This window comes from Hydractinia symbiolongicarpus, chromosome 14, assembly GCF_029227915.1.
Source record: "Hydractinia symbiolongicarpus strain clone_291-10 chromosome 14, HSymV2.1, whole genome shotgun sequence".
Taxonomy (NCBI): Eukaryota; Metazoa; Cnidaria; class Hydrozoa; order Anthoathecata; family Hydractiniidae; genus Hydractinia; species Hydractinia symbiolongicarpus.
Genome location: NC_079888.1, coordinates 8,108,872 through 8,237,302, shown reverse-complemented (window position 1 = coordinate 8,237,302; position 128,431 = coordinate 8,108,872). Strand labels below are relative to the sequence as shown.

Genomic DNA, 128,431 nt, shown 5'->3' with positions numbered 1-128,431 from the left:
TGTCGCCAATGGACATCCATTTTTAAGTTTCTTTTGTCCAGGATATGCGCTGGTTAACTACAAACAAAGAAATATGCGCGTGTAATTTTAAAGTGATGAATTTTCGCGGGAATAAGTTTTCCAAATTTTGCAAGTTTTTAACCACTTTGCGCAAATTATTTCCTGAATTATTTATTGAGTGTTTCGAACTTCGTTCGCGGAACGCTTTCGGCAACCGGCAGTGCACAAGATAAACAAACGATATCGTAGAGTACAGACGCTAAGAAGGCAGCTGAGAAAGCAGAATGCAATACGACAAATACGTGGTCAAAAAGTGAGAAAATGACAGTCTCTTTTTTAACGATTTTTCTTGTATTTTTGATTATGTTCAGAACTAAAGTTTTATTTTGTTCATTGTATAGGTAATCGAACTTGCCAAGCCAAGAGAATCTCATGTTTGATTATACATTTCCACAAATTTGTTTTCTATCTGTATGATCCACAAAACATTCGATTACTGACTACACTTGATGTATCGCAAAGGCGAATATAAGATCAACTGAATATCCGAATTTATTGAATTTATATATGTACTTAATTCACTGTTAATGTTACGCAAGGACACTGTCCAAATCGCCATCTTAAAAAAAATCACGAGGAAGCCATAATTTTGAAGCGACTTCGTAGCTTCAATTAGCACTGTAGACCAATAAACGTTACTTTGGGGCTATTTCGGACCGGCCAGCTATAAACTGCGGACCCGCCCCAAAAATGAGCACCACAGAAAACGATGTACCCGATCAGTCGAATGCGAAAAGGGAACGCATACAAGCTAAAAGAACTTACACAAGACAAGCTAACAACTTACGAAAATCTCTTGAAAATAACGCTTTTCTCGCCACTATTAAAAATAGATTTTCAGATCTCAGACAAGCTTGGATAGTGGTGCAGGAGAAGCACGATCAATTTGTTTCGATCTTGGCATCGGAACAGCAAGAAACGGAAGATAATTGGATAGAGGAACTAAATAACGTCTATTGTGAATTGGAAGAAAAAACTAATTGGTTTATTCAGAAATCAGAGGCTGAGGAACACGCAAAAAAGGAATTAGAACTCAAGAAGCAGCGACCACACTGAGGATGAATTTGTGATAATGAAGGAGGTAGAGAATACGGTAAATCAAAGGATGAAAGTTTGTGAAGAAGTGCAACAAGAATACATGTCGACATTAAAAGATGAGGAAGCAACCCGAGAAGAGAGTGAGCGCTTCCTTGATGCATGGAGACGCTGTAATGAACTTCGATCAGAGGCCCGTGTTTTCCTTGGGAGGCATAGGCAACAAACACATGCTTCTTCGTCAGGATTGCGTTTGGAGAGACTAAAATTTCAATCATTCAGCGGGAACTTAAGAAAGTATCCTAAATTCAAAAGCGGTTTTGTCAAATATATACTCCCCGCATACAAGACCGATCAAGCCGCGTTTGTTCTAAAATCTTACTTAAATGATAACGTTAAAGAACAGGTCGAGTCTTTAGATGACATCAATGAAATTTGGGCGCGATTAGACAAGAAATATGGCGATGAAGGTAAGCATGTCGACGCAATAATGGCAGACATTAAAGAAATGTCGGATTCCGATGTGTGAGGATTCCGATGTGGAGAGCACTTTAAACCTGATTAACACCGTTGAGAGAGCACACAGAGAACTTGCACGACTGGGAAGGGAACAAGAGATAAACCACGCTACTATTGTTTCGGTTATTGAGGAAAGACTATCGGATGAAGTCCAGAAGGAGTGGATAAAGACAGCGACTGGAGAACAGAGGGTAGAGATATCGCGAAACAAATTCCCAGCACTATTGAAATTACTCTTAACGTATCGCGAGAGAATTGAATACAAGTGCTCCAATATCAGATCATGTGATGAATTTCGGGGAAATGTTAATCTAAGCGACTCTCGAGATCCCCGAAATAGACTTGGGAATACATCGAAGCAGCGCTGCTGGTTGCACCATCCTATCTGGCGATGCAGACTCTTTCAAAGCAAATCTCCGGAAGAAAGAGTTGATCTAACCAAAAAGTATAACGCTTGTTTTGCATGTCTTGAAGTAGGACATGTTGCTAACAATTGCAAGAGAGGATTCAAATGTCGCGAAGAGGAGTGTGGATTGCCCCATCACCAACTTCTACATGAAGCGCACGCTTCTGGAGCTGTATTTCATGGTCGCTCATTCGCTCAAAAAAGAGAGGTCATTCTTCAAGTCCAGGAAGTAAGATGTTACAGTAGAGGCAGTAGTAACAAAAATAAAATAAATGTCCTGTGGGATGGAAGAAGCACTATTTCACTAATTACTTTCGACGCAGCCAGAAGACTAAATTTGAGCGGAAGGAGTACAAGACTGGAGATAACAAAAGTCGGTGGAGAAGTTTCTCTTATCGAATCTATGAAATACAATGTTACGCTCATTGATGAGAACAATCGGCATGTTCGAATTAATGTCTTAGGGATTGACGTTATTTCTAATGACATTGCTGGAGTGCACACGAATGACAATCCTGAACTGACAGCAGACATTCCACATACCAGTATTAACAGACCGCAAGTTTGAGGTCGTATAGATTGTCTCATTGGATACGACTACGCAGCTTTCCATCCAGTGCCGATAAAAGTTGCAGGACATTTACTTGTACTTCAGAATAGATTTGGTCGCCTAGTAGGTGGTTGCCAGCCAGTGAGAAAAGGTGTATTTACTAAAAGAGTGGAAAATGCACAGGTCTGCCACGTTCAAGGGCATCTAAACGAATTCTTTTCTATTGAAAGCTTAGGAATTCAGTGTACACCTAGATGTGGTTCTTGCAAATGTGGAAACTGTCATCCAGGGGGAAAGGATATGACACTGAAGGAAGAGAGAGAATACAGGCTAATTGAAGATAACTTAAAATATGATGAAACCGAGAAAAGGTGGGAGGCGGCTTATCCATGGATAAAGGACCCCCATGAACTTCCAAACAATAGATCGGTTGTGCTAGCAAGATTACAGTCAACCGAAAAACGCTTACTAAAGAACTTAGAACATGCTGATACTTACAATCGACAAATTCAAGACATGATTAAAAGGGGAGCTTCCAGAATAGTCAGTACGGAAGAATTGAATCAGTATGGCGGACCAATTCATTACATTTCCCACCATGCCGTCCTTAAGCCGGATTCTAAAAATACACCGTGTAGAATTGTATTTAACAGCAGTGCCAACTTCCACGGCCATGTCCTCAACGAATATTATGCTAAAGGCCCAGATATGTTGAACACGTTGCTGGGGGTCTTGCTGAGATTCAGAGAAAATCGTGTAGCCCTTCTTGGCGATATATCAAAAATGTTTCACGCTATAAAAATACCAATTCGTGATCAGATGACACACTTGTTCTTATGGCGAGATCTTCAGACAGATAAAGAACCAAACACATATGCGATGACAGCTGTAAATTTTGGAGACAAACCTTCCGCGACTATGGCTATAGTCGCCCTACAAAAGACGGCAGAAAAGCAAAGGCAGAACTACCCCATAGCGTGTAAAGCAATTATAGACAACAGTTACATGGACGACATCACAGACAACGCTGATAACGCAGAGGAAGCAATTCAGCGAACTCGGGAGATCGATATCATTCTTGCTACGGGTGGTTTTAAGATTAAGGAATGGACGATATCTGGGTTAGAGAAACCAGGTAGTGATGGAACTCATCCAATTGGTGAACTAGATAATGAGAATACGGAGAAAGTGCTTGGAATGAAATGGCAATTTAAAGTTGACCACTTACTTTTTGATATCAACAAGCAAAGTCAACGCCTCTACCGATTCCAACAGACTTCAGAGCCATCAAGATTCACAAGAAGAGAGATATTATCAGTTGTCAACGGTATATACGATCCCTTAGGACTTCTTTCACCCTACACCGTACAAGCCAAAATCATGATGAGAAAACTATGGACAAATGATCGACAAATATCGTGGGATGACCCACTGCCGGAAAATCTAGCGGATGAATGGCGTGAATTCTTTCAAGTGCTACCTGAATTACAAAGGATTTCTTACCCGCGAGCCATCAAACCGGAGAAAGCTGTTGGAGAACCTACATTGGTCATATTTTCTGATGCATCTGGAACAGCATACGGTGCCGTGGCTTACGCCAGATGGGAACTGATTGACGGGTCATTTGGAAGTAGAATCATTGTGGCTAAGAATCGAGTCGCACCCATAAGGATAATTGACATTGTGCGCTTGGAGTTAATTGCTGCTGTTTTAAGTAAGCGCATCAGATGCTTTATCGAAAAGGAGACTAAATTGAAGTTCTCAAAAGTGTATCACATAGTTGATAGTGAAATAGTCAAAGCGATGATCTCGAAGGAAAGTTATGGTTTCAACACATTTGCTGCAAACAGAATTGGCGAAATACAACACTCTACCAGTCCATCAGAATGGTTTTGGGTGAAGGGCTCTCTAAACATAGCTGATTGGATCACCAGGGGAAAACATCCAAAAGATCTCGACAGGGAAAGCATTTGGCAGACCGGACCACGATTTTTGTCTCGATGCGTTGATAACTGGCCCGTTCAAAGTACAACCACCATAAAAGAATTACCAGAATGTCCAAAGATTTCCTTTGTCGCTGTGTCCGATGGTCAGTTTGTGGAAACATTAGCTGAGAGGATCGATATTGAGCGCTTCAGCAAACTCGAGCTACTTAGAAATACGACAGCAAGAATCCTAAGATTATACAAAAGATTCCTGTCGACCAACCAAGGTAGAGAAATAGGCAAAGGCGAGCTGACAATAGAGGACCGGCAATATGCAGACAATTTTTGCATCAAGGAAGCTCAGAGAACTATCGAGGACGAAGTTAAGAAGGGAAAGTATATTAAGCTGTGTCCGAAGTATGAAGATGAAATTCTGGTGGTGGGTGGTCGGACAGAGCGATGGATGGAGGCGACGTGGAACAAGCAAAAGTTCATCCTTTTACCAGGATATCACAGGCTATCCTATCTTATTGCCTCAACAGAGCATAAGTTGAGTGGACACTTGGGGATATCAGCGACGATATCAAGAATTAGGTCGCACTACTGGATCATTGGAGTGAGAGCCTTAGTGAAAGGAATGCTGTCGCGATGTGTTATCTGTATAAGGAAACGCAAGGAAAAGAGTCTTCAAGTCATGAGTAGCCTCCCTGTTGAGAGACTTCGCCCGTCGCCACTGTTTAGTTCAACCAGTTTGGATTTCTTTGGACCATACCTCATTCGTGGCGAAGTTCAAAAACGAGTCAGAGGAAAGTGTTATGGTGTAATAATGACATGTATGGTGTCAAGAGCAGTTTACATCGATTTAAGCCACGACTACTCGACAGATGCTTTTCTTCAAGTGCTACGACGATTTTCTAGTTTACGGGGTTGGCCGCACAGGATCTACAGCGATCCAGGTTCACAGCTTGTGGGGACATCTAACGAACTAAAGACTGCAATTCAAGGTATGAGCCAGTCGTCGATTCAGCGATATGGTCTAAAATACAACACGACGTGGAGGTTTTCTCCAGCCGATGGCCCATGGTTTAATGGTGTGACAGAAGCTTTAGTGAAATCAGTGAAACGAGTACTAAATGCAACAATCGGAGAGCAAATTATGACGTTTAGCGAGCTACAAACCGTCATGTTTGAAGTGGCCCAAATTCTTAATCAACGGCCAATCGGTTCGCACCCAACGACACCGGACGATGGCTCTTATATATGCCCCAACGATCTTATTTTAGGGCGGGCTTCTAACAAATCGCCGCAAGGGCCATTTAAAGAAAGAATTAGCAACAAACATAGGCTCGACTTTATTGAAGCTGTAGTTAACTCATTTTGGAAGAAGTGGTCCCGTGATGTCTTCCCCAACATGGTCATGCAACCCAAATGGCATGTTGCGAGGCATAACGTGCAAAAAGATGACGTTGTACTTATCCAGGACAGTAACGCTATCCGAGGAGAATGGAAAATGGGAGTGGTCACAGAGACACATCCTGGAGACGACGGAAAGGTGAGACGTGTAACTGTATCTTACAAAAACATTCGCGACGAGAACGACGCTAACAGCTACGGAGGTATTCGATATACGAGAATAGAACGACCAGTTCAAAGACTAATAGTGCTTATTCCGGCCGAAGAGAGACAAACTATAGGCTGAGTATTTTGCGGTGGGGAGTGTTTCGAACTTCGTTCGCGGAACGCTTTCGGCAACCGGCAGTGCACAAGATAAACAAACGATATCGTAGAGTACAGACGCTAAGAAGGCAGCTGAGAAAGCAGAATGCAATACGACAAATACGTGGTCGAAAAGTGAGAAAATGACAGTCTATTTTTTAACGATTTTTCTTGAATTTTTGATTATGTTCAGAACTAAAGTTTTATTTTGTTCATTGTATAGGTAATCGAACTTGCCAAGCCAAGAGAATCTCATGTTTGATTTTACATTTCCACAAATTTGTTTTCTATCTGTATGATCCACAAAACATTGAGAAAATAGTCATTTGAAATTTGAACTGGACTTTCTTTGCAAAACGATTTACATTAATTTTATCCTTTTGTTTTTACCTCTCTATAATAATAGCGATATATTTTTATCCACTTTGTTGCTACGGGTAAATATAAAGGGTGAACCCGTGGATTTTTCCACGGGCAACGACTATCTCTATAATAATAGCTGTCGTCTGTCTGTCTCTGCGCGGACCCCCCGCTGAGTTAGATTTTCCACAGGCTAACAATTAGTAACAGAATAATAGGTGTGAAAATATCAACTGAAGCACTCTTTTTTACGACTTACAATGATTGTATTTTATAATTTTTAATTCCAAACGTTACTTTCGCTATTCTCATTAATTAACTACCATTAAAAGGTCAATCCCTACTCATTAATTTCGAATGCTTAACAGCGCCCGTGTAAAAAAAGGGAAAAAAAGATTCAACCAGCCATGCCGTCCATATTTACACCATTACTTTTACTACCCTAACTGTAGAAGCAGGGGCTTATTAAGAAGGGTCGATTGGCAATTCTCTACGAATAGCTGAGGAGGTTGTTAATCAATTAAAACGTGTTGGTTTTCATGCTGAGGTCTGAAATAAAGGGGCCAGCAAAAGCTGCGAGCGGAAAGTAATTTTAATTTATCTGTTCAAGCAAGAAGGTTTGTTCCAGTATGTATTCAGACCTCCTTTGGACACACGGTATTGTAAACAAGGGGTTTTTGTAAATTAAGATGTATAGTAAAGTTACCAAAATCTGGTGCTGCCCGTCAAGAGTATGTTTAACGCTATGTGCAAAAAAATATATTCCACGTACCAGCTTGACTTGCAGATCACGTAAGACCAATGATGTTCTCATAACGTCTAAGAACAACATGTTCATGAGTTGTTTAACATCGCATGTATCACTGTGACTTTGGTTCGTTTTCCTTGCTTCGCCAGATCGATTTAGGGAGACAATTACTAGAGCCACTAAAAATTCAAAATTACAAAAATAAAAGGGATTACAATGTTATGTTAACTTCTAAAACTTAAGCAATTTAACGTATAAGAGGTATGCACATGAGAAGTAATGTTAATTATATTGAAGAAGAACTATTTTCTTTATCACTAACATGCTGTCTGACAGTTAGCAGGATTTAACCCACTACACTACGTGCGGCAATATGTTAGTGTTAACCTCAGATAGTTCACCAATGTAAAGTAAATTAGATCAGAAATTATACCATGGAAAACACACAGCTGTACTTAAAACCAGTGTCAGTGGAAAAAAATAATGGTGTATACTTACCAGCGGTTGCAAACATTTTTAGATATGTTTCTCGTAACCAAGGCATTGCCTGTGTATTTATACAATTTTTACGTGAAAATGATTGACACTTAATATCAAAACTGACACATAATATCAAAAAAATGTTGGAAAAAATTGCGTTCTAATTTTCCCTCTCTTTCTCTCTCTCTTTTTCTTACTCAAAATATGAGACTTTGACATAAATATCCAGATTTGTAGTATAACTTTATCACCTAAAATACTTAAGAAAATGTGGAGAATTTTATATCTTTGAAAAACAATTAAAAACAAATAAGTAATATAAGGGAAGAAAAAGGTAAAAAAACTTCAACATCGTGAGAACGAGACAACACAGACGTCACAAGCTCTCTTAAAGTCATCTAAATACTTACATGATACGATATTGTGGTGCTAGAATAAAAACAAAACTTTGTAAATTTTTGTCTGAAACGATCTTGGAAAAGCTAACACTGCTTGGAAAACACTCCCACAGAGAATAGAGTTAAGATCACAATATTTTCAGACAGTCGATTGTGTTCCATAACAACGAAAGTTGTCATAACAAATAGTATCGTAAATAGTAATGACAGATTGTACGTATCATTGATAATGATGAAACAATTTAATTGGCTGACCGTGTACCTATCTGAAGCTGGTAACAAACAATGGTTGACCCTCCTGAAAACACTAATTTTAAACACCCACAAAGCAACCAAATTTGCTTTCTACGGCACAGCTATAAAAGAATATAACCTGATTGTTTATTTTTGTTTGTTGTTTAATAATTCAAGCATACAATAAGGTGTCACTCTTTTGCGTTTTAACACCATCTGACACCGAAGTTTCTAAAATTATCAATATCAAGAGGAAATTACTTTTATGGTTAATATATTTTTAGAACACGGACTTTCGCCAGAAAAAAATAATGCAACATCTCTTCTGGGGATAAACATTCGCAGTGAGGACTAGGTGTATCAAAAACAACACTATGTTTTTTATATAGCTGCAGGTACCTTGATTAGACTTGTGCGGCATTCCAGGTTGAGCGAAACCGGACAAAACAGACAGACAAACAGACCGACAGAAAGACAGATATAGAGATAGATAGACAGACAGGTTGAGCGTTTAATTGCAGGTAAACAGTGCCGTACGTGTAGGTCAAGTGCTTTTGTATATATAGGTATATGGTATTTCGCAAATCGGGTTTCCTGCAACTGTTAATATACAAGAAACTGTCCTGTGAGTGGATTTTTCAGAATAAGTTGTTGAGAAATTTCAAAAATCTCTTGTGAGTAACACTGAGATGAGGGATTAATACAGGCAAACCATAACGCACATCAGAGTAAAGTGCAAGCGTACATAACCTCACAGCTTTGATTAAGTAAAAAAAAAGCACAGACAGTAAACCTTCGCTAACGCGTTAAGCTAAAACTGTCACCCAGTAATTTTATTTTGTAAAATAAGTCTTCCTCAAAGTTCTAAAATTAATTAGCAGCTTAAACACTTTCGAAATAATTGTTGAATTGTGTGCAGAATACCTCTTATTAAATCATAAAGTACAGACACGCCTTGGGTTTTAATACTGCTAAAATTGTAGCATTTAGTGGTGAGGTGACTGTTTTTAACAAGAATAATGAAAAATAGTTGAAATTGTTGTTGCTGATAACTAATATTCGACTACTTTCACTTTTTAGCTAGAAGTAGCTATAACTAGCCACAACCCAATCTAAGGCTTAGTAAAAAACACAAAAAGAAACTGCACTATTGACCAGAATACCTGCCAAACAAAATAAGCCACATGATACAAAAACAACAACATAAATACAGCTATAGCTGTACATCTACTTTTCAGTTTAATTTAGGAATATACCATCACAGGTAGCTCCTGGTAACTTAAACACCGGATATTTAGAACTTTCGTTATCTCAAACCTTTTTCTTGTTTCCCTTGAACTTTCGTCAATACTTCCTTATAAAATCTCCGGTTAACTCGAACCTCACATAACTCGAACAGTCGTTGTTTGTCCCTGAGGTTTTCTTTAAATAACTCAAACTTTTAAATCGAGAAGTTTTTATTGACTCCTGATGTAATATAAATAGACTAGCTGTTAACCCGTGGAAACATATATATCGCATTTCGTGTTTCCGCCACGGTACTCGCCTACCGCGGACAGACAGACAAAATACGGCTATTAATAAAGAGACTAGTGGTAAGCCCGTGGAAAAATCCACGGGTTCGCCCGTCCTTTAAATTTACCTGTCGCAACAAAGTGGACAAAAATATATCGCATTTGGTATTGGTGCGCATTATAAAAATTTCGTGATTCCGTTACGGGACGCGGCTCTCGCGGACACACAGACAAAATACGGCTATAATTAAAGAGATAATATTGTCTGTCAAGGAAAATTCAATTTGCAAGGGACTTGTATGCTTTTTTCATTGCTAAGATTGCTTTTCACGGTAGCTGTTGCTCCACTTCCTGAAAAAATTAAACAGAAGCTTCGTTTAACTCGAACATTCGTTAAGTCAAACTTATTTTTCTCGATCCCTTGGAGGTTCAAGTTACGGGGAGTTAACTAACTGGCTTAAATAAATATTTCGACACATTTTTTAGCCATGTACAAATCTTAAACAAACCATTTTAGGATTTTGGCTACAAATGTTCAACATCATGATCTACCGGCTTTAAGCTAGATAGCTAGACTTTTTTGTTTAATTTGCTATAAATGAACTTTATCCTAGACAACTTGATTTTTTCTTTACGTGTTATTTTCTCCTTGTTTTGCTAAACAGTGAAAGCACTAAACAGACTTGGGATTGTGTTTATAAGCAAACTGCCACAATATTTCTAATGTTTTTTTACGCTTAGCTAGATGTAGCTGGGTTAACTGCAGCCTTGAGTGTTTTGAGTATTTAATAATGTTAAGTTTTGCTAGGCAATACAACATTACTTTTCTAACAATAAATATTTGGACATCTAGGTAGGGAACTTTATTTTGCGAGAACATTTCACTTTACCAGTACTGTGTAGTCGGTAGGCTTCAAAAGTTTTACTTTGACAGTCCAGACTAGTAAACAACGTTAAAAATACACCAGTTGTACTTTCTGCAATGTTCCGTTATCTTCATCGTTTAGATCTTGATCAAGAAAATGTGTACTATTAGTTACAAGTACTTTTGCCAAACGGTTACAGAAATATTGTGGTTTAAAGGATTTTTTAATGACGTCATCAATTCGTCCATTCCGGTTTGGGAAACGTACCTAAATTTGTCTCAGGTTGTCCCTAGTTACCCACGCGGTAAAAAATGACTGTCATCACCAACTCGTCTCCAAGTTAATTGCCCTCAAAGTTATAACACTGCATTGTAATGGCTTCATTAATTAAAATTAAGATACCAAATTAGTGTTATTGATGTCGCGACAGACACCCTCTCCACATTATTATAGAGACTAGTCGATAAGGCCCGTGAAAAGATCTAGCAAAAAAATACTTAGGGGCATTTTGTGTGATTTTTTAGAACGTTTTGGTTATATATCGTTGTAAAACGTCTTTACTAAGCGTTCTGTACGGAAAGAGTGATATGGCTTAAGTTCTTAGTGCAGATTTAATCTGGTGTGCCAACAAAGTTCTACAAACCAATCTGGAAAGTCGATAGTTTCCATGGATCCATTTTCCTTTTCCTCCGTCATTGCCTTGCACTGTTTGCAAGCCTGTGACTTGAGTGTCACATCCAAAACTTGTGCCGATGTGTCTGCGATTGCAGAAACCACACCATTGCTTGCACTCTAACCACGACTGCACCATGTTCCATGAAAGCTGGTTGGGATATCCATTACAGTTTCTGTGCAATCATATTTTTCTCTTGCTAAATCCCTAGCTAGTTCAGCAGCCATTTTTAAATTTTCGTCGCGCAGTTCTAATGCCTTTTCTCCCAAAAATTTTACATGTTCTACATAGCGATTTTTTCCCATCGGAGATGAAAGTCATAGAACACTTCATATCTTGGAGAGCCCTCTTCGTCCTTCACCAGATAGGCGACAAGCAAGAACACTTTTTCGATGAATATTTTTCCCGTTTTTTCATTGTTAAATTGCAAAATAAACTTCGTTCCCAGTCCAACTCGAAAGTTTTTGTGCTCTGTTAAGGTTACTTGGCCGTGACAGATTTTGAAAACGGAGGATCTTTTTAAACAACGATCCAGTTGCATGGCGGAAAGTTTGATAATAATCTATCTTTAATATATTTTTTAAAAATGTTTTTGCACCATTTAAAAGCCCAAATCTTTTTCTATCTAATTATCAAAAAAAAAATTTTTTAAAAAAGAACTAATTTTTTTCGTATACTCACGCAATAATTACGTTTGTTCAGGTAAGTAAATCCATTTTTGCTTAAAACGAAAGATTTCCCGATATTGACCACGTGAGCAAAGAACAACAGAATTAAGCAATCAAAAGCGCAGTCGGAATTTTGACTGCAGAAAACCCGTTTGAGACCCAGCGTAATTGAATTTCCGTGCCCGAAGGCGTAGGAAGTTCTTTAAAACCGTCGTTTTTTCCTTTTGGACCATTTTTTGAGAAAAAATCGACCCTGGGATTTCACGTTCCTCTGGGAGGAGGATAGTATTGGTTTCCAACTGCTAACTGACTAACTAACTAACCCCGTCCCAAATTGTCAATTGCAACATCACAGATTCAAACTTCGTACCGGGAGTACCGGGAATTTATTTAATTAATGGATTATTATAATTATATAATTTATCTTTGTTCTCGACAAAATTTGGCACAGTTAACAAAAAAAGTATGCTGAACATAATGGTGACATCATAATTTTGATTTTGTCACCTAAATGTCATTTTAGGCTAAAATTGGTCTAAAAATTAAAGCTACTTTATTTTCGACAAAATTTGGCACAGTTAACAACAAAAGTATGCTGAACATAATGGTGACATCAAAATTTTGATTTTTTGGCAACTAAATGCCGTTTAAGACCATAAACTTTTCAATCGCAAGACTTTCAACCATGAATGATAGCAGGGGCGGATCTAGGAATTTTTTTTGGTTAGGCAAAATTTCATAGATTTTTTGGCAAAGTAATGTCAAGGGTTGTGGTGTTGTACGAGGTAAATCGGCCGTTTTGTGTTTTTGCTGTAAAAGGAACTAAAATTTTCCCAAAAGTAAGGTTTTTAGTTATTAAGAATCCTTCTAGATTAGAAACGAAAGTTTCTTTATAGCCAAACAAATAACAGTAACCCCCGTAGTTTTACCACTTTATCCTTGTTAAAACATGCGGATGGAAAATGCGTCCGGTTAGCAAATTCGATTTGAAACAGGGTTAGCGTTTCCATAATTTCTTTGAATCACATACTGGTATTAAGTATCTTAGCATCTTTTTTCGTTTTACGCACATAATACGAGAACAAGTAATAAGTTGGGGATTTGCTTCATTTCAAAACATGCAATAAGTCTAATAACTAACAATACAACAAAAAATTACATTACAAGACAATTTTAGGAATAGATAGTCAACAGTAGTGCAACATAGAAATATTGTTTGGAAAATTATAGTCTGTGTTAAGAACCTGCAAATGCACAAAGAAAACCAGCATATAAAAGAATGAAAGATTTCCAGTTAGACTTACAGTGTAAGATCGCAACATATAATAAACGTGTACAAAAAGTATATAGTAATCACCTCTTCATGAAGTTAATACAGTTTAGCATTAGGGTTACTGGTGTAGTTTTGCACCAATTTCTATTAAGCATTAATTTTAATGCTATGAAATTCCCACAAGAGAAAGGCAGTTTATTAAGCCAGAAAAGAGTTAGAAATTAGAAAAATAACATCAAAACATTTAACATGTCTCATATTATTTACCCTTACATGTCCCTGTCAACTATGTTTAAAAAATATTTTAATACTGTAAAATCTTTAAGAAAGTTTTAGTAACTATAAGCCAATTATGAAGATTCTCATATAAAAAGCAACATATATACAAATCCTACTCATACCCATAAGTTGACATGACATTTTGTTAGTTTACAGTCTGTAACAGAACGTTTTTTAACATGCAATTCTTGTTTCGATCTGTATATGTTTTACGTGAAAATCATTTCTATGATTTACTTGAATATTCACAAGTTATTTTGATTGATTTTTTTCACCAACTTTGTGGATTATACCAGATATATATCCATTGTTTACAGTTTTCCAATATTATAAGGATTCAGAACAAATCTTCTGTGTTATTTACTTGAATATTCATCATAGGTACCAGGGTGACATCAAAATACAAGTTATTTTGATTGATTTTTTTCACCTTCTTAGTTCCTCTTATGAAACACAACTTTGTGGATTATACCAGATATATATCTATTGTTTACAGTTTTCCAATATTATAAGGATTAACAAATCTGTGTTCTTTTAATTGATGGTGATTTTCGTTGTTAGAAGAATATTCATCTTAGGTACCAGGGTGACATCAAAATATCTTATCCTAAAACAAAATTATATACGTTGTATTGCTCAGCAAGATGAGAATAAGAAATATTATAAAACAAACTTGGACTATTCTTAGATTAGGTATTGCTTCATTTTTTGTTTTTAGCAATTTTATTACAATTAAAAGTAACATGGGAAAGTCAAAGAGATCTTCTCGTGTTCTTAAAAGTTTTAAAATGAGCAGTGGGATGTTGCATATAAAATGCACTGTTTAAAAGTTCCCACAAAGTCAAAGTTCTTAGGGACAATCACAATAAAAAAGTATATGCTAAGCGTATAAATTTGGCGGTGGGACGAGGTAGAATCCTTTGCCGTTTAATTATATCTCATACTGTATACATCGATTTCTTAGAGAACAGAAAGTATTAATAACTTTTAGTGTCTACCTGCTTAGCAGGGACACATGGCCGAGTGCTTATGGTTTCAAGGACTGACAACATTCAAAGATTACCTTTTCTGATTTGATGTTTAGGGGAGGGAAAGGGGATCTGCAGATCTATTAACATTTAGCTTGGACTTTTGCGTTCATGAAAGAGCTGTCCCTTAGTTATCTTACAAGAATGTATTCTCTCCCTAACAGAAACAAAGATACACAGTTGCATAAACGGCTACACAAAGCCTACACGAAGCCAGTGACCCTTAAGACGTTAAAGAAAAAAAACTAACAAAATTCCAACTAATACACATACAGGTAGCTAGTAATACTCTATACCGAATTTAACATACACATCAAAACATCTCTCGACCGCCAAGACAGTGTTGACATAAACTGCCTCAGTTAGCTATCTCGTTTAGCATTGGGCTTTTATGTTTATAAACAATGCATTTGATCAAGGCCAAGTTAAAACCTTTTGTTTTGATAAGAAAAAGATTTAAATTACACGTTTTGTAAGAACATCTGGTGGTTTACCACTTTTAAGAATAGTTCTTGACACAAAAGTGCCTAAATTTCAGGAGCAGCTAAAACTAAAATATTTCAAGTATTACTGAATTTATTGTCTCTTGCAGAGGAAGATAAAGGTTTGGTTTGAGACAACAACACGGCACACGTGGCCAAAATACTTCTCTCCAGCATTTCCAATCCTTTCAATATCTGAAAAGGTTTCCAAATTCAAAACTTCTTTATTTAACTTAGGTGGCATACAATTGCTTTAATATTCTAGACATTTGAAGTGCTCCCTGCAATTGGACCTGATCCAGGTAAACCATGTTGAAAAAGAAACATCCACTCCATGTAACCGTACCCGTGGTCGTTTTAGGCGTTTAAACTTTAAAACCCACGGACGTTTTAGGCGTTTTTTCTTCACATTCCAGAATTTCATTCATTGGAACTTGAAAACCCGCGGACGTTTTAGGCGTTTTTTCTTCCATCTGTGATTTTCATTCATTCGGAACTTTAAAACCCGCGGACGTTTTAGGCGAATAGACATTTTGCCTAAGATCGCCCCGGGTTTGCTTATTTGAGTAAAATAAAACACGCACGCCGCGCATCGTCATAGTCGAAATCGGCGGATGCCAAAAATAAATTGATAAAAATAATTTAGTTTTTTTTATAGATTATTTTTTTTCTAGTTCACAAAACTAGGCTTAGGCAATTGCCTAGGCTGCCTAACCCTAGATCCGCCCCTGGATAGGCTGTATTTTTTGTTAGCAATTTCTTTTAAAATGTGAGTTTATTATGACACGTTTCGTTTTGTTTGCGTTTGTTGCAAGATATAATGTGACTTGCGTGCTTTATCTTCAGAGCTTCATGCACCAAACCTCTTCGAATGTTTGGCACGATAACACAACGAATTAACAGGTTGTCATTAAATATTTTGGTAGCGAGCGGAAATTCTTAGTGCCTCCAGGGCTTCTTGTTTTTTTTTAACCTAACTATTCCGGTTCCTTGTGGTAAGAAAAATTATACTAAGAACCTATGTATGTTTCAAGAAAATTTTAATGTTTTCTTATTAACAAAGTAGATACAGATCTCTACATATGGACAAGGAATTTTGATTATTCAGTTTTTAACAATCAGCAATGAAAACCTTTTTATCGGATAAATCTTATTTTGTCCCTCTTTGGATTTTATATTCTCTATCTCAATGGTATCGCAGAAGAGGCCGTTTTAACATTCGCGATAAAGAAAAACTTAGTTGTGGAATTCGGTTCTTTCATGTTTGGTTCTTCTTCTGAAGTCAGGTTTAAATATGTCCCAAAGTGTATACATTAAAAAAACCTCGAAGATTTTCAGTCTCAAATGTTTTGGACTTAACACGTAGGAAATAAACAGCTTAATGTCTTTAAAGTCGTGCAGAAATTTTTCACAACCTCGGGCAAAGGGTCTTGAAATTCACGAAAACCTTCAAAACCGACCCTATTTTGTATCGGAGTTTAGTTTTCCACTGAATAACAATTTAACCTCTTGCATACTCCGTTATGTTCGTCCCAGTGTCTCGTCTTCAATCGTTCAGTAACTCGTCTACACTCGTCCAGTGACTGGTCTACACTCATCTAAACTAGTCCAGTGACTCAATTGAACTCGTCTAGTTACTCATCTACACCCGTCCAGTTACTTGTCTGTGTGTTCATAACAGATCAATGTCGTGTCATATTGTATTTGATAAAACTAGTCGTTAGCCCGTGGAAAAATCCACAGGTTTGCCCGGCCTTTTTATACCGCATTGCGTAGCCAAGCTACCATTTTGCGTGACAGACGGACAGACGTATACGGATATTATAATATAGATAGAGAAAGTGAAATTAAAAATAGAAATAAAAGTATATAACAGAAAAAACGCCGTTAAATAGTGCGATTTTCTTTACTTCCTCCTCTTCTGTATAATATAACTGAGGCATGCTGCCAGTAAGAGGCATATTTGTTAATAGATTCTCAAAAAAAAAATAAACAAAGCAAAACAAATAAAAGGCAGCTTAAACGACCTGACATAATAGTAATAAGAATAATAAGATGTAAAGTAAAAATAAATCAACTGTAAAATGAAATGCTGATGTGAGAAGTGAAAATTAAAAGACTAGTTTAGGTTCGATAATAATTTTACTTCTGCATAACATAACTGAAGCGTGTACCTCTATCAAAAACAAAAAAATCTCTCACGCATTATCTTTTTCAGGTGTCAAATGTACTCATTTCAGACTAAAAGAAGTATTCATCTAGATAGAATTTAGTTAAAAATTATGTACTCACTGTGTTTATTCATAAGCTTATCCGCATTATTAACTTGTACTTCACAAAAAAATGAAAAAGTTAATGAACGACCCATTGTTGGCGTTGCCGTGATGGAAGTTACAGATGAAGATTTAGTAAAAACCTATCCAGCGCTAGTGGGAAAGCATTATGTTCCAGCTAGCTATGTAAAGTTGATCGAAATGACGGTCGCTAGACTTGTTCCGATATCACCTAATATGACGGATGAAACGGTGAACTATATTTTTAATTCTGTAAATGGCTTACTATTTCCAGGAGCAGCGAATAGTTTGAATGATTCTGGATATTACGAGATCACAAAGAAACTTTTCCGACTTTCTATTAAAGCTAATAAAGCTGGTGTTGTGTTTCCTGTTTTGGGTATTTGTCGTGGCTTCCAAGCACTAGTTGTACATGTTGAAGGGAATCAAAAGCCTCTTATCGTAACAGATTCTTTCGAGTATTCCACCACGGTTAAATGGAACGTAAAAGAGCTAAGGAATCATTCCTTTCTCTCATCAATGCCGAAGAAAATGATACGAAATAGTGAAAAGCAGCCCATCACCGCACATTTCCACAAATACAGTGTCACCCCAAAATCTCTTAAACGTTCTCCTAAACTCAACAGTTTTTTTAGAAATCTGGGTACAAGTGTCGACCGCGACGGAGTGAAATTTATTTCTGCCATGGAAGGTAAGAATTTTTTTCTAGTGTTTTTATCAATTTTTTAACGGCTCTTATGCGACAATAGTTTAAATAAAGCAACAGAAAAAAGTGGTATATATTAAGGTTTAACGATTTTTGCCAAGAGCAATATAAATTAGGTAGTTAACCCAGGGTTTAAATAACCTGGAAATGCTGGCATTCCAAATAAATCTGGACCACCAACAAATATGGAGGAAAACACTGAGAAAATATTCAATCATTTTTTTCTCAAACTCAATCTTTTAAACTATTCAATCTTCCTTGAGCGAGCACCGACTTACTCTCCTTTCTTACGCGCTTTTAAAGAGTAATAATGGTATTCAAGCTCTGTTGCGTACATCATTAAAAAAAAACAAATGGAAGATGGGTGACGATTTTACAAAATACCTTGTATGATGTGTTAGACTTGGCTCAGATTGCAGGCATTTTGTAAAGTATTGGAAAAAAAATTTCTAAATTTACAGAGATCTTGCTGAAAAGCATTAAAAATTTTAAAAAATCGTGAAGTCATAAGAAACATGCTGAAAGTTAAGGAACTTTCGGCACGTTTCTAATGACCTGGAAAATTAAAAAGTTCTAATCAGAATTATTTTATGGTAACAAAGAGGTAGTGGGATTACACTTATTCGTTGTAGTCGTTCGAATAAGGGAAATACAAAAAAAACTATACGTCGCGAATTAAAAAAAATGCAGGTTACACTAGCGCGAAGAATACGACTGCACATAAGAAATGCAACATTTATTTTTTAGTTTTGACCACCGGTTGGTTACTTTACTTTTATTCAGCACCTTTTTTTAATTATTATACTCAATGCTTTACTTAATAATGTAATTTATTTTCGTAGTAATCGAGGCAAGGTACACATGCGCCTGATATCGTATGCTTGAATAGATCTTTCCCAACAATCTCTATAATAATAGCCGTCGTCTGTCTGTCTCTGTGCGGACGCCCCGCTGAGTTAGTAAATCATGCTACGGAAACACGAATATCAAATACGATATATTTTTATTCACTTTGTTGCGACGGGCAAATGTAAAGGACGGGCGAACCCGGGGATTTTTCCACGGGCAACGACTAGTTCTTACAGAATACAGAAGATGACTCCACTCACTAAATTTTATTTTTCGAATAGCGTCCTGAGTCTTGAAGTGATTACGTAGACAATAAAACTCTTATTTTCGGTTGAACAAAGTGATTAAGAAAATGATATTTAATGTTTGCATAAGGCTTGGTTTGACTTTAGCTCAGAAAGGAAGCGAAAACCTTTATCCTAACGCCAACTCTTCTTTTTCTTCTTTAAACGACATTTTTTTAATTTTGTCAGCCATTTTAGTTTTAAAATAACCTTTCACAATGAAAATATACTGCTATTTTATATCGGCTTCCTTTGAATATTGCTGAAAGTGAGCTTAAAAAAAGTATTAAAAAATCAACTAACGATGAGCTAACGGCGAATTCAGCTGTGAGATAAGCAGGTATTTTTACGTTTACACTATGGGCTAAGGTCTTAGCGCGTCATGCGAACTATTGTTAGCTCATCGTCAGCACATAGTGAGAAGCAGGCTTAAATATTGCACACAAAAAGGTAAACTTTTCTTTCTCATCAACTTTGTTTTTAAGGTGGCAATAAGCCTTTTTTTAGCTGTCCAAATAGCTGAATTATTTACTCAGTGTTTTATTTATACCATTTTTTTACTATTTCCTAAAAATATAGGCCTTAATACATAAAATGATTTTAACGTAACACTAAAATTGCTGAGTCAGCAGTAATTTCTATTTCAAATGTATCATAAACAAGAAAAAAATCGGCTTCTACAAGCTCCAACTTTTTACAATCTCGTTATTTTTCATTAGCTTTTGATCTTAAATGAACCTTGGCTTAACCCTGTTAAAACAGTGTGCGGACTTTTTTAATTCATTCTTATTTTTTTAACAATAGCTTTTTGTTTTCTTCAAAAGATTCTTTGTTAGCATCCCTTGCTGCATCGAACACTGTTAAAAGAAAAATATTACGAATAAAAAGATTTCCACACACCGTATCATGGCTGCATGGTTCGCCAAGCATGTCTGAACATTTTAAAGTAAAACGAAAATGCTATCGAAAGTTAAAGCTCGTGCAGTGTAGCATAATGAAGATCGTCTTAAATTTCTACATAATGCGCCATCTTTGTTGTTATTAACGTTTCTCTTTACGTCATTTCTTTCTGCACAATTTCCCAAGCGCGTACTTAAACCATATTCGGCAGAACTAATTAATTATTCATGAATTATATTTTAAAAAGGAATTGTTGAGGCTAAATATTTTTGATGAAAGTTAATAGTATTTTAGCCATAAAATTGTGCCAAGTGTGTTGTTATGTTGCGTGGGTTGGCAGAGAGAAGGAAAGAGACGTGCTTGCTTAACATAACGTAAATCTTAACTAAATGAAACATGTCAGAGTCAATACAATAAAGTTCAATAAAGTATTATGCCGAATAGAGCATGTGCGACATAACATCTCCCTATCGTTTTAGATTAATGTTTACTGTTTCTTAGATCGCAGTGGATATTGTTTTCGTGTTAAATTATCGTCGTTGACTGTGTCGGATTTCTGATCTGTTGCATTTTTTTTGTTATAAACAAGTTTTGCAAATGAAATATGGCGTTTGATAATGATATTTGTTCTGTTTTTTTAAATGTTATTTGGGTACCATTGACTGTAACTACTGTGTATATATCTGGTAAATATGTTGTTTGGAATTTGTTATTTCTTACACCCCCCCTTCTTATGAAGACTTGGCTGTTAACTTTGTTTGGGATTGCAGGACGACAATGTTTGTCAGCGGTTTGTTTTGCTTTGTGAGTGTAAGTATCGTGGTGACGTTTGACGATGTCGTACTGTGGTGACGTTTTGTTGTTCATTGTCGGTATTCCTGTGTTGATTTCACGACTAAAAAATAATATTGAAGGTTTTTCGTTTGTTGTTGGATGAACGCAGTTTCGGTAATTCAGGAGCATTGCTCGTAAGGTATCTTTCCAGTCGGTACCAGCGTCGAATGAGTGACGGATTAATTTACTCAAGTTTGGCATAAAACGCTCAGCTTGCCCGTTGCTTCTGGGCCAATAAGTAATTGAACTGTCATGTACAATACCACGTGATTTAAAAAATAGATCAATTTCATGACTGTCCCAAGGAGGTCCATTATCCGTTTTTATCATTTCGGGATAACCAAAAATTGAAAAGAGATTATCAAGGCGAGTAGATACAATATTGAACGTCGTAGATTTCATAACTTCAACAATCGGGAACTTCGAAAATAAATCTGTAATGAATAGAATTTTCTCACCTGTCGGTAAATTGCCATAAAAATCGGCTGCAGTGTGTGACCATGGTGATGTCGGTAATTCAGTCATTTTTACAGGTGTTGGTTTGTTGTGTCTCCCTATCTTTTGACATGATGGACATGATTGAATGAGATTTTCGATGTCTCTGTCATGTTGTACCAATAAACTTAGCAACGTAGCAAACTTTTTAATTTTACTATACCAAGACATGAACGACGTGCTATTTCCATGATTTCCTGCACTAATGATTTCGGAATAAACAAACGATTTCTACGTAATATAATACCATTAACTTCATAATATTCTTCTTTATAAACTTCATATTTTTGTAACGAGGACCAATTGTCCGATGTAAGTGCTTTACGTTTTTCTTGAATTTCGTCATCATGTTCCGAGGCTGTGCGTATTTCATTTAACGACATAGAGTGTGGTATGGAATTTTTTGAATTTCCGCGCCCGAAGGCGTAGGAAATTCTTTAAAACCGTCGTTTTTTTCTTTCGGAGCATTTTTTGAGAAAAAATCGACCCTGGGATTACACGTTCATCCGTCACAGATTCCTCCGTCAACTTCATACCCAAGCTCCCTAACTACTGGGAAGTCATCTAAATCATTTTTCAGGACAAAATTGGTATTTGTTTTCGACAAAACTTGGCACAGTTAACAAAAAAAGTATGCTGAACATAATGGTGACATAATAATTTTGATTTTTGTCACCTAAATGTCATTTTAGGTCAAAATTGGTCCAAAAATTAAAACTACTTCATTTTCAACAAAAAATAGCAAAGTTAACAAAAAAAGTATGCTAAACATAATGGTGACATCAAAATTCTGATTTTTGTCACCTAAATGCCATTTTAGGCCAAAATTGATCCAAAAATTAAAACCACTTCATTTTCGGCTAAATCTGGCACAGTTAACAAATAAAGTATGCTAAAAATGATGATGGTACAAAAGTTTGATTTTTTGTCACCTAAATGTCATTTTAGGCCAAAATTTATCCAAAAATTAAAACTGCTTTATTTTCGACAAAAATTGGCACAGTTAATAAAAAAAGTATGCTGAAAATGATGGTCACATCAAAATTTTGATTTTTTGTAAACTAAATGCCGTTTAAGACCATAAACGTTTCAATCGCAAGACTTTCAACCATGAATGATAGGCTGTATTCTTTGTTAGCAATTTCTTTTAAAGTGTGAGTTTATTATGACACGTTTCGTTTTGTTTGCGTTTGTTGTAAGATATAATGTCACTTGTGTGCTTTATCTTCGAGTTTCATGCACCAAAACTCTTCGAATGTTTGGTACGATAACACAACGAATTAGCAGGTTGTCATCAAATATTTTGGTAGCAAGCGGAAATTCTTAGAGCCCCCAGGGCTTCTTGTTGTAATTAAATTTGCATATTCATTTGTAATGTTTTCACCAGTTGGAGCATTTTTACGTATTCTACTAATGTAATCAGCAATATTTTTCGCACCTTGTTTATAAATAATATCAAATCGGTAACTTTGAAGTTTTATCTGCCATCTTTCGATTCGCGGCGTAGCTCTAGTACGTGATGTTAAAATAAACTTTAACGGATTATAATCAACTATAACTGTAAATTCTGCATGATATAAATAAACATGCCATTTTGAAACAGCGTGGACTACGGCTAAACTTTCTTTTTCAGTACCTGAATATTTTTGTTCAGTTTGAGATAATGCACGAGAGGTGTTAGAGACAGGTTTTGGATGTCCTTCGTCATCCGGATGTAAAAGAATACCACCAATAGCATAATTGCTAGCATCGACCCACAATGTTATCGATTTACGGGGATCGAAAAAGGATACAACGGTATTAGAAGTTAGCTCAGATTTTAACATTTGAAATGCCTGTTCATGGCGATCTGTCCATGTAAATGTTACATCTTTCTTTACCAATTCGCGAAGAGGGGTAGTTTTCTCGGAAAAGTTCTGAATAAAGCGGCTCATGTAAGTACAGAGTCCTAAAAATGATTTTAACTCACTTACGTTTGTTGGTGCATTTGCATTTGATAAGCACTGGACTTTCTCTGGGTCTGGACGGATACCACTTGACGATAAAATAATACCAAAAAATGATATAGTACTTTTACCAATTAAGCATTTACTACCATTTACTTTAAACCCATGAGTTTTCAAACGTTTAAACAATTTACTTAATAGTTCTTTGTGTTCATGGATGTTTTTCGAGTAGACTATGATGTCGTCGCTGATGCACTCGACTCCATGTAAATCACTGATTTTCGATTGCAAGCATTGTTGAAATATATCGCCGGCATCACTAATTCCATATATTAAACGATTGAACTTGTAAACACCTTCGTTGGTAATAAAACTTGTTATTTTACTTGATTCTTCATCTAGCTTGATTTGAGTATACGCTTCACGTAAGTCTATTTTACTAAACACGTTTTAATCTCCGATTTCGTCGATAAGCGAATCAACTGTAGGAATTGGATATTTTTTGTCGTACGATAGCTTTGTTGATCTCACGAGCGTCGAGATATATTCGGATCGATTTTTAGTTTACATTTATAACTTAAAAATTTTCCTTTTCCATGACATAAATATTGGAATTTTTCGCAGATTTTTCAATAATCGTTCGGTACATTTTGAAAGGCGTTGTCTTTAATTTTCTGATTGGCTGATACGTTGTTGGCATTTTTAATTTAAAGCGACTTTAAATCATTGGCTGTTGAGTAGCCAATCAGATAACCTGCTGATTCATTATCGATTACGTAAACAGGGGCGGTAACAATAGTGAATTCACTTTCTAATGTTGGATGAAAGAAACCAAGCATTTTCAGTGGTTTTCGTACGGAAATATATTCTTTGTCGCACGTTTTAATTGAATAGGTTTACAGGTATTTTGAATTCTATTGTAAGTATTTCTATCGATTATATTTATATCAGCGCCACTGTCGATAATAACATTTGTATTTACGTCATTAAATTTCAGCACAATCTTTGTTTTCTTACGCTTCGATACTTCTTCATAATTATGATTGACAGAAAATAAAACAGCAAATGCTTGACCTAGGTCATCTTCAGAATTATCACTGTCGGTTTCTTCTTCGACTTTTCGAATACGTCGATTTTTACCATCATATTTGGTTGGTTTATTTCTGCAAACTTTTGATAAATGATTCGATTTACCACAATTATAACATTTCTTACCAATAGCATAACACATCTTTTGATGATTCGGTGTAAAGTGTTCTCCACATTTAAAACAATACTTGTTGCTATGGTTACTACGATTTCGATCGTCGTGTCGTTTTTGATGGGGTTTATAATGTCCGTTACTACGATGAATTTTGTTCACTTGTTCGTCTTCAGTTGAACTTGACGACGACTTTGTTGTAGCAATTTCGGCTGCTTGTTTCTGCGATATTTCTAGATTCCGACTAATTTCTAACAGTTTTTCTAACGTAAGATTTTCTTCTTGGAGTAATTTCTTCTTTAAACTTTTTAATCGACATGTAAAAATAAAATGGTCGCGTATTTCGTTTTCGGATTGATCATTGAATGAGCATGTGTCTGCGAGAGTCTTAAGCCTTGTTATGTACGACGAGCAAGACTCACTTACCTCTTGTCTTGCACTTTTAAATACGAATCGTTCGTATGTTATATTTTTCTTCGGAATAAAATACGTCGTTAATTTTTCTTTGACTTCATTGTACGAGTCGTTTTCTTGTTTTACTGTTTTGTAGACTTCTCGTAAGTCTCTACCACCAAGGTGAAGCAGAAGTCCGATTTTTTGTTTTTGTTCACTCACGCCAGATGCTGTTATGAATAATTCAAATTCTTCTAAGTATGATTGCCATTTCTTGTCTAAATTTGTTGTGGCTTGTTTAATCGATTGTAAACGGTTCCACGAAGGGTATATTTTGCATAAGCTTTGCCATCTTCATCCCTCACAAAATTCTCGTCGCCAATTGTTATGTTGCGTGGGTTGGCAGAGAGAAGGAAAGAGACGTGCTTGCTTAACATAACGTAAATCTTAACTAAATAAGATATGTCAGAGTCAATACAATGAAGTTCTTGGTGTATTATGCCGAATAGAGCATGTGCGACATAACATGTGTTATATCAGAAAAAAAATGAATATATAGTCTGTAAGCAATCTTTCGTAACTGTTTATGTAAAGAAAAAATTTCCGATTTTTAAAACCGTAATATGAAATTTCAAACCTCTTTTTTAAAATTGTATTTTGAAATCTGATTGGTTAGTTGTCTTATCAAGGTTGTGAGTGGTTATCATTACTGTACAGTCTGTTACAACTAAACTGGCCGAACCAGATGTGTTCAGGTGGTAAAATCAACCACATTTGTGTCTCTTGTCAATTTTTGTCGCAACTACAGAAGTGCGGTGCTTACATATGGCATTGAAAATAAAAATTTGTGTATATAATCAGTTTATGTTTTAAGTAGTAATATGTTTAGGTATAATTAATGTTACAACATCCGACCGAAGATTGTGATATTCGGCTGGACTTTCAAGACGTTCGGCTGCATATTACCGTAAGGTCCCTATTAAGCAATAGGGAACTTACAGAAATTGCGACGCTTAAAAGACGACGACGCTTCCGCATAATTTTCAACGCGCGTCATGTTTAACATTTGCCGGAGTTACGAAAACCCGCCACAACGACCTAAGAAATATGGCGCAAATTAGGTAAACAATCATTTCAGAAAGTGAAAGTATGCCGAACTTTAGGGAAGCTAGAGAAACTTTGCACTATTGTTATTCAGGAAATTTATTTACTGATGAAGAGTTTTCTTTACTCTATGACTTGAATACATCTAAGAACCCTGATTTCGACTACACATGTTATAAAAAGTTTGACTTAAACGAAATGAGGGACGATGATGTGGTTGCTGAGTTTAGACTTATGAAGAATGACATTTTACGACTTGTCCGTGCTCTTAATATGCCAAGTGAAATAACATGCTACTTTTATGACCTAAAAGTTGATTCGTTGGAAGCACTGTGTGTGGTTTTAAGTAGACTAACCTACCCCTGTAGATACTTCGATATGATTGCGCGATTTGATATGGCTGAACCGCAGCTAAGCATGATTTTTAACCAAACAATCGATTTCATAGATAGCAGCTGGGGAAATTTACTGCATACCATGAACCAATCCTGGTTAACACAAGGAAATTTGATGTTATTTGCAAATGTAATACATATGAGGGGTGCTCCACTTGACAACGTTTGGGGGGGGGGGGGGTTTATAGATGGAACTGTAAGAGCCTGTTGTCGACCACAAGTTGCACAAAGAATGTTATACAAGGACACAAAAGGCATCATGCTTTGAAATATCAGGCTGTCAGTGCTTCTAACGGATTGGTTGCTAATTTATACGGCCCATTGGAGGGCAAGAGACATGATTGTGCCCTTCTTGCCATGTGAGGTTTGTTACAGACACTTCAGCAGTTCTCACATGGTCCTAATGGAGAAATACTCTGCATATGTGGCGATCCTGCCTATCCTCTCAGAAGACACCTGCTCAGTCCCTATGCTGGAGCAAATTTGAATCAACAACAAAAAGACTTCAACAAAAACATGAGTGCTGCTAGGGTGTCTGTTGAGTGGGTGTTTGGTGGAATTATAAATACTTTCAAACATACAGACTTTAAGAAGAATATGAAAGTTGGCCTGAGTAGTGTAGGAAAAATGTACAAAGTCAGTGCTCTACTAACAAATGCACATGGGTGTTTGTATAAAAATCAAATCTCACAGTTTTATAACCTTGATCCACCTTTGTTGGAACAATATTATATATAATAACAAAATACAGATATAAAAGACATGTAACAAGATATACAACATAATGTATTAACATAATATAACATTTCTTTCACTTTTCGTCTATGTATATACATAATTTGAAGGTTAAGGACGTTTATCTGCCAACTTTGTGTTGAAAATAGGCACTCTTGCCGCAAGAACATTCTAGAACCTTGTGTACTATCTAGAAATATAAGGGACATTGGAGAATATTCCAGAAATAAGATAACTATACTAGAAACTACTAATAGTAAATATAGAACATCTGGAATATACTAGAACATTCTAAAGTATTTTATCTTTAATATATAAATAGGAGAACGTCTTGTAAATTTTAGAGTCATAGAGTCATAAAGTTATTGGAGCAGTCGAAGCAACTCTGCAAATATATAAAGTTTACATTTCAACAGGTTATGGGCCCAGTCTATGCCCAAGAAGATTGAATATATACAGAAATAATATTCAAGAAGAAGAAGCCATCTTGTGTGTCCGACGAGTTTGTTTTGATTTTGGTTTGGATTGGTGTAAAGTTCGCACGAAAAATCGTATTGTGGAAACCTGAAACGGATTATCCGGATTAGTTGAATACGGAACAAATGGCGATGGAAAGCACCAAAGTATTGATAAAACCATTGAATGGAACAAACTATGCTACCTGGAAGGTACAGTGTAGAATGGCGTTAATCAAAGATGGACTTTGGGGAATTGTTGATGGAAGAGAAAATGCTCCAACTGAAGAGAGAGAAATTCCGAAATTTAATTTGCGTAGAGATCGTGCGTTAGCAACGATTGTTTTGTCGGTGGAACCAACGCTGTTATACCTGCTTGGACCAGATCCAGAAGATCCTACTGAGGTTTGGAAGAAGTTGGCAGACCAGTTCCAAAAGAAGACATGGAGTAATAAATTGACACTACGCAGGAAGTTGTATGACTTGAAGTTGAAAGATGAGCAATCTGTTCAAAAGCACGTTAAAGCTTTGACAGAAATTTTCGATGAACTTGCAATTATTGGAGACCCGTTGGATGATGAAAGTAAAGTTGTTCATTTGTTAGCAAGCTTACCGGACTCGTATGATATGCTAGTTACAGCTCTGGAGGCTAGTGCTGAAGTACCGAAGCTTGAAGTCGTAACTGAACGATTGTTACACGAGGAAAGCAAGCGGAAAGATAAGGACACTTTGGAAACGAATGTCAAAGCAATGACATCGAATCATGGAAAGCCAAGAAAGGGACCCAGATGTTATCACTGTGGAAAGATTGGTCATGTGAAACGATATTGCAAAGAATTAACGAAGAAGTTCGAGAGACAGACTCCTTCGACGTACGGTAAAAATCGAATGAAGCCGCAAAATGTGTGTACGGCTGAAGAAGAAGAAGATGATGACGAAGAAATCATCAGTTTAGTTGCTGAAAATACTTTGGCAGTCAAAGGAAAAAGTAACTGGATAGTTGATTCAGGCGCAACATGTCACATGTGTAACGAAGAGGAATTGTTCGAAGAAATTTCGTCACTTGAAATACCACAAGATATCACTGTCGGTGATGGATATTCAGTACAAGCAATTGGAAAAGGAACAGTAACCTTGGAAATGAACATTTCAGAAAACAGAAACGTTGTATGCAAGTTATCTGATGTCTTATTTGTACCACAACTTTCGTACAATTTACTTAGTGTATCAAAAGCTGCAACAAATGGAAAGAAGTTTCAGTTTGAAGATTTCAAATGTGACATCGTGGATGCGAAACACGGAATCATTGGTACAGCAACAAAGCATGGGAACCTTTACCATCTCAACTGTAATGGATTGAGAAATAAGAAGAATCACACAGTTATGAAATGTGATAATAACGCTACAACAAAGGAAGAAATTTGGCATAGAAGATACGGTCATCTCGGTGTGCAGAATCTTAAACGATTGGCAAGGGACAAACTTGTTAAAGGGTTTGATTATGATGCAACAAAGAAACCGACATTTTGTGAACCGTGCATTGATGGGAAACAAAGCAAAATACCGTTTCCGAAGACAGGAGGAGATCGATCGAAAAATCTCCTTGGTATAATCCATAGCGACGTTTGTGGAAAGATAGAAACAAAATCACTTAGTGGTGCAGAATATTTTGTTACATTCATTGACGATAAATCAAGATACGTATGGGTATATGTCATGAAACACAAAAGTGAAGTGTTTGAGAATTTTAAAGAATGGAAAGCAACTGTGGAAAAATCGACTGGAATTCAGATAAAAACGTTTAGAACTGACAATGGTGGAGAATATACATCCAAAGAGTTCGAAGACTATTTGAAGAAAGAAGGTATTCATCATGAGTTGACAATTCCGAAAACACCGCAACAAAATGGAGTTGCAGAGAGGATGAACAGAACACTCATGGAATCTGTAAGATCAATGTTAGCAGATTCAAAGTTACCAAAACGATTTTGGGCCGAAGCCTTGGCTACAGCAACGTACCTTCGTAACCGATGTCCAACGACAGCAGTTAAAGGGAAGACACCCTTTGAAGTATTAACTGGAAAGAAACCAAATGTCGAAAATCTACGAATTTTCGGATGTGATGCGTATGCTCACGTACCAAAAGATGAAAGAAAGAAACTTGATTCAAAAACCAAGAAGAGTGTATTTCTTGGATACGGTGATGGAATCAAGGGATATCGTCTATATGACAACGACAAGAAGAGAGTCTTTTACAGCCGAAATGTGACATTCAATGAAATCTGTGGTGAATTGAAAGACGACCGTGACATAGACGAACCAAAAGTAGAGATCGAATTACAACCTCGTGAAGAAAACACATATAATCAAATACAGGAGGAGCAAGAGCGACAAGTAAGAGAACGACGGCCTCCTGATCGTTACGGAGAATGTGTATACATCACTCAAGAAGAAGATCCAAATACATTTTCTAAAGCAATCAAAGTGGAGATATGATCGCAGATATAATGACGAAAGGAATCGGACGAGTACAGTTTGATAAGTTGCGAACGATGATCGGATTGAAGAACCTTACGGACTGCGAGTGAGGAGGAGTGTTGAAAATAGGCACTCTTGCCGCAAGAACATTCTAGAACCTTGTGTACTATCTAGAAATATAAGGGACATTGGAGAATATTCCAGAAATAAGATAACTATACTAGAAACTACTAATAGTAAATATAGAACATCTGGAATATACTAGAACATTCTAAAGTATTTTATCTTTAATATATAAATAGGAGAACGTCTTGTAAATTTTAGAGTCATAGAGTCATAAAGTTATTGGAGCAGTCGAAGCAACTCTGCAAATATATAAAGTTTACATTTCAACACTTTGTAAGTAAATTGATCATTGCACTAGATTGGGAAATTAAAGTTTCCTCCCTAGCCTTGGTTTCTTTCAACTTCTCTTTTCGTAATTCTAATTCGTCTTGTCTTAATTGGAAGTCTTTTTCAGACTTCTCACGTAAATATGCAATAGTATCACCACCAGAAGAGCGTTTCTTAGGGGTTTCATCTTGAGAATCTCCCTCTTGTTTTCGTTTTCTTGTTTCAGATAATCTTTCAGTAGACATTTTCAGCATATCTTCAGCCTGTTTTTTTTCTTCATCAATTTTCTTAGTTTTTGCTGCACTCTCTGATGTGTTTAAACGTTCAGCCTCATTTTACGTTCGTATATTTCCTGCAAAAGTTCATTGGTCTCTGACAGTGGTTCAATTTCAAGTCATACAAAAGATTGTAATAATTTTTTCAAGTTGTTTCTTAGGGCTCTCTGATCTACTCTAAACCATAACATTTCACCTTTGTTTAAATTAGCCGCAATTTCTTCAAGACAAATTCTCCTTCTCTTGATCCATCTTTTTTCGAAAACAAATCAGCAACCAAAACTTCTCTAAAAAACATTACCTCATGCTCAGAAGTCCAACACATTTTTCTAAGAAAACAACAGGCACAGGTATTATGCTCATGGTTAAACTCCAAAAATACATATTCTGTATATTTTAAAAATATATATACTGAATTTTCATGTATCAAGTGATTGCTTATGCAAGAAAAAAAGTTGAAAAACTTTTTTATATACCTATTTTTACTCTGTTGCTGGACACTGTTTTCCCCCATAATCTAAACAGAAAGTACAAAAAAGTTTTAGCTGGAGGTAGCTTAGGTCAGCTACAAAAATGCTGCTAGCAATTTTTGCAATCAAATAATGCTAAATAAATGATATATTCAATGTATGAGTAAGTTCGATACAATTGAAGATCTTAATAATCGAAACAGTGTAAAAATGAACTAAAAAGTGTAAAATAAGTACAAAATTTTACTTACGTTCTATCTGCGCACGATTGCAACGGAACGGTAGCATGTGGGAATCCTCATTTCGCGCATGCTCAGTTGAAGTAAATTTGTAAGATCCGTCGTCGTCCTCACCTTCGTCGCGCTTTTCGTAAGGTCCCTAATACAAACACCAGGCCGGACGTCTAAAACTCAATAAATATATCGACCATGTTCTCTGAAAAGTTCGGCCGAACATAATTTGAAACGTACGGACTTGCGGACATGGAGATGTGCGGTTGAACATCAAAACGTTTGGTCGAGTCTTATGACGCACATCTCAAATGTTTGACCGCACGTCGACTATCCTGTTACGGGACAGAATGTTCTAATCAGCCACGGTAAGAATGAGTCCCATTGACTTGACATTAGGATAGTTATCCAACATGATAATTTATTCACGCGTCATAATAAATGCAATGATTTACCATGGCGAATTTTGTTACGATATCATTGAAACATGAGAGGTTGCCTGACTATGATAAATGTTCCAAAAAATCGACCCAAAAGCAGTGAGCCAAACAATAAATATTTTTAAGAGAGATGTTATAGTTCTTTTTAAATCTTTGTAAAAAATATGACTTTTGGAAATTTAAATGGGTGAGAAAAGACTACCTAGCTACCTTGCTAACATGTATGTACATAAAAATATTATCTTATTTTTTACTTTATATTATTTTTTCTACTTATAAAACCAAATGTTTTTCCAAAAGTGTAGTTTAAGTCAGACCAGCTAAATATATCTTTCAATTTTAAACAACTGATGTGACTACATAGCAACAAGTATAAAAAAAGTTTGTTGGTCTGTTATATATCAGTAGGAAGCAGACACATTACACTTAAGCAAAATTTAGTCGCAAAAGTCACATGTACACTACCTAGAAAAATGTCACGTTTTGAAACAAAATTTGGGTATAACAACACCACAAAAAGAATTTACAGTTGAAATGAAATTAAACACAAGACATATTTGTTGAAGATCATAAAAACGTACAATCCGAAGCAAAAATTTATGTTACTAGCTATATAATGCATTTACGCGATAAACAAGTAGATTAATCTCTAAGCTCTTGGATCAGACATTAGATTGCTCTTCTTGATCATAGTTCAACTGGGAAAGTTGCTAGCCAAGAGAAGGGAAGGAATGATAGCGTAGATATAAGGACTAAAGGTTGCTGAGCAAGATGCTTCATTTTTTAACCAATTTTAAACTTTGACTTATCAACTGGATTGCTTATAAAAATTCGATTTTGCCAACATTTATAGGACGTTGAAAATATATTATATATTTAGCTAGCTAGCTATGTAAGCTAGCTTCGGTTTTGTTTTCTTATTGAATATATAGCTAGCCACAATCTGAAGACCTATACTTTTTCCCAAAGAGGTATTAGTAAATTATAACAGTTAGCCGGGTAAATTGAGCTATGCTATGTTATATATCAGTATATCCCAAAAAAATTAGTTTTTTCAAATCACACGTTACCGCATTTTGGTGATAAATAATGCTTCTTAAAAGATTTCATCACTATAAATATAGTTTTAGGGTGAACAAATAATAGCCTCGTTTACAATAAAACTTTCTGAAGTCAATTCAAGGGTTGAGAAATATAAACAATCAAAGAATGTCGTCTCCGCCATGTGAAAAAACAGGGACTCGATAAAGTTGCTTTTAAAGGCTGCAATTATTGATTTTTTTTAGAAACCAATATACTGGTTATAAAAAGCAGCTTGTACCAGGGTAGAAAGGTCAAGTAATCTTGTAGCTAACCCTATATGACAAAATTTTATAAATCCACAATTCTTTTTTTTTCTAGGTAAAAAGTTTCCATTCTATGGTATTCAATTTCATCCAGAAAAGACTATGTTCGAATGGGCCACAACAATATCTATTCCGCATTCCCCACAGGCTATTCGACTTGGTCAGTTCATAGCCAACTCGTTTATGGACAATGTTCGGCGCAACAAAAAAAGTTTCTACAACAGCTCTATTGAAAGAAAATATCTTATGGAACAGTACGAGTTAATGAGAACAGACAACCTTGACAGTCATGCACCATTTAGAGAAATATATATCATTTAAAAACTATTGTTGGTCTGTGCCTGACCTTTGATTTTCCCTTCCCCTTTCCCTTTGTAATGTAGCTGCGAAAGTTTCAGGGTACAGCTGTAAACTATCTCTCAGTGAAGCCTAGCAAGTAGGACATAAGTGGTGTTAAATGTGATTTGTAATTCAAAGTTAAGTTCTGATGAATTTTATGTTCAGGATTCTAATACTTTAGCAAATGTATTGTACAGAGTATATTTTTTACATTATATAGATACTGATTCATGTTATATTTCCTAGCAAGAAAAGGCGCCAAAGCAGTTGAAGATAACTTTTACCAGAATGCGTGCCATATTGACTTTGAAAAATGACCAATTGAGGAAAATTATTTTCCTTTCCTGGATATGTATCTGGATATGCGTGTATCTACATATGTAACAAAGCTGGGGTTGTAGAGGCAAAGCATAAGCTTAGTATATTGCTCAGTTTTGGTGAATCCTTCTGTATATTTTGTTGTGGATATTAAAAATAGACAATCTCTTCAAAGTGCTAGTTCGAATCACCGATGAGCTGTTTTTTCTGAAAAAAAAATTTGCGTATAAAAGCTCGTTGATGATGATAAAAATCTGTTCTATAGGGTGCCTTTTTCGATAAGAATTGTTCCAACTTGGTAATATTATTGAGTTACTATATGTAATATGTAATATTGTTACTGAAGCTCTCGCGTTCCAAAAAGCAGTATTAGCGGGTAAATACACGTGTTTCTGGATTTAATTAAATCCCTTAATTAAATAAATAGTAGCTAAATCGCCCTCGCTAAAGAAATCGAACGACAGTTAAATTCGAAGACTGAAAGGTTGCTACTCATTTCACGCCGCATGAGCAAACAATAATCAATCAAATAAAACACAATTAAACAGACTATGTTATCGTTTCCATACACCACTTCTGTAAATTCAAGGTATACATAAAATAACTGATGCGTGACAAAATCATGAATTACCTGCATATTCTATCGTCTAGAAACAAATTAGTATTAACTAAGCTCTAGACTAAAAGAAAGTATTTACCTCGCCGAGTTCAAAAAAAGGATGTACTTACTTCGTATACTCATAAGCTGCTTCGCATTCACCTTAACTTCACAAAAAAATGAAAAAGTTAATGAACGCCCTATTGTGGGCGTTGCTGTTATGGAAATTACAGATGAAGATTTAGTCCAAATCTATCCAGCGCTAGTTGGAAAGCATTATGTTCCAGCTAGCTATGTAAAGTTGATCGAAATGACGGGCGCTAGAGTGGTTCCGATATCCCCTTTAATGTCCAATGAAACAGTGGAATATATTTTCAACTCTGTTAACGGCTTGCTATTTCCAGGTGCCGGGAATAATTTGAGTGATACCGGGTATTTCTATTTAACAAAAAAGCTTTTCCAGCTTTCTATGAAAGCTAATAAAGCTGGTGTTGTTTTTCCTCTTATGGGTATTTGTCGTGGTTTTCAAGCACTTGTTGTGCATGTCGAAGGGAATCAAAAGCCTCTTATCGTAACAGATTCTTTCGACCTAGCTACCACTGTAAGATGGGACGTAGAAGAGCTAAGGAAGCATTCGTTTCTCTCAGCAATGCCAAAGAAAATGATACGAGATAGTGAAAAGGATCCCATAACAGCGCACTTTCACCAATTTAGCGTCACGCCAAAATCATTCAAACATTCTTCCAAACTGAACAGCTTCTTCAGAGTTTTGGCTACAAGTTCGGATCGCAAGGGGACGGAATTCGTCTCAGCCGTGCAAGGTAAAAAATTTTTTTTTTACATATTTATCATATTTTCCATTTCGTTCTTGTCGGCACCAATTTAGATACAAGAATAAAAAATACAATAATAACGTAACCTTCCTTTATAACAATTATAATGTTTTTTCAAAATATATTGTGAAAGTTAAAATTAGCATAAATAAGATAGCATAATTCTTTTTAAACCTATTTCTTTCTCTCTTTTTTTCAGCTAAAAAGTTTCCATTTTATGGTATCCAATTTCACCCAGAAAAGACTATGTTCGAATGGGCCACAACAATAAATATTCCGCATTCTCCACAGGCTATTCGACTTGGTCAGTTTGTGGCCAACTCCTTTATGGACAATGTTCGGCGAAACAAAAGGAGTTTTGGCAACAGCTCTATTGAACGAAAATACCTTATGGAACAATACGAGTTAATGAGAACAGACGATCTTGACAGTCATGCGCCATTTCGAGAGATATTCATCATTTAAAATCATGTTTTACCTTCCCATTTTCGCGTAATTTGCATTTTTATGAAAAACGATTTTCTTTCGCATTTACCCAGAGTATGTAATAGATACATAAATTTAAATTTCTTGGTATTCTCTATTTTATATCTATTTCCCACATATATATCCCGTTAAAACATTAAAATTTGCAAAAAAACAATGTATTCAAATTATTTCTTAGCAATGTTCGCGAATTTAATTCTCGCTAAATATTAGATCTTGCTAAAAAAAACATTTTTGTTCAGTAGGCTCCAACCATGATGGGGCCAATTTAGTCTTTTACTACAACGAAAGGTTCAAATTTACAATCAGTGACAACGCAAATAACCGGTATGGATATCAATTTATGCATCGTTGGCTCCACTAGGCGTTTAAGATTATAACTACCACCTGTAATTGTGTACTTTTTACTATATCTAAAAAATTGTTCAAAACAGTTGAATTAATTTTTAACTGTAGTGAAAAAGCTTCAAGTGGACATTGCCTACAAAGTTCCTTTTTCTCCAAATGCGTTTAAAAACATTATTTATATTTTTTAGTTTTAATAAAATGAATTCCAGAAATAGTGGTATCCATGCATAACTATGCATGGATACCATTAAAGGTGTATTAAAGTGCAATTTGTCTCAGATGATGATAGGAAAGACTTTTCCTGAAGTTATGAATATGTTTTTTCAGTTGGATTCCACATTTCTAAAATGGAACGGAATAGAACTAAAATAATAGTGTTTTTTGGTCTCACTAAAGCTGTTTTCTCAAAAAACAAAAATGTGTTGAAAACCATAGTGCCATAAAAATGTTTATTGTTAAAGAATTTCTTTAAGTTTTTTTCGCAACTATACATTTACTTCTTATTTAAGTGTGCAGAAATATTTTCAGATACTTGATTATGTTTAGTGTAAAGTGCGAAAGCCCATTGGTATTATTGATTATACTTTACATGTGTTCTAGGCAGGAGACCCAGCATAATTTTTTTATCACCACCAGGAAATCGGAATAGTTAAGGTAGGAAAAACTGGGTGGGTCTCAAACGATTTTACTGCGCTTGTTGATTGGTTAATTCTATTGTTCTACGTGGTAAATATCGGAAATAACCTTACTCACCCAAACAAATATTATGAATTCTGGCACTATTTCAGAGGGCAAAATGTGACCACGCTGGCGTTGTGCTTATTGGTTGATTGTTATTTGGGGTTTGCTGTGAGTTGGATTTGAATTTTAGGGATTTGCTCTGACATTTATTTGCGTTTAAGCTTTCGTTTGACAGAAGCTGAATTTGATATCCTGGAAGAAAGCTTAATTAACTTGGCTCAACCTCGTCCCCAGGGCATCTCGTATCTTTCTCCGTGGCGGCGATACGAACATGGCTCTGGAGGAGGCTGGTCCGATATGAAACCTGATTGGCGCGCATATATCACATAATTATTGCGTCAAACAGAACATTTTGACGAGGCAGCGAGTGTGTGACGAACAGTAGGAAGCTGTTCGTATTAAAATGGTGGAGGAGCTGTATCAGTATCTTTTTTTTTTCAAAGTGACTAAGCAATCAGAGTATAAAATAAGACATCAAAAAGTAATACTGCTTATATGGAAATGTTTCGATAGCTGGGAAAGTCTTATCATTTTTACTAGAAAAGTAGTTAGCTAAGCACATTATACCCAGCAAACTATCAAGATAAGAACAAATGAAAGAAATTCAACTCGTTTCCAAGTGGCCAGGTTTAATTTGCAGCTTTTTGCAAAGAATGACGTTACATAAAATTACTAGCTGAGAGACCTAGTGCCGCCGCCCATGTCCTTTATAGACAAAATAATTTTGCACAAAATATCGAAAATTTTTGCTTTAAAAATATATGTATTGTTATGGATCGCTCAAGACACTATAGAGATCTTGCTAAAAACATTTTTGTTCAGTAGGCTCCAACCATGATGGGGCCAATTTCGTCTTTTACTACAACGAAAGGTTCAAATTATCAGTGACAACGCAAATAACCGGTATGGAAATCAATTTATGCATCACTAGGCGTTTATTTTTTACACAATAGTATATGGTCAGCTACTAACATGACGACGGGCCTTAGTGTACATAAACACCCCGGTATATAGAGAGACTTCGTCTTATGAAAAATCACATTTATCTAGCTAATATTTGTTGTTATCTGTGTCTTTTATTTCTTTTAATATCTAGCAACTTAAATCCCATCGCTCGACCACAACTGGATATAACATGTATCATCACGTTTTAAATTATATCAGTTTGTTATTAGTGGTCATGTTTTATTACTTTATAAATGCTAATAAATAATATAATAATATAATAATATAATAATATAATAATATAATAATATAATAATATAATAATATAATAATATAATAATATAATAATATAATAATATAATAATATAATAATATAATAATATAATAATATAATAATATAATAATATAATAATATAATAATATAATAATATAATAATATAATAATATAATAATATAATAATATAATAATATAATAATATAATAATATAATAATATAATAATATAATAATATAATAATATAATAATATAATAATATAATAATATAATAATATAATAATATAATAATATAATAATATAATAATATAATAATATAAATAATAACAAATAATAACAAATAATAACAAATAATAACAAATAATAACAAATAATAACAAATAATAAATAATATATGCTTTGGTTACCATAAAAAATTTAAAAAGCCATTAAGTTAACCGTCGGAGTCATTTTATCATTGACTTCATTACCCGGCCTAATTCTAGAAAATTCAAAGTGCAATAACTTCGGTAAAAAAATAAAGTTATTAACTTGAAACTTGTTATGGAGCACTTTTAGACCAATCTGATAAAAGATAATCTTACACAAGGCATAAAAAAATTACACAGCCATTTTGAGGAAGAGAAAAAGGTAGGAAGGTTTCCTTAAACTGATTATTGCTAGGCCTTTTTTAACACGCTATGAAGAAATTTCAGAAAATCGAACTCAATCAAATTTTAAGTGACACTTTGATTGAGCGCTCAATCTGGCATATGGTTAAATCCAGGATGTACTGAAGATAGTGGTAGATATCGAACAGCTCACCACCGTGACATATTATCTCAAGATTTTTAATACTAATTACAAAGCAGTGAACATAAAAAAATAACAAAATAAGTCTAAAAGGGAGTATATAGTATATAATAGTGTCCTTTTCAGTTCAAAGTCTCACAACTTCAGTAAAAATTAAACTATTGACTTGAGATTTGGTATGATATGGTTTTAGACTGGTTTGATGAAATTCTATTATCATCATACTTTCAGAGTTCCAGAATTTAGCCCTTTTCAAAGACGCTGATAATCTATTTTTGACAGCATATCAATTTTAACTGAGATACAGTTTCAAAAAATTTTAAAAGCCATTCTAACCTCAGAAATAGGTCAGATAAGATTCAACCTAAAATTATGCCAGTAAACGAAAAATTTAGTTGCAAAGAATTTCTTTTTGCTGATATATGTTTGTGATTGGATTCTCTTATGAGAATACTGAATTAATTTTCACGGTTAGCTAGTTTGGCATTATAAATATTCTCCAAGCAGAATGATAACAATAAATAGATGTATATATCAATAAAAAATCGATTTTTGAACAGCAGCAGAGTTTTGATGAGCTTTAAAAAGTTAGACTTTGTGGAACTAATTTTAGTCCAAAATCCCCGAAATACTTTCCTCAAAAAATTATTCCCGAAACATTTTTTTCATATAGGTCGCAATACTTTGCTGTTGGTAAAGTCGTATACCAATTCTTTCTAAACTATTAAGGCAGTGATACATTGAATCGAAAAAAAAGATCACATATGGACTTGTGGATTTCAATTTTCAAACCAGCAAAATGCTTTTGATAAAATTTTTGGATTTTTTATGTTTTAAACAAAACAAAACCTTGTTTTTGTACATCTGTGTGTGCAATAAAATGTGAGCTTGTTGAGTAAAAAATAAAAAAGCTGTAAGGCGTTTTAAAAACATGTCATTAGGAAAAGAAAAAGTAGAATTTATCAGTAATGGTTGGCTTTTTGGAAATGTTAAGGCCACAAAATGTAAAAGCAAAAAAGACTTCTAAAGAAAATACTTTTTTGAAGCTTTTTTTCACCCCATATAACTGCAAGCAGTGAGTTCACCATATACGAATTCAGTTTCATTTAACTATTGTTTAAATAAATTTTGTGCAAAACAATAATAAAAAAGCAACTTTGGGATTCGTACAGCAAAATCTTGGTATCATATAAAAGCAGTAACAAAGACACATATTTGAACTCACGGTTAATGAGAATTCTAAAGTTCAGCCAAAATGAATAAAAAATGTAAATGTTAATATGTAGTTAAATTTTTGCCTAGTTACTTTAAGTCAGGCACCTAGAATGACACGACCATTTGAAAATTATGGTCAGGTTGGCAAATCATTTACCAATTTCCAAGTTACTCCTAACTACAAGTTTTGCAACCCAGTGCTTGTTAGTCAACCAATTCAGTAAAATACACATAACTTAATTGTTTGAATTTCCTCAAGTAAACAGCAGCCTAAATAACATAATTGTATTTTTATAAGGAAGCAATCAAGGGCAATATGCGAGCAGTTGGTGTGTTGCGTATGACAGGAGTCATAACAAACTCGCTGCACGTATCTGTGACGTAAAACACCAGCTTGCTTAGCTCTGCAAGGTTATATATAAAACTGGTTAATTGAGACAAATTTCATTAAATATTACACACAGAAAAACTGTGTATTGGAGGGTCACGTGACGAGGCCTCCTCCAGGGCCATGTTCTTATCGCCGTCCCAGGGCCAGAAAAGACACAAGATGCCCTGGGGACGAGGTTGAACTAGGCTACATGTGTCCTCATAAGTAAGGAAAATAATTTTAACAAATAAGTTTAACGATAACGATTCAGTAAATGCACGGTGTGGTAGTTAAGTGTGCAAATAACCAGAAAACGCTAAGTGCTATAGATTCATCTCCGATTTATGAGTGTCTAGCAGAACACCTTAAAATAGATATACTTAGAATTTTTTTTATGTGGTCTTTATTATAATAGATAAAAAAGGTCCCACCGACGTTTAGATTTACATAAGAATAAAAAGAATAGAAAAAATGAACGAGAAAGGAATGTAAAATAGACAAAGGGATATAGTCACTAGCACACTTAGATAAAAACGCCCTGGGGACAAAGCTGCGATTTTGAAATTACAATTTCTTGTTGATCTGCAAGTGAGTTTATGCAGACCAATGCACTCTGTTTTTATCTTAGTGGGTATTTAAAACGAAAAACATCTGCGGTACATTCATTTCTTTGTTTCGAATATTGTGTAATGGTATTCTTGTTTTTCTTTAATTTCTCTTCCTTCACCAGTACATTTTTGAATTTCCATGATTTCGGTCATTTTCCGAATTTTTTTTCATGTAAACACATTTGAGCGAATTCGACATTGTTTAATTTTTTTTATTGTTTAGAGCCAGTTTTTTTGACATATAGGCGCAAGCTAAAATCTGCCTGACAAGCTCGGTTTGTCAGGCCGGTCTGCCCTATACAAACAGCTCTTGAATCTAAGTGAAGTTTGTATGAAGCTCACCTGACCAATCTGGCTCACTTGCCGGACTTGTTCTTAGGTTGTGTTCATGTGCAAAAAACTCGGCGATCTCATACTCTGAACAGTTTTTTCAGTGAACAAATCAAAAGAAATGCAAAATGCAGTAAAATTCTTAAAATTGGAAGATTTTGTTTTAGATCGTGTCTTGTTCTTGTCTGATGCATCTTAGCAGTTCTTTAAGCTTGGTCCCCACTGGGCGTATAAGTGCGTATAATTGCGTTTGCATTTTAAACGCCCTTAAACGCATCAATGTCCCCACTGGACGTATAAGTGCGTATAACTGCGTTTATGCAATACTGTTCTCACTTGAAGTACAATCTAGGAAACTTTATATGTTCATGAAAAGTTGTTCGTGAAAATGGAGAGTGAAAGTGATTCAGGCGATGAAGAATTATTGCTGAATCACCATTCTCCACGAAATTCAACGCCTCGGCAACTTTCTTCCACGCGTTCTCCACCGCTACTTTCTCCTTATATCCTTTTTGCGTTTTGTCATAAAGAATCTTGTATTCCCTTACTTTCTCACAAAGTTATTCTTCTTGATTCAAGTTTAAATGCATTTTTTCACGGAGAGTTTCTCACAAATAATATATTTCTCTATGTAGTTGTGTGCTAGCATGTTGAAAATTTTTCTACCTTGAGAACATATATATCCTTCTGAATAGCGGTGTCTTTGATCGTTAAACAAGAAGAACAAAATTTTTTGATATTCGCGTTTAGTAAATTTTGGCATTTGAGTGCGTATAAGTGTGTTTAAGAGTGATAAACGCACTTATACGCACTTAAAAGCGCAATGGGGACCAAGCTTTATTGAGTTTGTTTTTAAAATGTTGACATTTTTGATAGATTTTTGTTTCTAAACGAGCAACTTGTCGATATTTTTCAGTTTTTGCTTCAATTACTGGTTTTCAATTTCATCAGGATTAAAATGTTCCACTATAGGGCGTGTGGAATTTGAATTTCATCATTATTTTCAACAGGGGCAGTTTGACAACACCATGACGCAAACTATCATCTCTCCCTTGTTTTTCTTTCTTCTTTTCTTCTGTAATTTTTTTGCAAATTCAGTTGAAGATGAATGACCTAAAGTACCAAACCCACCCAAGGACCCTCTGTACCTAAGATTGTCAAAAAAGTGAATGGTTACACATAGGGTTATGGAAAAACGGAATGTGACCCTACAAGATGCAAAGATGGCATATTTTAGCATTCCCAATTTGTACTTAAGACCAATCCACTCTTCCAATGCGCGGCAACCATCTTTATGTTAAGAGTACTCTTGACCTGGAATTCTGCAACAGCTACCACCATCTTCTTTTCGTCTGTTCTTGCAATTTGGTGCAAAATATTAACAGGCGTTCCTACACTTTTCCCAATGTGAAAGCAACATTTAAATCATTATCCCTTACTTGTTCAGTCATAGTCATTAAATAATATAGATGGTATCGTGTCATGAACAAGTGAGTTTGTCATTGACGGCGTAGTTTATTATTTTGGGAGATAATTAGAAGATCGAAATTAACCAATCAGATCATAGCATCTAAAGTAATTAATGTTATATGGACCTAGATTGAACCAAGAGATTGATTAAAATCTTTTATTTTTCTAAAAGTTTGCTTTCTGTTACGTTCGAAACAAAAACATTGGAAAACACTGCTTTTCAGGCAGGGACATTTGCACAATTAATTGGTTCTATGTTTTGAGTCAAAAAACATTCTTAAGTAAAAGAACAAAATAAGGACAATTTCAGGATGAATGTGTGAAGAACATAACCAGGCCCGAGATTATTCATTTGTAATGGGTCGACTAGTTTCTTTCGCAGAAAAAACTAATCAGTTTTGTACGGATAATAATTAGAGTATCCGTTAATCGGAGAATTAACTGTAGTATGATTTTCTTCTGGAACGATGTAGATACATTTTTTTACCTACTGATTGTATAAAATATGTATAAAATATGTATATGATATGTATAAAATCATGCTACAGTCAATTCTACCTAATTCACTGTAGTATAATTCTCTTCTGAAACGATGTAGATACATTTTTTTACCTTCGCTGTGAAAAGTGGAAAACAAATAAAAGATTTTTTCTACTGTGTGTATTCTTTCGCAATGCGTGCAGCTGCGTTTGCTGCTTTCAAAGAATTATTATTAAGTATTCAAGACTTAATATAAAACGAAGCGATAACTTCAACCTCGTCCCCAGGGCTTCTTATGTTTTATATATTTAGTCGGCCTGAACAAGACCCAGGTCTTGGCTTTTCGGTTTTCTGTGATGAAACTATAGGGAATGAAAATATTGACTATTAAGGAGATTTGGCTTACTTTTGTTAAAAAAATTATAAATTATGTCACTTATATTCGTGTTAGTAGTGTTATCAATCGACTAAACTTCTATTCTCTCGGTATCGTTTTCTTTAGCTTTAAAAGTTGTAAGAAAAGTACATTTTTTAATAAAAGTGTCCGTAATGTGACAGAACCTTTGCGGCTTTTACACATATCGCATTGCGTCTCTTTTTCTTTTATTATTAATATTTTAATATATATATTAATAATATATATAATAATAATATATTAATACTTTTATTTATTATTTATTAATGTAAATTGAATAAATGTTCTAAGAAAAGATCAAATTTTAGCGTCTGCGCGTATAAAATTTCGCGAATGAACCATTACCATGTTCGCGAGAGATGATTCGTGGCAAAAAATTATTTTTTAGTTCTCTAATCCCTTTCAAATTAAGTATCGTCAGCATGGAACTTTCTGACTTGATATCTTAACCAGTGTTACCCCAAAGTAGCTTCAACTTATTGAGTTAATATTCTAACAATACATTTTTACACGTCCTTTTCCTTAGTTTTCATAACTTTAAAAGTTCCAAATCCAAGCTTCCGATCGCAAATATAAGTTTTGCCGTTTGCTTAAAAATGTTCACTTCAGATACAAAAACTAGACCACCCTAAAAATTATATCGTACTGTTCAAAGGTGTGTTAAACAAAATTTTTAGGCAATGCAAAAATTGTTCCGGGTACTGGGTGAATTCAACTCTAATCTTTCTTGTTCAACTTTTTACTTCTCCCAATGTTTACTAAAATTTAATTTTTCGAAAATTTCTTGTTGTGTGAAATTTTGCTGACATCAACAATATTTTTGATCGCGTTATAACTTAAATCCTGGATATCGGATGTGGTAAGTTTCACGTCTAAGATACAACAACTTGAGCTATTACAGGTTAGAGGAGGGGAGTCATCCCCACACTCTCTCAACCGTCCGGAAAATTGAAGATCTACCTGAATAGATAACCCTTAGTTGTGCTTGAATTCCATTTTTTAGGTGAAAGCACTACAATCAATGAACGACAGACGACAAAACTGTTCTATCAGCCATTGAGGAAGCAGTGTGCCTGACACGTTTTTTTTTATATTTTAATACATTCTTTATTTTTTATTGCATTATTTTTTGTTTAATTATTGTTATGACCTAGATAAAATATTGAATTTTATACTAGGTTATATTTTTTTAATAAGTTTTAACTTTAATTAAATTTAATTTAGAATAAAAATGTGACTTTTTTGTAAGCTCAGTTGCACAATAATTGTTCTGTTTTTTTTTCGATTCTATTCTTTTCTAGTCAAACAAATAGAACTTTTATTCGTTTTTTTTTTGGTTTCGCTGTTTTATTTTATAAAAAGTGTAAAAGAAACATTTTCCTTAGCTGGAAACACATTTTGTATACTATATTGCTTTTTTGCATTAAATAGTCATGGTTTCCCCCGCTTTTAAGTTTAAATAAATCTATAGTGTAACCAGGACCCTATGCAAAATAAAATAAATAAAATAGCCAGAAAAGAAAGATTTTTAAAAAATTTACACTTTGTTAGACCCCAAATTCTTTCTTAATGAAGACTGGGTGTTGTTAACCGCACGTATTTTTGTTGTCGTTTTAAGAGAATTTTTATTAGTTTTTTTATAAGAATCAATTTAGGATGTTGTGGCATGTTTCTTCCCTTTAAATAATTTTAAAATATTTTTTGAAACACCCCTGTGCTAAACCTTTAAAATGTTTTTTCAGCAGGTTGTATGTCAACTTCTGGATTTCTGAATTTTGTACTTTCTCAACAATTCGCGAGTTGAGAGTTGCAAGCACCTATAATCGCTCGGACTTGGTGCGATATGAAAAGTGGACAACCTAACCGTAAACAAAAACGAAAAAATAACTAAAATAAAAACCAAACAATGTTTCAAAACCATTACGCGGAAAAAAAATAAAAAAGAGACACATTATTTCTTCTCCTGCTAAATACGAGAAAGAAGAATGGAAGTAAATAAATAGCATAGAACGATATTATTGTAACATATTTTTATAAAAACCCATTTTATAAAAATTTGACTCCGAGATTTGAAATGTATTTAGCCTAAATTTCATCGCAGATTATATTATTTAATTTTTTCTAACTCGTTATTGTATTTTTGTCTTAATATATTTTTGATAGCTACTGTTTAAATATTAGAATTCAGCTCTTTAAATAAAAATATCGAAAAACATAATAATTCAGCAAAGTTTCAGGAGAAAAGTGGAATTCAAACTCTTTTTTTCAGTGTTTTTCCACAAACGAAATGCTACAAATAGCATATAACAAATAGAGCGGCGTTTGTTTCGACATCATCTGTTTCTATGAACTATGGTTTGAAGAAAAAAATTCATCATTATACCTGCTAATATATATAAAGAACATAACACCTTCTTGCATCACACTGTACCTCCTTACATCTTAATTCTGTTTTTAATTTCACTTCTTTGTTATGCACACCTTTTTATAAACAAAACATAGAGAAACATCTCAAAAGTAAGAAAACCACTATCAATTGTAAGTAGCCCAATTCACGTGTGGGTCAACAATAAGATCCACTTTGCTTTTACTTCATTTTCACACGAAGACATAGCGTCATAATATGAACGACGTTTCAGTCTGAGATTTGTATTGTCCTCTAGTTTAACTCAAATCCTATTTAGACCTAGTTTAGAGTTCTTCATAAAATGAATTAAGGTATTTATTCTGACTCGTATCCCTTGTAGTCTCTCCTAATCACTTGTCATAAGTCGTAGCCTTACCGCAGTCTGACTTGCAGTCTGACTTGTAGTCTGACTTGTAGTCTCTTGAAGGAACTTGTAGTCACTGGTAGTCTGATTTGTAGACTCATGCAGTCACTCATACTCACTCGTAGTCTGACTCTTATTTACTTTGTAGTCGATTGTAGTCAAGGTAGTCACTGGTATCGTAGTATTATTAGACATGACCAGCTAAACTGTTGTTAACACCGAATCACATCGGTAGCTTATCAGAAAACAAAACAAATTACGAGATAATCCGCAGGAAGAGATACGAAATGTTTTGAAATTAGAATTTTCTTTAATTTTTTTGATTTTGTATTGTGTATTGTGTATGTATTGTGTTGGAGTAAAATTTTTATTAAATCGGAAAATTATTATAGTTACCTTATCGGTAAAACATAGTCGGCCAAAAGTGACTAAATTTTGCCTCAGTGACTAATATTTTTTGCCGACTAAAATTTTTGCCTACTTTATTTACTACCGACATTTTCTTTCCAACCCAATTTTTTCGCCGAATTTTTTCCGACCACCTTTTTGCCGTTTTTTTCTTCCTTGTTGCTAATTTTTATCAGTTTTTTTGCAATTATTATTTATTAGTGACTAAATTCAAAAATTTAGACGGCAAAAGTGACTACATCTTGTTCAAGTGACTAATATTTTTGCCGACTTTTCATTTTTGCCGACTAACTGTTTTGCCGACTTTTTTTACCGATAAGGTATGCTAACATATCTTTAAAAAAATGTAAATATTAAATTTTGTAAAATTATGTTTTTTATGAACACACATTAAAAAATATTTTATAATGAAAAACACACACGCAAAACAAGACTTTTTGTGTTTTACCTGAAATTTCACAATTTTTCTTTTTTAATCTTCCTTTTTATCAAAATAATACCTAAATTCAGTTTATTATATTTGTTTTTGTCAACATACAGATAACTTTTTAATAAAAAGATAAAAAGAAACCCCCGCCGTTTTAATATTGTGTCGAGATAATTTTTGTCTTCTGGTTAACACAGTTCCGCACCTGTATAAACATGCTTAATGCATAAATTCGTGACTAGCAAATCATTTTCTTCATTCTGGATATCGACTTAAACAGAACGCAATCATGAAGCTTTTATTTGCTGTAGCTTTTTTAACTGTTCTTGCAGTGACTCTCGCCGAGGATGGAGACAAAGGCAAGGTAAAATAAAATATTTTTTCATGTTTTCGTATAACATATTACGCTAGTGGTAAGCTTATGGTAAAATCCACGGGAATTTGCCCATTCCTGCTCGTAGCTAACATCTTTGACTCACAGAAAGTTTGGAAAAGAAACATTTCGCGCCAGTCAGCTTAATAATAGTCGTATTCTGTCAATGATTGTGTGAGAGAAAGAAGTTGTTATACGGAAACACGAAACGCGATATAAAAAGGACGGTGAATCCGTGAATTTTTCCACGGGTTGACGACTGGTTTAGACTATAATGGGTTATACTCATTCATGTACCACATCACGAGCGAATTCTGTTTAAAAGTTTTCCTTTTCTGCCTTTCTAAACTATTTACTCCTTATGAGTGTAATATAATAGATTTGCATCTCTTAGAAGTGTACCTGGTCAAAAAAATATGTAAAAAACGTTAAAATTCTTTTTTGACGAAATATCCAATCAAAAGAAAGCATGCCAATGACTTGTCCATTTTTCTGGATTCGTCGTTTTTTTACAAGTAAAATTAACGTGCTGCCTGTCAATAAGGATAGTAGAATTAGAAAGATTCCCTCCACAACCCAACAAGCCTTGGAGAATAGGCAAGTACATATCCTTTAAAACATATTACAAGAACATGCAATTTAGCATTCCTAATTTTGATTTGTGGTTTTACAATCGATTTTAGAAACTCAAGAAAATGATGGCAAATGCATATTTAACTAACTAATATTTCTTTTTGTCGTAAATGGTCTTCTTCTAAAGAGGAAGTACAAAACACGTGCTGTTACGTTTGAAAGAAAAAAATAATTTACCATGATTTTGCCTTTAGTGTGGAAAGGAACTCCGAGAGTGCTTAAGAGCACTTAGACCTTCTGGAGCACCAACTCGACCAACTAGACGTCCAAGACCATCCGGACGACCATCTGGAAGACCATCTGGAAGACCATCTGGAAGACCATCTGGAAGACCATCTGGAAGACCATCTGGAAGACCATCTAGACGTCCTAGACCATCTGGACGACCATCCGGACGACCATCCGGACGACCATCCGGACGACCAACTCGTCGACCAGCTGTTGTTGCTTGCTTTAAGAAATTTAAAGCTTGCAGAAAAGCCTAAATTGTTCGAAATATAAGATTATTTTCGTTAAACGTCTTTTTCTATATAAAAAAGATTGTTTCCACATGTTATATCAGCATATTGTATAAAAATTATAAAAACCTCTTTGAATTGATAAAAAAGCGTGCTAAGAATTTTTACTTCAATGAACAAATTTATAAATACAAACATAATGCAAGAAAAACATGGAATATCATCAAGGAAGTGATTGGTAAAATAAAAATTAGAAGTAATAATTTTCCTTCAAAACTTGTAAACGACAAAAATGAAATTGAAGAACCATCTTTGATAGCTGAAGAATTTAACAATTTTTTCACTAAAGCCGACCCTGGCGTCGAAAATAGGTCAAAGTGCAAAATCCTTTAGATCGTATTTGTCATATTATGATAATGAAATAGAGAAAAAAGAGCTAAGTGAGGAGGAACTAGAAGCAGCATTTCATTCTTTGCAAATCAACAAAAGTCCTGGCTTTGATCAAATTAGCAGCAATGTCTTAAAGAACTGTTTCAATGAACTAAAATCTCCACTACTGCATGTATTTAATTCATCTCTAATTACAGGCATTGTTCCTAAAAAGTTAAAAATAGCTAGAGTTGTCCCAGTCTTTAAAGCAGGAGAAGTGTGTAAAGTATCTAACTACAGACCAATTTCAATACTCCCTTGCTTCTCGAAGATTTTAGAGAGAATCATGTACAACAGAGTTTATTCTTTCTTGAACAATAACGATATTTTGTATAATAAGCAATTTGGATTTCAAGCAGGTCATTCAACTGATCACGCAATCATTCAGTTGAGTCAGGAAATATTTCAAGCCTTTGATGAGAATAAATTTACAATTGGGGTCTTTATTGATCTCAGTAAGGCATTCGATACAGTCAACCATGAGATTCTATTAGAAAAACTAAAATATTATGGCATAAGAAATACATATCTCGCATGGTTCAATAACTACCTCTTCGAAAGAAAACAATATATTTCTTATGACGAAGGAAATACTAACTACAGGATTATAACATGTGGAGTACCTCAAGGGTCAATTTTAGGGCCACTGTTGTTTCTTATTTATATCAATGATATATTTATAGCATCTAGTGTCTTAAATTCAATTTTATTTGCTGATGATACAAATTTATTACGTACTTTTTGAAACCACTAACCTAGAATTGGCTAAATTGGCTGATTGGTTTAAAGCGAATAAATTATCCCTTAACACTTCAAAAACTAGATATACCTTTTTCACAAACTTAGTAAAAAAGATAAAAAACCTCTTAGGTTACCTGGATTAGTTATTGATCATGTAAACATAAGAAGAGAATATTCAATGAAATTTCTTGGAGTTCTCCTAGACGAAAATTTAACTTGGAGAGAACATATTAAATTAGTGGAAAACAAAGTATCCCAAAGCTTAGGAATCTTATATAAAGCCAGTTTCGCTTTGAATAAGAACTGCTTAAGAAGCATATATTTTTCCTTTATACACTGCTATTTAAACTATGCAAACATTGCATGGGGTAGCACTAATATAACAAAATTAAAAAAACTGCACATTCAGCAAAAACATGCCAGTAGGATTATATTACGACAGAACAAATGTTCCCATTCTAGACCATTGCTAAAAGAACTGGGCATTCTTAATGTATGTCAGCTAAACACTTTTTAAGTCCTTATTTTCATGTATAAGATTAAAAATTTAATAGCACCAAATATATTCATTACATTATTTAAGAAAGTTCAACATAAATATCCAACTAGATTTCCAGGTAATAATTTCCTTCGGCCAAAAATCATATCTAATGTAACAAAATTTTCAATATCAAACCGAGGCCCAAAACTCTGGAGCATGCTTTTAAACGATGAGATAAAAAGCATTCCATCTACAAAACAATTTAAAATTGCACTAAGAAATCAGCTGTTACGAAGTAATAACGAACAAGTCTTCTTCTGAAACAACACTACGTGTGATAATTAAACGCTTTCTTTTATTTAACATAACATTTAATATTTTATTAAGTTTTTAATTATCAATTTTTATTTGACGCTCTTTTTAATGACGGCTATGTAAGGTGTGAGATGATAAGACTGCATAGTCTTGTACTTACTTCTGCCATTTTATTCTACGTACGTGATACAGTTATGTATATATATATATATATATATATATATATATATATATATATATATATATATATATATATATATATATATATATATATATATATATATATATATATATATATATATATATATATATATATATATATATATATATATATATATATATATATATATATATATATATATATATATATATATATATATATATATATATATATATATATATATATATATATATATATATATATAATATATATATATATATATATATATATATATATATATATATATATATATATATATATATATATATATATATATATCCCAATGTAGAAATTTATGCCTGTACTTATGTGTATGCAGAACTTGTATCTGTAATTTTGAAATAGTTGTATGTAAATTTCTTTTGGCGAAAAAAAAAAAAAAAAAAAAAAAAATATTGCCAGCACTTAAGTCAACTCTACCCAAGAGATCTATTATAGTCTGCCGAGCACGAAAACGCTGCACTATTTTAATAATAAAAAATAGGTTATTTAGCCAAAAAAATTTTTGTATCTTCGTCAATTCAAAGTATGAGCATTGTTCGAAAATCCCATTTCAAGCCACAGTGAAAATGTTTAAAGGGAAATATTGCACTGTTTTTACTTCGCTCAAATTTGGAGTTTCACTTTGCCCAATGTTATGGAAGCTTATGTAAACAGTCCTAAAGAATGCACAGTGAAACGTTTCTTGCAAACAGCTTCTGTGGTGCGCAAATAAATACATTTTTGGATAAATATCCTCCAAACAATACACACAGTATCTAATGGATGTTTCAATCTAAAATAAACATAAAAGCTATCAATATCAATTCATCAATGTTCATGAAGGTGTTACCCTCCATCCCCCACTAGTTCAATAGAATCAAATTCATTGCCATTGTCCAGTCCCTGGTATATATTGGCAAGGAGCAAGTTTCGATCGAAGGGGTTTCGGACTGACGACAGAGACGTTGGCAGGCAGTATATTTCTCCCATTGCTGGCCACCTGTGGCTCGCTAGCAGTTATTACATCTGACAAAGTGATGGTTGGTAACTTCGGTAACGACTGATTAGCGACAAGTGATTGGATAGTTAGGGATAATGGGACAACGTTTGACGATGTAGATGTTGTGGGTCCCAGTCTCAGTAGGGTGACTGGTTGTTCTAACGGTGGGCATACCAGGAATGAATGCGGGCTAGCATCCTATTCACCCATCAGCTAGGTCATATATATCGATATATGATGAGCAGGTGAGCCCTTATTGGCGATATTTAAAGAGGCGGGATTGAATTTGCTTCGTTAAACAGCCAGTCCCATCTACTTTCAGTGTGTAGTTGTCGTGCCCATGTATTGCAGTCACAACTCCAGACCGATCCCAGTGTCTGGGATGAATGCCAGTTTAATTCTGGATGCCACATTTATCAGCGACGAGTAGACCAGAGAGAAGCTCAGAATGTGATCAAACCGCGGATCGCCTCTTCCTTTTGTTCCCATGCATTACGTCATAGCGGGAGCACGTTACGATTGCTGAAATTCTCCAACCGATTCACAAAGGCAAATGCATCCCTGATCAAGTGACTGAAAACAATTTCCTCTGGTGACAAGTGGCAGCTATGATCAGGTGTTTCCGGAGCTGTATCATGACGTGTAAAAAGCGATCGGTATCACGACAAACTGGTATTCGATGGAAGAAGCCTTTTCGCAGACTTTACAGCAACTTCAACCCGGCCATTCAATCTAACCTTATAGGTGTCACCACGAATGGCAGCTGCAATAGAGACTTCAGAGACAACATCCGTCAGTTTCTTGCTAGTGTTGATGGCGGGAAATAGTATTAGCGGCAAAATTTGTCTCTCCTGAAAGATATAAAATGCTGAAATACTATGGCATGATTCTCTGCTTAAGGCGAAAAAATTTAGTATATCTCATCAAGTTTTGAGTCACCACAAATTATGATTAATAATTTGTTTTCAGTTGCAATGAACAGCTGGTCACAGCCAAGGGTGCAGAGGTGGAAGTCCATCGTAGCAATATCATTCAGAAGAACATCACGAATGACCTCGTCGGTTTAATAAACGTCACCGTGCATGGCAGTAGTACAGTTGATGAAAGTTACGTTGTATGTTGTTTTAAACTCCCACATCTCTGCCTTTCCTTATACACAAGCTCGTCTGGATCCTACCACATAACAGCCAAGTCAGACCGAACAACTCCCAGGGTAACAAGAATAACGGATGTCGACAATGAATCGTTTAGCGACATTGATGTAAAATTTGGATGCGCGTGAAGAATGACATTCCCAAGTGTTTTTTCGGTGTACATGAAAAACTAACTCGAAGTGGCAGCGGCATTGATCCCAGAGCCTATTCAGAACGTTTCCCAGCGTCTGAGAAAGACGTCCCAGTCTTCACTTGTAGAATAGTGTTTGATCTTTGGGCGAACCAACTTCAGGATACCCAGGTATCAGATCAGGAGTAGAGTTTGTGTGGGCATGCGAATGTACGTTCAGAGAAGCTTCCGCACCAAGAACGTCAACATCATCTGTCTGGAACCCACAGCCCAAGATGGAGCAAGAAGGTCTGTCATTCTAATACTCAGACCATTGAGATTTCAATTGAAACATGGATAAATATCCTTCAAACAGTAAACACGTGTGTTAGTATCTAATGGATGTTTCAATCTAAAAATAAGCCTAAAGGCTATAAAAATACACCAATGTTTATGAAAGTATTCCCTTCAATTTTTTGTAAAGCGTTGATATTTGGGGTTTGGTTTGTTTAATAATCAATGGATTGGCACCAGTTAGGGAATTTAGAATAGCTTTGGTTCTAAGTCCTCGTGACAAATTCATGTGCTGCACGTACTGAAAAAGTCCATTTCTTGGAGGATTTGCCCCCTTAAAAAAGTATTTAAATATTTTCTGTCCAATACTCAAACTTTAAGAAAGTTATGATGTAAAGCTTTTTTGGCAAAAAGCATCAACTTGCGAATTATCCGCAGTATAGTATCATTTAAATTGTTTTCAAGCCTAAATTTAAGAAAACGAAAGGAACCTAAGGCGCATAACGAATACTATCAAAGCTAAGACCTTGCGTTAGTAATTTCTTTCCTATTTGTTTTTAGGCTTAAAGCCAGAGAGAGAGAAAGATCAGGTGTTTAACGAACAATGTCAAAAGATCTTGATTCGGTAATTTCTTTCCTGAATTGATGAAATTCAGCTACAATTCCTTTTGCTGAATCTAGCAATTTTCGGAAAAGTTAATAAAACGATTGTAGAGTAAGAATTTTGAGCATAAAGTACCCGCTGCATTTTCAATGTCTCATAACTTTTTAATTACCGGATGAAATTCCTTGAAATTTTGTGACTTTTTCTAACTTTTAATGGATTTTTAGAAATTAAATTTTTTTTTACAAAAATTGTCCTGTCAATTTCACTTTGAGCTTTATTGACAGGTGGTCAGATCAACTTTTGCTGTAGTCCTAAAAATAAACGTTTTCTGAACTAACCAGTTGTATGAACATATGATTATGCATGTGATAGTGACAAAAAATCACCATACAAGGTTGGCATACATACATGTAATTTGCAGAGGTGAAGCATTCTCAACAGAGAATGCTTCACCCCGATCAGACCTCTGATCATGACGAGTGAGTATAATGCGTGTAAGTCATACTGAAGAAGAACTACTTCTCTGTTGAGAATGAAATACGGATGTGCTATGATAAATATTCACCTATATGTATACACACCATCCGGATAAACTATCTGAGTTCATCGCTAACATATTGCCGCACGTAGTGTAGTGGGTTCGTCTGCGGCTCCCAGTTCTGGGGACCGCGGATCGAATCCCGCTCACTGCTTGGCAGTATGTTGGTGATGAACAAAGTAGTTCTTCTTCAGTATGACTTACACGCATTATACTCACTCGTCATGATCAGAAGTCTGATCGGGGTGAAGCATTCTCTGTTGAGAATGAAATACGGATGTGCTATGATAAATATTCACATTTATGTATACACACCATCCGGATAAACTATCTGAGTTCATCGCTAACATATTGCCGCACGCAGTGTAGTGGGTTCGTCTGCGGCTCCCAGTTCTGGGGACCGCGGATCGAATCCCGCTCACTGCTTGGCAGTATGTTAGTGATGAACAAAGTAGTTCTTCTTCAGTATGACTTACACGCATTATACTCACTTGTCATGATCAGAGGTCTGATCGGGGTGAAGCATTCTCTGTTGAGAATGAAATACGGATGTGCTATGATAAATATTCAAACATTTCTACTCTCATTTTTAGAATTTTGATCCGAAGTTTCTTCTGTAAAATTTCTTCCCGAAGTAGAATTCGCGAAAATTAACTTCGCAAAATGTCCTGATTTTTTATCCTCGCGAAATCTGATTTATATAAGCTGCAATTGTGAGCTATGGCTATCTATCTGTTGTTACTGACTACAAAGTGAAAGGAGCCAAATACAGTTGGCTGCAACACGATTAATTTTTGAGACGCCAGGCTGTATTATGTATTTTTATGCTGAAAAATTTACTAAATTCACGAGAACCTATTCCACAAAATACAATTGCTGAGAGTAGGTTACGGATTGAAGAGGTAATGACAGAATTTTTTCCACACACGGCATTTTTAACATTATTTATATTCGTTTTTTTTGTAAAGAAGAGGGTCATAGCATAAATTTAGTCGTTATTTTAGGCGTACGCTAAGCATTATGTAACGCTTCAAATGCTGTGAAGTTTGACAACGTGTTTTTCATTAGCATATCCCAATAAATATTTTTGCTATTAAGCATAACCTCAGCATATATTGAGCCACAAAAAGTACTTATCATACGCATCCTTCTTTTTGGAATTTCAATTGCTTATATATAAAAAAAGCATGTAGAACAAAAGAAATGATCATGAGATAAAAATTTCAATTTAACCACCTCACCAAAATATTTAGCTAGATTCAGAAATATACAAAGTATTCGTAAAAATAATAATAATATTAATAAACAACCTATATATTTACTATAAAACTACCAGGATCGCTCGGTGGAAATATTTTGCCTATATTGAAAAGCATAAACGCATGCGTACTAATTAGTATGAATATTATAAGTATCAGTTACTAGACTTAAAATATGATTTGCGATTCAGTCCTTTAAAAAGACAAAAGATTACTTTACCTTCCTCCCTGTGACGGTCTCGCTTTAGAAGATGAAATCCCTGACGAAGATTAGATCACTGGAGAATAGGCCAGTTTTTAATCCCAATTTTGCTTACCCACATAGAAACTCTAATCTTAGTCTGTTACCAATTAAGTAAAATAAAATATCATCAAGATATCCATGTTTAATTTACGCGCTCTCTCATTGGGTTTTAAATGGTACCAATCTACTTTTCACCTTGGCAACATTTGTGAACAGCTATGTCTAATCCACATAAAAAACAATGTGCACTCATTCCGCCTCTTAGCGTAAGTAGTGGGAAATGCGGACAACAACCTGTCACCTGTACAAATATATTTTTACAGATTTTGTGTATAAAATGTCGTTTTTATGAATGCCTCTAGTAGGCATTCATCATTTCTCACATCCCATGATATTAAAAAAATGGTCAATCAAGGTAGAATCATTTCTTCCCTAAATGCTTCGGCGCGTCTGCAAAAACAAATTTCAGTCTGTAGGCTTCCGCTAGTAAGCAAGAAATATCATCATCCTGCCAATCTTTGCATGGAAGGTTTTGAAGAAATACCATTAAACTCTAAATATAAATTAATGAAGTCAAACACATTGTTGGGGGACAAAGAGAGAGAGGAGGATGGAAAGAGAGATTTGTGTATTGCATGGCAGCAGAGGGTAATATTATGACGGATTCGTACACGGTGTTAAATTACTTAAGAAAGCGGTGTATTATTTTCTGACCACGCCTATTTCTTAATAAATTTTCAAAATAAAAAAAAATCACAAAATCTGATTAAGTTGCGTTATTTTTTGGTTTTATTGGATAATTTCAAAATGATCGTTTGCCTACGCAACATTTTATTAAAGGAGATTTTTCATCAAAAATTGTCTCTAGACCAATTTGTATATACAATAGAATAAAACCAAACACAACGAAAATTTTCAAATTTTTAATTTGCATGTCACCGCCTTTATTGTTTTGATTTCAAAATTGCACCTCTTTAAATAAAGGATTTAGCGCACAAAAGTCAAAATTCGGACTGTAATGAGGATAGGTTGCACCCGACGCTCGCAGTTTGAGCACGTGGATTGAAATATAGCGAAAGGAGGGTTTTCCTGGCTATTTTGATTTAGGCTTTTAGTATGTCATACACGGAAGTGTGCTACTAACGGTATTGGTGTACTGTGTCAAAATATAAACAATCAAAATAAGCAATATGACACTATCCAAGATAGCTATGGCTTTAAAACGATTACCGTACCTGAAATTCTACTTTGCTCATAATTTCCTTTGAGAAGAGAGTTAAAAGTGCAGCGCACACGTAGAGATGAAACATCGCAAAACCATCAGGTTCCGACTAAATGAACAATAAACACATACACATCAATTAACGTTAAATAGTTTTCACGACATAAGAAAAGTCTCAACATTTCGAATGGCTTCGTTTTGTAAAACCTATTTGAATTCAGTCAAAAATTCCTGTACACTAACGGTAGCAGAGAAAAAGTCAAATGCATAATAAAAATATCTACGTGAGGCTCCCTTTCATTAAACATCTAAGGTTGGACAGTAAAACTAAAATAATTATGCAGGTTTATACCCAATAGGTATCCCATAATCGTATAGAAGCTCGCAACGGTAACTCGCGCATCAGCAAATTGTTCATCCAGCGAAATGTAAACTGCAAATAATCGATTCCATGGCTCAAAATATGCTGATTTAGCGGATCTAAAAAAACCCCACAAGAATTAAAAAATTAAATCAATTAAAAGACAAATAACAAAGTACGTTGCAACATGCTTCCATATTGCAATCAAAGTGAAATGGAATATTTGAATTTAAAGATTTTTCTTATGTCTTGTGGCGTAAACCCTATAACACATAAATCTCTTTACCCAGTTTTCAAATATTTCTTTTTAAATCAAAGAACAAAGAATGTAAGACATTCGATACAACAGATTTACTTTACTCGGAATTCATTCTACTAAAACTCCACCTTTTGTGTAAAACTCTACCTTTTGTGTAAAACTCTACCTTTTGTGTATATACCTGTATTAGGTACTAACTGAATTTTTTCGATAGAATACGAGCAATATTTTCAAATTTCCGTAACCCTGAGATTTTTTCACCTTGTACCTTGGAAACAGTTCTGAGCTCATCAAGAAGAAAAAATACATACCATCAATCCGACTTATCAGGTTTTTTAATGTGTTCACTTTCGTTTGGATGCCTGGTTGCGCAAACGTGTAATTATCCTAAAAAAGAAACACTGCTGGTATAAAGAGTTTACCTCCATTTACTAATATTTTATTTCCATACTTCTACCAAATTCTCTGGACACCGTGCATAAGAGGGAGTTTACAAGGAGCTACATAATATATATATAAAAGAAACCAACAATTAAAACCTGAACACTTGCTTACACACATAATTTTTTTTAAAATACAGAGCTGACAAACTGCATACCTGGATACCATCTAGCAATTTTGACACACACCAATACGTATCTGCTTCAACCATATCTAGCTTATCCTTAGATACATTGTTGATATTATACGTCTCAACTTCTTTATCTAAAAATAAATAGGGCGTAACATGGGAAACAACGACGATGACGAAAACAATAACAGCAACCATAACACATCAACAAACCAATGATAAGGCCAAAAAAATGGCAAAAAAAGAAAGGATCCAACGCGAAGGAGGGTCCTTTTATTTCAATTATTTTAATAAAAAAGAAGCGCTTAGAACCGTCTCAAACAACCATACATAGTATTTAGCTTACCAACGTGTTCAGATAAGAAAACGACAAAAAACGGAACAACAAGGTCGTTTATTCCTTGCACATATCCACTTGCAGGATGCCGAATCGCCCATATATAGAGTATCCTTTCGAAGAGCTAAAAATGAAAATGTATGAACAGTTGATGAAAAGAAAACAAACAGACAGACAGGCAGGCAGGCAGATAGACAGACAGGCAAAAAAATTAACTAACCTCTTGCACTACTTCTTGTTGAAAGATTGGAATGAGAGGGTTAGTTCTAGGAATGTCAATGTGAATCTACAACAGGAAAACGTAAAGCATCATTCAATGCTTCGGGTATTTTAAACAGGAAAAAACGAATTGCAGAAAATTTCTATTGAAAACTACAATGTCTGCATTATTGAACCATTCGTAATGTACCACCGCGCGTTTACAAAGAAAAAACAAAACTGTTTTTGTAATTATATTCTACATTCTTGAATTGGTCTTTTATTTTTTCCTCTTCTGCAAGTTCTTATTTCATTCATCAAATTTTAATTTAGTTTTATCACTTCGATTTCCATAAATTAGTGTTAGCTTGCAACAATTAATTCGGCATGATTTTGATTATATTGTTGAGAAAAAAGGTATTGCACAGTCAAAAAAAGCATAAAAATTTCACAAACCTGTCTGTACGTTTCTTGATGCAAAGGGTCATGACGTGTTGGGTAGTATTGCTGCACGAAGTTGTGGTATTCAGTTTGTTTACGTTCTAAAGTTGCTTGTCGCCTATCTATGCTGGGTGGTAGATAACCCTAGAATAAAGATAGTCATGTGAGTGCGCATCATTAAAAACACAGTGAAAAATTGAGAAAACTCTTTAGCCTAATAAATGTATAGATTTGTGTAGCAACAGAGTTTTGTTTTAACAGCTAAGTAAGGTATTCACATACAGACAACAATCTCCAGGCTGTTCCACGCAATTCTTTTGGTATTCCATTCCAACTTAGCTTACGAAGTTGGTCTATATGATAATAAAATGAAGAATAAACCTACTAGCAGTTAATTATTCATATTAAAAACATGTATATAAATAAAAATAGTCGTCATGATAAAGCTAAAAAATCTGTTTAAACCACTTTTTCCTACCAAAACTGCAAAGAAAATGGTCATTCAGTTACAATAGATATGAGAAGACCGGACACACCAATCCCATCAAAATCACCAACCTAAATCTGTTGTAGGACCGGAAAGCAACTTTCCAAACTTTTCCAGCCGAGCATTTTCTTGATCTTGAAAATCTGCAGGAACTTGACGAATGGGAGAATGAGGTAAAGGTGGGGCCAAAAAGTCTTCAGGCTCATTTGGTATAGTAGGAGATGATGGTTTGCTGCGATTTACCTTTGCTATAACAAAAGATTATTATGATATATATCTGAGAAGTTTGTTGTTGTGCGACTGTTGTACGACTGTTGCTCAACAATTTCATATGTTAGATGTTCAAAGTCTAACAAATAAATTTATTATTGTGCAAAATTCACCACAGAAAGTACACAAAAATATCTTCCTCGTTATTTTTTGGGGATTTAAACTTTCCTGACAATTAATACGAGTAAAATCTGTTTAAATTGCTCTTTGTGGAAATTAACATGCAAAAAAAAGTTTTTTTCTGTGTGAGGGTTATTACAAAATAGATATAGGTAACCATAATCATAAGATAGTGCTACAATCACTGATATTAACTATGACACTTACCAAGTTTTTCTGATAACTTATTCACCATAGCGTTTTTTAAACTTGCTGCTTTACTTGTCTTCCCTTCTAGTTTTTCACCTGGTGCAGGCTGTGGGTGTCGATTAATTTCCTCAGTGGATGATAGTCTATCCATGGATGGCCGATTAATGTCATCTTTGCCAATTTTCTGACGAACTTCCAAGCCAGAGGTAGTGTCGTTTGGTGGAGATGAGCTAACAGCTTCAAGAACTTTTAATGGTTCATCCTCGTCTTCATCCCATGCATCCAATGTGGATCCTTCAAATTCTTGAAATGATGTTCCAGATTTTTGTCTATTGTTTCGCGAACCTTTGATATAAGTCGCCAGGTGTGCACTAAATAAACAACATCTAAGCTTCAGTTATAGCACAAGACTGTCTTGAGTAACATCAAATTGTCAAGTTAATGAAGCCAAATATGGCAAAAAAAGAAATTTTGTATTAACACAATAATCTCCTGACTGGCAACAGAAAATTCATTGATGCTTCTAAAAATTTTTGTTTAAGTTTTGTTTAGGTTTAATACTTAAAAACTTATGTCTGTTCAAGCAAGTCTAAAAGGAAACCGCCATTTTTTACTTTAGCCAAGTCTGTCAAGCCTGAAAAAGGCTGATAATTAATTTATATTATTTTGCATCTAATGTACTAATAAAATTTAATTTTACGTGAACCAACATTTTTAAAGACTGTAACAGTAAGTTTTAAAGGCAGGGAAATGTTAAAACACATTCAGTTTTAAAGGCAGGGAAATCTTAAAACACATTCATTCCATGAATAATCTTGAGAATAAATATTTAATTTAACCAGGAACAGAAAAAAATGTTGTACTTTAATATTTTGTACAATGTAACTACAAGTAGATGTAAATTGTTTTTATGATACAGTTGTGACCTAGTATTTTCATCAACTCTTTTACTTAAAGGTTCATGTGATGTATGATATAACTTATATATGAATACATAACAAAAAAGCAATTCCTTTTTGCCTTGTTCCATTTATAATTTTACTACAACTGTTTTACAGACAAATTTGTAACTAATACCTGCTTTAATATTTTTAATTTGGCAGTAAGAAAGCCACAGGAAAAACGGCAAAACATTATAGTAGAAATGCTTATTGTTTTAAGGACAGTATTATACTACTCTACGTTCCATTCGATAACAATTATTAAATTTTAAATGTTTACATAAGTAAAAACTAAAGTATTATTTTAACCAGAAAAAAATAAATCTTCTGTTCAGAAATATGTTATTGCCTATATCCTTTTTAGAGTTTGGGAGCAGGGTGTGTTTAGAAAAGAGAAGATTTATTTTTTAATAGTTGACTCACTTACTCGGCTGCATGTAATGGTGGATGCTGTGCTCCATATACAGGCCTGAAATGAGGAAATTAATTATGTATGACAAATTGCAATTTATTTTGAGTTATCTCATAATTTTTTATCTTTTTAAAGTGATTAAAAAACACTCATTTATATTTAAAAGTTTGTTTGTTTTCAATTTATTAGTCCCAGCAGGAATGCAAGATGTGGTAGATCTGTGGATTTTTTAGAGAAAAAGTTTATTATTTTTTTATGTACGCTATTTTATATTTATGCCTGATGTGTAGCACTTTAGCTTTTAGTCAGTGTGTTTGTACCTTTGTTATGTTTGTAATGTTGTTAAGTGTTTTAGCACAAGTGTGTTTGTTGAGTGTCCATGTAAGCATCAGTTTACATTGTGATGTCACAGTGTATTGTTGTATACTCTTACATCAGAATTGTTGATATTTCAAAATTTTGAATAAAGAAAACAAACGACATGCTGTATTTTGACTTCAGCACAACAAATTCATAGGATGAAGCAGCTAAAAACTCCCTCCCAGATTAGGTATCTCCTCACTGAGTTTAGGAGCTCTTTCCCCATTTGGCTGCTAATTTTATATTTGCAGCACCACAAAAAATGGATGTACAAGGTAAAAAACCAACTAACAAACCAACAAGTGTCAATTAAAACACAGTGCCAGTGAGGTTTGAAGTAAATAATTTCTAATAGAAAACACATAGAATTTTTGAGAAATTAAAATCTCAGCAAAGCTATAGTATATTATTTTTTCTTTACAAAAACTATCACCACTGAAGCAACAGGAAGTCATGAAACAGATGTCTTATACACAAAATATGAATTAACAAAACCTTTAACTAAGGAATTATTAACTATTTATTATTGCTCACAAAAACATTACCTCCCAGGAACTTTTCCAGAGTTTTTCTTCCAAAAAGACATTTTAGCAGTTTGTGTATTTTGTGCCGCCTGGTCTCTGTACTTGGAATCTACTTCCGAAAGTTTAGTTGCATTCTGATGTTCATAAGATGCAAAACGAGTGCCAATAGCAAGTAGACGATCCTTTGCTACCTCAGACATAATACAGATTTTTACACACCATGGCAAATAATACAAATTTATGATGGCAAATAATACAAAATCAAGAAAGGTCCCTTTTTAAGTTTCCTAAAAATAAAAACAAAATTAAATATAAAAGTATATCTTTATATTGATCATGAACTGCACTCTATAAATGAGTAAACATTAAGAGACATCTCAAAATAAGCACAGTATTGTCAATAAAGCAAAGGATAGGTGTTTATCACATTATACACCTAAAATTGTTTGCATAGTGTCCAGCCTTGCGATTTTTAATTTTTTAATTTAGTCAGTATATGCATTTAGTTGTATTATACCAAATAGTACTTGGTAAATTAGACAAACTATTTGAGAAAATTGTCGCAGTCACAGAAATTCAAAGAAATATACGTTAAGCCTGATGGATATGTGCAAATGTGCGCAACTTACAGGTTGTTATTTTGACAAACACTCCATTTCACCATCTTTCATTTAAGCAAGCTCGCTGTGACTGTATACTTGTTAAAAACACAAAATGTAGCAATTGCTATAAAGACATCTATATGGCATGATTCCTATGTTACTAAGATGCTATTGTTGGAAGCTATGTTTAATATACGTTGAAAAAGAGAATACATTAGATTGTTCATGTAGCAAATGCTATGTCGTTGCAATTACGCAAATTTAAAATTATGATACCATCCAATTTTCTACATGAGGCAAGTTGAACTTTGAACTCCTGCTCTGACACAGATGACAGATGTTCTTTGTCCTCACTGTAACTCAAGGCTGGTAAGACTTTGGGAGTGCTTAGTCATAACACTACAAAAATGTGTCCATTGAGAACAGACCTCTGCTGTGTTTATTTCAGATCCATTGTGGAAGTGAATGTGAGTGGGTTACACAATACTTTTATCATGATGTATCTTAGGAATATCTATAAGCAATTATAATAATAATTATTTAAAATATAAACAAATAATTTATCCAAGACTAGGATAAGGTACCATATTTCGATTATTATTTTCAGTAAAAAAGAAAATGTCAGAACTTCAACTATATATGGAAAGCATACACATGTTGGCTGAAACAGCCAATATTTTACTGTAACTTTTTCTTGTGTTATTTTTGTATCAAAATATCTTGGAAGACAACAGGTGCTTCATTAAATTTGCTAGACTTGAAAATAAAACTTTAAATGATTATGCACAACAAAGAGTACTGGAAGTGATTTTTGAGACTGACACCAGAGCAGTAGGTTGAAAGGTGGTTTTCAAAAGTACGCAATGCTGAAAAATTGTACTACCTTTGTTACGTCGTCGCTTAACAAAGAGGTGAATAAAATGAATAGCTTTATTCACTTTCACCAAAGGGTAGATTCAGAGCTAACAGATATTAGGACGACACCAACTAAAACAATCACCATTCTAATGAAATTGGCTGATGCAGTACTGCAGTCTGACAAAGACAGCAGGGTCAAGGAACCTGCAGAAATAATTTCACCAATCCTTGAAGATGTGATGTTATTTGGTCATGCACACCGCAAATTGTCTGTCAAAAGACGAGTAAAGCTTAAAGCCACCTTATACAAAGAAAACGCCAGTATATATGAACATACTTTCTGCGCATCGTACAAGAGCCACTTTGACATCAAAAGCATTAAGCAAAGGTAAAACTATGAGAAAAATTTTCAGGGCAGCTGAATGGACAAACCATAAAACGTTTGCTAAACATTATAGCAGAACCCTAGTAAAGCAGTTTTTCAAAGGAATCTTAAAATACAAAATGTAAATAGTTTGAGTTAAAAATAAAGTTTATGAAATCTCAGAAACCCAGTAATTTTAAACCACGATAAATCTGGGGCCTGGAAACGACGCCTGCATCTAACTCTAGCCATAACGAAAAAAACAACTATGATACTTCAGCTCTATCTTCAATATTAATTACACCAAGAATGGAAGCCAATCTTCAGTTGTTAACTACCGTCCAATAGCACTAACGTCCCACATTATTAAAATCTTTGAGAAAGTTCTAAGAAATAGAATTATTACTTTCCTGGACACACATAACCTTGTTAATCCAACTTAGCATGGTCTTCGTGGATCAAGACTGTGTTTACAGTCAACTACTCGACCATTATGACACAAGTATCACATCATTTCATTAAGGTAAAAATGTAGACGTAATTTATCTTGCTTTTGCAAAGGCGCAAAAGTTAAAAACTTGGCATACAAGGAAAAATGTTAGAAAAAACGGACTCAAATGGTCCATGTAAATGGCAGCATCTCTTCACCAGTGCATGTTCCATATGGTGTTCCACAGGGAAGTGTGCTAGGTCCTCTTTTCTTCATTATTCTTATGTATGATATCATTAAAGCATTTATTAAAGCACACTCTTCTGAAGTTTTATGCTTGCCTCAACAAATACTCACCCTTAATGACTCAGATTTTCAAATGTCACTGAGCCATGTTTATGCCTGGGCAAGTCACAACAATATGCTTTTTAATGAAACAAATTTTGAATTAGTATGATACGGTAAAAACAATGAACTGAAGCAATCTACCTTCAAGTTACCATGCAGAGAAACCATAATAACCAAGAATTTTGTTAAGGACTTAGGAGTAATCCTGAGCACTGACTGTACCTTCATAATAACCAAGAATTTTGTTTAGGACTTAGGAGTAATCCTGAGCACTGACTGTTCCTTCATAATTCATATCAACAATGTTATAGAAAAAGGAAAACGATTGTCAAGCTGGATTCTTAAGTGTTTCAATCAAGAGAACCTTGTAATGCTTACACTATGGAGATCACTATAGTTGTACCCCATCTAGAATATTGTTTGCAGTTATGGTTACCTTCTTCCTTGTGAAATCACTTGAATCAGTACAATCAGTTTTTTGCACAAAATCTATGGTTCTGATATAAAAGATTACTGGGATAATTACTTAAAGTCTTACATAATACACTCATTACAACGAAGAAAAAATAGATACCAAATCATCCACCTGTGAAAAATACTAGAAGGCTTCGTACCAAATTTCCTTCTTCACCCTGTTTTATGCCACATAACGCAAGTAAAAGAAGACTCTGCAAACTCCCAGAAGTGATGTCATCTGCCAGCAAAAGTCACCTCTCCCTTCTGGCACTCACCCTTTTTTAAGCACCCAGACTGCTTAAATCTCTTAACGTTTTTGAAACCTAACTGAATGCACAGTAGGAAAGTGTAAAACCTATCTTGACAATATTCCCTAGACGTTACCTGATGAGCCCCAGGTCTTACATATGCAACAAAATTAAACCTAAACAGCAGTCCCCTGACAGTATATACTTAAAAATGCAAGAGGGTGCCGATAAGCCGCAAACGCCCGCATATATACGGGCGAGCTCGGGCGACTTTTTAAATAAAATTGGCGGTTGTCCCCCGAAACCGCCCGCACTTTCCCGAACTTGCCCGGAACATTCCCGAAATGCAGTTCCTTGTAACAAACCATGCGGACGATGGTTGGGAAAAAGGCGCTTGATGAGAAAGTTTATATATAAGTTATTTAGAAAGTAAACTTCTTCAAAAACAGTTCTTCTAAGAACTTCACTACGACATAGTAAGTTTATTTTAATTTTTATAGTTTTTTTGAATCATATATTAGTGTCTGTTTTTTTTTCTTTTGGGCATTGTTCGCGTCTATGCGGGTTTTTTCGGGCGAATACTTGAATTTTTTTCAAAACGCCAAACTCGCCAGAAAACGCACTTTTTACGGCGTATGCGGCTTATCGGCACCCTCGTAAAAATGCTGCATCTATTCCACTACCTCTTTCAGATATTGGAGCAGCACATAAAGACGCCGTTGAGGTGAATGCTGGTGGAGCACGAAAGATGTGAGTGACCCAACTTAATAATAATAATAATAATAATAAATATTTAAAGTGGCTAGCCCAGAAAATCACAAAAACCTATAGTTAGTGGATTGTTTCCACTGGGGGCCACTAGAACAAAAAAGAAACAAAAAATGATAAACCTTAGACTGCCTCAGCTCAATCAAACATAGTAACAATTATAATCTGTGAAAATTGAAAAGAAAAAGAATAAAAAACAAAAATTAAAAAATTCAAAAGTGATCTCCATTAGAATTTGCCAAATACATTAGAGATGGAAGTCTTAAACGAAAGCAGACTTCCATCACAGGTCACTTGGTCTGGAAGATTATTCCACACTTTTGCAGCTCTAAATGGGAAGGCTTTTTTGCCAAATTCCGTGTTGACCAAGGGAAGTGTGAACCTGTTTTTTGAAGCTCCTCTTGTTTGATGATTATGACAGTTTTTTGTCAAAAGGAATTTTGAGCACATGTAATCAGGAGCAATGTGATTCATGGCTTTGAAAACTAATATGGCATCGTTTTTGATGAGTAAATTATTCATTGAATATTCCCTCTCTTTCCCAAGAAAGGTACGGACACATTTTAATCGTTTTTCTAGTTTTCCCAATCTACCTTGGGTGGCACAAGCCCATGCCGAGGAGCAGTAGTTGAAATATGGCATGACAAGTGCATTAATTAAAAGGTTTTTTGTGTGAGGTGTTAAACAGGATGCAATGGTTCTAATTTTAGAATATTTAATTAGTATATACTATACTTAAAAGATTATCAGGAGTTATCAGAAGTATCCAGTATATCTACTCCTGAAGAATACAAACCTGCAATTGGTTTTGAAGTATAGCTATATATATATTTATATTTGCTGACTGTGATATTTGATGAAGTATTTTTTTGTACCTTCACCTCCCTGCCCAATGCAGGACTGATCGTTTACTGTGCCTGCCAGCTATACCTAGCTAGCTAATGCTATCCTGACTTTTAGTTTAGTAGCTTGCTAGCTGCGCATCATTAGCTAGGCTCAGTTTTCAAATAAAACAAGAGCGGAGGGCAGGGAGGCATCCAGAGTTCACTTTAGCTGTGGTAAAACGGACAAGAAGGGGAAAGAAATCCTATATATAGACATAGGTGAAAAAGTTATGTTAATTGTTCGTGAATTCGATTTTTTCCTGTGTGGTGTGGTGTCACCCAATAGCCGCCATTATACTTTGTACAATAAATGTTTCGCTTGCTAAAAGCGCACGCTCGTAAAATACATAGTCTTGGACGAAGTTACCGTAAAATATGTTTTGTTTTTAGACAGGAAGTTTTTTTTAGTAAGGCTGACCTGATATGCTTAGTATTTAATTTTCAAGCTCCATGCCGTATGTGGAGAAAAATGACCATCATGTCATGCTGGAATGCAGCAATAGTTGGAATAAATCTGCCTTTAAATGACCAAGTCTCAATCTTAATAATGTCAAAAAGAAATAATTTTATGAATACAGCTTACTGGTTAAGGCTCTGGAATTATCACTTTTTATCACTCACAAACAAAAGTTGACATGTAGTATGTCAGTGCAAGTGGTTGTTGGCTGAGTGGTTTAATTTACTGCTTAGAAAAAAGAGAGGTCCCGGTTGATACCTTGTGGTTCACATTTTTTTATTTGCTTTTTATATAACACTGGTGGACCATCACTGGACAAACAATAGAAAAAAATATGTGTATATAACCAAAATGTATCCAACCTTGGTCACACACAATACGAAGAATTTTTACGCTTAGGTAAAGCTAGCCGTACCTAACAGCCGTACCTAAGCCGTACCTTAGCCGTATGTAACTACACTTTTCTTTTTAAGGTGAGGTAATGTATTTTAATGGAAAAAACTGAGCTAATGGTAGTGGTAAATTTGTTGTGTCCCTGAATTTCTGTTTCTCAATCGCCAATGAACCCGCAAAATACGAAAAATGTTAACGAAACATCTTGCTCTTATAGAAACCAAACGGGGGAGAGCGCGGGAAGGTGATTCCCAAATCGACAAATTAAGTACGGCTGGCAATAAAAAGGTGGTTAGTACGAGCGGTGAACTTCAATGCGACTTATCAAGTAAAGTAAAATAAAGGGGATAGGTAAGGAAAAGAGAGGAAAAATATGAAAATTATAAGACAACATATATTTTACGGTTGGGTCCTATCATATAAAAAACAACTTTAACGGCTAAAATATGTACAATAAAAACGAAATTAAGTTAAGTACGGCTAGCTAAAATAAGGTACGGCTGGACCATATTAAGGTACGGCTAGGTCCTATCGTATAAGAAACATCTTCAAATGCTAAAATTGTTCCATAAAAACGAAATTAGGTTAGGTACGGCTAACTAAAATAAGGTACGGCTGGAAAATATTAAGGTACGGCTAGGTCCTATCGTATAAGAAACATCTTCAAATGCTAAAATATGTTCCATAAAAACGAAATTAGGTTAGGTACGGCTAGCTAAAATAAGGTACGGCTGGACCATGTTAAGGTACGGCTAGGTCCTATCGTATAAGAAACATCTTCAACTGCTAAAATTGTTCCATAAAAACGAAATTAGGTTAGGTACGGCTAGCTAAAATAAGGTGCGGCTAGCTAAAATAAGGTACGGCTGGAAAATATTAAGGTACGGCTAGGTCCTATCGTATAAGAAACATCTTCAAATGCTAAAATATGTACAATAAAAACGAAATTAAGTTAGGTACGGCTAGCTAAAATAAGGTACGGCTGGAAAATATCAAGGTACGGCTGGGTCCTATCGTATAAGAAACATCTTCAAATGCTACAAATGTTCCATAAAAACGAAATTAGGTTAGGTACGGCTACCATTGATCAAAATTAAAGTACGGCTGCACATCTATTTAAAGTAAAATAAATTGTATAGCTGAAAATATAGAAAATATTACCTAAGAAACAAAATGTTTTAACAAATACGAACAACGATAATATATAATTATATTTTAATAAATATCACTATCAGTGTCAGATTGATTGCTTACATTCTGTAACGTTTCCATTTCTAGGACCAAATCTGTAACAGATCTATCCGATCTTGATGCAATATATCGAAACGCTAACAACTGTAAAAGAAAGATGTCGATAAAATCAAAGGTCGTAAAGAGTGATTTAGAGGTAGCTGGGATAGATACAGGCCAGTTCTGTTTAAAGTCAGTCAGTGTGACTCTTAACCCAATTGCCAAACAATTAAAAAAAATACTGGGTAAGAACTTGGCCAGGGCTTCCTTCCTTGACGCTGCTAATGACATTCTCTCCATATTACTTCGATATTGTCGACTTCTGATGATAGTGGCGATGCTTTTATCGAAGGTTTCATCATTGACTGTTGCACAACAGTTGTTTCTTATATGATAGGTCCCAGCCGTACCTTAATATTGTCCAGCCGTACCTTATTTTGGTTAGCCGTACCTAACTTAATTTTGTTTTTATTGAACATTTTAGCTTTTGAAGTTGTTTCTTATATGATAGGACCCAGCCGTACCTTAATATTTTCCAGCCGTACCTTATTTTGGCTAGCCGTGCCTAACATAATTTCGTTTTTATTGAACGTTTTTAGCATTTGAAATTGTTTCTTATATGATCAGACCCAGCCGTACCTTAATATTATCTAGCCGTACCTTATTTTGGCAAGCGTATTTAAATTTAGCCAGCTGTAGTCACTTTTAGCGCTAGCTCTAATATTGTCCGCAGCGTAATAATGTTCAATCTTACTTTACTAATGTTTTTCATACATTCAATTTTAAAAATCTCTTTTGTATTTGTATTAAAATCATTTTATAAAAATTATAATACATGTAAGATATATTATTATCGGTATTTCATCATTGAGGATTCCCTGGGGGTTACTGGGGCTCGACGATGGAGTGCTCCATTTTGCATCATTTTTATCGGCATAGATATTCACCTAAAAGACGAAATAAAAGTTAGACAATTTAACTTTGATATACATTAACTACTAATTTTAAGCTTAGAAGCAAGTGGTCTTACACAGAGCTGCTAATTACGAATTTTCTTAAGTACGGCTAAGGTATGGCTAAGGTGCGGCTGTTAGGTACGGCTAGCTTTACTTAACCAATTTTTACTTACCACTTTTAGCCTCAAATCAAACTATCGCCGCTTTTTGTTTATAAACTTTTAAAATGCGATTTAAAAAAAAAATTTATCGCCGCTTTTTGTTTTTAAACATTAAAATGCGATCTAAAAAAACATTTCCATCGCCCCATTTCGTTTATAAACTTTTTAACTTCGATCTAGAAAAATTCGATCTAAAAAACATTTCTATTGTCTTTTTTCCTTTATAAAAACTTTTAAAATGCGATCTAAAAAAACATTTCTATCGGCGCATTTTGTTCTTAAGCTTTTAAAATGCGATCTTAAAAAACATTTCTATCGTCGCTTTTCGTTTATAAACTTTTAAAATGCTATCTAAAAAAACTTTTCTATCGCCGTTCTTCGTTCTTAAATTTTTAAAATGCGATCTAAAAAAGAAAGATTAACGCTAGCTGTATACCCTAGATTGTTATGCATAAGTTAAAAAAATATAACACAAAGGAAGTATAATTATATTTAAACATCCGCGATCATAGTTCTGTTATGAAAAAGTGTTAATGGCCTCGATAGCTTCGAGAATGACATCGAGATGGATGCATCGCGAAGCCCTCTCGATACAATAATTTGAAAGTAAAAAATGTCTATCGCGGATCGAGAATACCGTCGCGATACGCGAAGCGCGATGTTAAACAACCTTTTTCCAGTACTGTATCAGAAAATGTTAAAAAATGTTAAACAAAACAAGAATTGTATCTGGCATCGGTGAACAGTCCGGGTCAAGTTCCAGAAACAAATTCTTTCTTTACCACAAAATTATTAGCCAATGTAGAAATTTATGAGATAATCAAGATCATGAATTTTTTTAAATTCTTATTGAACCCATAAAATTTACTTGTTGAAGATTTTAAGTACTTGTTGACGAATCCATGAGAACTGCTCCTTATAAGTTAAAAGCATTGTTAACAGAAAATATAGTTGTTGTTGTAGGAAATGTTTTCCTATCTAGAAATATAAAAATAATTTCCCCTTCTGTAACTTACCCGCACTGGCGTAAATAAGTGAAAAAAAGGCTTGATTTGACAAAACTTGCTCCCTTAGCTGCTGTTTAAGCAAAAAAAGCAGTCTGTTTGAAATGCAATAGTCTAGGTACATTACCTCCATTTCTGTCTTAAGAAATCTCATTCGTTTCTAGCTATGCTTAGCACCATCTTAAAAAAAACAAGAAACAATCCATCACAGTGCTAAAACTATGTTTTGCTTACAAAATTGTATGAGAGAATGAATGACAATATTAAATCGCTGGGGAGCATTGATCTGCAAACCATATTTAATATTAAGGATGTATAGTGTGGAAAAGGCGCAGAATCCTATATACTCTCCACCGTGCGTAGTTTTCCCTTATATTTACCTAATTTAATGAGGAAATTGGCTTCCCTCTGTTCCGCAAAAATAACACTAAAAGCTGCAATTTTTTCGATCCCTGGTTTGCACCCTGATTGGAGGCAATAATGTTTTAATAGGGAAAACAGCAAATAAAGACTGTCTCAAAATTTCAGTTTATTTTCATAACTATTCAGGCCTATCAATAAGAAAAAAGCTCCCGCGCGACAAAACACGCACGCTGAGAGGGGGAAATTCTGTTTGCGCGAGCGATCTTACAGTTCCAAAATTAAGACAAAAAGAGAAAAGAAACATTAATTTCTGAAGTCGGGGGACGATTTAACCAGTGAACCCCTGAACACTGGAGACTCAAAAGCCTTTATCTTGACTTCATTCGTTACGAAAATTGTATCATGTATATTTGTTAATCTCTTTATCTACTTGTGGTGCTTAATTAATATAACAAAATTCTATTTTTTTTTTAGGTTCGTATATATATTTGAAGATAACTATTTATAGAAAGTGTTTTATTATAGTTTTACAAATAGAGATCGTCCTCGCTGTCCCAGCTCTCGTCACTTGAACAACTATCATCATCTGAGCGATCATCATCAGTTATATTATCGATATGGTTTGGTTCTGACGTATTCAACTTGAGCCGCCTGCGTTTTGCCATGTAGAGCACTCTCGCTCTTTCGATGATTTCTTCCCGCTCCTGAGGTGACCACAGATTATCGTTGCCAGAAATGATCAAAGTATCCTCCAATGTATCGTGAGCCATTGAAAGTCGCCGGTCTGATAGAATGGAAGTGACAGTACTAAAGCACCGTTCAACACTGGAGTTTGATCCGGATATGCTGAGAATCAAAGAGACGAGAAGGCTCACGTTGGGAAATGATTCTCTTTTGTATGTCAACACCGACTTCCACATGTCGCGTATAAACATCATCCACTTCTAACTTTTTCATGTCGATGTATCTTCGTACGATTCCGATTTCAGCATGTCGGGGTCTGGTAACAAAGTAGATTCACAAAACGGAATATCTAAAGGTCATTACTGGAACGATATGTTTTCGCTTCGCACCTAACGTGAATGGTTGGTCAGTTTATGATTAGTAAAATGAACTACTCTATCTAAAATAGAAAATACAATCTCAGGAATTTAGGATATTATCGCTCAGCTACATAACATAGAATCAATCTAGGCGAGTGAAAAATCACTCCACAGAGGCCTCATATTTCAGAATTAGGCGCGTGTTTGCGTGCGCGGGAGCGATCGCGCGCCTCTTATTGATAGGCCTGACTATTAACTATTTAGAATAATAATCGTTCTTGTAAAAAAACAAATTTGTACCATCCTAAAAAAATAAAAAATGAATAGAACAATTTTAAGTTAAATTTCTATTTCAAAAGTTGAAAATTATATTTTACTAGGAAAGCTTCGGAACAAAATGAATTCAAATTTCAGAACGATTTCAGAAACTGTCTAAAAATGATCTCCCAAAACTTACCATCACCCTATTTTGTTACGTATTTTTTAAAAAAAGCTTGAATATTGCTGTATTTTTGTTAAGAGACAGCTTTTTTAAAAACTTCAAAACCAGCATATTTTGTATAGAAACGATTAAAAAGCTTTATCATAAAGCTTTAAACATCGCCTAACTCGTTTAGGACATCAAAAACAAATGTCCTTCTTTGACCTATTTTTATGTTTATATTTTATTTTTATATGCATTTTTATGCCAAAAAGAAATTATTTTTGTCTCAGTGTAAAATGAATATGGAATGAATTTGGAATTGTTTCAGTTGATTTCTGTTGCAAAATTGTTTTTTCTTGTCTAGTTTGGTAAATGAGTTCTTCTTCTAATAATCATATTTGTATTTGTTTTGTTTTTGATTTGGATTAGATGGACAGACGCTAGTACGAATAAGCAGCAAACAGTTGCATTACAGTACTGGAATCTGGGCACTTAACATTAACAACACCTACGTTGCTATCACAATATTTGTGATGTATAAAAGAAAATGGAAATAGCATTGTGCTCAGTATTTCAATGTTGTGAGAATCACAATGTTTATGTTGATTTTCAATGTTTACATTTTAGTTGCTATTGGGTTTTAGAATTTCTGTTTTTAATTTGTGGTACGCACAACAAGTATGCATAATTCTGATTAAAGATGTTTTTTTCTAAGACAGGGATAGGTGGTGAACATTTAAACTTAAAAAGCCCCAACGAGAACACTCAGCATCTGAGCTACCGAACTAGAGAGCTAAAAATAAAATTTTCAATAAAGAAGGAATTTTTTTGAATATTATCTTTTCAATCGTATCTTAAAGGGAACCCGAGGTATAAAATGATGTTGGACTTTACAGAGCTTAGAAAGTTGGTTAACAAGTCTTTTTACATTTTTAAAAAGCTCTTTTTGTGGAACATGGAACAGAAGTTTAAATTTTTATGTGATTTATAACAAAAACTAGCTACTTTCCCTAAAATAGTTATAATATATATGTTTAAAATTATGTTAGCTAAACTCTAATGCAGCAAGACTTTAGTCGATACCATTTAGGAAAAATAATTAAAACAAGATAGAATACGCTTGTCGTAACACCCTCCTCTGTTATGAATTATGCGAAAGACTCTAAATATTCTCAACTAAACAACCATAGTCCAAAAAAGAATTTACACTTATATTTAAGAATAATTTTTGCTGTATAACTTTCAAAACAACACGAGAAAAATTTTGCTGCGTAACTTTTAAAAACAAGTTTTTGAGCATGCAAGCATTTTATTCTTTTCACCTTGGGAACTAGTTAATTATTTTTAGTGAGACAAATTATTATTTTTTCTTCGCAACTAAAAAATGTAAGCTGCGTGCGTTATGCAAAATTACCTAGAAAAAACAGTTGTCGTAACACCCTCCACCGTTGTTTTTTTTGTTTTTCCGTCCATACATTCTCGATAAATTTTTTTTTCGCCGTCTGAATGACCGTAAGGTACTATTGACTTCGCCCGTAAAACAACTAATTAAATTGGAGTCGCCTAATAGAAAATTTTGATATTTTCTGTCATCAGTAATTTTAGACCTGTTGAGGGATGTGCATTCAAACTTTATCAATGCATAGATATTATAAAGGTGAATTGATTACCATATTTTTTTGCCAAGAAGACACTCGTTTGCTCGTCCCATGCCTCCTGATTTTTGGCTGATGACTCAATAATTTGGGATCTGCAACTAGGTTAGCAATAATATTTTGTGGGTTAGTTGTATAAGCCCTATATGTTTACTCCCAAAATTTTATTGGAAACTAACATGAAGATCCCAAGTTCCTTTAAGCCTTTTTAAGGGCTATCTCTAAGTGTTTATTACCTTTTTTGTATTATTATTATTATTTTTATCAACACTCCAGTCCATTTTATCTTGTTAAATGAAAGCCATACAAAGTGCTTTGTTTCGAAAAAAAGAATTCAAACAAAGCTTGTACAAAATTCTTATAAAAGTGATGCGAAATTAAAGTTTTTTATCAAGAAATGAAAACCTTGATAGAAAAACTAAAGGAAGTAAATTGACAACTTTCTCCTCAAAGAGTTTTGGGAATGAACTTTTTTTCAACTAATAGTATTTGATTTTTCTTTTAGTAGAAAATAATACAAGAACATTTTCAAGAAGATGCATTTAATGTATTATTTAAATGATAAAGGTGAACGAGTTTACACATTGAAGAAGGTGGATGCCGATGGAAAATCAACTTTTTCTGCTCATCCTGCAAGGTTTTCACCTGATGATAAAAACTCAAAATATAGAGTGGTATTAAAGAAGAGGTTTGGAATTCTTCTTACACAGCAACCTAAAGAACAGTACTAAAAGAAGCATATTTAAGAAGATCTGCAAACATTGTTCATAAACAAAATTCATGATTTCATGCAGACTTTTACTTAGTTTATTTTTATGACATGTATAAGAAGTGCTTAAAGAATGGTTTTAAATTTAGAATGTGTTGTTTCACCTGTTTTTAATGTCTAAAAATGTCTGTTTTACATAAAAAAATATTCTTATAGCCTTCAAACAGTGATGTGTTTCAGTGGGCATTCGTTTTTATTAATAAAGATTCATTTTAATGTGTGTAGAAAAACTAAATTTTATTTTGTTTTCAGCTAGTTTGTATACAGCAAGTAAAAATTCCGTAGGCCGTTTTTTTAAGTTTGAGTCTTGAATATTTTTCTTTCTGGTTCGTCTAATTTCATTATTAATAGCCGTATTCTGTCTGTTTGTGTGCAAGAAAACAGTCCTGCTATGGACAGAGAAAGGGGGAGAGGTAAAGTTGACAGTGTTGGTAGGGGTTAAAAATGTTGATTGTGACATTTGTAAACAATCCCCTATAGGTGCATTTTATCAGGAGGAACCACAGAGTAACTTCATAACATGTGCGCAACATAACAGTGTGGCAAATAAGTAAGATGGGCTTTTCCACGGGCTGATGCCGGAAATTAAAGACGGGAAAACTCGTGGATTTATCCACTGGCTGTCAAATAGTACTCATCTACTAGAATTTTCTTATCTTTTATATATACTTCTGTTTTGTCACTTTCACTTTTATTATTAAGAGGAAATACATTTATTTTGGTTTAAGTAGTGATGCACTTATCGTTTTCTGAATGATGCTTAGTTTTGTGATTCTCTTATCTCTTATTATTTAGCACCGCTACCAAAGTTAAGAAAATTTGATACTACTTCCAGCACATGTATTAACTATTGTCATTAACATCAATATTTACAACCCATTTACACATGCTAAGTATTTAGCATGGTCTTGAAGCTTACACCCATCAGCTGTGTAACATTTTACTATCAGAACTATAAATGCAACAGTATTCTTGATGGGTTTTGAAGGTGTTTCCTCAAATGTGAAATATTGAACTTCATTATCTTCTTCTCCCATATTCGACAAGTTTTTTAATGTGCACAGAAAAAAACAAAGAGAATGGTCCAAAGTTAGTCTTGCAAGAAGTAACCTCCCTTCTTTCAAAAAGCGATATGTGCGGCATATTCAAAAAGTGATATATGTGTAGTATAGTGTTAATTCAGGGAAGGTAGTGGGGCTCAGCCATCTTTTCAGGCATTTGGCCAAGATTGAATAGAAAGAATAATATTAATGGGATGCAGATATGTAAATTATATGTAACTATAGTTCTTATAGCCCATAAAAGAATCTACAGGACCGCCTGGTCATCACATTTTTGCCTATCATATATATATTACCTATACCAGAACCCATTTTCTGTGTTTTTGTTCAACTGGTGGCATGAAAATGTCAACTACTTTTTTGGGGGTTCGAAATAAAGCTGTGGTGCAACCTTTTTGAACAGAATTCTCAGAATTCAAAAGTCTCAAATTTAATAATATAAAAATTGCTTTGTAATAATTCTTTTGTTATGTAATTGTAATCTTATGTTTAAAACAGACATATACAAGGGCTAGTTTTATGGCATAATGCTACTTATCAGCGCGTTTGTATATAATATTCTTTGATGGTGGGACTTAACCTTTGCTGCTGTAAGTGTAATTTTAACTTAGAAGTGGATTTGATTTTTGTAGGTGAGAGTTCTGATTTTTCTGTGTGTAATAGGTGCATCTTTTTATATTGTGTGTGCGGAGAACTCCTGCATAATACTGTCTTTCTGTTTCTTTTTTTTTATTTTTTATTATAACTCAGACCAACATTTTTATGACCTCATAAAACTTTGTTATCAGATAAAAAGCCACATTAAAATTCTTTTCAAATGGGATAATCTTATTATAATGAATGTCGTCAATGAGATTTGAAAAGGTTTTTAAATTATAATAACACATTTAAATCAATAGTTCTCATCTCTTTGGTAATAATGCTATATATGTGAATAAACTTCCTACAATGTTCATGGTATGTTGTATATACTTTCTAGCATATAGGAGTAGGCATTACAGTATTTCTCATCAAAGTTATGTGATTAGAAAAAAATGATTTCTTTATTGTAGAAATTTTAAAAAGGGAAATGTGCCACACTGGAAAAGTATTTCAACCATTATGAATTTGAAAATATTTTACACAGTTATATGGAATGTCCTGTTTTTGGCTGGGTATGACGGTTATACCATATTTGACGTTGTTCGAGCAGCTAGTGGCGTAAAAGACGGAGTTGAACCCTATGTACCAGTTAATTATTTTGCAAACAAAAATCCACTTTGTTTTTTTACGTACTGTTGGGATCGGGCAGGGAAATGCATGGAATCATACCAATGTTGTGAATGTCAATGCAAGAGTAGCAAAACATTTTTTTCATCTTCCACATCGTGTTACAGTGGAGCAGACATGACGAGTGCAATGAATGATGTTGTTGGTATGTATGTTGGTTAATTTCAAAGTTAAGCATCCATGTCTATTTTGAGAAGTTATTTTGTGACATGTTTTGCGATTTAGGGTACTCCCTGTTTTTATACATCGTAATTTTATGCAGAATTTTTTTTTCGGGTACACCTCAGATATGAAGCCAATGTAATGGTTTTCGTTACACTGTAGTATTCTAGAGCTATACATCATAGATATTTTTCCTGCATCATAATGAAATATTTATATGCTGTAATGGTGCATATACAAATTTTTAATTTTTTTTTTATCTCTGTAAGGTTATTTATGATGTTTTAACGAAAATTATTGGTGGTGCTTAAGCTTAGTAAAAAAGCTTTTTAATCGTTTCTCGGTTGAATATATTAAAAATTGTTAGTCCTTGTAGTCCTGCACATTTGGGCACTGCAGGTGCAGCATGGTTTCACAAAATGGCTCATATCTCATGATATAAAAGGCTTTTGAAGTCCAGTAAAGGTTTAAATGAAAGCTAATAGAATTTTCTATTATTTTCCCCCCAAAAAATTCTAATTCTTAATTTTTATGTAACCCCCCCCCCCCCCCCTCCATCCCCAGCAAAGAAATATTAATATAAATAGATTTTCAAAATAACCAATGTGAATTTTCTTTTAAAAATTCCAATGATATCAATTATTTAACCAAAAATATGCAAATTTACCTTAGAATACAATATAATAAAGAAAAGGAATAGAGCTAGAAAAAAATTTATAATACAACATCATTTCTTTTAAAAATGCATGAAGATTTTTTTTCAATAAAATAAAACAACAAATGCTATATAAACTACGTATAAAAAACAATTACATATAATTAGTTTTTAAGAAACCTATTTCTATAATGTGTTATAAAATCTTTTTGTATGTGGTAGATTTTGAAGCATTTGTCTACACATGATTGTACTTTGCACTGTTCACATTCATAGATAGTTGATCTATATGTACTCCCTACACATAAAAATCACAAGGTTGTGCGTTATCCCAAGATCGGTTAATGGAAAATTATGGACACCAGTATAAAGAGCCAACACGAGACAATAGTTTATGCTAGAGTCAACTACTTTGTACGTTTTAATGTGGTTCTTGTTGATTTTCTTTTGTCGATTATAGCATCTGAAGTGAATTCTTCCCTTAAAAGGGATGCATCCCTCATCAATAGAAAGGTTTTGACGTTGTAACTATACTTCGGCAAAACGTGTTGTTACGTACTTGTAGAAATACACAAGCTTCTTAAAGGGTCATACCCGTCTTTATCATCTCCCTCAGTTAAAAGTGAAGCTAAGTGTTCATTATCTTCTTTGTCATACTCTGTATCAATACCTGAATCGAATTCGTCAGCAAGCATTGTATTCTTCAGAACGACAACCTCAAAGGGAGTACTTCCCTTTTTCGACGGTCACCATCTTATTTTGTTGATAATAAAATTCTAGAGCTTTCTAAATGTAATTTTGACTAATTTTAACAAGATTTTGCACCAATTAACTTTTGAGAACTTCAAACCAAGCATTCATCTTTCTTTTGGCATAATTATCATGATGACAGGGCATTGATTTTCTGTTCATAAAAATAATTAAGCGTCAAAATCTTGCATATATGCAGGATTTGTCTAATGTGACAAATGCGGTATATCGCATATATGCGGGATCCGCATCACAAGGGTTAACTTTGTAAAACATTTTTTTAAAGGTTGTAGATATAAAAAAAATTTGGTGGTGAAATCTTCATAAGAAAGCTTTTTAATCGTTTCTTAGGGACCATCTCAACATGTTTGTATGTTATTTTATCATCATGCGAAGCCATGCAAGTGCTTTGTTTTAAATAAAAAATTTAAACGAAAAGTACATATGAACTTTTTTTGAAAATGATACACACTGAAACAATGTTTTTTGATAGAAAACAAACATTGATAAAAAACTAAAAAAGTAATTACTATGCAATGTTTTTAATGATAAAACAAACTTCAAAAGTACTGACTTAATTACAGAAAATTATTTTAATGCAAAGCCATAAAACAAAAGATTTAATTTGTTTTAGAAGTTGTAACGAATTTGTTTAAAATTATTACAATTAGCTTTTGATGCTTTTAGAACAAAATACAACAGTGTTTAAACTTCATATTTGCTCTTAAAGAAAAACGGGCATTGTTAAGCTCCATTAGTGTATTGATGCTTTTAAAAACTTTAAGTGAAAATAAAAAATTCAATCACCCGATGACTAAACAATCTTTTGTTTTCCCTAAGTAGCTAAGCATTGTTTGGGTTGAAGTGCAAAAAATCAGTTTTTTTCCACAATAAGTGTAGTATAATAAACCCAAAACATTGCTTCTTCAGAAAATGTTTGTATTTTATTCTAGTTACTACAATTTTTATTAACAATATTTATTTGTTCTTCTGTAGATGAAGCATGTCATTTTGTTTCCAAAGCAATGGGATATGCTTATGTACCACTATTTTCTGATTCAAAGAAATTTAAAAACATTGAAATATATTCTGCCGATAAATATGTGGAGAACATGATATCGTGTCAGGCTGGTCCTGTATATGTTTATGATTACCATGGACATAAGCTGCTGTACCACTGGAATGAATGCAATGAGATGTTTCACCTCTCCAAGAAAAATGGAAAATATTTTCTTCAAGTACGAATTTATTGTTTTCATATGTGGTATATGGTGAATATGTTTTTAGTGTAATTGAGTCTGAATGTATGGTGAATGTAAAGATCATAGTAACACACTAAACATGAAACAGACTTACACAAAATTTGACTGGCTTTAATGTACAAGCGTGTCTATACACAGTAAATGATACTGTGCTATCCCATACAATTTTGTTTATTGGTTTATTGCCATATCAGCAAATACATTCAAGATAACATATTTCTTGAACATTGATTCAATGGAAGCCATTAAAATTCATGTGAATATTTCAAACCATAAAACAAAAGGGCATGCAACGAAGTTGTCCTGTTTAAAGTGCATTTCTTTATCAACCTCTTCATTGACAGCTGTTGTTGTGTTTTTGTACATAATGTTTTAACGATTATATTATGTTATAGTATCAAAAAGAAGTTGATAATTAATTTCTTTAATATAGTTTGCATTTAATTTTTATAGTGGACATCAGACGTAGAATCTGAGTGGACAGCAATTAAAGGCCAGCTATTATCCGTAGCTGTGAGTTGCACATCGAGTAATACAACACTTACTGGACCATCATATTCATCATGTTTCCTCTTTCAAGTAGAAGGCAAATATAAACAAGGTACAAGGTTTTCATGGAAATCAATCTAACTTGTGTAGTTACAGTAAAGTAGCCTTTTTCAAGGTGATTGTCTAATAATAATGCCCTAATTTCTGATGCCGGAAGCAATTCGTGCCAAAATTATATTCCATGACAAAAAAAAATTATTGCTTGGAAATAAAAATAATTTAAAAAAATATATACAATATAATCTTCTATTTTCACTTTTAGTATTTATAGGCTGCTATAACTGAAGTATATTTCACTTGTACTAATTTCCATGCAGAGAAAAAAAAAACTCTTTTGCACATAGGTTTAGCAATATGGATGTTTCACACATAATTTTTGTACTAAATTTTGTGCACTAACAAAAGCAAATACTTAAAAATTAGTACACACTTCTATAAGTGCTAGGGGTATCTCATATTCGTAAAATTGGGTCAGGTTCATCAATACATCCTTTACAAGGTTCATAATTACCCAGGGCCACTTTTACTCAAAAACGTTGTTAAATTTTTCATGCTAGACACTGTTATTGTGTCTATGCATTGATTATCAATTTAAAACTCTTGTGAATATTACACTATAGGTGACCACTGGGAAACTCCATCTAAACGTCCATTGCATGCAAAGTGTCCAACAACACAACCAGTAACTACACAGGTCTCCTCCACAACAGAAACAACAAGAAAAGTGACAAAAACAGCAAAAGTGTCATCAACACAAATGGTGAAAACAAAAACAACTGTAATAGCTCCACTAACATTTACAACATCATCTACAACGCATAATACTACAGTATGTTTCTTTGATGATCTTAATATCTTGTAGTAAAATTATTGCAGGTAGTCTACATAACAAATGTGTTCTTTGAATAAAATCTACAAAAGAGTGCTATAATATGCAAAGCATTTTTACTACCTCGCAGGGCTAGTATTGATAAAGAGACGTAAGTGACTATCTTTGTCCCTTTTGGAGATTTCTGACGTCACTATCATGTATCATATTATGCTTGCCAAGCAAACATTTTGTGGATTGATAAAGTTTGTATTTTCATGAAAGGAATTTTTCGCAAACAAAGAATTTAGATGTGTAGGGAATTTCTCACAAACAATAATACGATCGTGTTCTCGGATTAAAATGAGATTTGGTACAATGTAAAAGCAAATCATGTGGAACTAGATGCTGGTTTTTTTTATTTTATTTTTTTGTTCACACATCATACCTGCAGTAAAAGCCTAAAATAAATTTCAAGCAAAATTGCTCATCAACCTATGTGCAAACACGTGGGTAGATACAACTAAGTTGGTCACTAGGACTCTTCATGATTTCTTTAGCAGAACACACAAATTGTCAAGAAATTCCTTCTCAGTGCTTTTTACTCCACTTAACACGCTTTATCCCGGATGCCAATCGTGTAATTTTTTCATGACCTGCTTTGTTGTGTTTTTGGAAAGGAATATGTATGAATATGAACTTAAATTGTTTGCAATGTTTCTTTCTCAAAAAATAACATTTGTTTGTAGTCTAACAATCAATAAGCATGTCCAGACAGGGTTTTAATTATTTTCGCATATGCTTGTTGTGAAGATAAATAAGTCTAGCTCGTATGCTATTATAGTAAAGTAAAATTTATTTAGACTGTTGTTTTTCGAGCTAGTTTACATATACTATACTTCTTTAGATTGCTGGAAAACCAGATGGCAAAAACGACCTAAGAACTGTACATATTGTTTCTATAAGTGGAATCCTTGTTTTGGTTCTTGTGGTGCTGGCTGTGCTTCTTGTTGTGTTTTTCAGGTGTCGAAAGAAACGAAAGTATGTCTGTTTTCATGTACACTTTAAAAATGAACCGTATACCCAGTCCAAAAATCTTTTCACTGAATGAGCAATGGCTCAAATAAAAGCAGAAATTCTTGTGTATTTTCTGGTTTAGTCACAAAACTAAACTCTCACCAAAAGTTCAGCTGAGCTGTCAATATTTAACAAGAAAAGGCTGCACGTGTTAACAATCACGATAACAAAACCATGTTGATAACTTTTGCGGTAACAGCAATGCTACAGAGAGCTTGCCTCAAGTGTTTTTTACAACTGTTTTTTACAACCAACAACATCAAAAATTGGTGTCAATGATGCCAAAAATTCACTTTGACAAGTCTTGCAATTGATCACGGATTGACAACAATTAGTACAAAGAACATTTTTGTCCCCAGAATCTCTTGGCCACTGAGACGTTTATCATGAAAAACAATGCTATGGGAATGAGGGTTGACAAAATGCATGAGAATTCTGTAAACTTACGGTTATTTTTTCTTTGTTTTCAAAATACACTGTCTATGGATAAACGATGTACAATGTTCTGTTTTATACTTTTTATAAAACTCTTACGTCAAATTACGTCAACACATTTTGCGCACAAATGCAGATAAACAAAACGATTGTGTCGTGTTGTGAAATGAGAACAATATACTTATATTTTTATATTTTAAATTTGTAAACACTGCCTTCAAATGAAATATAACCTATGATATAATCAGCGTGAAAAGTGAATGTATTTTATATGTAGTTCTTTTTTAATGAATTCTGGAGAGTTGAAAATTAAAATTCCTTAACAAAAAATGTGGTTTCAAGTTATTAAAATAATAGTACTTTGATTTTTTGTGGTTAGTAATGATTGTCTTGGTGATAAAAACAGCAAGAACTTACTTATCAAATCTCCACTAGGTGTTTTTCCGTATCACAAATTAAAACGTCAACAGCTCAGACAAAAAAGTAATCAGAAGATCAGAAATTAATTAAAACTCATTGCCTGAAACCATTGGTAACAAAACATTAAGTCTACTATGAGCCCAAGCCGTAACCAAGCTATCATGCTATTGTGGTTGAATGACGAAAGAAGAAGAGCAATTCTGGAATCAGATCATCTATCTCTGTCTTCGCTTCCATATTTAAGAACTGAAATAACTGTTTCATTATTGACAATAACCCTGCAAGAATTATTGAAAATGCTGCACGTAACAAAAAATTCCCTCTTATTTAGCAGTACTTGATTTCAACACATGCTATAAGTAGAGAATATATACCGTAATCATCCGAGCAAGCGCCCTGGGCGCTTATTGAATATTTGTATTTTTTGCATGGGCGCTTATTCGAGGGGGGGGGGGGGGGGGCGCTCAAACAATGCTGGGCTCTTAATGGGATCATTATGGTATATACCTTTCGCAACTAAAAGCATGCACAGATTAACTTGTGGAAGAAAAATTAGTTGCAAGAACCCTCCATAAAGTAAATAACCCGAGAATGTTGTTTTGTTTAGATTAAAGAACCAATCCAGTACTTCTGTTCATTTGGTCAGAGAACCTGCTAAACGTACGTGTTGATTTTTTACCTGCTGTATGAAGCCATGTAATGCTCTATTTGGTGTGAGGAATACATCTGTGTAATGAATGATAACTGTAAGATTCTGCAAAATTAAAGTAAAACTTAGAGGGATCTGCATTTTGGTGCAGGGGTAACACAAACATTAGGTCAATTGATTTTCTTACAGGTGTCAAATTTCAGCAACCATATTTCACCATTAAAATGTGCAGCTCAATTATTTACAAATAGATCTCCATTTTTTTTGCAAAACAGGTATTTGCAAAACCTCTATCTCCTTTAAATTTTTCTACACTTGATAACCTATACGACTTTTTGCATCATAATTTGCAACAAGAACGCCTGTAAGGGTTCAGGCGTTCAGTTGCTTTGAAGGTTTTACCAATAAATTTAGCCTTTATTTGGTGTTTTATTGTCAGGAATGCGCAATGAATATTTTTTCTGGCCACAGAGGCATACTGCCTTAGAAGTACTGTCGAGTCAACTTTCAAGTGTTTGCAGACTGACAATAAATAAATCTAAAAAACCATCTTCAAAGAATTGTTCAAATTAAGAGTCAAGATTTAAATGCTGGGAGCTGTAGCCCTTCATTCACAGACATCTTTACTAAAATTGTATTTCACAGAATGTGAATAAATTCCAATCCAACAATTATCACCTGACAAAATTTTAGGGCCGTTGAAATTCTGAGTTTTCAAAGTTTAGTAGTAAATCAACAAAATGCACCAAGATTTAAATTATAGTAGGACTTGAAAAACCCTTAAAAATTTAATTACATCGAGGGAAAAAATAAGAAGTAGGTTGTTGGGCGATATTACTGTTTGGGTAAAATTTTAGTCCCTGACCCATAGGAATTGTCGGTTTCCCCAAGTAAATTGGGGTGTGGTGGAAAGTAAATAAGTCCAATTATTTAGAAACAAGCACCTGTATTTTCTTTTATTTTATCTTTCCTTCTTCTGTAATCATTGAATTTATTAGTTAATATGAAACCAGTAAATGAAGTAGAGAGCAAATTGAAATGTGTCAATCAAAAATAGGTCAAAAAAAATTTTGAAGATTTTTTATCGAATTAAAGTTTAGGAGAAATTTATTAGTTAAGCCTTTCGTTGCTACGCCTCAAAATTAGTCACTCTTCTCGTTACTTTTTTCCGGATATATTGTTTAAAAAAATTTATCAGAAACCCTGATTAGTTTAAAATTATTTGACTGTCGTTTGCCTGTTTCAGCAAACACATACGTCGACCATTATGCTGTTCCAGATGCTATTATAAAACCAGGTAATATATTTTAAAATTCTATTTAGATTTTTGTGTAGAACCTGGCGCTAACTGCTTTCAATTATAAATGTTGCAAAATATTTAGTGAGAGGAAATGTTTTAATTGTGTTTTAGGCCGCACCGATGAATCTGGTTATTTAAAACCAAATAATAAAGAAATGGTGCAATATGTTGATATGGACGGCATAAAGGAGAAAAGTGACATATGCGGAGGAGGGCATTACGCAAGTATTCCTGACGCTAATGAATACGAAGATCCGCTACTTGTAAGAAAGAGTAGTGACATGTCCAAAGTATGTGTTATTTTTTAAATTACATTACAATCCTTTATAAGAACCGGTTTGTCATGGAGAGAATACAGTAGAGTCTCCATAACTCGAACCTCTATTACTCGAACGTCTCCTTAACTCGAACGAATTCGTTGGCACCGTGAAAGTTTCCTAATAAACTCTTATAAAAAAACCTCTACTACTCGAACCTCCATAACTCGAATGTTCCCTTAAGTCGAACAGATTATTTTGTCCCTTGAAGGTTTTTGACTCCATAACTCGAATTTTGTGGCATTTTGAAAAAAATTGATAAGTTTTCCTGATCATTTAACTCTTTATCATTTTCATATTTTAATGTTTACGTGTGTTGTGGGTTCGAATGCATGATTCGAATGTTTTGTTTGTGTTTCGAACGACAACGCTTTCTTAACCAATTTTCAAAAACAGAATTTCATAGCAATCTGACAAGGGCGTCTGTGGCAGGGTCAAAAAGAAGTAGAGCCGATAACAAGTCCTGTAAAATAAAATACAGTACCCTCAAAGAGCTTGAAAAAGGAACTGCTCCAAAGCGTTTTCTCGAAATTTGGAGAAAAAATGTTGGCTTCCCTAAAGGACTTAAATAAAAACATCAAACGAGATTATGATGATATTTGTAAACAATCAATTATAACTGATTTTTTTCGAAAAATTTGAGCAAAAAGCAACTAAAACGCTCTGTTTTTGTATTTCACCAACCCAGAACCCCCAATAAGTAAGACTACGTACTTAATATACTGTTTTTGTTCATCTGGTAGGCAGATAAGGGAAAGATTTTGAAAAAACTTGAAAACCTCTACTACTCGAACGTCTCCTTAACTCGAACGGTTTCCTTTTCCCCCTGGCCGTTCGAGTTATGGAGACTCTTCTGTATTACTAAAATTTCATCCTAGTCATTGTTCTTATTTTTTGCTTATTCCCACCTTTATTGTCCTTATAACTTGTTTCAATAAAAACAAGGAGTGTAGTGAATGATAAAGTATTGAAGTTGGTTTTCGACTGTTTTTTTTTATTTCTTACAAGATTACGTTTGGCAGAATTTGTATGATTTCATTTTGAATAAAGTCATTTAAACGTATATGTAGAAACAGGGTTTTTATTATGCAAGGCATGGACGAGGAGAAAAATTATCAACATGTTCGATTATTTGCGTTTTTAGGTTTTTTTTATAGAAATTAGTATGGATATATTTAGAGTAGCAACCATCTGTTACAAATATTTTGATTGAATCAGTTCCATTTTTTTTACCTTTCTCCAAACTGATTTCCAGTTGCAAACTGATAACGTTGACCTTTTTAGTTTTAACTGGCTAAACTTAAATATTGGTCTGTGTTTTAGTCAAAATCTTGTTTTGAATTTCTAAAGACAGTTTTCTCCCAGTGTGTTAAGAGCTATCATTTTCATTACGAGGTTGTGCATTTCTTTTTCTAGCGGCCGTTACCACGAAAGCCAACACGAGACTCCATGAGACAACAATTACTGGAGAACGAGAATCCGTATTATGTAACAACAGATTTTTGTCATGCAGCTAGTCAGAAAAGCGCGGATGATAACGACTTGTATAACATATACAGCTCTGTTACTGACCTTCGTAAATGATGTGAGCCAAGATAAGGTTTCAGCCGGGCAATTGAGTGCAGGATATTTTGCCTTATTTGACTATTTTTGGATCGGTTTTCTGCCCTCCAACTTTCGTGATTGATGTGCGTGCTTTTCTATCTATGATGACAAGCAGTTCTGTATTCCCTTGAGTTGCTCTGGAATCCCTTCAGTTGCTCTGGAATCTTTTTAGCATTGCAAATATACTTTAAATATGCGAGGATGTTCTCGAAATGTTCTTAAATCGTTTTTAATCACTGTCTGCTTTAATTTTACTTTTTTTAAGTTTATTTTTTGGCCATTTTTACCTTTGATGACCTGCTGTTCTTTGTTGATACCTTACGCAATGTTTGTACTTTGAATTACAGCTAACTAAAAGATTGACGAACTGCGTTGGTTTAAAAATTCCGTTTCGAGCCTATGCGCAGAGACTTTTGGAAGGGTGTTTTCGAACGATGTTAACTAGGTGGTATGTTTTCGCCTATTAGAGGTTGACAATTGAAGTTGTTTTCGTCGCTTTTCCTTGTAACATCATTTTTCTTATCGCAGCCTTTTTGTCACTCAAGTGTTAGAAAATTACGACTGTCTGGTCTTTATTTTCAGGGTTAATTTTTCAGAGAACAAATACTCTTTAATTTCTTTTCTTACCTATATTTTTATTTATCTTCTCCATTAGTATGTTCATCGTTTTTTTATGTTTAAAATTTGTCCAATCGTAATGTTGATATTAGCCATTACGTAATGAGTACGTCACGTATTTCTGCCACACCTTGATATGCAACTTCTGATCTTTGCGATATTCGCCAAGCTTAGATGTTGCCTCGGCAACTGTGAGAACCAATGGATGAAAGATGTATTTAATTTTTAGCATTGTTTAAAGTTATTGTAGTAATTTTTCATGCCGAATATATTTAAATTTTATTTTTATATCGTATAACCTACATTTAAAAAATGTATCTGAAAATATATTTGTTGTGTGTTACTTTGTGACATTTTTATAGAATAGATAACTGAATTTGTAACTAACGGAATGAGGTTTTTTGTAATTATTTTTTCTACTTTATCCTTCACGATATTGGCTTTTGCGATGGTGCTCAATGAACGTTGACCTGATGTAAATCCATGTGCGTACTTACTACAAATGTACATCCATGTGCGTACTCACCATACATGTACATCCATGTTCATATTTACCATAGATGTCCATGTTTGTACTTACTATAAATGTACATCCATGTTCGTACTTACCATAGATGTACATCCATGTTTGTACTTACTATAAATGTGCATTCATGTTCGTATTTACCTTAAAATGGACGTACAACCAACTTTCTTCCTTTCCACGTGCAAATTTTTAAAAATTGGTCCCATTCGGAGAGCCATCATTAATAGAACCAGTAACAAAGAATTTTGTATGCAAACTAGCTATTTATTAATTTTTGATAATGTATTAACCTTGAAGTAGTTTTTGAATCATAATTAAATAAATTTTGATGTAAATACCATAATGAACATACCATGTCGTAAGAAGAATTGCTAGTGTTTATAGGTCTCTGCAGTTTTTAAGTGGTTTGTTGATAGTAACCGTTTTTAGTGATCATTTTATGATTCATGACGTATTTAAAAATTTCGAATGAAGAATGTATTTAATACTTTAAACCCAGCAAATATCGCGCATCATTTATTTTTGCGCTGCAGATATTAACGCAAAATATAACTAGCGTGCATTTTAATGAGACACGAAATTTGATGGGTTGTATATTTTTGTATATAGTTTTGTACTGTTTTATCATTTTATATTTCTTTTTATACTCTCATAATCTTGTGTAAATACCGTTTGTTTAACAAATACAAAACCTGAAACCAGGTATCTTATGAATTTTACTCGAATACAAGACATTCTGCTATGTTGATTGTTTTAGATCACGCACAAGACAAATATTTAATCTCCTACAGGAGTAATCAGATTTATAAAAAGCGGAATCAGGAAAGTGTGAAATGTAAATGTATGCAAAAAACTCACTCTGCAAAGTCGCTACTTTTGCGCACAGGTAGGCTAGGTAAAGAGCGTGTAACATTTTTTACAAATCTTTTATCTCCTGCAACAGTAATTAGCTTTTTATCAAAAGGAAATCTGAAAAACGTACATGTGTCGGAAAACTAACGTATCAAAGCGCGTCATATTACCATAACATGCGCTGGTCGTTTTAAAAATTCATAATTTGGTAATTTTCACGTGAACCGAAAGCTCTGGAGTGTTGTGTTGACGTAATATTATAATTTCAACCAAAAATTCCTCGAATCGCCGCTGTTGGACTTTGTTGTGCACGTTTCTACTTTCATTGGTAGGAATATGCCATCAATTAATCGCCAGAGTGACCAGTAATCTATATTTACATTTAAGAATTATACAAAATTATAAACTCTATCTAACCTCGTTCTCACGGACTTATAATGTTCTTTAACATTTCTCGAAAAGCCATATAAGCAACAAATCCTGGAATAGGGTTGGCGGAGTATTATATCTACTATACATAAAAATCTTGAACATGCTTCTAAAAATACTTTCGCATGTAAACATGTCTAGTTTGATAGAGCTTGACTTTTATTCGCCTTCTTATGGTTATAAGTTAAGAAGAGGTGGATCCGTGTAGGGATGATGTAGATTAGACGGACACTGTCTTTCTCGGGTTATTAAAATTCTCGTATCTGCGCTCGGATATATGCAAGTCATTCAACTGTGTTTCTTGTTCTCTCTGCCATCTTGTTGACTAAAGATGAAGGAAGCAGTATGTATGCAAATAAATAAATAATTGATATTGTCACCTAAATTAATACCCGTTTTTTGTGTGTGTGCACGCGCGCATAAGATAAAAGTCGTGTTACGGACACACGAAACAACAAATGCGATATATTTGATCCACTCTGTTAGGAATTAATGTTTCCAACTTTCGCGGGTACAAATAAATACATACAAATACATAGTACTCATAAAATGTGAAGCAAACCTTTCGAGTGCATTGTGAAACATCGTCATATATAAAGTTTTCACCATCCAAATGATGTATATATTTATCTAACTTGTGTCGACTCCAAACCTTCTCGTAATGTGGTTCGGTATGTATTTTTGAATATAGAGATTCGTCAGAGTGTACTAAAAATTAATAAATATCTTTCAAGTTAGTAGGGTGGGTAAAAAAGTAGGACCATATAGGGTAAAATAGTCAAATTAAAGAAATGTATAGATTTTTTTTATCTACAGTACTTTTTAAAACAAAAATAGTTTCATTACGTTGCACAATAATATTTTTAGGTACAAACTATGCGGCAAACAGATAGGACCTCTGAAGTAGTAGATCAACTGCTAAACAATCTTACCTTTGATTTCATCTCTTTGAAGCAGTGTTTCTTTACTAAAAGCAGCATATTCTTTTTCCCTAAATAAATATATGAATAAATAGTTTGTTACCTATTATTTCGGAAAATGTCGAAAAGATGTTGAAAGATATATATAAAAAACACATTATGTTGGATTGCTGTCGCCAAGAGATATTTCTTTCCCAGAACAGCAAAATTTAAGATAAGTATCCAAGATATCAGAAAAGACGTCGTATTCATGTCACTCGCATTTTAGCTTCTATTGCACACCTTTTAACAGAAATAACCTACATACTTTTGATAATCTATTAAAAATAAATACATAAAAAGATAAGGCAGTAATTTTGATGATGTTTAAGACATGACTCAATTTATGCTCAAACTTTATAGCTCATTTGAGATTCTCTATATTTGCGATATTTATATTAATCAAACTGCTTCAAGAAATAATTTCACGACAGTTCAAAGTAAAAAGCATAAAAATTTGTTTGCTTGTCGGTGCACCAATCGAAATTTAACAACAGTTTTCATCAGGTTTGTCGTTTTACAAAGGCTAATAACATTCAGTACAGGTAAGGCTACGAAGCATTGCTTTTTCCATAATCTGTTTGTTATTTACTGACTGTGCTTACAAATGTGTCGTTTCTGGACAAAATTTAGTCTCGTGTTACTTGTGGAACCAAGCATGTATTGGATATGTATATACTCACGTAAATTTTCTGTTACGGTGCATGATTAACAGTAGTAAGACACCAAAGAAGAAGCAGATGCTAAATGACGCAATCCCTGCAAGTAGACCTGCCACAACGTTTAGTGGTATTCTCTATAAAAATAAATTTTACCTTAGGGAAGTGGCGCACGATGAAAAAGTGTAAAACTCGACTAAATGTTTTTTTCCCTTGAACACATACCCTATCAACGTTACCTTTCTGGATAAAGTCGGTTTTTTGTCGTCTATTTACTTGTTTTGTTAAACTCAAGATTGCATAAACCCGTTAAAAAAGGAGCAAAATAGAAAAATAAAAAAAAATAAAAATAAAAAATTCTTAAATGTGTATTTACTTACGCTTACACTATCGCGAAAAGCTGTAGCAATGATACTACTATTTCCATGTGATAAATAACCAGTTGAAGAAGAACAGGCATGTTTTGAAACGATTGCATTTGGTTTCTTGAAACCAGCATCTATTATGTAAAAGGAAGATGTCATGTCAATAGGATGGAAGTTCCGGTGAATTTAGATTTTGTGTTGTGTTAGACCAAGAAGGTTAGACACTGTGTGCACGCCAAAATGGCAGCTGTGAGTTGCAATAAACTAAAGTTTAAATTTTTGTGTAAAAGAAACTCTAAAATATTGGACATCAAATAATAACAGAAATTTATAAAAACAACAACCATAGTTTAAACCTGCCTTATATGTGTTATATTTTTTTATTTTAAATCTACACCATATAATTTCAGATCTTGTATTATTTTTTATAGTATATATGACTTTAATTAGCTTTTACCAGCTAAGCACTATCCATTCTGCAATACAATATTTACTATTTATTTGCATTTTTCGATGGAGACGGTTTATTACTTTATTTTTTATTTTTAATCTAACATCTGTATTTTATATTTTATCGACTTTAAATAAAGAACAAATAAAAATAAATAAGAAAACTTGAAAAAACGCCACCTTTCCTCCTCCATTTACTTCCCGGTTCTTCTATCCTTACCTTTGGAATACGTTCCTTCTACCTGAAAGAGCAAGCAAGATGAAATCTTCACATGATTTATTGAATCGTTCTTCCGACATGTTATACGCAGTGACACCAGATTTCCACGTAATAATTTCCAATGGTTGTAATTCTCAGACGTCCACTAAATTAAGTATAAGCGGCATCTTTATAGCTAGTTAAAGCGACCGCGAAAAGAATGTCTTAATGTATGTTTCGGCCACATCAAAACACGAGGTCGTTAACTCTTTTTTACTAATACTAATTACAGATAATATCTTTTAGAATTCTTTATATTATTAGAAAGTGTCTGGATTAAATTTGTAACGTTCAAGACACAATAAGGAGAAAGTTATTTCCTGACTAGTCGTGTAGGTTGAGTCAGGGATCGATCTTTTTATCGTCTTTCCTGGCTTTCTACAATTTAAAATTTTAGAAACTGCAGGTGTGAAGCTAAATTTCACCCTTGTGAGCCAAAGTGATGTGGTTTCGTGTAAATATCAAGATCCTTACTAATTTCTGTCAGCAAAATGCCCGATTCATTGGAAATACATCAATGTATATTTATCATAATTAAAAGATTCACGCATGTCTCTACATCTCTCCAAATAATTAATGAGACAAACCCCCCCTCCCGTTTTTAGTGTTGCTGTTGGTTTTCGGCTCGCTAGGCTCTTAGCATGACCATTTGACAAGTTCTTATATATCACAACATTGACTGAAGAGGCAGAGGGGACTTTTGTAGAAAAAAGTTGGTTGACTTACTTTGTCTTCTGGAGGGTTGTTGGTATCCCTCGCAAAAAAATAATAAAGGTTTGTGTACTTTATAACAAGTAGGCACAAAAAATCATACCTGAAGAAAGTACTTTCCATCATTTGTAGATACACGAAACATTTCATTACATTCATTCCAGTGGTACAACAACTGATGACCATGGTAATCGTACACATATACCGGACCAGCCCGACACTCTGTGCCATTTATTAAATTGTTTGTAGAGTATATTTCTATGTTTTTGAAATTTTTAGAGTTAGAAAATAAGGGAACATAAGTAAATCCAATTTTCTTTGTCGCGAATTTGCACTGTTCATCTAAAAAAAGGATCGTTATTGCTAGACGCTTCTTTTATAAGAACATGCTTTATAAGAATGTCAGGATGGGATTTCAGGTTGAAAACAATAGGTGTATTATTCTAAACAATCAAAAGCCGATTTACTTTAAAAGTAATTTTCTAAAATTTCCAATATTAGAAGTTAAATATCAAAAATATAGTCAGACCTAAGTATTTAGGCCTAAAATCGAACACTTTTTTTTAAAAAAAGAACGAGACACAAACTTTGTTATCCGTGAGAAAGATCAACCAGGGTTTGTAGCTTGATATCAATTATTTGACAGCGCGCGCGCAGCTCGCCTCGACGTCAAAAAGGAAAAAAACCCTAGGGGAAAGGTTGTGAAAAAGAGATCTACCTACCTAGGATTATTTCATTTTTGTTCAGCGAGATGTGACCGGGTAAGCGAATTTGTTCAGCTTGTTTGCAACCATGGTAACGTGATAAATATGTTCCACCATTTTTACATTGACATACGCAACAAGAGTAACCAATACACTTTGCATTGCCTTGCCAGCAATATCGGCCATAACAATAATTTTTGTCATTCAAGATGTAATTTACCGGAATGTACGGCTCCAGACCATCTCTTTTTAAAGGAAACCGTTTAACGTCGTATTTAATTAGCGATGTTAGTGGGTTGTGACGTTGCGCTGGGGGTGGAAACAGCACTCGATTTGCAGTGTGAATCAGTGGAAATAACCCAAAAAATACTGATAACCATACTAAAAATAAAAAGAAAAAAAATCTTTTATAGTCTTAAAAGGTGTTTATTGACTCGTTAAGACATTTTCAGTACTTTGTATAAGCTCAATAGACCGCTACCGTAAATGATCTATTAAGCTATTAAGTTATTCGGGAGTGGTCCCGAATAATCCCCTCACCCGAATAAGCCCCAAAACCCAAACCCAAACTGACAAATAAGCCCCTGGGGAGTTTATTCGATTAATTACGGTAGTTTAACAGTCCAACGTTTTCCTATTTTTCCTCTTGTAATGCATGAAATAGCTAATAAAAAGAGTGGTAAAAATAAAAATTATAACTTTTAAGATTAACTGTTTAAACCGTCATCAAATACTTACACTGTAACATATCCACGAAAAAGATAATATCAAATTTGCTTCCTAATCGCGCGTTTTTTCACTATCACGTCGATTGAACCTTACAATCGTGTTGCTTTTGTTGATAAAACGTTTTGTATGTGCGCTCGTGTGTAGTATCAGCGCTGTTTAAACGGTAAATAAAAACATTCTGATGAAATTACCTAACAGCGTCGTTAATACTTCAAATTAGTGACTCATTAGTGAGCTATATATAAACCAAGCAGTGATTAACGTTTTTTATCAATATTGTTTGATGCGCACCGATAAATAAATTTAGTGGGTATGTTAAAGATAGACATGTTTTGGTATATTTATGCAAAACACGTTTAAAAGAGATATATGATTCGGAGTAGCGATAGCGGAAAAAGGTGGATGACAAATGTATCTAAGGAGGAGTGAAGCTCCATCGCAATGCTGACGGCACATGTTTAATGATACCACTCTCCGGTAATGGCAACCTCTGTGGTGTCTTATTGCTGATTTAATGTTTTCGTATAATCCAACGAGTTTCTCGCGTTATTAAATAGTTGCGCGTTACTCTAATCAGATTAGTGTGTTTTTCACGTCATTTAAGTTTGTGTGTATTTTCGCAAAGTCTTATAAAGGGCGTATCCCTATAACAGTGGTTATCATTTGAAAAGAGTTGAATGTATACTTATTTCCAATAACTTCTACTCAAACTATGAAGTTTCCTACCGCGCAGATCTGGGGACTAGCAGTCTGAACATGATAAACAGAATCGTATATTTAAAATGCAAGCTCAAAACATTCTCGCTCGTTGAATAACACAGAATTTGTCCGCCTTGATAAATTGGCATGTTACAATACAAGGAGTGCGAAAAATTGTTAAGGTTCAAGTTTTTCATATTTTGCGTTTTTTTTTTTTTAATTTTTTTTATGTATTTTATGTTCACATCATATTTAGCACCACTCCATTAATATGGTTATGTATTTTTGAAATTCTAGTTTTTGATAGCTCCATGGTAATTTTATTTATGATTCCCATTGCCTTAAACTTTTTTTTTCTTTAAAAATGTCAATTCGATCGGTACATTGAAAGAAAAAGTAATTGCAAAAAAAAATTAAGAAAGATAAATTCAATAGCTTGCGAAAAAGAGCTCTAATTAAATGTAACAACCATATTGATTTTTGTGGTCTAAAAATATCCAGTGACAATAAGTTATATTTAACCATATAACTGTCTTTTACACACTACATTAATTACGGAGAATTTTAAAACAGTGTACAGTGAGGTCACAAGATGTATAACGTTCACTTTTTTTACCCCCAACAGTTTGCAGAAAGTAACCGAAATTCGTGAAACAGCGCTCTAACCTGTTTGTCTGCACAAGAAGATGTCGGTTGTCGGTCGGTTGTTGGTCAGTTTGTGATTCTACATGCGCTGGAACTATTATTTAATACTTTGTGAATCTGCAAAAATCGTATTGAAATACGAAACCGCCATGCTGGTGCAGCTAACCAAGAAACGTATTTTCACAAAACACAAAAACTCGCTTTACCGTCTTGGCAAAAGCACGTCTTGAACTCCACTCAGAAGCGTAATAACGTTCATTTTGCCACTTTTACCACAAACTTATTACACTGATCGACGTCGATCAATCCAAAAATAGGGATACTTCTTTAGAGTCGACAACAAAATGAAAGGGAGTTTTGTTAAACGATGAAAATATTTCGTCACTGGAATTAAAGTTTAAAGGATATATTTCTGTAAAGGGAAGTGCCAACGAATATGTTTGTTTATTTTCTGTGACGAGGCGAATACAAAGAAAAAGCGAAAGACAATTTAGCTTGCTATGTTGACAATGACAAAAATTAAGATAGCGGTTATATACAGGAAACCATATTTAAAAAGAAAAGTATCCGCTATGGAGGGGTGACCGATATACGATTTTTATCGATCCATTTATATTGAGGCTCAGATTTTTTATTTTTATTAGTTTAGATGGGACATCAGTAAAGATGTAATATTTATCGTTCAAGACGGGTAATTCTTAAACTTTTCCCCCACTCGACTAATTTTCCAGGCTAAACTTCCACAAAAAAGGCGTCCACTAAAATGAAAGATTACCCATAGTCGTGTGCTACTTGCTCGTCTACTATATGTGTGTTGTTCATATGGTAGCTTAACATGTGCACGTGGTAACGAGAGGCTGTTAAAAGTTATATACGCCTAAAGTGGCGCACCACACTTCACACGGATGCGATTTATGGCTTGTCTGTACTCATCACGGTACCGCTAAAGGAAAAAAATAAACCTTTTTATGGGAATTTATATCGCAAAATAAAACAATGCTTGCTGACATTTTTTACTACGACGGGATGACAACTGTGTGTTTGTTTTAGTTACAAAGTTAATTTTAAAAAATGTCTGCTACGTCTAAAGTAAACATGTTTATTTGAAGTTATTAAAAAATGCATATGGCGATACGAACAGATTTTTCTGGGTGGGATAATTGACAAATCTTTTCGCAATGAGCGTCAAAAAAGTGTACAGCGAGATTGTTTTCATTGCGAGTAATTAATCTCTTCTCCAAAGTCTTTTTCCAAACAAAAGATTGAACCAGCGTTGAGATAGAAAGTTCAAAGTGTTCACTATTACGCCACAGAAGCGAACTTGCGACGAAGATGGGATTCACACCCACGGGGGCAGAGACCAATGGATTAGCAGTCCATCGCCTTAACCACTTGGCCACCTCGTCTGTTTCTGTACCACGTCTATTTTATGGAAAGCTAACTTTGCTGAACCTGTTTCGAGTCACGCAACCTTTTACCAACCCAAACAGTCTGATTTAATGTTTTGTTAAGAAACACCTGAGGGAAGGGGTGATTTATCTAAAATTGAATAACCCATATTTAAATGCGTTTAAATCATTTCTTCAACTTTTGCCGGGTTTTTGACGGCACTCACTCTTGAAAGGAGACTTGGCGATTTCCGTGGCGCGTTGGTAATGCAATTTAAAGTCTATCAGAAAACGTCCAACGTGGGGCTTGTACGCAAGTTCCTAAGATTAAGAGTACCATGCTCTACGAGACTGAGCTGTAGGGTTAACCACAAAAAAAGTAATTAAGTAAAGACAAATAATCGACAATCTTGAATTATGTAAATTCTTCTCAAGCGAAACTTTTATTTGACGAACCTTACGCTCGACTTTACCATGCATGCTATGAGCACCAACAGGGCATACTTTAAATTCGACTGCCTCGTTTTGATGAAGCTGATATTTAAATGTTAACAAAATCCAATCGCATTGATTCGCAACCTTTCACTAACTGACTACCTTCATCTGGAAGGAGTACTTTTGGATAAATGCAAATCTTGTGAATGCTTGTAGAAATGCAGAAGTGCTGTAATCTTCCATCACCTTGATATTAACCGTTGACGTTGCTGTACAGCAAAAAACTATCAACCACATTTTGACAGTGGTTCTTCGATGATGCATCGTATGAAAGAAATAGACCTGAAAGATCAAGCTGCCTAATATAAAGCACAGGTGCAATAGTCAGATTGTGTTTTGATACAGGTCCCATCACCACTTCCAATGTCCTTTTCTCCAAGTACCTGCATCTTGCGCAAGCAGCTTTCACCTTTTTTACCAATGATCTTCCTTCAATGATGAAAATCTGCTTTAATACATATCTCCATGTTGTCTCGACCCCTGAATGACGTACAGTTTTGTCATGCCAATGAATATCGTTTACAACACTGTATGCTATCGGTGAATGACTGCTGGGACAAAAAATGTTGTTGATGACAGGTCCTTCATAACTTTTGTTGCTTGCCCAACAATCATAACTTCATCTGTCGGAAGAAACCTTTCAGAGTAAAGAAGAATTCCATCCTTTTCGTGACTGATTTTTTCGTACTGATTTGACTTTGGGAATTGCTTGATTTCCATTGTTGCCTTCTTGTGGAAATAATTTTCTGCGTCTTTTATCTCCACATCTGACAGCACAACGATATTTTTGATTTTTTATGATTGATTTGATGAAATCTTGTTTAAATTTTTTATACGAAAATTTCGTATAAATCTGAAAACAATGGCGAGGATTCCTACCACTACTTTCCAGCGATGTCTGTTGGGATCGATAAGGTATTTAGAAAATTGGTATCTGTCAGATATCTCTTTTGTGATGGTAAAATCAAGGGCTAGGTATGTGGTTTGTGGTTCTGGTTTCTATTTCGGTGGAGTTTCCCGTTTAATCAATTGAAGATCTTGGTTATTTAGAACAATTTCCTTAGCATCCATCATTGGAAAATTGGACTATTCACCTGTCATCCACTCGAAACCTCATTCAGTTAGAACATTGCTAATGGAAATACATCTTGGGTACCAATATCTGCAATCATATCTTCTGATCTGACATATCTCCATTGATCAATAGATGTGAATCTTTGAATTTCTATAACTCGATTTCTTACGTATTGCTTTAGAGCTTGATTTTCATTCGCTAACCAGTACAGGGCAGTTTGGCTGTCTGTGAATTTTATGGCTTTCTTGTGGATTTTATGAAGAGATCTTCTTATCACTTCACCACAATGTGTATTGATAATAGCTGCGAATAACCCTGCTCGAGGCTGTCACATACCGTCTAGAATTAGGCGAGATTTTGCAAAAATAAATTGAGAAGAAAACCCCTTACTTTTTCTTTTGAATTGAATGTAGATGGCAACACAAACCAGTGATTGCCTGGCATCTCCAAAATCTAATGTGGATGCGTCAAGGCTTTCCGCATCATCTGGAACAACTAAAATCGGATGTTTTTTATTTCATCCATCATTTGAAAGTGTGATATCCAAATTGACCTCAAGGAATCGGGTATCATGTCATCCCAATCCAAAAAGCGTTTAACAAGTTCGTGCAGATCTGTTTTCATCGTGGCAGTAATTAGAGTTAACATTCCTGTCAACAGATGTCAAAGATTTGTGCCACCTTCGATGCGCCATTCCGTCTGGTGAGTTGCTCTGGTATTTGTGTGATCTGCTTCACTTTGCGACCACGACGTGTCTTTGCAAAGTTAAGATCTTTGATATCGAGGGAACTTTCATCTACCTTTGGATACCAAAGGAGACCAGACATACATAGCGTGAGCCCAATTTTCTTGTGGCTTCTTCTCGGATATTGTGACATCTTTGAGTGTGAATCCACCACGATTTAGAACTAGTTCCAGTTCATCTACTCTTTGTAACGTTTAATCCATTGTTGGACAGCCTGACATACAGGCATCAACGCATATGTATTTGCAGACGGTTTCATATACCTCCGGGTGTGGTTCTTGAAATAATTTGGCAGTTTCTCGCAGACCACGTTCTGCCTGATTTCCAGATGATTTTACACCATAGATGATTGTCTTGATAACTTTTTCCTTTGGCGGTTTAAATGGATCTAAGTGCTGTTGCCACAAGTATCGTTGATAGCACCAGTCCTCTTCACGACAACATTATACATTTTTTGTATATCTGTATGGAATCCAACTTTGTGTATTCTCCATCGAATGAAGATTTCGACTTGATTGTTCATGTTATTTCGACCTTTGGCAAGGATACTGTTAAGGCTGAATCCAGTTAATGTTGGTTGTGATGCATCGTATACAATGCGACATGGTGTTGTTATTGAATTATCTTTCCATGCAACCCTCCAAGGAATGTAGTTTTTCATTTGATTTTGAGCAAGTGATGTTTGGATATTGGCGGGCAGATTTTTAACATTTTCAATAAAACCAAGCGAGTGAAGTTTGGCCTCTGATTTTATAATTGATTCTTTATCTGCTTGATTTTTTTTCAGTCGTTTCAGTTGTTGGCAGCATACGTTTAGAGCTTTGTGTCGATTCGGACTTAAATTGATACTTGGGTCTCCCATGAATGGAAGGTTAGCGATCGTAATGCAGATTGTGATATCAACATGCACAGATTTATCGATAACCTCTTGTTTTATTTCCTCCTTGATTGACAGCGATTCATTTTGGTCATGGTTTTTGCAAGTTGAACACGTACGACATTTTTATACAAACATGTGGTGATTATACTCAAAGTCAAAGTTAATAACGTCATTTAATGAAATGTCAAATAAATCATTCTAATATCCTAACAGGGAAGCATCTGGGTTTACTTGATACCCATCCTTAAAAAGACAATGTTGATTTGATAGAAAGGATTTGCAATAAGATAAATGGTGATACCTTTCAATTTGGGTGAATACTTCATACCGCCCTCCAATCACACTACCATCAGTATTTCTAAAATGTGATTTATAAATTGTTAACCCGGATGGTATCTGGTATACTGCTTCAGGAAAGTATTATAGGTATTTAATTCCCAGCATGAAGTCTGTTCCTCCACCGACGAATGCTAACAAAGAAGGTAAGTTTCTTACATCATTTCCTGATCGACGGTATGATTCTTTAAAATCAGAATCTACTTCTCCACCAGGTGGGTGTTTTGGGAACGCTGCTGTTATTTGTTCCATGCATACTCCTGACATCACAGCATCTCATCCATTAGCAAGTGACAGTCTGACACTATATATTCCATGAGATGTTTTTGTCGTGATACCTCCGACTCCACCAATGGTTATCAGTCCAGTACACTCCTGAACTGTACGTTGTCCAAGCGTATGAACAGCATTGAGTCTGTTTATATAATCACCACATCCTGTATCGTAGAACATTGAGTGTTTGTGAATATCAATCTCGATTGTTTGTAGCATATAGATTGCTTTATTGTGTTCCTTTTTGTTGATTAACGTTGATTTGTAGTTAGAGCTTTTGGTTGCTTCAACATGGTGTGACAATTTGATATCCTTTGCATAAGAACGTAATTCAACTTGATATCGTCTCAAATACGTCTTGTTTTGTAGATGTCGAGAACATCTTGATTTTCTTCGTTTTCCTTGTGTTCTTCACACACAAGAATATGTTTCTTTCTTGGGTACTTATCATGCAAAGGATGCTTACAAATAAAGTCCCTTTGACAATGACTTTCTTTGTGTTTGCCTCTGTTCATTTCTGCACCTGGAAAAAGACACTGAGAAGAGAGGTCTTTAGATCTCAGCACTGAAAATCTTTCAGCTGGTGACATATTGACAAAGCGTTCACAAACAAAATACTGTACAATTTTTTGCTTCATGACCATTGGTCATTCTTTCCAGTATAATGCGACTGTCGGTTACCATTTTTTGATGGAACTTTTCTTGGTTCTAGTGTGGTATCTTGAAGTAGGGCTTTTTGTTGATAAAATTTGATTTCTTTTTCTAAGAATGTGATGAGTTTATTCCACTTACTTTCTCCTATTAAATCATCATCACAACTAGCAATTTATAGATCCTTTCCAGACCATCACCATAGAATAACTCATTTTCAATTCTGTGACACTTCGCTAAGTGTATCAGACCCTTTACGATGTTGACAATGTGGCTAAATCCTTCAACCACCTTTTTCTGGATCCTTGTGCTTCAGTTCAGTTTTTTTCAACTCGGCCAATTTCTTTAATAGTAGCGTTTTCTGATCTCCATATGCATCTTCAAGTCTCCTCCAGATCTCATTGATATAGTTACATTTCTCACCAGTGTCAACGCTGGGTGTTCTAAAGAGTTATTCTTCAGAAGATCTGGTAGAACAGCGTTAGGTGTGGATCTTAGGTACAATTTTTCGAAGTCAATTTAAAATGTATAAATATCACAAACACTGGGATAACCTTTAAACACAGGTAATTTTATATTCAAAGTTTATGAGTTAAACTTTTCCACTTTTGAAAGTTCTCTATTATGATATTCCTGATCACGGGTTTTAATATAACAGTGTTTGAGATCAGCAAGTTTGTCATACCTTTTATTTAGATCATCAAAATTACCTATCCTTTCCCTCTCGCGGTTTCGATCATTTCTTTAAAGGATTTTCTTAATGTTTCCATCTGGCTTAACTGCTCCGGCAAATCCTCTTTTCTCCTTTTGATTTCCTTATCATCCAAGGTGGACAGGGATGATGTGAACGATTCCTGTAAATAGAAAATTAACTGAATGATTTCATTGGCGAAGAACTTCAATCTCTGTCGCCGCTCTCTCTTCATTATAACGAAACTCTGCATGCTTTTGAACTTGAGAGTATATGATTTACCATACGTTCCTTCGTAAACTTCCTTTCAGTTTGCCAATAGCTTCCTGTGTTTTCGCCTATACTGGGTGCGTAAATTTTCCATTTGCTTGATATTCGAACCTATATCTTCAATTGATTCGCCATAATATCCGGACTGGTTTTCATCCACAAAATCGTCAATGTCAACAGCTAGTACTGATTCATCGATTGATAATAATAAATAACTGGATCTGAGTTTTTGCTGATACTAGTGTCTTCGGATGCCATTACTACAATTTTTCCATCTACTGGTCTATCTTGAACTTGAGAAGAATTTTTCTTTATAGCTCCAGTAGTATGTAATAATTTGTAGTCAATACGAACTTTATCGGCGATCCCTTCACTACGCCTCATTAACATTTGCCTGCTCTTTGAATGTAGGGTTAACCAAAAAAAGACAAGTTTTGCTCGCACTCTTGATGCTTGTAAGGATGTGTTCAAACTACAATATATAAGAAAAATGTATGTAGTGAATATTCAAAAAAAGGAAATATAACAAATATTGATAAACTATAAAATGCTTACCAGCATGCCAAGTGTGAGAGCTTTAAAAAATAAACTTGATAGAATTTGTGAAAGATTATTTAAAACTTTTCTTGACATTGATTTTATGACTTTTTTCTCAACATTGAAAAAGAGGTGATCACTTCAGTGACTTCAAGTGAACAAGTGAACTGAAAATATGTGCTTTTAAATAAATAAGTTAAATTCCCTAAAGAGTTACTATACAATTAAGTTTTATAACTGACACAAATTGCCATATAATTGACACAAAGGTGATTAAAGTTTTACACCTAATATACACTTGGGTAACCAACTTGACAACACTATTTGAACCACCGCTGTTTGAATGTAGGTTTAACCAAAAAAAACAAGACGGGCCGATTCATTATTGGGTGCCGCTACTAAAGCCGTCTTGGACTTACGCGATAATTGACCACACTAAAGATTACGTAAAATTAAGCCACTTACGTACTCCTACTGTTTTGGCTGGTAAAAGGTTACGTGACTCGAAACAGGTTTAGCAATGTTAGTTTTCTATAAAGTAGACGTGGTATAGAAGCAGGCGAGGTGTCCGAGTGGTTAAAGGGATGTACTGCTAATCCAATGCGCACTGCCCGAGTGGGTTCGAATCCCATCTTCGTCACACATTCGGTTCTATGGTGTAATGGTTACCACTCTGAATCTTTGAATCCAATGATTTGAGTTTAAATCTAGGAAGAACCTGACTTTCTTTTTCAGCTTTGATGTAATCTTTTTTTAAAAAACACCTGAGGAAGGGATGATTTATCTAAAATTGACTAAGCCATATTTGAAAGCTTTCAAGTCATTTCCTCAACTTTTGCCAGGTTTATGGTAGCACTCATGCTTAGAAGGAGACTTGGCAATCTCCACGGTGCGTTGATAATGCAATCCAAAGTCTATCAGAAAACGTCAAACGTGTGGCTCGGACGCACGACCCCGAGAATAACAGTGCCATGCTCTACCGACTGAGTTACCCGGACTGATTCCTTGTTTGGTGCGGCCATTAAAGCCGTCTGGGACTTACGCAATTATTGACCACACCTAAGATTACTTAAAATTGGGCCACTAACGTACTCCTGCTGTTTGGGCTGGTAAAATGTGGCGTGACTCGAAACAGGTTCAGCATTCTTGGTTTTACATAAAGTGGACGTGGTACAGAAACAGACGGGCTGCCCGAGTGGTTAAGGCGATGGACTGCTAATCCATTGGGCTCTGCACGCGTGGGTTCGATTCCCATCTCCGTCGCACATTTTGTTCTATGGTGTAATGGTTAGCACTCTGGACTTTGAATCCAGCGATCCGAGTTCAAATCTCGGTAGAACCTGACTTTCTTTTTCAACTCTGATTTAATCTTTTGTTTAAGAAATACCTGAGGGAAGGGATGATTTATCTAAAGTTGATTAAGCCATAATTGAATGCTTTCAAGTCATTTCATCAACTTTTGCCAAGGTCATAGCAGAAAGGAGACTTAGGGACTTCCACGGCGTGTTGGTAATGCAATCCAAAGTCTATCAGAAAACGCCCAATGTAGGGCTCGAACACACGACCCTGAGATTAAGAGTCTCATGCTCCACCGACTGAGGTAACCGGGCTGATTCGTTATTAAGTGCCGCCATTAAAACCGTCTTGGACTCACGCAATAATTGACCACGCCTAAATTTACTTAAAACTCGGCCACTCGCGTGCTCCTACTGTTTGGGCTGGTAAAAGGTTAGGTGACTCGAAACAGGTTCAGCAATGTTAGCTTTCCATAAAGTAAACGTGGTACAAAAACACACAAGGTGCCCGAGTGGTTAAGGCGATGGACGGCTAATCCATTGAGCTCTGCCCGAGTGCGTTTGAATCCCATCTTCGTCGCACATTCGGTTCTATGGTGTGATTGTTAGCACTCTGGACTTTGAATACAGCGATCCGAATTTAAATCTCGGTAGAACCTGACTTTCTTTTTCAACTCTGATGTAATCTTTTGTTTAGGAAACACGTGAGGTAAGGGATGATTCATCTAAAATTGACTAAGCCATACTTGAATACTTTCAAGTCATTTCTTCAACCTTTACCAGGTTTGTGCCAGCACTCATGCTTAGAAGGACACTTGGCGATTTTCACGGCGTGTTGGTAATGCAATCCTTAGTCTATCCGAAAACGCTCAACGTGGGGCGCGATCCAACGACCCTGAGATTAAGGGTCTCATGCTCTACCGACTGAGATGGCCGGGCTGATTAGTCATAAGTGCCGCCATTAAAGCCGTCTTGGACTTACGCAATAATTGACCACACCCAAGATTACTTAAAATTCAGCCACTCGCGTACTCCTACTGTTTGGGATGGTAAAAGTTTGCGTTACTCGAATCAGGTTCAGCAGTGTTAGCTTTCCATAAAGTAGTCGTTGTACAGAAGCAGACGAGGTAGCCGAGTGCTTAAGGCGATGGAATGCTAATCCATTGGGCTCTGGCCGCGTGGGTGCAAGTCCCATCTTCGTCGCACATTCGGTTCTATGATGTAATGGTTCGCACTCTGGACTTTGAATACAGCGATGCGAGTTAAAATCTCGGTAGCACCTGACTTTCTTTTACAACTCTGATTTAATCCTTTGTTTAAGAAACACGTGAGGGAAGGGATAATTTATCTAAAATTGACTAAACCATATTTGAATGCTTTCAAGTCATTTCTTCAACATTTGCTAGGTTTATGGCAGCGCTCGTGCCTGACTTTATTTTTCAACCCTGACTTCATCTTTTGTTTAAGAAATATGCGATGGAAGGGTTGATTTATTTAAAATTGACTAAGCCATATTTGAATGCTTTCAAGTCATTTCTTCAACTTTTGCCGGGTTTATGGCACCACTCATGCTTAGAAGGAGACTTGTCGATTTCCACGGCGCGTTGGTAATGCAATCCAAAGTCTATCAGAAATCGCCCAACGCAGGGCTGGAACCAACGACCATGAGATTAAGAGTCTCATGTTCTACCGACTGAGAGAGCCGGGCTGATTCGTTATTAGGTGCCGCCATTAAAGCTGTCTTGAACTTAGGCAACAATTGACCACCCCTAAGATTACTTAAAATTGGGCCACACGCGTACTCCTACTGTTTGTGCTGGTAAAAGGTTACGTGACTCAAAACAGGTTCAGCAATTTTATTTTTCCATAAAGTAGACGTGGAACAGAAACAGACGAGTTGGCCGAGTGGTTAAGTAGATGGACTGCTAATCCATTGGGCTCTGCCCGCGTGCGTCCGAATCCCATCTTCGTCGCACATTCGGTTCTATGGTGTAATGGTTAGCACTCTGGACTTTGAATACAGCGATCCGAATTCAAATCTCGGTAGAACCTGACTTTCTTTTTCAACCCTGATTTAATCTTTTGTTTAAGAATTATGCGATGGACGGGATGATTAATCTAAAATTGACTAAGCCATATTTGAATGCTTTCAAGTCATTTCCTCAACTTTTGCCATGTTTATGGCAGCACTCAAGCTTAGAAGGAGACTTTTCGATTTCCACAGCGCGTTGGTAATGCAATCCAAAGTCAATCAGAAAACGCCCAACGTGGAGCTCGAACCCACGACCATGAGCTTAAGAGTCTCCTGCTCTACCGACTGAGCTAGCCGGGCTGAGTCGTTATCAGGTGCCGCCATTAAAACCGTCTTGGAAGGACGCAGTAATTGAACACAGCTAAGGTTACTTAAAATTCGGCCACTCGCGTACTCCTACTGTTTGGAATGGTAAAAGTTTGCGTTACTCGAATCAGGTTCTGCAATGTTAGCTTTCCATAAAGTAGACGTTGTACAGAATCAGACGAGGCGGCCGAGTGGTTAAGGCGATGGACTGCTAATCCATGGGGCTCTGCCCGAGTGCGTTTGAATCCCATCTTCGTCGCACATTCGGTTCTATGGTGTGATTGTTAGCACTCTGGACTTTGAATACAGCGATCCGAATTCAAATCTCGGTAGAACCTGACTTTCTTTTTCAACTCTGATGTAATCTTTTGTTTAGGAAACACGTGAGGTAAGGGATGATTCATCTAAAATTGACTAAGCCATACTTGAATACTTTCAAGTCATTTCTTCAACCTTTACCAGGTTTGTGCCAGCACTCATGCTTAGAAGGACACTTGGCGATTTTAACGGCGTGTTGGTAATGCAATCCTTAGTCTATCCGAAAACGCTCAACGTGGGGCGCGATCCAACGACCCTGAGATTAAGGGTCTCATGCTCTACCGACTGAGCTGGCCGGGCTGATTAGTCATAAGTGCCGCCATTAAAGCCGTCTTGGACTTACGCAATAATTGACCACACCTAAGATTACTTAAATATGGGCCACTCGCGTACTCCTTCTGTTTGGGCTGGTAAAAGGTTACGTGACTCGAAACAGGTTTAACAATGTTAGCTTTCCATAAAGTAGTCGTTGTACAGAAAAAGACGGGGTAGCCGAGTGGTTAAGGCGATGGACTGTTAATCCCTTGGTCTCTGCCTGCGTGGGTGCGAATCCCATCTTCGTCGCACATTCGGTTCTATGATGTAATGGCTCGCACTCTGGACTTTGAATACAGGAATCAGAGTTCAAATCTCGGTAGCACCTGACTTTCTTTTACAACTCTGATTTAATCCTTTGTTTAAAAAACACGTGAGGGAAGGGATGATTTATCTAAAATTGACTAAACCATATTTGAATGCTTTTAAGTCACTTCTTCAACTTTTGTCAGGTTTATGGCAGCACTCATGTTTAGAAGGAGATTTGATGATTTCCACGGCGCGTTGGTAATGCTATCCAAAGTCTATCAGAAGACGCCCAACGTGGGCTCGAACCCACGACCCTGAGATTACCAGTCTCATGTTTTACCGACTGAGCTAGCGGGGCTAATTCGTTATTAGGTGTTGCCATTAAAGTCGTCTTGACTTACGCAATAATTGACCACACCCAAGATTACTTAAAATTCAGCCACTCGCGTACTCCTACTGTTTGGGATGGTAAAAGTTTGCGTTACTCGAATCAGGTTCAGCAGTGTTAGCTTTCCATAAAGTAGTCGTTGTACAGAAGCAGACGAGGTAGCCGAGTGCTTAAGGAGATGGAATGCTAATCCATTGGGCTCTGGCCGCGTGGGTGGGAGTCCCATCTTCGTCGCACATTCCGTTCTATGATGTAATGGTTCGCACTCTGGACTTTGAATACAGCGATGCGAGTTAAAATCTCGGTAGCACCTGACTTTCTTTTACAACTCTGATTTAATCCTTTGTTTAAGAAACACGTGAGGGAAGGGATAATTTATGTAAAATTGACTAAACCATATTTGAATGCTTTCAAGTCATTTCTTCAACATTTGCTAGGTTTATGGCAGCGCTCGTGCCTGACTTTATTTTTCAACCCTGACTTCATCTTTTGTTTAAGAAATATGCGATGGAAAGGTTGATTTATCTAAATTTAACTAAGCCATATTTGAATGATTTCAAGTCAATTTTTAACAATTGCCAGGTTTACGACAGCACTCATGCTTAGAAGGAGACTTGGTGATTTCCACGGCGCCTTGGTAATGCTATCGAAAGTCTATCAGAAAACGCTCAACGTGGGGCGCGATCCAACGACCCTGAGATTAAGAGTCTCATGCTCTACCGACTGAGATAGCCGGGCTAAATTCGTCATAAGTGCCGCCATTAAAGCCGTCTTGGACTTACGCAATAATTGACCACACCTAAGATTACTTAAAATTCGGCCACTCGCGTACTCCTAATGTTTGGGCTGGTGAAGGGTTACGTGACTCGAAACAGGTTCAGCAATGTTAGCTTTTCATAAAGTAGACGTGGTACAGAAACAGAAGAGGCGGCTGGGTGGTTAAGGCGATGGACTGCTAATCCGTTGGGCTCTGCACGCATGATTTCGAATCCCATCTTCGATGCATATTCGGTTGTATTGTGTAAGGTTAGCACTCTGGACTTTGAATACAGGAATCAGAGTTCAAATCTCGGTAGCACCTGACTTTCTTTTACAACTCTGATTTAATCCTTTTTTTAAGAAACACGTGAGGGAAGGGATAATGTATCTAAAATTGACTAACCATATTTGAATGCTTTCAAGTCATTTCTTCAACATTTGCTAGGTTTATGGCAGCGCTCGTGCCTGACTTTATTTTTTAACCCTGACTTAATCTTTTGTTTAAGAAATATGCGATGGAAGGGTTGATTTATCTAAATTTAACTAAGCCATATTTGAATGATTTCAAGTCAATTTTTAACATTTGTCAGGTTTACAACAGCGCTCATGCTTAGAAGGAGACTTGGTGATTTCCACGGCGCCTTGGTAATGCTATTGAAAGTCTATCAGAAAACGCTCAACGTGGGGCGCGATCCAACGACCCTGAGATTAAGAGTCTAATGCTCCACCGACTGAGCTAACCGGGCTGATTCGTTATTAAGTGCCGCCATTAAAACCGTCTTGGACTTACGCAATAATTGACCACGCCTAAATTTACTTAAAACTCGGCCACTCGCGTGCTCCTACTGTTTGGGCTGGTAAAAGGTTAGGTGACTCGAAACAGGTTCAGCAATGTTAGCTTTCCATAAAGTAAACGTGGTACAAAAACACACAAGGTGCCCGAGTGGTTAAGGCGATGGACGGCTAATCCATTGAGCTCTGCCCGAGTGCGTTTGAATCCCATCTTCGTCGCACATTCAGTTCTATGGTGTGATGGTTAGCACTCTGTACTTTGAATACAGCGATCCGAATTCAAATCTCGGTAGAACCTGACTTTCTTTTTCAACCCTGATTTAATCTTTTGTTTAAGAATTATGCGATGGAAGGGATGATTAATCTAAAATTGACTAAGCCATATTTGAATGCTTTCAAGTCATTTCCTCAACTTTTGCCATGTTTATGGCAGCACTCAAGCTTAGAAGGAGACTTTTCGATTTCCACAGCGCGTTGGTAATGCAATCCAAAGTCAATCAGAAAACTCCCAACGCGGAGCTCGAACCCACGACCATGAGCTTAAGAGTCTCATGCTCTACCGACTGAGCTAGTCGGGCTGACTCGTTACTAGGTGCCGCAATTGAAGCCGTCTTTGACTTACGCAACAATTGACCACACCTGAGATTGTTTAAAATTGGGCCACTCGCGACTCCTACTGTTTGGGCTGGTAAAAGGTTACGTGACTCGAAACAGGTTCATCAATGTTAGCTTTCCATAAAGTAGACGTGGTACGGAAACTGACGATGTGGCCGAGTGGTTAGAGCGATGGAATGCTAATCTATTGGGCTCTGTCCGCGTGTGTTCGAATCCTATCTCAGTCGCATATTCGGTTCTATGGTGTAATGGTTAGAACTCTGTACTTTGAATACAGCGATCGGAATTCAAATCTCGGTAGCACCGGACTTTCTTTTTCAACCCTGATTTAACCTTTTGTTTAAGAAATTCGTGATGGAAGGGATCATTTATCTAAAATTGACTAAGCCATCCCTGAATCCTTTCAGGTCATTTCTTCAACTTTTGCCAGGTTTATGGCACCACTCATGCTTAGAAGGAGACATGTGGATTTCCACGGCGCGTTGGTAATGCAATCCAAAGTCTATCAGAAAACGCCAAACGTGGGCCTCGAAACCACGACACTGAGATTAAGAGTCTAATGCACTACCGAGTGAGCTAACCGGGCTGATTCGCTATTAGGTGCCTCCATTTAGGCCGTCTTGGACTTACACAATAAATGACCACACCACAGATTACTTAAAATTGGGCCACTCGCGCACTCCTACTGTTTAGGGTGGTAAAAGGTTACGTGACTTGAACCAGCATCAGCATTGTTAGCTTTCGATAAAGTAGTCGTTGTACAGAAAAAGAGGAGGTGGCTCAGTGGTTAAGGCCATGGACTGCTATTTCATTAGGGTCTGCCGGCGTGGGTTCGAGTCCCATCTTCGTCGCACATTCGGTTCTATGGTGTAATGGTCAGCACTCTTGACTTTGAATAGAGCGATCCGAATTCAAGTCTTGGTAGAACCTGACTTTCTTTTACAACTCTGATTTAATCTTTTGTTTAAGAAACACGTGAGGTAAGGGATGATTTATCTAAAATTGACTAAACCATATTTGAATGCTTTTAAGTCATTTCTTCAACATTTGCTAGGTTTATGGCCGCGCTCGTGCCTGACTTTATTTTTCAACCCTGATTTAATCTTTTGTTTAAGAAACACGTGAGGTAAGGGATGATTTATCTAAAATTGACTAAACCATATTTGAATGCTTTCAAGTCATTTCTTCGACATTTGCCAGGTTTATGGCAGCACTCACACTCAGAAGGAGGCTTGGCGACTTCCACGGCGCGTTGGTAATACAATCCAAAGTCTATCAGAAAACGCCAAACGTGGGCCTCGAACCCACGACCCTGAGATTAAGAGTCTCATGCTCTACCGACTGAGCTAACCGGGCTGATATGTTATTAGGTGCCGCCATTAAAACCGCCCTGGACTGACGCAACAATCGACCACACCAAAAATTACTTAAAATTTGGCCACCCGCGTATTCCTACTGTTTGGGCTGGTAAAAGGTTACGTGACTGGAAACAGGTTCAGCATTGTTAGCTTTCTTTGACGTAGACGTGGTACAGAAGCAGACGAGGTGGCCGAGTGGTTAAGACGATCGACTGCTAATCCATTGGGCTCTGCCCGCGTGGGTGCAAATCCCATCTTCGTCCAACATTCAGTTCTATGATGTAATGGTTCGCACTCTGGACTTTGAATACAGCGATCCGAGTTCAAATCTCGGTAGCACCTGAATTTCTTTTACAACTCTGATTTAATGTATTGTTTAAGGGACACGTGAGGGAAGTGATGATTTATCTAAAATTGACTAAGCCATATTTGAATGCTTTCAAGTCATTTCCTCAACTTTTGCCATGTTTATGGCAGCACTCAAGCTTAGAAGGAGACTTTTCGATTTCCACAGCGCGTTGGTAATGCAATCCAAAGTCAATCAGAAAACTCCCAACGCGGAGCTCGAACCCACGACCATGAGCTTAAGAGTCTCATGCTCTACCGACTGAGCTAGTCGGGCTGACTCGTTACTAGGTGCCGCAATTGAAGCCGTCTTTGACTTACGCAACAATTGACCACACCTGAGATTGTTTAAAATTGGGCCACTCGCGACTCCTACTGTTTGGGCTGGTAAAAGGTTACGTGACTCGAAACAGGTTCATCAATGTTAGCTTTCCATAAAGTAGACGTGGTACGGAAACTGACGATGTGGCCGAGTGGTTAGAGCGATGGAATGCTAATCTATTGGGCTCTGTCCGCGTGTGTTCGAATCCTATCTCAGTCGCATATTCGGTTCTATGGTGTAATGGTTAGAACTCTGTACTTTGAATACAGCGATCGGATTTCAAATCTCGGTAGCACCGGACTTTCTTTTTCAACCCTGATTTAACCTTTTGTTTAAGAAATTCGTGATGGAAGGGATCATTTATCTAAAATTGACTAAGCCATCCCTGAATGCTTTCAGGTCATTTCTTCAACTTTTGCCAGGTTTATGGCACCACTCATGCTTAGAAGGAGACATGTGGATTTCCACGGCGCGTTGGTAATGCAATCCAAAGTCTATCAGAAAACGCCAAACGTGGGCCTCGAAACCACGACACTGAGATTAAGAGTCTAATGCCTTACCGAGTGAGCTAACCGGGCTGATTCGCTATTAGGTGCCTCCATTTAGGCCGTCTTGGACTTACACAATAAATGACCACACCACAGATTACTTAAAATTGGGCCACTCGCGCACTCCTACTGTTTAGGGTGGTAAAAGGTTACGTGACTTGAACCAGCATCAGCATTGTTAGCTTTCGATAAAGTAGTCGTTGTACAGAAAAAGAGGAGGTGGCTCAGTGGTTAAGGCCATGGACTGCTATTTCATTGGGGTCTGCCGGCGTGGGTTCGAGTCCCATCTTCGTCGCACATTCGGTTCTATGGTGTAATGGTCAGCACTCTTGACTTTGAATAGAGCGATCCGAATTCAAGTCTTGGTAGAACCTGACTTTCTTTTACAACTCTGATTTAATCTTTTGTTTAAGAAACACGTGAGGTAAGGGATGATTTATCTAAAATTGACTAAACCATATTTGAATGCTTTTAAGTCATTTCTTCAACATTTGCTAGGTTTATGGCCGCGCTCGTGCCTGACTTTATTTTTCAACCCTGATTTAATCTTTTGTTTAAGAAACACGTGAGGTAAGGGATGATTTATCTAAAATTGACTAAACCATATTTGAATGCTTTCAAGTCATTTCTTCGACATTTGCCAGGTTTATGGCAGCACTCACACTCAGAAGGAGGCTTGGCGACTTCCACGGCGCGTTGGTAATACAATCCAAAGTCTATCAGAAAACGCCAAACGTGGGCCTCGAACCCACGACCCTGAGATTAAGAGTCTCATGCTCTACCGACTGAGCTAACCAGGCTGATTTGTTATTAGGTGCCGCCATTAAAACCGCCCTGGACTGACGCAACAATCGACCACACCAAAAATTACTTAAAATTTGGCCACCCGCGTATTCCTACTGTTTGGGCTGGTAAAAGGTTACGTGACTGGAAACAGGTTCAGCATTGTTAGCTTTCTTTGACGTAGACGTGGTACAGAAGCAGACGAGGTGGCCGAGTGGTTAAGACGATCGACTGCTAATCCATTGGGCTCTGCCCGCGTGGGTGCAAATCCCATCTTCGTCCAACATTCAGTTCTATGATGTAATGGTTCGCACTCTGGACTTTGAATACAGCGATCCGAGTTCAAATCTCGGTAGCACCTGAATTTCTTTTACAACTCTGATTTAATGTTTTGTTTAAGGGACACGTGAGGGAAGTGATGATTTATCTAAAATTGACTAAACCATATTGGAATGTTTTGAAGCCACTTCTTAAACTTTTGTCAGGTTTATGGCAGCACTCATGCTTAGAAGAAGACTTGGCGATGTCCACGGTGCGTTGGTAAGGCAATCCAAAGTCTATCAGAAAACGCCCAACGTGAGCTCGAACCCAGGACCCTGCGATTAAGAGTCTCCTGCTCTACCGACTGAGCTAGCCGGGCTGAGTCGTTGTCAGGTGCCGCCATTAAAACCGTCTTGGAAGGACACAGTAATTGAACACAGCTAAGGTTACTTAAAATTCGGCCACTCGCGTACTCCTACTGTTTGGAATGGTAAAAGTTTGCGTTACTCGAATCAGGTTCCGCAATGTTAGCTTTCCATAAAGTAGACGTTGTACAGAATCAGACGAGGCGGCCGAGTGGTTAAGGCGATGGACTGTTAATCCCTTGGTCTCTGCCTGCGTGGGTGCGAATCCCATCTTCGTCGCACATTCGGTTCTATGATGTAATGGCTCGCACTCTGGACTTTGAATACAGGAATCAGAGTTCAAATCTCGGTAGCACCTGACTTTCTTTTACAACTCTGATTTAATCCTTTGTTTAAAAAACACGTGAGGGAAGGGATAATTTATCTAAAATTGACTAAACCATATTTGAATGCTTTTACGTCACTTCTTCAACTTTTGTCAGGTTTATGGCAGCACTCATGTTTAGAAGGAGATTTGGTGATTTCCACGGCGCGTTGGTAATGCTATCCAAAGTCTATCAGAAGACGCCCAACGTGGGCTCGAACCCACGACCCTGAGATTAGGAGTCTCATGCTCTACCGACTGAGCTAGCCGGGCTGAGTCGTCATAAGTGCCGCCATTAAAGCCGTCTTGGACTTACGCAATAATTGACCACACCTAAGATTACTTAAAACTCGGCCACTCGCGTACTCCTTCTGTTTGGGCTGGTGAAGGGTTACGTGACTCGAAACAGGTTCAGCAATGTTAGCTTTTCATAAAGTAGACGTGGTACAGAAACATACGAGGCGGCCGGGTGGTTAAGGCGATGGACTGCTAATCCGTTGGGCTCTGCACGCATGACTTCGAATCCCATCTTCGATGCATATTCGGTTGTATTGTGTAAGGTTAGCACTCTGGACTTTGAATACAGGAATCAGAGTTCAAATCTCGGTAGCACCTGACTTTCTTTTACAACTCTGATTTAATCCTTTGTTTAAGAAACACGTGAGGGAAGGGATAATTTATCTAAAATTGACTAAACCATATTTGAATGCTTTCAAGTCATTTCTTCAACATTTGCTAGGTTTATGGCAGCGCTCGTGCCTGACTTTATTTTTCAACCCTGACTTAATCTTTTGTTTAAGAAATATGCGATGGAAGGGTTGATTTATCTAAATTTAACTAAGCCATATTTGAATGATTTCAAGTCATTTTTTAACATTTGCCAGGTTTACGACAGCACTCATGCTTAGAAGGAGACTTGGCGACTTCCACGGCGCGTTGGTAATACAATCCAAAGTCTATCAGAAAACGCCAAACGTGGGCCTCGAACCCACGACCCTGAGATTAAGAGTCTCATGCTCTACCGACTGAGCTAACCGGGCTGATTTGTTATTAGGTGCCGCCATTAAAACCGCCCTGGACTGACGCAACAATCGACCACACCAAAAATGACTTAAAATTGGGCCATCCGCGTACTCCTACTGTTTGGGCTGGTAAAAGGTTACGTGACTGGAAACAGGTTCAGCATTGTTAGCTTTCTATGACGTAGACGTGGTACAGAAGCAGACGAGGTGGCCGAGTGGTTAAGACGATCGACTGCTAATCCATTGGGCTCTGCCCGCGTGGGTGCAAATCCCATCTTCGTCCAACATTCAGTTCTATGATGTAATGGTTCGCACTCTGGACTTTGAATACAGCGATCCGAGTTCAAATCTCGGTAGCACCTGAATTTCTTTTACAACTCTGATTTAATCCTTTGTTTAAGAAACACGTGAAGGAAGGGATAATTTATATAAAATTGTCTAAACTATATTTGAATGCTTTCAAGTCATTTCTTCAACATTTGCTAGGTTTATGGCAGCGCTGGTGCCTGACTTTATTTTTCAACCCTGACTTAATCTTTTGTTTAAGAAATATGCGATGGAAGGGTTGATTTATCTAAATTTAACTAAGCCGTATTTGAATGATTTCAAGTCATTTTTTAACATTTGCCAGGTTTACGACAGCACTTATACTTAGAAGGAGACTTGGTGATTTCCACGGCGCCTTGGTAATGCTATCGAAAGTCTATCAGAAAACGCTCAACGTGGGGCGCGATCCAACGACCCTGAGATTAAGAGTCTCATGCTCTACCGACTGAGCTAGCCGGGCTGATTCGTCATAAGTGCCGCCATTAAAGCCGTCTTGGACTTACGCAATAATTGACCACACCTAAAATTACTTAAATATGGGCCACTCGCGTACTCCTTCTGTTTGGGCTGGTAAAAGGTTACGTGACTCGAAACAGGTTCAACAATGTTAGCTTTCCATAAAGTAGTCGTTGTACAGAAACAGACGAGGTAGCCGAGTGGTTAAGGCGATGGACTGCTAATCCATTGGGTTCTGCCTGCGTGGGTGCGAATCCCATCTTCGTCGCACATTCGGTTCTATGATGTAATGGCTCGCATTCTGGACTTTGAATACAGGAATCAGAGTTCAAATCTCGGTAGCACCTGATTTTCTTTTACTACTCGGATTTAATCCTTTGTTTAAAAAACACGTGAGGGAAGGGATGATTTATCTAAAATTGACTAAACCATATTTGAATGCTTTCAAGTCACTTCTTCAAATTTTGTCAGGTTTATAACAGCACTCATGTTTAGAAGGAGATTTGGTGATTTCCACGGCGCGTTGGTAATGCTATCCAAAGTCTATCAGAAGACGCCCAACGTGGGCTCGAACCCACGACCCTGAGATTAGGAGTCTCATGTTTTACCGACCGAGCTAGCGGGGCTAATTCGTTATTAGGTGTTGCCATTAAAGTCGTCTTGACTTACGCAATAATTGACCACACCCAAGATTACTTAAAATTGGGCCACTCGCGTACTCCTACTGTTTGGGATGGTAAAAGTTTGCGTTACTCGAATCAGGTTCAGCAATGTTAGCTTTCCATAAAGTAGTCGTTGTACAGAAACAGACGAGGTAGCCGAGTGATTAAGGCGATGGAGTGCTAATCCATTGGGCTCTGGCCGCGTGGGTGCGAGTCCCATCTTCGTCGCACATTCGGTTCTATGAGGTAATGGTTCGCACTCTGGACTGAGAATACAGCGATGCGACTTAAAATCTCTGTAGCACCTGACTTTCTTTTACAACTCTGATTTAATCCTTTGGTTAAGAAACACGTGAGGGAACGGATAATTTATCTAAAATTGACTAAACCATATTTGAATGCTTTCAAGTCATTTCTTCAACATTTGCTAGGTTTATGGCAGCGCTCGTGCCTGACTTTATTTTTCAACCCTGACTTAATCTTTTGTTTAAGAAATATGCGATGGAAGGGTTGATTTATCTAAATTTAACTAAGCCGTATTTGAATGATTTCAAGTCATTTTTTAACATTTGCCAGGTTTACGACAGCACTCATGCTTAGAAGGAGACTTGGTGATTTCCACGGCGCCTTGGTAATGCTATCGAAAGTCTACCAGAAAACGCTCAACGTGGGGCGCGATCCAACGACCCTGAGATTAAGAGTCTCATGCTCTACCGACTAAGCTAGCCGGGCTGATTCGTCATAAGTGCCGCCATTAAAGCCGTCTTGGACATACGCAATAATTGACCACGCATAAAATTACTTAAATATGGGCCACTCGCGTACTCCTTCTGTTTGGGCTGGTAAAAGGTTACGTGACTCGAAACAGGTTCAACAATGTTAGCTTTCCATAAAGTAGTCGTTGTACAGAAACAGACGAGGTAGCCGAGTGGTTAAGGCGATGGACTGCTAATCCATTGGGTTCTGCCTGCGTGGGTGCGAATCCCATCTTCGTCGTACATTCGGTTCTATGATGTAATGGCTCGCATTCTGGACTTTGAATACAGGAATCAGAGTTCAAATCTCGGTAGCACCTGATTTTCTTTTACAACTCGGATTTAATCCTTTGTTTAAAAAACACGTGAGGGAAGGGATGATTTATCTAAAATTGACTAAACCATAATTGAATGCTTTCAAGTCACTTCTTCAAATTTTGTCAGGTTTATAACAGCACTCATGTTTAGAAGGAGATTTGGTGATTTCCACGGCGTGTGGTAATGCAATTCAAAGTCTATCAGAAATCGCCGAACGTAGGGATCGAACACACGACCGTGAGAGTAAGAGTTTCATGCTCTTCCGACTGAGCTAGCGGGGCTAATTCGTTATTAGGTGTTGCCATTAAAGTCGTCTTGACTTACGCAATAATTGACCACACCCAAGATTACTTAAAATTGGGCCACTCGCGTACTCCTACTGTTTAGGCTGGTGAAAGGCTACGTGACTCCAAACAGGTTCAGCAATGTTAGCTTTCCATAAAGTAGACGTGGTACAGAAGCAGACGAGGCGGCCGAGTGGTTAAGACGATCGACTGCTAATCCATTGGGCTCTGCCCGCGTGGGTGCAAATCCCATCTTCGTCCAACATTCGGTTCTATGATGTAATGGTTCGCACTCTGGACTTTGAATACAGCGATCCGAGTTCAAATCTCGGTAGCACCTGAATTTCTTTTACAACTCTGATTTAATCCTTTGTTTAAAAAACACGTGAGATAAGGGATGATTTATCTAAAATTGACTAAACCATATTTGAATGCTTTCAAGTCACTTCTTCAACTTTTGTCAGGTTTATAACAGCACTCATGTTTAGAAGGAGATTTGGTGATTTCCACGGGGCGTTGTTAATGCAATCCAAAGTCTATCAGAAAACGCCCAACATGGGCTCGCACCCACGACCCTGAGATTAACAGTCTCATGCTCTACCCACTGAGCTAGCCGGGCTGACTCGTTAACAGGTGCCGCCATTAAAACCGTCTTGGACTTATGCAGTAATTGACCACACCTAAGATTACTTAAATATGGGCCACTCGCGTACTCCTTCTGTTTGGGCTGGTAAAAGGTTACGTGACTCGAAACAGGTTCAACAATGTTAGCTTTCCATAAAGTAGACGTGGTACAGAAACAGACGAGGCGGCCGAGTGGTTAAGGCGATGGACTGCTAATCCGTTGGGCTCTGCACGCATGATTTCGAATCCCATCTTCGATGCATATTCGGTTGTATTGTGAAAGGTTAGCACTCTGGACTTTGAATACAGGAATCAGAGTTCAAATCTCGGTAACACCTGACTTTCTTTTACAACTCTGATTTAATCCTTTGTTTAAGAAACACGTGAGGGAAGGGATAATTTATCCAAAATTGTCTAAACCATATTTGAATGCTTTCAAGTCATTTCTTCAACATTTGCTAGGTTTATGGCAGCGCTCGTGCCTGACTTTATTTTTCAACCCTGACTTAATCTTTTGTTTAAGAAATATGCGATGGAAGGGTTGATTTATCTAAATTTAACTAAGCCATATTTGAATGATTTCAAGTCATTTTTTAACATTTGCCAGGTTTACGACAGCACTCATGCTTAGAAGTAGACTTGGTGATTTCCACGGCGCCTTGGTAATACTATCGAAAGTCTATCAGAAAACGCTCAACGTGGGGCGCGATCCAACGACCCTGAGATTAAGGGTCTCATGCTCTACCGACTGAGCTAGCTGGGCTGATTCGTCATAAGTGCCGCCATTAAAGCCGTCTTGGACTTACGCAATAATTGACCACACCTAAGATTACTTAAATATGGGCCACTCGCGTACTCCTTCTGTTTGGGCTGGTAAAAGGTTACGTGACTCGAAACAGGTTCAACAATGTTAACTTTCCATAAAGTAGACGTGGTACAGAAACAGACGAGGCGGCCGAGTGGTTAAGGCGATGGACTGCTAATCCGTTGGGCTCTGCAATACAGGAATCAGAGTTCAAATATCGGTAGCACTTGACTTTCTTTTACAACTCTGATTTAATGTTTTGTTTAAGAAACACGTGAGGGAAGTGATGATTTATCTAAAATTGACTAAACCATATTGGAATGTTTTGAAGCCACTTCTTCAACTTTTGTCAGGTTTATGGCAGCACTCATGCTTAGAAGGAGACTTGGCGATTTCCACGGCGCGTTGGTAATGCAAATCAAAGTCTATCAGAAAACGCCAAACGTGGGCTCGAACCCACGACCCTGAGATTAACAGTCTCATGCTCTACCGACTGAGCTAGCCGGGCTGTTTCGACATAAGTGCCGCCATTAACGCCGTCTTGGACTTACGCAATAATTGACCACACCTAAGATTACTTAAATATGGGCCACTCGCGTACTCCTTCTGTTTGGGCTGGTAAAAGGTTACGTGACTCGAAACAGGTTCAACAATGTTAGCTTTTCATAAAGTAGACGTGGTACAGAAACAGACGAGGCGGGCGAGTGGTTAAGGCGATGGACTGCTAATCCGTTGGGCTCTGCAATACAGGAATCAGAGTTCAAATTTCGGTAGCACCTGACTTTCTTTTACAACTCTGGGTTAATGTTTTGTTTAACAAACACGTGAGGGAAGTGATGATTTATCTAAAATTGACTAAACCATATTGGAATGTTTTGAAGCCACTTCTTCAACTTTTGTCAGGTTTATGGCAGCACTCATGCTTAGAAGGAGACTTGGCGATTTCCACGGCGCGTTGGTAATGCAAATCAAAGTCTATCAGAAAACGCCAAACGTGGGCTCGAACCCACGACCCTGAGATTAACAGTCTCATGCTCTACCGACTGAGCTAGCCGGGCTATTTCGACATAAGTGCCGCCATTAACGCCGTCTTGGACTTACGCAATAATTGACCCCACCTAAGATTACTTAAATATGGGCCGCTCGCGTACTCCTTCTGTTTGGGCTGGTAAAAGGTTACGTGACTCGAAACAGGTTCAACAATGTTAGCTTTCCATAAAGTAGACGTGGTACAAAACAGACGAGGCGGTCGAGTGGTTAAGGCGATGGACTGCTAATCCATTGGGTTCTGCCTGCTTGGGTGCGAATCCCATCTTCGTCGCACATTCGGTTCTATGATGTAATGGCTTGCACTCTGGACTTTGAATACAGGAATCAGAGTTCAAATCTCGGTAGCACTTGATTTTCTTTTATAACTCTGATTTAATCGTTTGTTTAAAAAACACGTGAGGGAAGGGATGATTTATCTAAAATTGACTAAACCATATTTGAATGCTTTCAAGTCACTTCTTCAACTTTTGTCAGGTTTATAACAGCACTCATGTTTAGAAGGAGATTTGGTGATTTCCACGGCGCGTTGGTAATGCTATCCAAAGTCTATCAGAAGACGCCCAACGTGGGCTCGAACCCACGACCCTGAGATTAGGAGTCTCATGTTTTACCGACCGAGCTAGCGGGGCTAATTCGTTATTAGGTGTTGCCCTTAAAGTCGTCTTGACTTATGCAATAATTGACCACACACAAGATTACTTAAAATTGGGCCACTCGCGTACTCCTACTGTTTGGGATGGTAAAAGTTTGCGTTACTCGAATCAGGTTCAGCAATGTTAGCTTTCCATAAAGTAGTCGTTGTACAGAAACAGACGAGGTAGCCGAGTGATTAAGGCGATGGAGTGCTAATCCATTGGGCTCTGGCCGCGTGGATGCGAGTCCCATCTTCGTCGCACATTCGGTTCTATGAGGTAATGGTTCGCACTCTGGACTTTGAATACAGCGATGCCAGTTAAAATCTCTGTAGCACCTGACTTTCTTTTACAACTCTGATTTAATCCTTTGTTTAAGAAACACGTGAGGGAAGGGATGATTTATCTAAAATTGACTAAACCATATTTGAATGCTTTCAAGTCACTTCTTCAACTTTTGTCAGGTTTATAACAGCACTCATGTTTAGAAGGAGATTTGGTGATTTCCACGGCGCGTTGGTAATGCTATCCAAAGTCTATCAGAAGACGCCCAACGTGGGCTGGTACCCACGATCCTGAGATTAGGAGTCTCATGTTTTACCGACCGAGCTAGCGGGGCTAATTCGTTATTAGGTGTTGCCATTAAAGTCGTCTTGACTTACGCAATAATTGACCACACCCAAGATTACTTAAAATTGGGCCACTCGCGTACTCCTACTGTTTGGGATGGTAAAAGTTTGCGTTACTCGAATCAGGTTCAGCAATGTTAGCTTTCCATAAAGTAGTCGTTGTACAGAAACAGACGAGGTAGCCGAGTGATTAAGGCGATGGAGTGCTAATCCATTGGGCTCTGGCCGCGTGGGTGCGAGCCCCATCTTCGTCGCACATTCGGTTCTATGAGGTAATGGTTCGCACTCTGGACTTTGAATACAGCGATGCGAGTTAAAATCTCTGTAGCACCTGACTTTCTTTTACAACTCTGATTTAATCCTTTGTTTAAGAAACACGTGAGGGAAGGGATAATTTATCTAAAATTGACTAAACCATATTTGAATGCTTCCAAGTCATTTCTTCAAGATTTGCTAGGTTTATGGCAGCGCTCGTGCCTGACTTTATTTTTCAACCCTGACTTAATCATTTGTTTAAGAAATATGCGATGGAAGGGTTGATTTATCTAAATTTAACTAAGCCATATTTGAATGATTTCAAGTCATTTTTTAACATTTGCCAGGTTTACGACAGCACTCATGCTTAGAAGGAGACTTGGTGATTTCCACGGCGTGTGGTAATGCAATTCAAAGTCTATCAGAAAACGCTCAACGTGGGGCTCGAACACACGACCGTGAGAGTAAGAGTTTCATGCTCTACCGACTGAGCTAGCCCGGCTGATTTCTTATTAGGTGCCGCCATTAAAGCTGCCCTGGACTGACGCAACAATTGACCACACCTAAAATTACTTAAAATTGGGCCACTCGCGTACTCCTACCTTTTTTGCTGGTGAAAGGCTACGTGACTCGAAACAGGTTCAGCAATGTTAGCTTTCCAAAAAGTAGACGTGGTACAGAAGCAGACGAGGCGGCCGAGTGGTTAAGACGATCGACTGCTAATCCATTGGGCTCTGCCCGCGTGGGAGCAAATCTCATCTTCGTCCAACATTTGGTTCTATGATGTAATGGTTCGCACTCTGGACTTTGAATACAGCGATTCGAGTTCAAATCTCGGTAACACCTGACATTCTTTTTCAACTCTGATTTAACCTTTTGTTTAAGAAACACGTGAGGGAAGGGATGATTTATCTAAAATTGACTAAACCATATTTGAATGCTTTCAAGTCATTTCTTCAACATTTGCTAGGTTTATGGCAGCGCTCATGTTTAGAAGGAGATTTGGTGATTTCCACGGCGCGTTGGTAATGCTATCCAAAGTCTATCAGAAGACGCCCAACGTGGGCTGGTACCCACGATCCTGAGATTAGGAGTCTCATGTTTTACCGACCGAGCTAGCGGGGCTAATTCGTTATTAGGTGTTGCCATTAAAGTTGTCTTGACTTACGCAATAATTGACCACACCCAAGATTACTTAAAATTGGGCCACTCGCGTACTCCTACTGTTTGGGATGGTAAAAGTTTGCGTTACTCGAATCAGGTTCAGCAATGTTAGCTTTCCATAAAGTAGTCGTTGTACAGAAACAGACGAGGTAGCCGAGTGATTAAGGCGATGGAGTGCTAATCCATTGGGCTCTGGCCGCGTGGGTGCGAGCCCCATCTTCGTCGCACATTCGGTTCTATGAGGTAATGGTTCGCACTCTGGACTTTGAATACAGCGATGCGAGTTAAAATCTCTGTAGCACCTGACTTTCTTTTACAACTCTGATTTAATCCTTTGTTTAAGAAACACGTGAGGGAAGGGATAATTTATCTAAAATTGACTAAACCATATTTGATTGCTTCCAAGTCATTTCTTCAAGATTTGCTAGGTTTATGGCAGCGCTCGTGCCTGACTTTATTTTTCAACCCTGACTTAATCATTTGTTTAAGAAATATGCGATGGAAGGGTTGATTTATCTAAATTTAACTAAGCCATATTTGAATGATTTCAAGTCATTTTTTAACATTTGCCAGGTTTACGACAGCACTCATGCTTAGAAGGAGACTTGGTGATTTCCACGGCGTGTGGTAATGCAATTCAAAGTCTATCAGAAAACGCTCAACGTGGGGCTCGAACACACGACCGTGAGAGTAAGAGTTTCATGCTCTACCGACTGAGCTAGCCCGGCTGATTTCTTATTAGGTGCCGCCATTAAAGCTGCCCTGGACTGACGCAACAATTGACCACACCTAAAATTACTTAAAATTGGGCCACTCGCGTACTCCTACCTTTTTTGCTGGTGAAAGGCTACGTGACTCGAAACAGGTTCAGCAATGTTAGCTTTCCAAAAAGTAGACGTGGTACAGAAGCAGACGAGGCGGCCGAGTGGTTAAGACGATCGACTGCTAATCCATTGGGCTCTGCCCGCGTGGGAGCAAATCTCATCTTCGTCCAACATCTGGTTCTATGATGTAATGGTTCGCACTCTGGACTTTGAATACAGCGATTCGAGTTCAAATCTCGGTAACACCTGACATTCTTTTTCAACTCTGATTTAACCTTTTGTTTAAGAAACACGTGAGGGAAGGGATGATTTATCTAAAATTGACTAAACCATATTTGAATGCTTTCAAGTCACTTCTTCAACTTTTGTCAGGTTTATAACAGCACTCATGTTTAGAAGGAGATTTGGTGATTTCCACGGCGCGTTGGTAATGCTATCCAAAGTCTATCAGAAGACGCCCAACGTGGGCCCGAACCCACGACCCTGAGATTAACAGTCTCATGCTCTACCGACTGAGCTAGCCGGGCTGTTTCGACATAAGTGCCGCCATTAACGCCGTCTTGGACTTACGCAATAATTGACCACACTTAAGATTACTTAAATATGGGCCGCTCGCGTACTCCTTCTGTTTGGGCTGGTAAAAGGTTACGTGACTCGAAACAGGTTCAACAATGTTAGCTTTCCATAAAGTAGACGTGGTACAGAAATAGACGAGGCGGCCGAGTGGTTAAGGCGATGGACTGCTAATCCATTGGGTTCTGCCTGCTTGGGTGCGAATCCCATCTTCGTCGCACATTCGGTTCTATGATGTAATGGCTTGCACTCTGGACTTTGAATACAGGAATCAGAGTTCAAATCTCGGTAGCACTTGATTTTCTTTTATAACTCTGATTTAATCGTTTGTTTAAAAAACACGTGAGGGAAGGGATGATTTATCTAAAATTGACTAAACCATATTTGAATGCTTTCAAGTCACTTCTTCAACATTTGTCAGGTTTATAACAGCACTCATGTTTAGAAGGAGATTTGGTGATTTCCACGGCGCGTTGGTAATGCTATCCAAAGTCTATCAGAAGACGCCCAACGTGGGCTCGAACCCACGACCCTGAGATTAGGAGTCTCATGTTTTACCGACCGAGCTAGCGGGGCTAATTCGTTATTAGGTGTTGCCATTAAAGTCGTCTTGACTTATGCAATAATTGACCACACACAAGATTACTTAAAATTGGGCCACTCGCGTACTCCTACTGTTTGGGATGGTAAAAGTTTGCGTTACTCGAATCAGGTTCAGCAATGTTAGCTTTCCATAAAGTAGTCGTTGTGCAGAAACAGACGAGGTAGCCGAGTGATTAAGGCGATGGAGTGCTAATCCATTGGGCTCTGGCCGCGTGGATGCGAGTCCCATCTTCGTCGCACATTCGGTTCTATGAGGTAATGGTTCGCACTCTGGACTTTGAATACAGCGATGCCAGTTAAAATCTCTGTAGCACCTGACTTTCTTTTACAACTCTGATTTAATCCTTTGTTTAAGAAACACGTGAGGGAAGGGATGATTTATCTAAAATTGACTAAACCATATTTGAATGCTTTCAAGTCACTTCTTCAACTTTTGTCAGGTTTATAACAGCACTCATGTTTAGAAGGAGATTTGGTGATTTCCACGGCGCGTTGGTAATGCTATCCAAAGTCTATCAGAAGACGCCCAACGTGGGCTGGTACCCACGACCCTGAGATTAGGAGTCTCATGTTTTACCGACCGAGCTAGCGGGGCTAATTCGTTATTAGGTGTTGCCATTAAAGTCGTCTTGACTTACGCAATAATTGACCACACCCAAGATTACTTAAAATTGGGCCACTCGCGTACTCCTACTGTTTGGGATGGTAAAAGTTTGCGTTACTCGAATCAGGTTCAGCAATGTTAGCTTTCCATAAAGTAATCGTTGTACAGAAACAGACGAGGTAGCCGAGTGATTAAGGCGATGGAGTGCTAATCCATTGGGCTCTGGCCGCGTGGGTGCGAGCCCCATCTTCGTCGCACATTCGGTTCTATGAGGTAATGGTTCGCACTCTGGACTTTGAATACAACGATGCGAGTTAAAATCTCTGTAGCACCTGACTTTCTTTTACAACTCTGATTTAATCCTTTGTTTAAGAAACACGTGAGGGAAGGGATAATTTATCTAAAATTGACTAAACCATATTTGAATGCTTCCAAGTCATTTCTTCAAGATTTGCTAGGTTTATGGCAGCGCTCGTGCCTGAATTTATTTTTCAACCCTGACTTAATCTTTTGTTTAAGAAATATGCGATGGAAGGGTTGATTTATCTAAATTTAACTAAGCCATATTTGAATGATTTCAAGTCATTTTTTAACATTTGCCAGGTTTACGACAGCACT

The 128,431-nt window shown here is 36.0% G+C and overlaps 7 protein-coding genes, 1 long non-coding RNA gene and 3 other non-coding genes across 12 annotated transcripts; 6 read left to right on the top strand and 5 right to left on the bottom strand.

The window, feature by feature from the left end:
• Nucleotides 1-1,132: 1,132 nt before the first annotated feature.
• Nucleotides 1,133-6,194, top strand: LOC130625119 (uncharacterized). The gene is made up of 3 exons (XM_057440191.1): nt 1,133-1,620; nt 1,673-2,582; nt 2,676-6,194. Exons 1-3 carry the CDS (start codon nt 1,133-1,135, stop codon nt 6,192-6,194), a joined length of 4,917 nt encoding a protein of 1,638 aa, XP_057296174.1.
• Nucleotides 6,195-17,419: 11,225 nt separating this feature from the next.
• LOC130625609 (gamma-glutamyl hydrolase-like) lies at nt 17,420-33,761 on the top strand. The gene is made up of 2 exons (XM_057440711.1): nt 17,420-18,199; nt 33,493-33,761. Exons 1-2 carry the CDS (start codon nt 17,497-17,499, stop codon nt 33,756-33,758), a joined length of 969 nt encoding a protein of 322 aa, XP_057296694.1. The 5' UTR covers nt 17,420-17,496; the 3' UTR covers nt 33,759-33,761.
• A 256-nt stretch (nt 33,762-34,017) lies between these two features.
• On the top strand, nt 34,018-36,023 carry LOC130625920 (gamma-glutamyl hydrolase-like). The gene is made up of 2 exons (XM_057441045.1): nt 34,018-35,513; nt 35,725-36,023. The coding sequence occupies exons 1-2, from the start codon at nt 34,814-34,816 to the stop codon at nt 35,988-35,990; spliced, it is 966 nt and encodes a 321-aa protein (XP_057297028.1). The 5' UTR covers nt 34,018-34,813; the 3' UTR covers nt 35,991-36,023.
• Nucleotides 36,024-47,807: 11,784 nt separating this feature from the next.
• On the top strand, nt 47,808-49,127 carry LOC130625863 (transcriptional regulatory protein AlgP-like). Its single transcript, XM_057440976.1, has 2 exons — nt 47,808-47,968; nt 48,805-49,127. The coding sequence occupies exons 1-2, from the start codon at nt 47,894-47,896 to the stop codon at nt 49,093-49,095; spliced, it is 366 nt and encodes a 121-aa protein (XP_057296959.1). The 5' UTR covers nt 47,808-47,893; the 3' UTR covers nt 49,096-49,127.
• A 7,038-nt stretch (nt 49,128-56,165) lies between these two features.
• LOC130626123 (TBC1 domain family member 22B-like) lies at nt 56,166-63,459 on the bottom strand. Of its 2 annotated transcripts, XM_057441225.1 has the most exons (13): nt 63,155-63,459; nt 62,265-62,306; nt 60,915-61,267; nt 60,389-60,565; nt 60,113-60,183; nt 59,846-59,974; nt 59,412-59,477; nt 59,201-59,315; nt 58,882-58,988; nt 58,595-58,670; nt 58,016-58,143; nt 57,677-57,772; nt 56,166-56,994 (listed from the first exon to the last, which is right to left on the bottom strand). In XM_057441225.1, exons 1-13 carry the CDS (start codon nt 63,331-63,333, stop codon nt 56,863-56,865), a joined length of 1,671 nt encoding a protein of 556 aa, XP_057297208.1. In that variant the 5' UTR covers nt 63,334-63,459; the 3' UTR covers nt 56,166-56,862. The 2 variants fall into 2 exon arrangements, with proteins under 2 accessions (XP_057297208.1, XP_057297209.1); XM_057441226.1 differs by lacking the exon at nt 62,265-62,306 and having other exon boundaries at nt 63,155-63,458.
• A 7,492-nt stretch (nt 63,460-70,951) lies between these two features.
• Nucleotides 70,952-71,242, bottom strand: LOC130626127 (uncharacterized). The gene is made up of 2 exons (XR_008981811.1): nt 71,202-71,242; nt 70,952-71,118 (listed from the first exon to the last, which is right to left on the bottom strand). It is a non-coding gene; the product is annotated as an uncharacterized LOC130626127 (long non-coding RNA).
• Nucleotides 71,243-76,505: 5,263 nt separating this feature from the next.
• On the top strand, nt 76,506-90,751 carry LOC130626124 (uncharacterized). Its single transcript, XM_057441227.1, has 10 exons — nt 76,506-78,564; nt 78,660-79,021; nt 81,440-81,681; nt 82,159-82,306; nt 82,875-83,083; nt 83,970-84,103; nt 85,602-85,654; nt 86,890-86,940; nt 87,055-87,233; nt 88,677-90,751. The coding sequence occupies exons 2-10, from the start codon at nt 78,709-78,711 to the stop codon at nt 88,842-88,844; spliced, it is 1,497 nt and encodes a 498-aa protein (XP_057297210.1). The 5' UTR covers nt 76,506-78,564; nt 78,660-78,708; the 3' UTR covers nt 88,845-90,751.
• Nucleotides 90,752-91,220: 469 nt separating this feature from the next.
• On the bottom strand, nt 91,221-96,287 carry LOC130626125 (uncharacterized). Its single transcript, XM_057441228.1, has 9 exons — nt 96,136-96,287; nt 95,416-95,778; nt 94,797-95,035; nt 93,944-94,088; nt 93,289-93,407; nt 92,933-93,045; nt 92,223-92,281; nt 91,853-91,998; nt 91,221-91,615 (listed from the first exon to the last, which is right to left on the bottom strand). The coding sequence occupies exons 1-9, from the start codon at nt 96,143-96,145 to the stop codon at nt 91,511-91,513; spliced, it is 1,299 nt and encodes a 432-aa protein (XP_057297211.1). The 5' UTR covers nt 96,146-96,287; the 3' UTR covers nt 91,221-91,510.
• A 9,794-nt stretch (nt 96,288-106,081) lies between these two features.
• Trnaq-uug (transfer RNA glutamine (anticodon UUG)) lies at nt 106,082-106,153 on the top strand. Its single transcript has one exon. It is a non-coding gene; the product is annotated as a tRNA-Gln (tRNA).
• A 3,459-nt stretch (nt 106,154-109,612) lies between these two features.
• Trnat-ggu (transfer RNA threonine (anticodon GGU)) lies at nt 109,613-109,684 on the bottom strand. The gene has a single exon. It is a non-coding gene; the product is annotated as a tRNA-Thr (tRNA).
• A 6,743-nt stretch (nt 109,685-116,427) lies between these two features.
• On the bottom strand, nt 116,428-116,499 carry Trnar-ccu (transfer RNA arginine (anticodon CCU)). The gene has a single exon. It is a non-coding gene; the product is annotated as a tRNA-Arg (tRNA).
• Between the last annotated feature and the right edge of the window lie 11,932 nt (nt 116,500-128,431).

Coding starts and splice junctions, on each gene's coding strand:
- LOC130625119 (XM_057440191.1), top strand. CDS start 1,133: ATGAAGGAGGTAGAGAATACGGTAAATCAAAGGATGAAAGTTTGTGAA. Junction 1,621..1,672: donor GAAATGTCGGATTCCGATGT/GTGAGGATTCCG, acceptor CACCGTTGAGAG/AGCACACAGAGAACTTGCAC. Junction 2,583..2,675: donor CCAGTATTAACAGACCGCAA/GTTTGAGGTCGT, acceptor CTTGTACTTCAG/AATAGATTTGGTCGCCTAGT.
- LOC130625609 (XM_057440711.1), top strand. CDS start 17,497: ATGTACTCACTGTGTTTATTCATAAGCTTATCCGCATTATTAACTTGT. Junction 18,200..33,492: donor ATTTATTTCTGCCATGGAAG/GTAAGAATTTTT, acceptor TTTTTTTTCTAG/GTAAAAAGTTTCCATTCTAT.
- LOC130625920 (XM_057441045.1), top strand. CDS start 34,814: ATGTACTTACTTCGTATACTCATAAGCTGCTTCGCATTCACCTTAACT. Junction 35,514..35,724: donor ATTCGTCTCAGCCGTGCAAG/GTAAAAAATTTT, acceptor TCTTTTTTTCAG/CTAAAAAGTTTCCATTTTAT.
- LOC130625863 (XM_057440976.1), top strand. CDS start 47,894: ATGAAGCTTTTATTTGCTGTAGCTTTTTTAACTGTTCTTGCAGTGACT. Junction 47,969..48,804: donor AGGATGGAGACAAAGGCAAG/GTAAAATAAAAT, acceptor TTTTGCCTTTAG/TGTGGAAAGGAACTCCGAGA.
- LOC130626123 (XM_057441225.1), bottom strand. CDS start 63,333: ATGTCTGAGGTAGCAAAGGATCGTCTACTTGCTATTGGCACTCGTTTT. Junction 59,478..59,845: donor ATCAAGAAACGTACAGACAG/GTTTGTGAAATT, acceptor TTCCTGTTGTAG/ATTCACATTGACATTCCTAG. Junction 58,144..58,594: donor CCTGATAAGTCGGATTGATG/GTATGTATTTTT, acceptor GGGTTTTTTTAG/ATCCGCTAAATCAGCATATT.
- LOC130626124 (XM_057441227.1), top strand. CDS start 78,709: ATGAATTTGAAAATATTTTACACAGTTATATGGAATGTCCTGTTTTTG. Junction 83,084..83,969: donor CTACAACGCATAATACTACA/GTATGTTTCTTT, acceptor ATACTTCTTTAG/ATTGCTGGAAAACCAGATGG. Junction 84,104..85,601: donor AGGTGTCGAAAGAAACGAAA/GTATGTCTGTTT, acceptor TGTTTTGTTTAG/ATTAAAGAACCAATCCAGTA.
- LOC130626125 (XM_057441228.1), bottom strand. Junction 94,089..94,796: donor ATGGAAAGTACTTTCTTCAG/GTATGATTTTTT, acceptor TACTTAATTTAG/TGGACGTCTGAGAATTACAA. Junction 93,046..93,288: donor CTTTTCGCGATAGTGTAAGC/GTAAGTAAATAC, acceptor TTATTTTTATAG/AGAATACCACTAAACGTTGT.